At 43.9% G+C, this 128178-nt stretch overlaps 2 protein-coding genes across 3 annotated transcripts in view; both read right to left on the bottom strand.

Annotated features, from left to right (window-relative positions):
- Positions 1 to 10066: 10066 nt before the first annotated feature.
- On the bottom strand, positions 10067 to 103452 carry LOC121584770 (E3 ubiquitin-protein ligase DTX1). The gene is made up of 11 exons (XM_041900872.2): positions 103150 to 103452; positions 102799 to 102856; positions 100856 to 101542; positions 29506 to 30280; positions 24652 to 24713; positions 21424 to 21582; positions 19108 to 19169; positions 18808 to 18957; positions 18282 to 18443; positions 17333 to 17422; positions 10067 to 14674 (listed from the first exon to the last, which is right to left on the bottom strand). Exons 3-11 carry the CDS (start codon positions 101112 to 101114, stop codon positions 14450 to 14452), a joined length of 1944 nt encoding a protein of 647 aa, XP_041756806.1. The 5' UTR covers positions 101115 to 101542; positions 102799 to 102856; positions 103150 to 103452; the 3' UTR covers positions 10067 to 14449.
- An 18086-nt stretch (positions 103453 to 121538) lies between these two features.
- Positions 121539 to 128178, bottom strand: part of LOC121584771 (coiled-coil domain-containing protein 92) — a 12466-nt gene continuing 5826 nt past the window's right edge. For both annotated transcript variants that reach the window (XM_041900874.2, XM_041900873.2), the window contains exons 3-4: positions 125348 to 125389; positions 121539 to 122826 (exon numbers count right to left, since the gene is read on the bottom strand). In XM_041900874.2, coding sequence (XP_041756808.1) covers positions 122036 to 122826; positions 125348 to 125389 — 833 coding nt within the window. In that variant the 3' untranslated portion in view covers positions 121539 to 122035. The remainder of the gene's footprint in view (positions 122827 to 125347; positions 125390 to 128178) is intronic.

Here is a 128178-nt window from a genome sequence, read left to right as displayed (position 1 = left end):
AGGAATGCTGCCTATGACCCCAAGAACACCACCCCCACCGTCAAAAATGGAGGTGGAGACGTTATGCTTTGGGGGTGTTTTTCTGCTAAGGGGACAGGACAACTTCACCGCATCAAAGGGACGATGGACGGGGCCATGTACCGTCAAATCTTGGGTGAGAACCTCCTTCCCTCAGCCAGGGCATTGAAAATGGGTCGTGGATGGGTATTCCAGCATGACAATGACCCAAAACACATGGCCAAGGCAACAAAGGAGTGGCTCAAGAAGAAGCACATTAAGGTCCTGGAGTGGCCTAGCCAGTCTACAGACCTTAATCCCATAGAAAATCTGTGGAGGGAGCTGAAGGTTCGAGTTGCCAAACGTCAGCCTCGAAACCTTAATGACTTGGAGAAGATCTGCAAAGAGGAGTGGGACAAAATCCCTCCTGAGATGTGTGCAAACCTGGTGGCCAACTACAAGAAACGTCTGACCTCTGTCACAGAGGCTCTGTGATTGCCAACAAGGGTTTTGCCACCAAGTACTAAGTCAGAGGGGTCAAATACTTATTTCCCTCATTAAAATGCAAATCAATTTATAACATTTTTGACATGCGTTTTTCTGGATTTTTGTTGTTGTTATTCTGTCTCTCACTGTTCAAATAAACCTACCATTAAAATTATAGACTGATCATTTATTTGTCAGTGGGCAAACGTACAAAATCAGCAGGGGATCAAATACTTTTTTTCCCTCACTGTATGTATACTGTAGCTAAGAAAGCAATACTAATTGTATGTTGTGTAGTAAGCTGTTAGTAGCCCATGTGCCTCACCCTAATAATTTGGTCCCTTTCCCCCTCATAACTTAGCCTACTGTTCTGACTTGGTAGTGCACATATAGCCTAAAGCCTGTTTTAGAGAAAAGTAATCATTGAATATTGTAAGAGCTTTTATTGTCTGCTTATATGCCCCCTTTATTTATCCTATGGTTCTGACTTGGTGTACAGGGAGAATATTGTAAGAACAGCCCATGTTCTGAATTCTGTCACTGTACATTTCAAAAGTGCTGAACAAATAGTTATATTGATTGAGTCCGTCCTAGCTCGCTCATTAATGTCTTATTCGAAATTACGGATTGCCTCTTATCCGCTCGTCGTTCCCTTATGCCATAGTTTGTACATCTCAATTGTCAGTAGAAACCGCAGTATGCTGCCATATGACTGGTTTCACATTTGTCTCCTGTGATTATAAGGTAAAATACACTGTTCAAAAAAATAAAGGGAACACTTAAACAACACAATGTAACTCCAAGTCAATCACACTTCTGTGAAATCAAACTGTACACTTAGGAAGCAACACTGATTGACTATAAATTTCACATGCTGTTGTGCAAATGGAATAGACAACAGGTGGAAATTATAGGCAATTAGCAAGACACCCCCAATAAAGAAGTGGTTCTGCAGGTGGTGACCACAGACCACTTCTCAGTTCCTATGCTTCCTGGCTGATGTTTTGGTCACTTTTGAATGCTGGCGGTGCTTTCACTCTAGTGGTAGCATGAGACAGAGTCTACAACCCACACAAGTGGCTCAGGTAGTGCAGCTCATCCAGGATGGCACATCAATGCGAGCTGTGGCAAGAAGGTTTGCTGTGTCTGTCAGCGTAGTGTCCAGAGCATGGAGGCGCTACCAGGAGACAGGCCAGTACATCAGGAGACGTGGAGGAGACCGTAGGAGGGCAACAACCCAGCAGCAGGACCGCTACCTCCGCCTTTGTGCAAGGAGGAGCAGGAGGAGCACTACCAGAGCCCTGCAAAATGACCTCCAGCAGGCCACAAATGTGCATGTGTCTGCTCAAACGGTCAGAAACAGACTCCATGAGGGTGGTATGAGGGCCCGACGTCCACAGGTGGGGGTTGTGCTTACAGCCCAACACCGTGCAGGACGTTTGGCATTTGCCAGAGAACACCAAGATTGGCAAATTCGCCACTGGCGCCCTGTGCTCTTCACAGATGAAAGCAGGTTCACACTGAGCACATGTGACAGACGTGACAGAGTCTGGAGACGCTGTGGAGAACGTTCTGCTGCCTGCAACATCCTCCAGCATGACCGGTTTGGCGGTGGGTCAGTCATGGTGTGGGGTGGCATTTCTTTGGGGGGCCGCACAGCCCTCCATGTGCTCGCCAGAGGTAGCCTGACTGCCATTAGGTACCGAGATGAGATCCTCAGACCCTTTGTGAGACCATATGCTGGTGCGGTTGGCCCTGGGTTCCTCCTAATGCAAGACAATGCTAGACCTCATGTGGCTGGAGTGTGTCAGCAGTTCCTGCAAGAGGAAGGCATTGATGCTATGGACTGGCCTGCCCGTTCCCCAGACCTGAATCCAATTGAGCACATCTGGGACATCATGTCTCGCTCCATCCACCAACGCCACGTTGCACCACAGACTGTCCAGGAGTTGGCGGATGCTTTAGTCCAGGTCTGGGAGGAGATCCTTCAAGAGACCATCCGCCACCTCATCAGGAGCATGCCCAGGCGTTGTAGGGAGGTCATACAGGCACGTGGAGGCCACACACACTACTGAGCCTCATTTTGACTTGTTTTAAGGACATGACATCAAAGTTGGATCAGCCTGTAGTGTGGTTTTCCACTTTAATTTTGAGGGTGACTCCAAATCCAGACCTCCATGGGTTGATAAATTTGATTTCCATTGATAATTTTTGTGTGATTTTGTTGTCAGCACATTCAACTATGTAAAGAAAAAAGTATTTAATAAGATTATTTCATTCATTCAGATCTAGGATGTGTTGTTTAAGTGTTCCCTTTATTTTTTTGAGCAGTGTATATCTAAAACAAGTGGTTTATATTTACAATTACTTTATCCAATCAGATTACTCATTTACCAAGCTCTTATCAGTAGCGCTTATCAAGCTGTAAATTACGCGCATGAATGGTGTTATCTCTATCTGAAAAAATTAAGTAGATGCTTTTTTCACTTTCGCTAGACCTTATTCATAGTGTCCTCACGCGTAAAGGTGGTGGAGTTATTAGGGAATTAAGTCAAGGTCAGAATATGGCTTATCTGCAGACACGCCTCTGCCACACCTTCAGTGGTGTAAAATACTTAAGTAAAAATACTTTAAAGTACAACTTAAGTAGTTTTTTGGGGTATCTGTACTTTACTATTCATATTTTTGACAACTTTTATTTTTACTTCACTACATTCCTACAGAAAATAATGTACTTTTTACACCATACATTTTTCCTGACACCCATAAGTACTCGTTACATTTTGAATACTTAGCAGGAAAGGAAAATGGTCCAATTCACGAATTTATCAAGAGGACATCCCTGGTAATCCCTACTGCCTCTGATCTGGCGGGCTCACTAAACATAAATGCTTCATTTGTAAATTATGTCTGAGTGTTGGCGTGTGCCCCTGGCTATCCCTAAATTTAAAAAACAAGAAAATTGTGCAGTCTGGCTTGCTTAATATAAGGAATTTGAAATGATTTGATACTTAAGTATATTTTAGCAATTACATTGACTTTTGATACTTATATTTAAAACAAAATACTTTTTGACTTTTACTGAAGTAGTATTTTACTGGGTGGCTTTAACTTTTACTTGAGTCATTTTCTATTAAGGTATCTTTCCTTTTACTCAAGTATGACTATTGGGTACTTTTTGCACCACTGCACACCTTCATTTATTCAACCTCCACCCAAAACAAATAGCAGGTGAATAGCATGCTATTCTCATGGTTAAGTTCAAGGTCAGAATAGTATAGAAAGAAAAGTACATAAAAGGGGGTCGGAATCGGGCCCTATAAGAGGAACTGGAGCTCAAGCAGTAGAAAATGTAACGTCTATGACGCTCACAAGCTACACAAGTGTCTTTAAAATGTAAGGGGTTCTTCTACATAGATCATATGAAATCCCAGGACATAGTGTATATAATGCTGTAATAAATTCACGTATAGTTGCTGTCACAAACTCCAAACTCCACACAGTTGTCACTGACTGTTGGATATTCATTTCCCAGTGAGCAAACGATTTGTGTACTTACAGCATTCATATAAATTCATTTTTATCAGGTTTTTGCTTTGGCGACCTTATTTTTAAATTGATATCAGTAAAACTCATGAATACAACTTAGTGCTGAGCAATTAACAGACATTTCTTATTTTTTTCGGTTATTAATCAACTAATTGACCGAGGTCAGTTCAATTACTTGAATTACATTTCGTTCGGTTTTTTGTGAGCCCAACACGCAATCTCTCTAGATAGAAATCAAATCATTCACGAGGGAAATCGGAGAAATCAAGTCAAGAACTATGTGGGACGCTGGGCTGAAGGGAGTAGTAGTTTTTGATAAGCACATTTTCAACCTAGTTCAATGCAGAAACGTGGTAATTAACTACAATAACCATCATCCTTTGCGCAAGTTTTTTTTTCCGGCTCAGAGACTTATCAGAGAGCAAGAGTCGAAGCGAGAGGTTTCACTCTCACCAAGTCTGTCCAAAATAAGCCCAATGCGTTTCTATGAGCTTATTTTGGACCTAAGCTTGTCGCCTGCCTTCGTTGGCCTTCCCGCCTTTGGGACAAGGACTCCCATTGTTTGGACATAGACATGAGCATCTCATCATTGTATGCAGCTCTCTAGATCAGGGGTGTCAAACGTCCGGCCCGCGGCCCGGATCAGGCCCGCAAACGGGTTTAATCTGGCCCGCGAGATGATTTTGAAAAAATAAAAAAAATAAAAATAAAAATAATAATAATAATAATTTTGTAAAGTATAAAAATGCGCTGCAATTTTTCAATAAAATAAACTGCTGTTCCAATTGCGTCCACTGGATGGCGCAATAGCAATTGTGTTAAGCAAGCAAACTGTTTATACCGGGGCAGAGCAAGTAGGTCAAGCACGTGCAGCCAATGAGCTACTTTGTTTTGCCCGCGATATTTATTACGGCTTCTACTTTTAACATTATGTGCTTTGGCACCCTCATTGCCCCAATATGTCTCTGTCAAAAAAGAGAAAAGTGGACGCAGAGTGCAGAGTGTTCCAAGAAAAATGGTCATCCTATTTATGCTGAAAGAATATAACCTTCGTCGCCACTATGTGAGTCTTCATGCCGACAAATATGACAACTTTCAAGGACAGCGGAGATGAGAGAAGGTGAATGAACTGTTGGCGGGTCTGAAGAAACAGCAGTCTGTGTTTACTCACAGCCGAGACATCAGTGACGTTGCAGTGAAAGCTAGCTACCTCATTGCTAATGAAATCGCAGTGGCTTCAAAACCATTTAGTGAGGGTGAATTTGTAAAAACATGCATGATGAAGGCAGCGGAGATTGTGTGCCCTGAAAAGCGGCAGGCTTTTTGCAAATATCAGCCTGACAAGAAACACAGTTGCAGACAGGATTTCCGATCTTTCAGTGGATTTGGACAGCCAGTTGAAGCAAAAAGTAAAGTCATTTATTGCGTTTTCGGTTGCAATTGATGAAAGCACGGACATTACAGATGTTGCACAACTGGCCATTTTCATCCGCGGAGTTGATGACACATTGACCGTCACCGAGGAGTTCGTGGAGTTGGTGCCGATGACAGATACAACGACAGCAGCTGATATTTTTACCGCACTCGTCGGCGCGCTGGACAGGGTCGGAGTGGACTGGTCCCGCGCTGTCAGCCTGGCTACAGATGGTGCGCCCTCAATGATCGGGAAAAAAGCAGGCGTTGTGACAAAGTTCAGAGAGAAAGTGCAATCTGCAAATGGAGGACGTGATTTTTGACTTTTCACTGTATTTTGCACCAGGAGGCTTTGTGTTGCAAGTCATTAAAGATGGATAACGTCATGAAGGTTGTCATCCAAACTGTTAATTTCATCCGATCCAGAAGCCTGAATCACCGTCAGTTTGACAGCCTTCTCAGAGAGAAAGACCACATCTATGGCCTGCCATACCACACTGAGGTAAGATGGTTAAGCCGAGGTGCTGTGCTGAGGCGTTTCTTTGATTTACGAGAAGAAATTGAACAGTTCATGGAAGAAAAGGGCAAACCAGTGTTAGAATTTCATTCCGCAGAATGGATGCAGGACCTTGCATTTATGGTGGATGTTACAGAGCACCTGAATAACTTGAACAAACAGCTGCAAGGGCGCAACAAAGTTGTCACGCAGTATTATGACAGCATGCGTTCTTTCAAGTTGAAGCTGTCATTGTGGGAGACGCAACTTGCCGGTGGTGATGCAGCTCACTTCCCCTGTCTGAAAAATGTGTGCGCGACCCAACATGTGGCAGACATGAAGCGGTTCAAAGATAAAATAACGGGACTGTTACGGGAGTTTGAGCAACGCTTTCAGATTTATGTTTATATGTTTTTATGTTGATGTGCTATTGTTTTTAATTGTTTTTATTTTATTTGTATATTTAACCTATTCTTGACTCTGTGGTTCTTGCACTTGTTTGGGGAACAGGATTTCATTATTTTTATCTACATTTCTGCCTGAGAAATGACACCCTGATATAGTTCTGTGATATACTTCTGTGAATCACTGAGGCATTGTGTGTTTGTGTGTTCTTTGTCCTCAGAACTTTCAAATAACTTGAGGTGTTTTATGATTAATAGTGATGTTGTGCTTTTGGACACTGTCCTCAGGCTCCAGCTTTATGTTTATATGTTTTTATGTTGATGTGCTATTGTTTTTAATTGATTTTATTTTATTTGTATATTTAACCTATTCTTGACTCTGTGGTTCTTGCACTTGTTTGGGGAACAGGATTTCATAATTTTTTATCTACATTTCTGCCTGAGAAATGACACCCTGATATAGTTATGTGATCTGTGAAACAGTTCTGTTAATCACTGAGGCATTGTGTGTTTGTGTGTTCTTTTTCTTTAGAATTTTCAAATAAACTTGACGTGTTTTATGATTAATAGTGATGTTGTGCTTGTACTATTTTGGACACACTGTCCTCAGGCTCCAGCTTTATGTTGTATGTTGATCGTATTAAAACAAAGAAAACAATCTGAAGTTGTTGTTTTTAAGTTATATATACCATGATTTTTCCGGTCCGGCCCACTTGGGAATAGATTTTCCTCCATGTGGCCCCTGAGCTAAAATGAGTTTGACACCCCTGCTCTAGATGGATACACTTTTACCCATGCTACGTTAGGTTAGATGCACACAGACTGCATAGGCCGCATGAGAGAGGAATGTACACAACAAAACCAGAAGAGGGACAGAGACAGTTCGTGAAAGTATACCTTATGTACTTTGAAGAACTAGTAAAACTCATCAGACAGCTCTGCAGCACTTAGGCAGGCTAGCTAAATAGGATGACTAAAGACAGTACAGTATGGGGAGCACATTCAGTGGGGGAAAAAAGTATTTAGTCAGCCACCAATTGTGCAAGTTCTCCCACTTAAAAAGATGAGAGAGGCCTGTAATTTTCATCATAGGTACACGTCAACTATGACAGACAAATTGAGATTTTTTTTTCTCCAGAAAATCACATTGTAGGATTTTTAATGAATTTATTTGCAAATTATGGTGGAAAATAAGTATTTGGTCACCTACAAACAAGCAAGATTTCTGGCTCTCACAGACCTGTAACTTCTTCTTGAAGAGGCTCCTCTGTCCTCCACTCGTTACCTGTATTAATGGCACCTGTTTGAACTTGTTATCATTATAAAAGACACCTGTCCACAACCTCAAACAGTCCCACTCCAAACTCCACTATGGCCAAGACCAAAGAGCTGTCAAAGGACACCAGAAACAAAATTGTAGACCTGCACCAGGCTGGGAAGACTGAATCTGCAATAGGTAAGCAGCTTGGTTTGAAGAAATCAACTGTGGGAGCAATTATTAGGAAATGGAAGACATACAAGACCACTGATAATCTCCCTCGATCTGGGGCTCCACGCAAGATCTCACCCTGTGGGGTCAAAATGATCACAAGAACGGAGAGCAAAAATCCCAGAACCACACGGGGGGACCTAGTGAATGACCTGCAGAGAGCTGGGACCAAAGTAACAAAGCCTACCATCAGTAACACACTACGCCGCCAGGGACTCAAATCCTGCAGTGCCAGACGTGTCCCCCTGCTTAAGCCAACACATGTCCAGGCCCGTCTGAAGTTTGCTAGAGTGCATTTGGATGATCCAGAAGAGGATTGGGAGAATGTCATATGGTCAGATGAAACCAAAATATAACTTTTTGGTAAAAACTCAACTCGTCGTGTTTGGAGGACAAAGAATGCTGAGTTGCATCCAAAGAACACCATACCTACTGTGAAGCATGGGGGTGGAAACATCATGCTTTGGGGCTGTTTTTCTGCAAAGGGACCAGGACGACTGATCCGTGTAAAGGAAAGAATGAATGGGGCCATGTATCGTGAGATTTTGAGTGAAAACCTCCTTCCATCAGCAAGGGCATTGAAGATAAAACGTGGCTGGGTCTTTCAGCATGACAATGATCCCAAACACACCGCCAGGGCAACGAAGGAGTGGCTTCGTAAGAAGCATTTCAAGGTCCTGGAGTGGCCTAGCCAGTCTCCAGATCTCAACCCCATAGAAAAGCTTTGGAGGGAGTTGAAAGTCCGTGTTGCCCAGCGACAGCCCCAAAACATCACTGCTCTAGAGGAGATCTGCATGGAGGAATGGGCCAAAATACCAGCAACAGTGTGTGAAAACCTTGTGAAGACTTACAGAAAACGTTTGACCTGTGTCATTGCCAACAAAGGGTATATAACAAAGTATTGAGAAACTTTTGTTATTGACCAAATACTTATTTTCCACCATAATTTGCAAATAAATTCATTAAAAATCCTACAATGTGATTTACTGGATTTTTTTCCCTCATTTTGTCTGTCATAGTTGACGTGTACCTATGATGAAAATTACAGGCCTCTCTCATCTTTTTAAGTGGGAGAACTTGCACAATTGGTGGCTGACTAAATACTTTTTTCCCCCACTGTAACTATAGATGTACTGGCTGGCTGACTGCTACTGCCTGAGCAGAGATGAGATTATTAATTTAAGTAATAAAAAATAAGTCATTAAATAAAAACATCAAAAGTAGTATACACAACTGAAATGTTGTATTATTTCATAGTAATTTCCTATTTTTCTATTGATGTCTACCCAACGTGGACCTGACAAAGACAATGGAATATTTTCAATGTTTTGGCAATTGAATGTTCACTATTTTTGGCTTTGGAATTTCCATTAAAAAGCTCTAAAATCATTGTAACATCATTATTTCATAATACATTTCATGTTTAAAAAAATAAAAAACCGTGATCGAAAACCGTGATTATTTTTTAATAATCAAACCAAAACCGAACAACCTGAAATAGCACTATTCGCTCAGCACTAATGCAACTGTTTATGTCAAAAAAATGTGTGTTCTACTTGTAGCTCTGGTTGTCCTGAAAAGAAAATGGTGAAACACTTCATTGTGAAGCTAAATGTAAGGGCTGGTCATGCAGATAAATGAAAGTCAGATAAATGAAAATACGTTTTTTGCTGGGGTTCCGGGACTGAATGGGTTAACACCCTCATTGGTGATGGAGGTGAGTGATGAGAGGAGAGGGGCTCAGCTTGGAGGGAGGGGGTCTGTGGTGTTAGACCCGGACGTTACAGACCATTTGAGCTGCTGTGTCACGGCTAGGACTGGGAAAGGGTAGATGCGCCCCGTGACAGACACCATAGGTTGTCCTCAGGATTACCAGGGAGACCTCCCATGACAGCCCCACAAGCTTTTCCTCCAGGTCTGGAGGGGAAGCGGGAGGACTGGGGTGTATCTGCTTTAGTATTCACCACAGTGCCTGCATGCATACCCAGCCCCCATCTCTCTCACACGTCACCAACATTCAGCAGCCAGTGACAGAAAATGACCATAAAGCAAAATGTACTGCCGGTGAAAACTGTTACTGCCGCACTCCACAGCTCGAGCAAAGCTAGTTTATCTCTTCATAACGATGCTCAGAGCACAGGGCATCCCGGAGAAGAGGGGAACGGAAGAGCTAAAGGAAGAGGAGGCCGTGGTGGTAGCGAAAGACAGTAAAGAACGAGAGGAGCGAGAAGGTCAAACAAACTACCCCATTGAGGGCACATTTATTTTCCACATGAAACACACAAACATGCAACAAAGTCATCACAATCCAATAAAGACTGATTAAGATTAAGAAGCCCTTTAATGTTTTATCAATATCTCTAATCTTGCCTTTATTTTTTGTCATTCATTTTATTATACACTTTAAATCTCATTTTCTCTTTGTGTGTTTTTTTTATTTTTATATGTAATATGTTGCTTCTGATGAGAAATTAAATGTGAATGTTGAACCATAGCCACATGGCTCTGACATTTTGTCAGTAAAAAATGGGCATTGAAAATGCAGACAATTACCTAATACATATGATTGATTACCTTTTATGTGAAACAGGAAGAGAGAGAGAGGAGCACCAAAGTGCTATTTCATGCTCATCTCTCTCCATCAAACCCTCTTCAGAGGTCAAAACACAGATAAACAGTGGAGTATGGAGCAGTCCACCATGCCACTCCACAGAGGACACAGCTCAATGACATCTCTAATGATTCCATAACATTTTTCACATACTAAATGTTTGCTTTGTCAGCCGACTTGTTTACATCTTGAGTAACATGCATTTATGATCTTTTTTTAGTTCAACCCCCAAACGTCTACTGTTTCAACATTTTAGGAGCTTAAACCAAGCATTTTCACACACACACACACACACACACACACACACACACTCACACACACGCACACACGCACACGCATGCACACACACACACTCACTCACACACACTCTCTCTCACGCCTACACAGATACACACCAAATTGTTGCAGGCATATCTGTTTACACAGATAAGTGCAATATGCTGTGGAGGTTATCAATATGATTGTGAGGTAAACTCCTCATGAGAAAGGATCCCACACCTAATCAATATATGCTATGGAAAATTGTATGGAATGTATCTTTAATTACTGTAATATAACAATGTTGTACACTATGAATGCTCAATTGAAGACAATCAATCTTTTAAAAAATACATACAAAATATATGTGTTCTCCTTTATGGAGCATTTCAGCTATACCCTTGGATCACTGTCTCCATTGGTCACAAATGGACACGCCTTACAGAATGTTGAACATCCATTATCATGTCCCCAACACCTGATCCCTCCTGCTACGCATAAGGTACAAATTGGTCGCATATATAATTGCATAAACTCTATTCCTCTGTCCAAAACAATAAAATGTATGCTCACAATAAAGCTCCCCCATGTACAGACCACTGAATGTACACACCTGAAAAGCTGAGGAGGCCTAGACCATGAAATATTTGATTAATATTACAGGTACATATGTAAGCATTTGGAAACTGGAAATGTGAGCATGATCTGATCTTGAAATATTAACTGAAACCATTTTCCCTGTACAACTCAATGAGTCTCACTTAAAATGGAAAATTCCCTGATAAGACTGAAAGCATTTCTTTCCTGTTTTTCCCCATTACGAGGGTGACAAAAAGCTTAAAATGTGTAAACTTGCAAAAGGATAAAGAAGAAATGAAAAGACAAAATGACTTGTTTTTCACTCTCACCAGTTTGGGGGTACTGACAGTATCCACCTATTGGTTCTATTAGGTTATACAAGGTAAATGACAAATAATAAAGAGGACTTACTGTACTTACTGAATCCCTCAGGGGCTCCACTACACAGAATCTACATTAACAACAGCAGCAAACGCTAAAACTACTGCTAATACAGTATAAGACGCTCATAACCTGGCATATACATTTCAACAGTCCCTGACATACTGGCAAATAATATATGCCAGATTTGATGTATTCATGTTAATATGTTTCTGTGTGTATAGATATGTGGGTGGGCAGATGTGAATGTATATATTCTTATATAGAAGAGTATAAAAATAAATTAAACTTACACCATATGACTCAAATTGAGCATACATGTACATTTAAAGGTAGATCACGTCTGCAAATGTATAGATATATACTGTATATATATTTGAAGCAATACAAGACAAGTTTATAAACATGAAAATAAAGAACAGCAGATATTGTAGCGAATATATTTAAAGACACCTTCCAAAAATGAAAGGATCAATTAAAGAAAACTGCTGCTTCAAAGTGCTACGGAAGACTATGATTCAGTCCAAAATATTCAAAAGCATTTAAAGGATCAAACCCTGTGAAGTGGGTGGCATACCATAAAACCTCAACACGAATCTCTTCTGGATTATACCAACATCTCCACTCATTAAAATTGTTCAGATCCTACTCAAGGAGAGAATTATGCAACCTAAAGGATAACTGTCATTTTAGGTAAAAGAAACATCACAAGATTTCATCATCAGACTTAGGGCTCGATTCAATCTGTATCGCGGAAGTTCAGTGCTATAGCACGATTGAAATGTAAAGGTAATTCCCAATTGAGCCGACATATGCAGCATTTACAGTGAAAGCAGTCTCCACAAACATGGAAACATTGCTTTTACATATCAATGGAATGAATCTAGCCCTAAAACCTTCAAGAACTATTTAGCTTATGGGCATAGAATCTGTGGGGATGGAAGGGAGGAGGGAACAAAGGGAGGGGAAATTCCCAGTGCAACATCAGCTTCACATACTGTACTTTATAGAACAACATTCTGAGTGATCCTACTGTAGAATGAGCTCATCTAGCTGCTGAGGAAAGGGGAAACACAGCAGTATCAGACCTTAGTATCATACAGCAGTATCAGACCTAAGTATCATACAGCAGTATCAGACCTAAGTATCATACAGCAGTATCAGACCTAAGTATCAGAGCCATCAGACAGTGTTGGTTGGTGGTGGGGTGGGGGTCTGTTGGCTACAGCACCAGGGAACAGCAGAGGCTCATCATGCAACCAACCCAGCACTGCAGAGCAGAGAGGAACACCAGGCTTGTACATCACAGGTTGTGTGTGTGTGCATGTGTGAGGGCAGCTCTGCCTACTCTACTGTATGATGGATATCCTAGAAGAGGAGAGTCATTCTCTGAGGAGGACATCGCTCCCTGAGAAGCATGTTCTGCTCCTCTGTTCAAGGACTAGACGGCCAGAGAACTTCTTAATGCCACAGCACACATGCAAGTAGGCACACACATGTGCTGCGAGTGTGATAGCTCATGCCAATGACTGGACCTCCTCTGCAGGGAGAATAATAAGGCAGGCTTATTCACAGAGGTCAGCGTCATCAATATGTCAACAAAACAAACGATGCTAACCTTGGAGTGGAGCGAGGTGTGCTCGACTGCCTCAGTTCTTAACTTACAGGAGCATACATTTTTAACAAGCATCTAACTGGTTGGTAAGATGCTTGTGTATGAACCTATATCAGGTTTCACTTCCAAAGGCATCCTCTCTGGTTGGCACACCATTAGAATAGACATTTACTGTGAGACGGCTGAATCCTCAGATCCTCTGACTGGCTCTCTGTCAGGTGGTGCATGCGAACCTTCAACAGACTCATTGGCCAGTGGCACAAAGCACTGTGAAATGGCCCTGTGTAGCCAATCAGAGATGCCCTCTCTCCTTTCTGAGAATCACATAGTCGTGACCGTCCACTCAGATCTACAGACAGCTTTGGTGTGGAAAACCACCAAGCTAAAACTAAGCAATAGGCCTCACTTTAAAAAGATTCTCACTAGCAACCACATCAGCATGTCACAACAAGTTGAACTGTGTAGATTTGGTGTGAATTAGACTAATAAGAGTCAGATCTGGAATAGGAACCATGCTTTTAAAATTATATAAGTACATTCTGCATATTAAAATTCTCCTGAAGATATCCACACAAACACCAACTACAACTTGACAAATCACCTCCCTATTCTTTCAAAAACACACATCTGATAAAAGTAGAACAAATGGGGCCAGACATCTAGCGCCTTCAGAGCCCTAGCCAACAAGTCGCAGTTATGAGGTCAACATTCAATGCAATATCAAACTCTGGGCCATATGGTTTGGTGGTGAACATTAACAGACATCTCCTCCAATGCCATGATGTCACAGTCCTAAAATCCTCTTCAGTACAGACGAGGAGGTTCAATATCCTGTCTCAGAGGAATCAATGACTGTTGATAAACCCCACAACAGACAGTACACATTGAGATCAGTTTTAAATCCTGTCTTTACATTCCTTTAACCTATCAGGTAGAAATTTTGGCAAAAATACACATGCTCAAGGCATGGACAAAGAGACAGCAGTCGGAAAAGTTTTACAGTTATGTTTAGATAAATGCAAATAACAGTATAACAAAATCATGACGTTATCATGTCATTATTATGTCATTTGCTATATATTAGTTTGCCCACATACAGAATATGAGAGTCTTTAGGTCTGTTTTGGGTGTGGGGAGTAAAGGACGGTTATCTGGGCTGCATGCTCCCCCCTCAGTCCTTCAGGTTGTCCTGTCCCACCCCTTGGGCTGACAGCTCTGTCAGGACGTTGTCCAGGTAGTTGGGATCTGGGTAGCCGTGTCCCGTCAAGTTGGAGCCAAACTCTGTCTTGTGGTGGATCTCATTCCACACCACTGTATCTGACTCGCCTGTGGTGCTGGACGTGCCGATGGTGAAGATGAGGTGGCGGTCCCACGCCATGATCAGGAGCTTCAGGACCTAGGGACAGACAGATGGACAGAGGATGAGAGCCCAGATAGATAGATACAGCAGCTCACAGTGCAGTGTAGTCACCATCTCTCTTTCTAGTCCAGGAGTGTCAAACGTCCGGCCCGCGGGCCGGATCAGGCCCGCAAACGGGTTTAATCCGGCCCGCGAGATGATTTAAAAAAAACAAAAAAAACAAAAAACAAAAACAAATATTTGTAAAGTATAAAAATGCGCTGCAATTTTTCAATAAAACAAACTGCTGTTCCAATTGCGTCCACTGGATGGCGCAATAGCAATTGTGTTAAGCAAGCAAACTGTTTATACCGGGGCAGAGCAAGTAGGTCAAGCACGTGCAGCCAATGAGCTACTTTGTTTTGCCCGCGATATTTATTACGGCTTCTACTTTTAACATTATGTGCTTTGGCACCCTCATTGCCCCAATATGTCTCTGTCAAAAAGAGAAAAGTGGACGCAGAGTGCAGAGTGTTCCAAGAAAAATGGTCATCCTATTTATTCACGGAATTGAATGGGAAAGCTGTATGTTTGGTGTGTTCAGAGCATGTTGCAGTGCTGAAAGAATATAACCTTCGTCGCCACTATGTGAGTCTTCATGCCGACAAATATGACAACTTTCAAGGACAGCGGAGATGAGAGAAGGTGAATGAACTGTTGGCGGGTCTGAAGAAACAGCAGTCTGTGTTTACTCACAGCCGAGACATCAGTGACGCTGCAGTGAAAGCTAGCTACCTCATTGCTAATGAAATCGCAGTGGCTTCAAAACCATTTAGTGAGGGTGAATTTGTAAAAACATGCATGATGAAGGCAGCGGAGATTGTGTGCCCTGAAAAGCGGCAGGCTTTTGCAAATATCAGCCTGACAAGAAACACAGTTGCAGACAGGATTTCCGATCTTTCAGTGGATTTGGACAGCCAGTTGAAGCAAAAAGTAAAGTCATTTATTGCGTTTTCGGTTGCAATTGATGAAAGCACGGACATTACAGATGTTGCACAACTGGCCATTTTCATCCGCGGAGTTGATGACACATTGACCGTCACCGAGGAGTTCGTGGAGTTGGTGCCGATGACAGATACAACGACAGCAGCTGATATTTTTACCGCACTCGTCGGCGCGCTGGACAGGGTCGGAGTGGACTGGTCCGCGCTGTCAGCCTGGCTACAGATGGTGCGCCCTCAATGATCGGGAAAAAAGCAGGCGTTGTGACAAAGTTCAGAGAGAAAGTGCAATCTGCAAATGGAGGACGTGATTTTTGACTTTTCACTGTATTTTGCACCAGGAGGCTTTGTGTTGCAAGTCATTAAAGATGGATAACGTCATGAAGGTTGTCATCCAAACTGTTAATTTCATCCGATCCAGAAGCCTGAATCACCGTCAGTTTGACAGCCTTCTCAGAGAGAAAGACCACATCTATGGCCTGCCATACCACACTGAGGTAAGATGGTTAAGCCGAGGTGCTGTGCTGAGGCGTTTCTTTGATTTACGAGAAGAAATTGAACAGTTCATGGAAGAAAAGGGCAAACCAGTGTTAGAATTTCATTCCGCAGAATGGATGCAGGACCTTGCATTTATGGTGGATGTTACAGAGCACCTGAATAACTTGAACAAACAGCTGCAAGGGCGCAACAAAGTTGTCACGCAGTATTATGACAGCATGCGTTCTTTCAAGTTGAAGCTGTCATTGTGGGAGACGCAACTTGCCGGTGGTGATGCAGCTCACTTCCCCTGTCTGAAAAATGTGTGCGCGACCCAACATGTGGCAGACATGAAGCGGTTCAAAGATAAAATAACGGGACTGTTACGGGAGTTTGAGCAACGCTTTCAGATTTATGTTTATATGTTTTTATGTTGATGTGCTATTGTTTTTAATTGTTTTTATTTTATTTGTATATTTAACCTATTCTTGACTCTGTGGTTCTTGCACTTGTTTGGGGAACAGGATTTCATTATTTTTATCTACATTTCTGCCTGAGAAATGACACCCTGATACAGTTCTGTGATCTGTGAAACAGTTCTGTTAATCACTGAGGCATTGTGTGTTTGTGTGTTCTTTTTCTTTAGAATTTTCAAATAAACTTGACGTGTTTTATGATTAATAGTGATGTTGTGCTTGTACTATTTTGGACACACTGTCCTCAGGCTCCAGCTTTATGTTGTATGTTGATCGTATTAAAACAAAGAAAACAATCTGAAGTTGTTGTTTTTAAGTTATATATACCATGATTTTTCCGGTCCGGCCCACTTGGGAATAGATTTTCCTCCATGTGGCCCCTGAGCTAAAATGAGTTTGACACCCCTGTTCTAGTCCATTCAAGGGGGTAGAGAAGGGAATGGGGATACAGTACCTAGTCAGTTGCACAACTGAATGCACTCAACCAAAATGTGTCTTCCGCATTTAACCCAATGCCTCTGAATCAGAGAGGTGCAGGGGGCTGCCTTAATTGACGTCATCGGCGGCCGGGGAGCAGTAGTTGCTGCCTTGCTCAAGGGCAGAACGGCAGATTTTTCCACCTTGTTGGCTCGGGGATTCAAACCAGCGACCTTTCGGTTACTGGCCCAATGCTCTTAACCGCTAGGCTACCTGCCTACTACATAATGTATTTTGAAAAACTGTTCTTCCCATATACAGACAGACAGTACTGTAAGTCTTACCCTCCTGCCCTTGTTGTTGTCTGGGAGGTAGCAGTGCCGGGGGAACCCCCTAGCGCTGAACTTCTTCCCTGGGTTGGGATGCTCTGTGGTCTGGTGAATAGGACAAAAACAAAAACATTCAGTCAAGAGGGAAATGTCAAATGTGCCCCCGGGACAAGCTTGTATACTCGTAGTCAGACTACTCTGGTGGGTTTATTTGCACTCTTTTAAAGCATTAATTCGGGGGGAAATGAATGCCACTGCCAAATTAAACCTTTCCCCCTTTCATTAAGAAACAGGTTCTTTATACCAGCTGTAAAACAACCAATTAACTGCCATGCTGTGTGATGCAGGTCTTATGTGTTGACATGCTACACCCTACTCATTGTACTCCATTCTGCTTCATAATGTTCTGTATCATTACTATATCATGACTTTCCTACACAGAGTACAGCTGTCAGTGTAGATGTGTTAAAAGGGGGGAGTGAGGAGTGTGAGTGGTGTGCAGGGGCACTGTGAGTGGGCTGTGGTATGTTGTTCTGATGCAGTGTGGACGGCAGGGGACAGACAGCCCCAGCCTCTCTCTCCCCTGCCCAGGGAGGCTAAGCTTGCTCTTCTGGCAGAAAGGTCACTTTATTGACTCTATTAAAGCTCAGCTCTGCAGAAAGGATGACATTTGCAGCCCTCTCCTCTTGACCACCCCCGCCCCCTGCAAAGAGAGGAGGTGAATCGTTCTCTCTCTTTCACTCTCTTTCTCTCTCTTTCTCTCTCTTTACAAGGATGCAGTCACACGGCTTTGGGGCACTTCAACCCCCTGAGCAACCCTAAAAACGTCATCAAACACCCTCTGAAGCCTCCTCATGTCAGACACAGCAGTATTATAGCACCATAGATGGAAGAGAATAGACCTAGGAAAGAGAGCCAGTGGATGAGTGAACTGTGTGAGTGTGGAGGATATGAGGGTGGTGACCTGTATGCCAGCAGCAATGTCATAGACTATGCGGATGGTCTTGGCCTCTGGGTAGCCGGGCAGGCAGTGGGGAATGACATGGTACTCCATCTTCCCAGGGGGCTGTGTGCCTGTCTTCTCCCCATAGATAGCCTTACAAGTGGGACACTGCAGACTGCCATCCTGGATAGGTACAGATTCAATGTTCAATATTCATAACTAATCTAATCAAACAACTTGAATCTAATCTAGAGTTGGTTTCATGAACATAGATCCTCCTTCTGTCCTAAATTGGCTTTTAATAAACAAATATTATTATAATTTAGTTTCCTGGTTATGCCTTAAAATGTCCATGAACCATGTTTATCAGAGTAAGACCTGCTTCTGAATTGGTTTGATCTCAATCTAATCAAATTGATATCATAGCATACCCCATCACATCAAATGGGGGGTGTAATTTCACCCACTACTATACAATTTCACCCACTACTATACAATATTATATTATGATACCATAACAAGCGCTGGCACGTATGCTCTTTCTCACCTTGTTGCCATTGTTGTACATGGCAACCAGGCACAGCAGATGGTACATGTGCCCACACTTGCCAAGCTTGCCCACCACCTCTGGCTTTATGCCCTTGACAGCCTCGTAGCCCGATGACATCACCAGCCTCTCCCTGCAGATGGTGCAGTCCTGGGAAGGGAAGGTGAGTTGGCACCAGTTAGACCATAACAGCTATTGTATGTTACTGTAGGGTTGGGATGCATAGCAATAATACACTGTATAATGATTTGAAACTGTATTAAACCTGTGTAAGTGTGTGTCATCCAGGACTCTCCTTACCTCATCAGGGGCTACTTTCACTTTCTCTGTGTATTTCCGCACCACATCCTCTGGGTTTTTCCCTAGCAATCAAACACAACATTGAAGGCATGTGGTTGAAAGGAACAAAAAACACTTACTCACACACACAATCATTACTCGAAGACAGATGCATTTTGTCCTTTGAAGACCTAAAGATGACTAGATGGATCTGCATAAGGAGAAGTCTATATGAGCAATAGGTAAACCCAGTGACTGGTCTTGGTCTAAAGTATCATAGCCCTGCTTGATTGTGATGAGACCAGTCCAAGAAGAGAGAGTGTGCGAATAAATACAGTGTGTGATGTTGAAGAGGAGGTCACCTTCAAAGTGACACAGAACAATGAGCCATCACCCAACACACTAAGCTAATCCCAGTGTGAAACCAAGCTAGCATGCCTGACAGGAAGAGAGAGAAAGAGACAGAAAAGTGAGAGAGACAATGTGAGAAAGGGATGGAGAGAGAGAGACAGAGAGAGAGAGGGAGAAGGATTGAATTAGGGGAGAGTGGGGTAAGTTGAGCCATTTTTTACATTCAGCATCACTATGTTGTGTATCCCTGGAAATAATCAGAATTAATGTAAACATATCAGTTTTGAAAACATAACTTGTCCAAAAGAAGTGGTCTCTTGGCAAATTTAGCCTAGGGACAGGGTCAGTTGAGCTGCCTTGGGGTAGGTGGGTGATGATGTCCTGTGACAGTGGGTGATGGTGCTGGTAGGTCAAAGTTGAATTCATGGAATGGGGGTGTGGTATATTGAATATCTTAAATGTATACCTACATTATTTTCAGATATAGATCTCTCTGTTCAATATCACTTCCCCTTCCATTTCTTGACCAGTTGTTGTTTCGATGTGCCAATTTGTAGGCAAGTTCTCTGCATTTGAGGCTACTAAGCCCATGAAACTGGTCTGTGAAATTTTTGATATGTTTAGCAAGCTCAGACTCCATGTCATCAGATAAGACCTACTCTATCATAGCCTCTCTTTCGCACAGGTTATTTTTTTTCTTCAGTGTCATTCAGTCTATTTTTCTCATCCCTTGCTGCAGCTAGAATTGGACTTCTTCCCTTCTCTCACTTCCTTGGCTGCTCTCTCAAGAACCTCAAGGGGGGCTAGACCCCTGCTTTATGTTTGTATACACGGGGCACGATAATGTCTGCTCGGTAACAATAAAAATGCACTCTCTTGAGTTCATATGCATGACACGTTGCAAAAATACTATGCATATTATGCATAAAACTGACTAAATGTAATCATAATGTGTATGGGGTATGTTGGCCATTGGCTCAACTTACCCCAAGGTAAACATTTTGACTACATTAGCCCACACAGCTACAAGGATACACTTTCATGCTAGGTTTAGTACCTCATATTGTAGCTTATAGAGACCCCAACTGATGTATAAAACAATATTTTCATTTGACTTTGTGAAAAAGCCGTTTTCTGGACCTAACTTGCTTACCACTTTGCCATGTGGTTTCTTCCTTCACATACTCCATGAAATTATGACCTTTTTCTAAATATTTGGTCACATAATTAATTTTGTGTATGGTTTCCTAGAAACAAGGGGTGCCTCAACTAACCATTTGGCTCAAATTACCCCACTCTCTCCTATGCATTTTCAGGCAGTGCCTTTTTAATGGCTTCATTAACTGGATCAAAGGCCTCTTTGGCCTCCTTTTGAGCGGCAGCCAGAACAGGTCAGGATAACCACAGATCTCTTTCCCTCTCTGCCTTGCTCCATGGGAGCTATGCTGCATCAATGCAGGAACAATTGGCCTCAACCCATTTATCAATCTGTGGTGTCATCCCATCCCAATGCCTGGGTCTGTGTCCGGGGATGGACGGACAGAGGGAAGGGAGGAAGGCCATAGAGGGGGTGTCTGGGTAAACAGACTGATGCAGGGCTGGAAAACCCACAGCCTCACTGACCAATTAGGACAAAGACTCCCCCGGTGACGCTTGAGATTTCCACAGCGTCAAATCGACTTTGGCCTAGCGCCATTTCAGCTAAAGCCACACATCTCACCACTAGATCATCATCAACCCATCTCACTACAATGGCTTCCTCTTAATTATGGTTGTGGAAATAGCTCTGTTAATTTCAATGTGGTGGGAAGGCCATGAAATATGCTGAGTGTGACTGTGACTGTAAGCCCTCCCTTTCCCTTCTTATCCAGAGAAGGTATTTACTTTACATCTCAATGTGTCAATAGCATATGTCTCATGCTCCATGATAGACCCTTCCCCCTCCAGTGGTCCTTAGAGTCCTCTCTGTCATACATACATACATACCTCTCCTGAGGTGCTTCTTGGTCTTGCGGCGGATGCCGTTGACCCCAGGCACAGGCTTCATGTCACTCTTGTTGATGGGCGGCGGGTGCAGAATGGGTTTAGGGGCCCTGGTCAGACACACAGGCAGGCCAGCCGCACACATCAGGATACCTGTCATACCTGGCATAGACACACATGCATACAAGAAAGAAAATAGTCATGTTGGTTTACTATTATGAGTGTCACGGATCCCCCCGGAGGTCTACGTCACTGACCTGGTTCATTACCATAACCCCGGACTGTCTTGTCTCATTACGCACACCTGGTTCCCATTCCCCCTGATTAGTATGTGTATATATGTGCCCTCTGTTCCCCATTGTCCTTGTTGAATATTGTCCCATGTCCGTTGGTCTTGTGAGTACATTGTATTACAGTTTACATGCCGAGTAATTGTGCACTTGTTATTACTGGTCCCATGTATTTATTTAGAGGTTTACACCTCACTCTTTTGTTTGGGTTACAGCCCTGTGTTATATATATATATATATATGTGCAGGGGCGGCCTGTTCAATAGGGCGATATGGGCGACGCACTGCCAAACGGGAAAAGGAAGGGATTTTTTTTCTAATCAATTATATCACGGCAACAGTAGTTATCAGTGTTGTAATCTATACGTCTGATCTGCCACAGTGCCACACTGCCACTAAATGTCGAATCAGGCTAAAGTCGTGCTTCAAATGGCTCCCCCCTTTTTGGGGCGATTTCAGTCAGGTTGAAAATCGCCCAGAAGTCTCTCATAGCCTCTAATGTAAAATCTATTTTTTTCAAATTTCAGAGCCTTCAATACAATCTCTATGGGTGTCTGAGGGCTTGCACTTACACGCTTTCGTCATACGTAACGTAACGTAACCATGAACGTAACTGAGAAAAGAGCGGATTGTGTCTTTGAAAGAAGTTCCTTTTTGTCGGCGAACAAATGAAGATAAATTGGCAACGAAACAATTAGGACCTCCCAGACCAAATTTAATAATTCAACAGGTTTCTACTAAAGGCGGAAAGTCCTACACCCGAGGATTTTCCAAAAATTGGTACGAACTGAAAAATAACATTGCCACTCAACTTGATGAGGGATACAGGCTAGCTGTCCGCCGCCACAACGATGAGGTTAGTGTTGATAATCACAAGTTTACTGGAGAACTGAGACCAAGTAGAGACTTTGGACAGGGTGGATATGGTATAATAAAGGCAGTTTATTCAGAGGTAAAGATATCTGGAATCGCGTGCACGGACCCGTTCAGTCAAACTCTTAGGGAGCTATAAATTAAGCCCCATTACTTACCATATCAGATAAGAGAAATTGCTGCAGCTACATATATTTTACATCCTGGCCCTACATAGTTCACTATTTGCATCACTTACCAAAATATTACATGTGGTCATATATGCTTGGAAAGTGGAGATGCCATAGAACGTCAAAAAAAGTAAACATTGCTGGAGACACATTGCCGTTTTGGAGAAGACATCGCGTTTGCTAGCGAAGAGATTTGTTGTGGCAAATGAACTTGGGCTGGGAATTGCCAGGAACCTCACGATAAGATATATGCATCAGCATTGCGAGTCTCATGATTCTATACGTATTGCGATTCGATACTGTGATTTTATTGCGCACCATATGTCTGTTGCAGAGGGATCAGAAAGCCATGAGAACGAGTTTTGATCAGTCATGGAAATAAAAGTGCTGAAAACAAATTGGCTCCCAATGTGAAAAGATTGAGAACAAGCTATGAAGGAACAATAATGGTGTTTTGGTGCAGGTACAGCCAACTAGCGCTAAAATATTGCGATATTGTCAATACAGTATATCGTAAAGTATCACTATGTAACTCGATTTCTTTCACCTCAATCCCTCAAATTAACGGTAAATAACTGAATTGTTTGCCCCACATTTAGCTAAGATGATTAGCTAGCCAGCTAAAATGTTTTATTTAGTTAGCAGTCGCATCTACAATAGTTTACTGTCAATAACATGTCTCCAAAAATGACGTGGTGTCTCCAATTGTGTTGACATTTTACAATTGCGATGCGCATCCATGAGTATCCACTTTCTGTAGCTCAGCTGGTAGAGCATGGCGCTTGTAACGCCAAGGTAGTGGGTTCGATCCCTGGGACCACCCATACACAAAAATGTATGCACGCATGACTGTAAGTCGCTTTGGATAAAAGCGTCTGCTAAATGGCATATTATTATTATTATTATTATTATTATCTGAAGAGAGCCCCGAAACATTGTGTGCAGACATTTTATGCAATAAATGAAGTAGGTTGAATCTAGTAGTTCTGATCTTCTGATTGGTCCTGATGAGTTGGGCGAGGTCCCCTCCAGGCTACTGTCACTGTTGCATTGGCTCTGAGTCGGGTTCTCTGTCTTCAAATGTTCAGCCTAAGAGAGGGGATTTTTGTGTGTGTGTGTGTGTGTGTGTGTTTAACAGTGATGATGTGTGTGTGTGTGTGTGTGTGTGTGTGTGTGTGTGTGTTTAACAGTGATGATGTGTGTGTGTGTGTGTTTGTGTGTGTGTGTGTGTGTGTCCTCAGAGCAAGAACTCGTGAGTTGGAAGAACTGAGAGGCCTATGGCGTGGGTGTTGTCCTTGGCCACCTGCTGACAAGGCTGACAAGATAGGACCCTTTTGTCCATTGTTATTGGATAGGAACAGAACTTATAACCAGCTCCTGACCTAAATAGATCTTAGCACAACATTTTACTCAACATATCATATTCCATATTCACTATAACAAATATATTTACTACGACATTAGCAAGAACCGCCACATCCTCAGCCGGCTAATCCAGTGTGTGAAGTTTTGCGGAGTGTTTGAGTTAGCTTTGCGAGGCAAAGATGAAACTGAGGGCTCCACCAACCCTGGTAAGCCAACACTTTTGAGATCAGTCAATAAATGCTTCTGGTATTGACTTATATGCTGCCCCTGTCTTCATGTTGTTGCTGGACATATCTTTTTTAAAATGTGTGTAGGTCACCTAAATCATCAGAAAAATTGCCCCCCCTGAGAATTTTTTCAGGAGCCGCCACTGTATATGTGTATGTTTGTTTTGGGCTTTGTCCATGTCGTTTTCCATGACGTAGCTTATGTTGGGTTGAGTAATAAAATGGATGAGAACTAATGCACTCAATTAAATGCAGCCTCCGATAATTTTTATTTTATTTCAATTTGCGAAAGAGAAGAGAAATTACCTGCAATTGCTGGGTGAACTGGTCCAGAGACAGTCAGGTTCTTAACAGGGAGGGGAGGCACCCTACAGAAGAAGAAAAAACGTCCAATATGAAATCAGGTTTTCAAAAGAGTAAACATAATGACGCTACAGTTAGTTCATTGTTATTAAGTAATGCACATTCTCAATTAGAACAGCCACACTTACACAGATGTGGAATATGTTGCCATAGTGCAAATAGTCCATGGTCACGTGTACTAGCTAGTAGCTACACCACAAACAGTCAGGACCGCTTGACTCATCTACAAACTGTTGAACCAGGGCATGATTCAGAACACACACTCCACACAGAGGAGGAAGACTGTTTACTCGCAAAGACAGCTAAAATAGGAAGTGATAGAGAGCTGTGCACAAAGCATGTGGGTCATGATGAGCCTGTGTGTGTTGGTAAGTCCCTTTTGAGAAAACATGGCCTCCACTCCAGTCTGGTAATAGAGGGCACTCCCATACAGGGCAGACCAGGCTGCAGAGAAAGGTCACCTGTCAGAGGAGCTAGGGTTAGAGACTGCAGACTGAGCTTCTGTTGCTGCTGCAGCTTCTGCTACTCTGTGCAGAAAAAATAACAACTGATCTGCAGAGATGGAGAGGACCACATAGAAGAAAATGCAGCCAAAACAGTTGAGTGCTTAGACAACAGTCGCAATGAAAAGAGAGCAGCTTTAATGACTGAATTATTACACTGTATTAACTTACACAGTATTTCAGTACATGCAAGAAGCATGCCACTTAATTACAGTAGAATGATCTACATTTTCTTAGTTTCCCAAAGGTATTATGTAACATTAATACCATTGATCTAGGAGATCCCTTCCCCCATCTATCTCACTCTCTCTAGTAGCTCTTCAGCACCTCCCTTACAAAATCACTAACGAGAGGCTGCTTTGATATCAGTAGAGCCCTGTGATCCTGTGCCAGGGGAGCCCTTCAATGAACTCTACAGAAATAAAAGGCCCACGTGACCTGGACACTCTGGGTCTGATCTGCCTTATCTCCACTCTCAGGGGAACTAATGTAGTGCTACGCAGGGCCAAGCCACAGAGTAGTCGAGTAGAGATACGAGGCCAGTGTAATGGCCTATGATGTATGTCAGACAGCTGTGTGCATGTATGCTTGAAACACGTATAATTCAGGCGTTGCATGGAGGGGTTGTTTGTGATTGAACAACTAATTCTCACCAGGAGAGCGCAACATACAACAAGAGCCCTTAGCGCCGTCACACGCACGTGGAAGTGTTACAGCATTTGTAATTGAGATATTTTAATGCCATGAGGTCATTCAACCATATAACCTCTTGTTGAGCAAAAACACGCAACAGCATTTCTTGCTACATTTTATTTCAAAATATGGGAAGCTAGTAACTTTAAGCTTTTAACAAGACCCTTGAGTTCTTCTGGGGCCAGTGACGCGTTTGGACCACTGCTGACCTACATCCCCCCTCCAGCCCTTCACCAGGGCCATGGTCACGAGTCCACAGCTGCACACCTAAAGGCCTCACACTCGCTCCTAAGATCTAAAGAGCATTTAGTTGTATTTACATCTATTACTAAGGCTGGTGTTCAGATTTTATCAGGAGGTAGTACCTTACAAATGTACAGTATAGGTACACATGTTCACTGAACACATGAGTGTAGGCTACAATATTGTAGGAGTGATTTAGTATTTCACTTTCAAGCAAATTCCATGAGTTAGTACGGACCCATTAACCTCTTTATCTCTTTCGTTCAGTCAACCCTTGTCACTCTCTTCATTCTCTGCTCTCTCTTCTCACTCCTGTTTACCCCTCCTCTCCTCCATTCCTTCCCCTCACCTCTCTCCCAGACTGACTTTCCAGCCTGACTTGAGCAGGACTTAATTAGACTGAGAGCTATGTGATTTCCTCCCGATTGAGACCAAATTAGGCCCAGTTAGAGAAGTGCTGACGGAGCCCTTATATCTCCTCATCTGTTTATCATGCACCAGGAAGACAGGGGGAGGAGGAGAAGAGGAGAACTCCAAAAGTGCTTGATTTTATATTGTTGTGGTGGAGGACTGGGAGAGGAAGGCAGACCTGGCCAGGGAGAGAGAACAACAGGAGTAATGCACTTCACAAAGCACCCCAAAACAGACAAATAAGCAATAATGACACAGAGCATCTCTACAATTGCATCGGTTTGGTCCGGATGGGCATTCATCATTTATTAAGTTATTTCTCCTTTAATTCTATCTAATGGAGACAGGGCCGAGACAGGGCTGAGACAGGGCTGAGACAGGGCTGAGACAGGGCTGAGGGCTCTAGTGGAGAGCAGAGCAGTGCAGCGCAGCGGTAGGGCTGTGTAATCCCTGCTGCGTCCCCTGGCCTGTTCATATCAGATAGCTAGCTCTCCAGTCTGAACAGAGTCCAACACCGTTAATCAGTTAATAGAAGGAGACATGAGCACCAAAACAAATCCTACTCACTCAGCCAAGGGCAGAGAGCACTGCTGGGCAGCATAGTACCATTAACTGCCTCATAATTAAATGAGCTAGTAGTGCAAGTATAAAGGATATCACTTACCATGCCTCCTCTGCCGTCTTCATCTTTAGAGAACACACAAAGAAATAAAAACATTTCCTATCTTTTAGACCTCACAAACAATCTCTGTGTTCTCAAATGGGGAAGTGAATGGAGGAAGTTGTGATAAGGAAGTGGCTTGTCGCTGTCAAATTCACATCACAGAGGACTGGAGCAAACTCTGCAAGTGTCTCTGCAACTCTGTGCTCTGTACACTGCAGATAGATAGAGAACCAGAGGCCTTGTTCATTAGGAATTATCTCTCTAACATCTAATAAGGTGATATGCTCTTTATTCCACTCTAGTTTCTTCCTCTTTGGAAGAATAAGTTCCTAGTTGTAGGGTTGTTTTTATACGTTGCTTTTATATGTGTTCTGACATTTCTTATTTAGGTACAGAAGATCAAGCGTAAAGGCCAATTGGAAAGTGAATTGCAGGTGGCAACCATTGGAAACCCAATATGAAAGCAAATGTGACATGTTAAGACAGACCAGTAGGGGGTGCTCTTTACCCCCCCTCTGATATTTACTACGACATCACAACAACCATTTTACATTTTAGTCATTTTAGCAGACGCTCTTATCCAGAGCGACTTACAGTTAGTGCATACATTTTCATACTGGCCCCCCGTGGGAAACAAACCCACAACCCTGGCGTTGCAAGCGCCATGCTCTACCAACTGAGCTACAGGGGACTACATGTTCGAGGATAGTGAAACTAAGCCTGAAATTATTCAGTCGTAAACTAGTTCATTAAACTACCTTATAATCATCTACATGTTATCACAAGGTTATTATTTCAACTGCATTCTTTGTCATTGGCGACAGAGGTATTGTGTCCAATATGTGTGGGTGTGTGTTTTACTGTTATCTGTCTATAAATGAACTCGCTGAAATGTGTGAGGGTATTCATGTGTCTGTGCGTCTGTGTCCTGCTGTGTGTGTTGTTGTTAACCACACTCTTCCTTTGTGTGTAGAGCCACTTGCCTGGTAAACATTGTTCTCCACCTCACCCCTTTCTCTCTCTGTCTCGCTCTCTCTCTATCTGTCTTTCTCACAGTCTTCTCCCACAGCCTCTCACAGTTCCCTCCTGCCCACTGCACAGAGTTGAGAAACGAGCACTCCATCCACTCCAGGCCTCTGATTTGATAGGGCCCTTATAAATCACCACAGGACTTCTCAGCTGTTACACACACACACAATAATACACTCCTGCCTGTTTCACACGCTCAGGTGAGCTCAGGGCAATATCAATCTGCCACCTGTCCACTCAGTCATGTGCTTCCATGAGCTGCCAACATCACACATTCCCTTACACAGAACTAGGCCTTGTGAAGTCAGTGTGTGTCTGCCTGAAGGACAGTATCATTTCAACATATACTGTCTAACTGTTTCTCTCCCCATCAGCTGTGAGAGGGAAATGGAATGAAATGAGTTCACGAGAGGGTTTATTTTAGTAAAGAAAACAGGATAGGGACTGAGATATCGGTTACAGCTCTACATACTTATTTCCTTCAGTTCCCCTCACTGAATCGCTCTCGGGTCAGATAGCTCTGCTCAAGCTCCCATTTTTCCCTGATCTATTATTCATCTCTCCCCAGTGTATCTCTGCCGCCACGGCAAATGGGTTTCCACAGCTACATGGGAGCACAGCTTTACACATGGACACACACAGGCTTACACTCACACAAGAACACACACACATACAACAGAACAACCACCCAAAAAGACACATACAGTGCTTAGCATAGAATAACCTGACACATAGCTAACACCACTGTGTGGTAGAAATGAACTGGGTAAAATTAGAGGCACAGAGCAGCTATTCAGAGTCTATTGAGGCAAGCGTAAGCTTATTATTCAGGACAACCATGCTAAGATTCAAATGTGGAGCAGAAGGAAACAGTTCCCTACACTTCCCAGTGCAGAGAGAGATGAGAGAGGAGTAAGTACAGAGAGGAGAGAGAAGATATGGGATAAAGAGGAGAGATGAGAGCGGCAGCATAGCTGTCAATGACCTGGAGCTCCCTCTGCAGAGCCGTTGATCCCCCAGTTAACAAGAGGTGCAGAGAGAGAGAGAGAGAGAGAGAGAGAGAGAGAGAGAGAGAGAGAGAGAGAGAGAGAGAGAGAGAGAGAGAGAGAGAGAGAGAGAGAGAGAGAGAGAGAGAGAGAGAGAGAGAGAGAGAGAGAGAGAGAGAGAGAGAGAGAGAGAGAGAGAGAGAGAGAGAGAGAGAGAGAGTTTAGCAAATCTGTAGTGGAATGTAATCCAAATGATTGTCATGGTTACCCTAGTGGGATGGCTCCTCTGGCAGTGCCCATGGAAATGCGCTGGGTGCCCGGCCGGTTCAGGTTGTTCTGCCCATTGATGATGGCATGGTGACCATGGGAGTGGGCGTGGGAGTGGCCATGTGCAGGCGGATGGGACGACAGTGCCGGGGAACAGGGGAAGTTGGCACTAGACAGGGGCGACTGCACCTGTTCAGCTTTGGCTTGGCCTCCTCCTGCGCTTATGTTGTTATGTTGTATATTATTGGTCCCGGCACCGGAGGTGGGGGACCAGAGGGTGGTTCCAGTGAAGGTGTTACTCTGCCGTACCACGGTGAGCGTGTCTGTAGCCCCTGAAGGTCCCGTGGCCCCCCCATACAGCTTACGGCGCTGAGAGGCCAGGATGGCGTTGGAGGCAGCCCGCGTGCTGTTGACCAGGATGCACTGCTGGCAGGAGCAGGGCTGGCCGGAGCTGGCTCCCACGGGCCAAGACTGGGACTTGGGGATGGAGCCCATGATGAGAGGGTAGGCTAGGTCCATGCGTCGGCGCAGGCGGCGTTTCCTCTGGCTCTGCCGGTTGGTCTGGGTCATGCTGTTGAAGTCAATGAGGTAGCAGAAGCCCAGAGAGGTCAGGTCCAGCCAGGGGTGCTGCTTCTCATAGGCGTTCTGGACGGTCACACAGATCTCCATGTCGTAGGGCGTCCAGGAGCTGCTGTCGTTCTCCCACTCCCACACCACACCCTTCCCCGGGGCCGACGACGGCTCATAGAAGTTCCTGTGGACCGGCCTCATGGTGCCTGGAGGAAGAGAGCAAGAGGGAGGATAGGAGGTCAGAGGAGAGGGAACAACTGTACGCATCCCATCATAGATTATTCACATACCAAGATATCAAACCACTTTTCGTTTAAATAATCATGCATTTAAATGTATAATTCATTGAATAAATTGGCCACGCATGCTTCAAAATGAGAAAGCAACCCAGATACTAATATGTGAAAATGACAGACTGTCCTGATTTTCTACAGGTCTCTTTGTTGAGGAAGGGGAATGGGAGGGGGAGACGGAGGTGTACCTCTGCCCCTCTGCTGATGGGCCCTCAGCCCCCACCTCTATTATAACACAATTATTGTGGTCACATGGGAAATCAGGACACCTCTCCCCATCCATCTCCTGGCTCTCCGGCGAGGAACACCACCACCCTTCCCCCATTTAATTTAACGGCTAAATGCACACTCCCTTGCAGGGGAGCACCGGGGTGATAATGGAAGGATGAAGGTGTGTGTAGTGGGGCTGGTGGGGATGGGTGGGGGTCAGCGGTGGTAACCCCCCAGTCATACAGTCCAGCACCACTGGCTCCAGAGAATAAAACGCATCAGCACAATCAGTAGCGCTGACCTTGAATTCCTGCCGCAAACTGTGGTAAAGGACTTGGCTTGGCGGCTGATTTCATTTGGAAGGCTGCTGAGAACCTCTGCACACAGACACAGACATAGACACACGCACCCACCCACCCGCACGCACCCAAGCTAGAACAAAAACACACAAGAAATAAAAATAAGCAGAACATGAGCTACAGAGGGACACATTAACATGCAACATATTTACACTCTCTCTTTCTCTCTGTAAGGCTGTGTGTGTGTGTGTGTTTGTTCTTTGGTCTCTGACCCAATAAATGGATGTGCAGCAGCTCCACACTTTCTTGTTAAACGGTAAGTTAACACTAGCCTTATAAATATTTCATTGTGTGGAGACTTTATTAGCTGGGCATCAATTTAGCTTCACCAACTAATGGTGAGTAAAAATAAACAGTCCCTCCCTTTAAGAGACAATTAGCTATTCATAGGCCATAATAGAAGCTAATGTAAAGACAACACTGCAAAAAAATATTATACTTATAAATACAAACACAACATGCAACATTTCAAGTTGAAGTTACAGTTCATATAAGGAAATCAGTCAATTGAAATAAATTCATTAGGCCCTAATCTATGAATTTCACATGACCAGGAATACAGATATGCATCTGTTGGTCACAGATACCTTTAAAAAAAAAGGTAGGGGTGTGGATCAGAAAACCAGTCAGTATCTAGTGTGACCATCATTTGCCTCATGCAGCGCGACATACAGTTGAAGTCTGAAGTTTACATACACTTAGGTTGGAGTCATTAAAACTCATTTTTCAACCACTACACAAATTTCTTGTTAAAAAACTATAGTTTTGGCAAGTCGGTTAGGACATCTACTTTGTGCATGACACAACTAATTTTTCCAACAATTGTTTACAGACAGATTATTTCACTTATAATTCACTGTATCACAATTCCAGTGGGTCAGAAGTTTACATACGCTAAATTGACTGTGCCTTTAAACATCTTGGAACATTTCAGAAAATGATGTCATGGCTTTAGAAACTTCTGATAGGCTAAACGACATCATTTTAGTCAATTGGAGGTGTACCTGTGGATGTATTTCAAGGCCTACCTTCAAACTCAGTGACTCTTTGCTTGACATCATGGGAAAATCAAAAGAAATCAGCCAAGACCTCAGAAAAAAAATGGTAGACCTCCACAAGTCTGGTTCATCCTTGGGAGCAATTTCCAAACGCCTGAAGGTACTACGTTCATCTGTACAAACAATAGTACGCAAGTATAAACACCTTGGGACCATGCAGCCGTCATACCGCTCAGGAAGGAGACGCGTTCTGTCTCCTAGAGATGAACGTACTTTGGTGCGAAAAGTGCAAATCAATCCCAGAACAATAGCAAAGGACCTTGTGAAGATGCTGGAGGAAACAGGTACAAAAGTATCTATATCCACAGTAAAACGAGTCCTATATCGACATAACCTGAAAGGCCGCTCAGCAAGGAAGAAGCCACTGCTCCAAAACGACCATAAAAAAGCCAGACTACGGTTTGCAACTGCACATGGGGACATAGATCTTACTTTTTGGAGAAATGTCCTCTGGTCTGATGAAACAAAAATAGAACTGTTTGCCCATAATGACCATCGTTATGTTTGGAGGATAAAGGGGGTTGCTTGCAAGCCGAAGAACACCATCCCAACCGTGAAGCACGGGGGTGGCAGCATCACGCTGTGGGGGTGCTTTGCTGCAGGAGGGACTGGTGCACTTCACAAAATAGATGGCATCATGAGGAAGGAAAATTATGTGGATATATTGACGCAAAGTCTAAAGACATCAGTCAGGAAGTTAAAGCTTGGTCGCAAATGGGTCTTCCAAATGGACAATGACCCCAAGCATACTTCCAAAGTTGTGGCAAAATGGCTTAAGGACAACAAAGTCAAGGTATTGGAGTGGCCTTCACAAAGCCCTGACCTCAATCCTATAGAAAAGTTGTGGGCAGAACTGAAAAAGCGTGTGCGAGCAAGGGGGCCTACAAACCTGACTCAGTTACACCAGCTCTGTCAGGAGGAATGGGCCAAAATTCACCCAACTTATTGTGGGAAGTTTGTGGAAGGCTACCTGAAACGTTTGACCCAAGTTAAACAATTTAAAGGCAATGCTACCAAATAGTAATTGAGTGTATGTAAACTTCTGACCCACTGGGAATGTGATGAAATAAATAAAAACTGAAATAAATCATTCTCTTTACTATTATTCTGACATTTCACATTCTTAAAATAAAGTGGTGATCCTAACTGACCTAAGGCAGTTCGATCCCGAGCATCCCAAATATGCTCAATAGGTGACATGGAAGAACTGGGACATTTTCAGCTTCAAGGAATTGTGTACAGATCCTTGCGACACGGGGCCGTGCATTATCATGCTGAAACATGAAGTGATGGCGGCGGATGAATGGCACGACAATGGGCCTCAGGATCTCGTCACGGTATCTCTGTCCATTCAAATTGCCATCAATAAAATGCAACTGTGTTCATTGTCCACTGCCACCATGGGGCAGTCTCTTCACAACCTTGACATCAGCAAACCGCTTGCCCACACAACGCCATACACGTGCTCAGAGGTTGTGAGGCCTGTTGGACGTATGGACGTACTGCCAAATTCTCTAAAACGATGTTGGAGGGGGCTTATGGTAGAGAAATTAACATTAAATTATCTGGCAACAGCTTTGGTGGACATTCCTGCAGTCAGCATGCCAAATGCGCACTCCCTCAAAACTTGTGCTGGGGACAATAAAATGCCACTCTAAAATGTGCAGTTTTGTCACAGTGCCACAGATGTCTCAAGGTGCACTTGTGTAATAACCATGCTGTTTAATCAGCTTCTTGATATGCCACACCAGTCAGATGGATGGATTATATTGGCAAAGGAGAAATGCTCACTAACAGGGATGTAAACAGATTTGTTCACAACATTTTAGAGAAATTAGCTTTTTGTGCGTATGGACAATTTCTGGGATGTTTTATTTCAGCTCATGAAACATGGGAACAACACTTTACATGTTATGTTTATATTTTTGTTCAGTGTACACTACCGGTCCAAAGTTTTAGAACACCTACTGATTCAAGGGTTTTTCTTTATTTGTACTATTTTCTACATTGTAGAATAATAGTGAAGACATCAAAACTACGAAATAACACATTTGGAATCATGTAGTAACCAAAAAAGTGTTTAACAAATCAAAATATATGTTATATTTGAGATTATTCAAATAGCCACCCTTTGCTTTGATGACAGCTTTGCACACTCTTGGCATTCTCTCAACCAGCTTCATGAGGTAGTCACCTGGAATGGATTTCAATTAACAGGTGTGCTTTGTTAAAAGTTAATTCGTGGAATTTCTTTCCTTCTTAATGCATTTGAGCCAATCAGTTGTGTTGTGACAAGGTAGGTGGGGGGTATACAGAAGATAGCCCTATTTGTTAAAAGACCAAGTCCATATTATGGCAAGAACAGCCCACATGAGCAAAGAGAAATGACAGTCCATCATTACTTTAAGACATGAAGGTCAGTCAATACGGAAACTTGTGCAGTCGCAAAAACCATCAAGCACTATGACGAAACTAGCTCTCATGAGGACCACCACAGGAATGGAAGACCCAGAGTTACCTCTGCTGCAGAGGATAAGTTCATTAGAGTTACCAGCCTCAGAAATTGCAGCCCAAATAATTGCTTCACAGAGTTCAAGTAACAGACACTCAACATCAACTGTTCAGAGGAGACTGTGTGAATCAGGCCTTCATGGTCGAATTGCTGCAAAGAAACCACTACTAAAGGACACCAATAAGAAGAAGAGACTTGCTTGGGCTATTTGTCCTTTGGTCTGGAGTCCAACTTGGAGATTTTTGGTTCCAACCACTGTGTCTTTGTGAGACGCGGTGTGGGTGAACGGATGATCTCTGCATGTGTATTTCCCACCATAAAGCATGGAGGAGGAGGTGTTATGGTGTGGTGGTGCTTTGCTGGTGACACTGTCTGTGATTTATTTGTATATTGATATGGTTTGGGATGAGTCGGACGGCAGAGTGATGGAAAAGCAGCCAACAAGTGCTCAGCATATGTGGGAACTCCTTCAAGACTGTTGGAAAAGCATTCCAGGTTAAGCTGGTTGAGAGAATGCCAAGAGTGTGCAAAGCTGTCATCAAGGCAAAGGGTGGCTATTTGAAGAATCTCAAATATAACATATATTTTGATTTGTTTAACACTTTCTTGGTTACTACATGATTCCATATGTGTTATTTCATAGTTTTGATGTCTTCACTATTATTCTACAATGTAGAAAATAGTAAAAATAAAGAAAAACCCTTGAATGAGTAGGTGTTCTAAAACTTTTGACCGGTAGTGTATATAAATGGTGACATGCCCAAATGGAGGGTTGATTGTAAATCATGTTCCCTTGGTTATTACAGCTAACTACCGTCAACAGAATATTATGTAGGGTCATGACACTCCCATGAGAAATAACCCCTCACTAGGGTCAACCTCTGAATACATTACTCCATCCTATTACAGACTATAAATCATATACATCACATGTAAACCCCAGGATATAACCTGTCAAAAGAAGAAACATGGGAATGTCGAACAGCCAAGAGCCACCCCTCTAATTAAATGACTGATTCTGGTCTAGTGTTTGTATTTCTATGCTGTGGTATTGACTGGGGTTAGCTAGGGCCTTAAGGAGAAAGTGAAGGTCACATGGAACCAAAATAGGAAGCTCCACTCACAGACAGCACAAACAACCTCCTCACAGCACCTCATATGACTACCTGACCCATGTACTAATTTACTGTTGTATATATCATGGCTCCAGCCCAAAGGCTGAGGCAGAGTTGTCGATCCTATCCGTGCGACCCAGCCGTCCCTGCATGTGCTTCCTGACAGGAAACAGAGAGAGAGTGGTCACTTCCTGTCTGACTCTATGTGCCTTTGGCAGCAGTATCTCCCTTCCTGGAGTCTCTCCTCCTTCTCTCCCCCGTCCTTCTCTCCCCCATCCTGTCTCCCCTCTCCCCCCGTCCCCTCCTCCCCCTCCTCATGACATCCTCCAGCTGTCCTTGCCCAACACGACAGCGGTCCCATTGGGTGAGGAGTAGTGGCAATGTGATGTATCACTGTGTCAAGCCTCACTGTGGGACTGTAACCCTAGCTCACACATGGGGTGAGTTGGTGAACTAGTTGTGGAAAACCGAGTGGCTTCCTGATGATCTGTTCCCTCCCTGACAGAGTCTATCATTCATCTCTCTTTAATGGGGTTGTTTTTGTCTTGAGTTGAAGACAGGTCAGTCTGATTCCTTCCCTTTGTCTTTCCTCAGGTAGGACATATGTTACAAGACTGTCACTGCATCCTTCATTAGATAGCCCCCCAGATAATACAACAGGCCTCCTAAAGGAAGTGAAAGCAGATGCAATGTCACTGGTTCTGATATTATGTGAGCTCACGTCTTACTGCAGACTGGCTGTCATATGTGTTTGCTGATCCCACAAATCAGAGGACCAGTTACATCATCTACAGGGCAGTTAAATCATCATAAAAGCTTAACTCTTGGGATACCACAGCAACCATACTTTACAACCACTGAACAGAATCAATAGCGTATAAAATATATATATATATATATATATATATATATATATATATATATATATATATATATATATATATATATACATTACTGTGAAAAAGTATTTTCCCCCTTTCTGATTTTCTCTATTTTGGATAATGAATGTTATCAGATGTTCAACCAAAACCTAATATTAGATAAAGGGAACCTAAGTTTACATGAGCAAACCGCTTGCCCACACATCGCCATACACGTGCTCTGCATCAATTTAGCTTCACCAACTAATGGTGAGTAAAAATAAACAGTCCCTCCCTTTAAGAGACAATTAGCTATTCATAGGCCATAATAGAAGCTAATGTAAAGACAACACTGCAAAAAAATATTATACTTATAAATACAAACACAACATGCAACATTTCAAGTTGAAGTTACAGTTCATATAAGGAAATCAGTCAATTGAAATAAATTCATTAGGCCCTAATCTATGGATTTCACATGACCAGGAATACAGATATGTATCTGTTGGTCACAGATACAGTGAGGGAAAAAAGTATTTGATCCCCTGCTGATTTTGTACGTTTGCCCACTGACAAAGAAATGATCAGTCTATAATTTTAATGGTTGGTTTATTTGAACAGTGAGAGAATGAATAACAACAACAAAAATCAAGAAAAACGCATGACAAAAATGTTATAAATTGATTTGCATTTTAATGAGGGAAATAAGTATTTGACCCCCTCTCAATCAGAAAGATTTCTGGCTCCCAGGTGTCTTTTATACAGGTAACGAGCTGAGATTAGGAGCACACTCTTAAAGGGAGTGCTCCTAATCTCAGCGTGTTACCTGTATAAAAGACACCTGTCCACAGAAGCAATCAATCAATCAGATTCCAAACTCTCCACCATGGCCAAGACCAAAGAGCTCTCCAATGATGTCAGGGACAAGATTGTAGACCTACACAAGGCTGGAATGGGCTACAAGACCATCGCCAAGCAGCTTGGTGAGAAGGTGACAACAGTTGGTGCGATTATTCACAAATGGAAGAAACACAAAAGACTGTCAATCTCCCTCGGCCTGGGGCTCCATGCAAGATCTCACCTCGTGGAGTTGCAATGATCATGAGAACGGTGAGGAATCAGCCCAGAACTACACGGGAGGATCTTGTCAATGATCTCAAGGCAGCTGGGACCATAGTCACCAAGAAAACAATTGGTAACACACTACGCCGTGAAGGACTGAAATCCTGCAGCGCCCGCAAGGTCCCCCTATTCAAGAAAGCACATATACAGGCCCATCTGAAGTTTGCCAATGAACATCTGAATGATTCAGAGGGGAACTGGGTGAAAGTGTTGTGGTCAGATGAGACCAAAATCAAGCTCTTTGGCATCAACTCAACTCGCCGTGTTTGGAGGAGGAGGAATGCTGCCTATGACCCCAAGAACACCATCCCCACCGTCAAACATGGAGGTGGAAACATTATGCTTTGGGGGTGTTTTTCTGCTAAGGGGACAGGACAACTTCACCGCATCAAAGGGATGATGGACGGGGCCATGTACCGTCAAATCTTGGGTGAGAACCTCCTTCCCTCAGCCAGGGCATTGAAAATGGGTCGTGGATGGGTATTCCAGCATGACAATGACCCAAAACACACGGTCAAGGCAACAAAGGAGTGGCTCAAGAAGAAGCACATTAAGGTCCTGGAGTGGCCTAGCCAGTCTCCAGACTTTAATCCCATAGAAAATCTGTGGAGGGAGCTGAAGGTTCGAGTTGCCAAACGTCAGCCTCGAAACCTTAATGACCAAAGAGGAGTGGGACAAAATCCCTCCTGAGATGTGTGCAAACCCGGAGGCCAACTACAAGAAACGTCTGACCTCTGTGATTGCCAACAAGGGTTTTGCCACCAAGTACTAAATCATGTTTTGCAGAGGGGTCAAATACTTATTTCGCTCATTAAAATGCAAATCAATTTATAACATTTTTGACATCCGTTTTTCTGGATTTGTTTGTTGTTATTCTGTATCTCACTGTTCGAATAAAACTACTATTAAAATTATAGACTGATCATGTCTTTGTCAGTGGGCAAACGTTCAACATCAGCAGGGGATCAAATACTTTTTTCCCTCACTGTACCTTTAAAAAAAAAGGTAGGGGCGTGGATCAGAAAACCAGTCAGTATCTGGTGTGACCATCATTTGCCTCATGCAGTGCGACATATCTCTTTTGCAAAGAGTTGATCAGGCTGTTGATTGTGGCATGTGGAATGTTGTCCCACTCCTCTTCAATGGCTGTGCAAAGTTGCTGGATATTTGCGGGAACTGGAACACGCTATCGTACTGGTCAATCCAGAGCATCCCAAATATGCTCAATAGGTGACATGTCTGGTGAGTATGCAGGCCATGGAAGAACTGGGACATTTTCAGCTTCCAGGAATTGTGTACAGATCCTTGTGACATGGGGCCGTGCATTATCATGCTGAAACATGAGGTGATGGCGGTGGATGAATGGCACGACAATGGGCCTCAGGATCTCGTCACGGTATCTCTGTCCATTCAAATTGCCATCGATAAAACGCAACTGTGTTCGTTGTCCGTAGCTTATGCCTGCCCATACCATAACCCCACCGCCACCATGCACTGGCACTCTGTTCACAACCTTGACATCAGCAAACCGCTTGCCCACACAACGCCATACACGTGCTCTGCGGTTGTGAGGCCTGTTGGACGTACTGCCAAATTCTCCAAAATGATGTTGGAGGCGGCTTATGGTAGAGAAATTAACATTAAATTATCTGGCAACAGCTTTGGTGGACATTCCTGCAGTCAGCATGCCAATTGCGCACTCCCTCAAAACTTGTGCTGGGGACAATAAAAGGCCACTCTAAAATGTGCAGTTTTGTCACCCAACACAATGCCACAGATGTCTCAAGGTGCACCTGTGTAATGACCATGCTGTTTAATCAGCTTCTTGATTTGCCACACCAGTCAGATGGATGGACTATATTGGCAAAGGAGAAATGCTCACTAACATGGATGTAAACTAATTTGTTCACAACATTTTAGAGAAATTTGCTTTTTGTGCCTATGGACAATTTCTGGGATCTTTTGACAACATGAGTCCCATTATGCCTGGCAAAAAACAAACACTGCATTCCACAGTAAGAACCTCATACCAACGGTCAAGCATGGTGGTGGTAGTGTGATGGTTTGGGGATGCTTTGCTGCCTCAGGACCTGGATGACTTGCCTTAATAGAAGGAACCATGAATTCTGCTCTTAATCAGAGAATTCTACAGGAGAATATCAGGCCATCCATCCGTCTGTGAGCTGAAGCTGAAGCGCAGTTGGGTCATGCAGCAAGACAATGATCCAAAATACACAATAAAGTCTACATGAAAATGGTTAAAAAGCAACACATTTGAAGTTTTGGAATGGCCTAGTCAAAGTCCAGACCTAATCCCAATTGAGATGTTGTGGCAGGACTTGAAACGAGCACGCTGAGTTAAAGCAGTTCTGCATGCAAGAGTGGGCCAAAAGCATTTGGTTGCAGTCATTGCAGCTAAAGGTGGCACAACCAGTTATTGAGTGTAAGGGGGCAATTACTTTTTCACACAGGGGCATTGGGTGTTGCATAACTTTGTTTATGAAATAAATGAAATACGAACAGTTGAAGTCGGAAGTTTACATACACTTAGGTTGGAGTCATTAAAAATCGTTTTTCAACCACTCCACAAGTTTCTTGTTAACAAACTATAGTTTTGGCAAGTCGGTTAGGACATCTACTTTGTGCATGACACAAGTAATTTTTCCAACAATTGTTTACAGACTTATAATTCACTGTATCACAATTCCAGTGGGTCAGAAGTTTACATACACTAAGTTGACTGTGCCTTTAAACAGCTTGGAAAATTCCAGAAAATGATGTCATGGCTTTAGAAGCTTCTGATAGGCAAATTGACATCATTTGAGTCAATTGGAGGTGAACCTGTGGATGTATTTCAAGGCCTTTGCTTGACATCATGGGGAAATCAAAATATATCAGCCAAGACCTAAGAAAAAAAATTGTAGACCTACACAAGTCTGGTTCATCACTTCAGAGCAATTTCCAAACGCCTGAAGGTACCATGTTCATCTGTACAAACAATAGTCCGCAAGTATAAACACCATGGGACCACGCAGTGTTAGGCCTACTGCTGATAGGTAGCTCTCTCTGCTCTCTCCCTCCCCTCTGTCTGTCCTTGATTGCAGGAGTGAAGTCTGGTGTGCGGGAGTCAGGGTTCCAGCTGCAGCTCATTCACCATAATCACCTCAGCCTTTAAGACCCGGTCAAACTTACCACTCATCGTCAGATCATAGTCAAGACGACCATGTTAGTCTCGCTGCCGACTCAACCTGGTTATTTTTGCTCTTTGTGTTTTTGGTCTGTTCTATTTACTTTTTCTCCTGTGCCACAGATATTTGGAACCTGACTCCTGCCTCCGCTTCACTCCTGCCACCACCATCCTGCTCTCCATTACCGGACCTCTCTTTTGGACTCACCACGGACACTAGGACATTACGGTACCACACCTGCCCTGATCTGGATCTGTTACCCTCCCTGTACCTGGACTTGCTCTTCCCATATATTTGGAAACCTGGACTTTGAACATTGTAAATAAACCTGTTAAAACTTCTCTGGCTTGGTGTACTTGTCTGCATTTGGGTTCTTATCCAGTTAAATCATAACAGTATGATCTGACCAACATGAACCCAGCAGACAGTAGCTCGGATACCACCCCAGAGTGCACTCAAATTTGGACTGCCATAGCCAATCAGGGCATTTTACTTGGCCAACATGATACCCTGTTTAAAACGATTGCTGAGGACAGTCAGGTGCTGCTTAATCAGGTTCAATTACTCTCCAATCAAGTATCTGCCCTTACTACCCCTTCAGCCCAGATCAGAGAGCCTTTTGTTCCTGCTCCAGAGCGCTATGACGGGAACATGGGAACCTGTGGCGATTTTTTTGACTCAATGCTCGTTAGTGTTTGAACAACAGCCCCTCACCTACGCCTCAGAAAGAGCCCGTATTGCCTACCTTATCAACTCTACTAGCGGTTCCGCTCGTGCCTGGGGATCCGCGGTCTGGGAGAGTCAGTCGGACATTTGCAACGCTTACGTTGCCTTCACCACGGAGATGAGGAAGGTTTTTGACCACCCCGTACGAGGCAAGGAGGCTGCGAAACGGCTGTTTTCTCTTCGGCAGGGGGCTCGTAGTGTGGCGGAGATGGCAGTGGAGTTTCGGACTTTAGCAGCAGTGAGTGGTTGGAATGACGAGGCATTACAAGGAGTGTTCATCAATGCTTTGTCTGAGACCTTAAAAGATGAATTGGTGTCATATGATGAATCGCTTACGCTGGATAATCTTATTTCACTCACTATCAGGTTGGATAATCGGATTCGGGAGCGCCGCCGGGAGAGGAGTGTTAGTTCCAAGCAACCTGTCTGTCATCAACAAACTCCTCCCTGCATCGTCCCTACGGAGAGAGCCGTGTCTTCCCGAGTCGACACGAGGAGCACTGGAACCCGAAGCCATGAAGGTGGGTCGTGCACGGTTGTCCTCAGAGGAGCGTGCACGTCGTATTCAGGCTCGGGTCTGCCTGTATTGTGGAGAAGCTGGTCATTTCGTTCCTTCCTGCCCAGTTCGTCCGGGAAAAGGGCCGGCTCATCATTAATGGGAGAAGTTTTGGTGAGCCGAGCAGCGGATTCTTCCTCTTCTCCCCGCATTCTGCTCCAGGCATCCCTCCAGTGGCAGTCCCAGAATTTCTCTGTTAGTGCGCTGATTGACTCTGGTGCCGACGAAAGCTTTTTGGATAGAGAGTGGGCTCAACAAATGGATTTGGAGACTGTTCCTATGGACTGTCCGCTGCAGGCTAAGGGTCTAAATGGACAATTGTTGACCCGCATTACCCATCAGACTGTTCCTGTTTGTCTTAGAGTGTCGGGAAATCATCAGGAGAACATTCAATTCCATATTATCGACTGCCCACAGACTCCCCTGGTCCTTGGTATCCCCTGGCTCATAAAACACAATCCACACATTGATTGGGTGACAGGTAGCATTGTTTCATGGAGCACATTTTGTCATGTGAATTGTTTGTGTTCTGCTCAGACTCCTGCCAGTACTGTGCCTCAACCTCCACTGGAGTCCATGGATCTTTCTGCTGTTCCTGACGTGTATCATGACCTGGCATCCGTTTTCTGCAAACACAGAGCTACTTCTCTTCCTCCTCACCGGCCTTACGACTGCGCCATTGACCTCCAGCCAGGAGCCCCGCTCCCCAGCAGTCGCCTGTACAATCTCTCCCGGCCGGAGACGGAGGCTATGGAGAACTACATTCGGGACTCCTTGGCGGCAGGTATTATGCGTCCTTCCTCGTCACCTGTAGGAGCGGGATTCTTTTTTGTTGCTAAGAAGGATAAGACCCTCAGACCCTGTATTGATTACCGTGGACTTAACAACATCACCATTAAGAACAAGTATTATCTGCCTTTGATTAATTCTGCTTTTCCCCTCCTTCATGGTGCTACCATCTTTACGAAACTGGATCTACGAAATGCGTATCACCTGGTGCGCATTCGTAAGGGTGATGAATGGAAGACTGCCTTCAACACACCCTTGGGACATTTTGAGTATCGGGTTATGCCTTTTGGGTTGTCTAATGCCCCTGCTGTTTTTCAGGCACTAGTCAATGATGTCCTTCGGGACATGTTGAATCGGTTTGTTTTTGTCTATCTGGATGATATCTTGATTTTCTCAGAGTCCTCCCAGGAACATGAACTGCATGTGCGCCAGGTGTTGCAAAGGTTGTTGGAGAACAAACTGTTTGTGAAGATGGAGAAATGTGAATTTCATGTGTCTGAGACCTCTTTTTTGGGTTACATCATAGCTCAGGGGGAGCTGCGGATGGACCCAGCTAAGATCTCTGCTGTCACGGACTGGCCAGCTCCCTCTACCCGCAAACAACTTCAACGATTCCTGGGGTTTGCGAACTTCTATAGGAGGTTCATCAAGGACTACAGCCGCATTGCGGCGCCACTCACCGCTCTCACCTCCATCTCACGACCGTTCGCTTGGAATGAAGGGGGCCGAATCAGCGTTCGAAGAACTGAAACATCGCTTCGCCTCGGCTCCCATTCTGATGCAGCCGGACCCCGACCGCCAGTTTGTCGTGGAGGTGGATGCATCCGACACTGGGGTAGGTGCAGTGTTGTCACAACGTTCTCCTGAAGATAACAAACTGCATCCCTGTGCTTTTCTCTCAAGGAAACTTTCTCAGGCAGAGAGGAATTATGATGTTGGAAATCGTGAACTGCTCGCCGTTAAGCTGGCTCTCGAGGAGTGGCGACATTGGTTGGAGGGGGCGGAACAACCCTTCATCGTTTGGACGGATCATAAGAATCTGGCTTACCTCCAGTCAGCGAAGCAGCTCAACCCCCGTCAAGCCAGGTGGGCACTATTTTTTGGGAGATTCAATTTTTCTCTGTCTTACCGTCCTGGGTCACGCAACGTCAAGCCTGGACGCCCTGTCTCGTGTTCATTCGGCTGTTGATACTGGTAGTAACCCTGAACTCATTTTGCCTCCTACCTGCAGTATTGCAGTCATCACATGTGACATCGAGGGGATTGTTAGACAGGCTCAACATCATCAAGCTGACCCTGGGAGGGGTCCTCCTAACCGGATGTTTGTCCCTGAGTCTGCTCGCTCCCAGGTACTTCAGTGGGCTCACTCGTCTCCCTTACCTGTCACCCTGGAGTTTCGCGGACCCTTGACTTTGTGCGACGGAAGTTCTGGTGGGCCACGATGGAGGCGGACACTCGAGCCTTCATTGCTGCTTGTGCACGGTATGTGCACGAAGTAAAAACTCCACCCAGGCCAGCGCTGGTCATCTACGACCTCTACCTATACCCAGCCGGCCCTGGTCGCATATCGCTATGGATTTTGTCACTGGACTTCCCCCTCATCTGGTAAGACTGTCATTCTTACGGTGATTGATCGTTTTTCTAAGTTCGCTCATTTTTTGGCCCTACCTAAACTGCCCACTGCCAGAGAGACGGCTGATATTTTGGTTGAACATGTGTTCCGCTCTCATGGTCTACCCACGGATATTGTCTCTGACAGGGGTCCCCAGTTTGTCTCCCAGGTGTGGAAAGCTTTCTGTAAAGCTTTGGGCATTACATCCAGCCTGTCCTCTGGATATCACCCCCAGACCAACGGGCAAGCCGAGAGCGAACCAGGAGATGGAGACCGCACTTCGCTGTGTCACTGGGTCTAACCCTGGGTCATGGAGCTCCATGCTCCCCTGGGTGGAATATGCTCATAACACCTTGACTAACGCTTCCTCTGGTTTGTCTCCTTTTCTGTGTGCTCTGGGTTATCAACCTCCCCTGTTCCCTTCCCAAGAGAGGGAACTTGCGGTACCCTCGGTGCAGTCCCACATGCGCCGCTGCTTCAAGGTCTGGAGGAAGGCCAGGGTAGCTCTGTCCCGAGCTTCGGGCGTACATGCAGAGGCAAGCCAACCGTCACCGGTCCCAGGCTCCCGGTTACTCTCCTGGTCAAGAGGTATGGCTGAAGTCACGGGACCTTCCATTGAAGGTGGAGTCTAAGAAGATGGCGCCTCGTTTTATAGGACCGTTCAAGATACTGTCTATTGTTAACCCCTGCCGGTTAAGCTACAGCTTCCTGCCTCCCCTACGGGTTCATTCCACCTTTCATGTTTCTCAGATTAAGCCTGTGTCGGTTAGCCCTTTGTGCCTGCCCTCTCGTCCCCCTCCTCCGCCCAAGATCGTGGGTGGGGGTCCGGTCTACACTGTCCGGCGACTTCTGGATGTTCGCCGCCGAGGTCGTGGTTTCCAGTACCTGGTGGATTGGGAGGGTTATGGTCCCGAGGAACGTTCCTGGGTGCCCAGGAGCTTCATTGTGGATCCTGATCTGGTCCGAGAGTTTCATAGGTTACATCCCGATAAACCCGTCGGCCGCCAGGTGGCGTCCGTAGAGGGGGTACTGTTAGGCCTACTGCTGATAGGTAGCTCTCTCTGCTCTCTCCCTCCCCTCTGTCTGTCCTTGATTGCAGGAGTGAAGTCTGGTGTGCGGGAGTCAGGGTTCCAGCTGCAGCTCATTCACCATAATCACCTCAGCCTTTAAGACCCGGTCAAACTTACCACTCATCGTCAGATCATAGTCAAGACGACCATGTTAGTCTCGCTGCCGACTCAACCTGGTTATTTTTGCTCTTTGTGTTTTTGGTCTGTTCTATTTACTTTTTCTCCTGTGCCACAGATATTTGGAACCTGACTCCTGCCTCCGCTTCACTCCTGCCACCACCATCCTGCTCTCCATTACCGGACCTCTCTTTTGGACTCACCACGGACACTAGGACATTACGGTACCACACCTGCCCTGATCTGGATCTGTTACCCTCCCTGTACCTGGACTTGCTCTTCCCATATATTTGGAAACCTGGACTTTGAACATTGTAAATAAACCTGTTAAAACTTCTCTGGCTTGGTGTACTTGTCTGCATTTGGGTTCTTATCCAGTTAAATCATAACACGCAGTCGTCATACCGCTCAGGAAGAGACGCGTTCTGTCTCCTAGAGATGAACGTACTTTGGTGCGAAAACTGCAAATCAATCCCAGAACAACAGCAAAGGACCTTGTGAAGATGCTGGAGGAAACAGGTACAAAAGTATCTATATCCACAATAAAACGAGTCCTATATCAACATAACCTGAAAGGCCGCTCAGCAAGGAAGAAGCCACTGCTCCAAAACCGACATTAAAAAAGCCAGACTACGGTTTGCAACTGCACATGGGGACAAAGATCGTACTTTTTGGAGAAATGTCCTCTGGTCTGATGAAACAAAAATAGAACTGTTTGGCCATAATGACCATCGTTATGTTTGGAAGAAAAAGGGGGGTGCTTGCAAGCCGAAGAACACCATCCCAACCGTGAAGCACGGGGGTGGCAGCATCATGCTGTGGGGGTGCTTTGCTGCAGGAGGGACTGGTGCACTTCACAAAATAGATGGCATCATGAGGAAGGAAAATTATGTGGATATATTGAAGCAACATCTCAAGACATCAGTCAGGAAGATAAAGCTTGGTCGCAAATGGGTCTTCCAAATGGACAATGACCCCAAGCATACTTCCAAAGTTGTGGCAAAATGGCTTAAGGACAACAAAGTCAAGGTATTGGAGTGGCCATCACAAAGCCCTGACCTCAATCCTATAGAAAATGTGGGCAGAACTGAAAAAGCGTGTGCGAGCAAGGAGGCCTACAAACCTGACTCAGTTAAACCAGCTCTGTCAGGAGGAATTGGCCAAAATTCACCCAACTTATTGTGGGAAGCTTGTGGAAGGCTACCTGAAACATTTGACAGAAGTTAAACAATTTAAAGACATTGCTACCAAATAGTAATTGAGTGTATGTAAACTTCTGACCCACTGGGAATGTGATGAAAGAACTAAAAGCTGAAATAAATAATTCTCTCTACTACTATTTTAATCTTAAAATAAAGTGGTGATCCTAACTGACCTAAGACAGGGAATTTTTACTAGGATAAAATGTCAGGAATTGTGAAAAACTGAGTTTAAATGTATTTGGCTAAGGTGTATGTAAACTTCCGACTTCAACTGTATGTAATTGTTGTGTTATTTGTTCACTCAGGTTCCCTTTATCTAATATTAGGTGTTGGTTGAAGATCTGATAACATTCAGTATCAAAATATGCAAAAGTAGAGAAAATTAGAAAGGGGGCAAATACTTTTTCACGGCACTGTATATATACACAACAGATAGGTGCAGTGAAATGTGTTGTTTTCCAGAGTCAGCCAGTATGGCGCCCCTGGAGCAGATTAGGGTTAAGTGTAGTCCCCTGTAGCTCAGTTGGTAGAGCAAGGTGCTTGTAATGCTAGGGTTGTGGGTTCGTTTCCCACGGGGGGCCAGTATGAAAATGTATGCACTTACAAACTGTAAGTCGCTCTGGATAAGAGCATCTGCTAAATGACTAAAATGTCAAATGTAAGTTCCTTGCTCAAGGGCACATCGATAGATATTCACCTTGGTGGGATCGGGTATTCAAACCAGCGACCTTTCGTTTACTGGTCCAAAGCTCTAACCTCTAGACAACCTGCCGCATTAACACATTGACCTTGCACACAGGCAAAGTCCCTAGCTAAGGATTACTTAAGGTAGTGTCAAGACTGACTAACCCCTTTATACTCATATGGTCGTAGTAAATCCTAGCCAAATCTGTCCATTTGGCTTATTGATGTGTCCCTCCTGACTCTGTGATGTTTCAGTGGCCTCCCAGGGGGATCCAACAACAACACCCTGAATGGAATGTTCTGGCCTATCAATGACGCACACAGATAATTTAGTAGCACAGGTAAAACCTGACTGCATCAAAAACCGCTGAAATATTCATGAGATTCAGGCTTTGTTTTTAGAGAAACGCGGAGGTAGGATTTGTTGTCATGGTCATGGAAGTGCCCAAGGGTCTGTCCACAGCTGTGTGTTCCCAGTAACCGTCTCCTCTCCTCATAGAACAAAGTGCCAGCAGGGTGGACAGCAACCTTTCCTCTCTAACACTCTCTCATCTCATCTCCCGCTGACACCAGCCTTCTCCTTCCCCTCCTGTCACTCCTGGCTAGTCACCAACACTCACTGACCCATTCTTCACATTTTCCACCCTGTCACTCATTGGCCACTATCCTGATCTTAGACAACACTCTTGTTGTCCACCTAGGCAATGGACAGTTGCAGAGCTGTGAGAATCTGCTATAGTCAATTAACGTCCACATTACCCAGCACTCATGGACACTCTTACTGACACTTGTGGCTGCTTCGCGTGATGTATTGTTGTCTCCACCTTTTTACCCTTTGTGCTGTTGTCTGTGTCTAACCATGTTTGTACCATGTTTGTGCTGCTACCATGTTGTGCTGCTGCCATGTTGTGTTGCTACTGTGTTGTGTTGTTGTCATGTTGTGTTGCTACTGTGTTGTGTTGCTGCATGGTTGTGTTGTCTCTCTTTATGTAGTGTTGTGGTGTCTCTCTTGTCGTGATGTGTGTTTTGTCCAACTTTTTTTTTTTTTATCCCCGTCCCCGCAGGACGCCTTTTGCCTCTGGGTAGGCCATCATTGTAAATAAGAATTTGTTCTTAATTGACTTGCCTAGTTAAATAAAAAATAGTGGTGCGATAAGCAGGCTGATGAGAAACCCCTTCGTGCCTCCAGCTACAGGCCTATTATATATCTTCTCCAATTCCCCATGGGCCACCCTGAGCTTATTAAAAATAGCTCCATGATTTCCTGTAACTACAGAAGGAGAGAGGCCAGTAACAGGTAGCCTACACTGTGAGGCTGCTGAATGCTGGCTGAGGGGTATTTAACAGGAAGAGGGAAATACTTTTTTTATTACAGCAGCCAAACTGACTGGCCAGTGGCGAACACTGGTGCTGGGTCAGGTGCACTCTTTTTCTCACTAATATATCAGAACATAACATGCATTATAGCTGTACCTTTCCTAAATCAGGGTTTGGCCTATACAAGCTTTTCCATTTTATTTCTGTAGAATATATAGCTATTTGGTACAGTTCATCAACCTAATTTCTAACAAAAAGCTTATTGGGCTGTACATCAGTTTGCACTTAGAAGCATTCATTCTGTGGTTTATTATCTTTAACACATTCTCTATGACAATATTGTATATCAGTGAACGCAGTGAATAAACAATAAGTATTCCATTAAGTTAAACTGTATACTGGCAATAAAGTCATTGAGGTATGTTTGATGTTTTCCATAAACCCCACTAGCGCAGCTTGAAATGACATTTCACTTTCATGTCTTTAAAACGACCTTCACAAACAATTGACCCGATACAGTTATGAGAGAACACACAGAACCAGTTGAGAACACACAGAACCAGCTCTTAGTGAACACACAGAACCAGTTGAGAGAACACACAGAACCAGCTCTTAGAGAACACACAGAACCAGCTCTTAGTGAACACAAAGAACCAGCTGGGAACACACAGAACCAGCTCTTAGAGAACACACAGAACCAGCTCTTAGTGAACACAAAGAACCAGCTGGGAACACACAGAACCAGCTCTTAGAGAACACACAGAACCAGTTGAGAGAACACACAGAACCAGTTAGGGAACACACAGAACCAGCTCTGAGAGAACACACAATAGCAGCTATTAGAGAACACACAGTACCAGATCTTAGAGAACCCATTCCATTAGGGAGTGGAGGAGAACAGATGAAACTGCATCATCATTATGAGATAAAACTTTACTTGGCTCATCGCGCTCTAGCGACTCCTTGTGGCAAGCCGGGCGCTGGCTTCCGGGTTAAGCGGGCGGGTGTTAAGAAGCGTGGTTTCGGAGGATGCATGACTCGACCTTTGCCTCCCGAGCCCGTTGGGGAGTTGCAGTGATGAGACAAGATCGAAAAAGGGGGAAAAATACAAAAACAAAAAACTCCAATCAGTTTTTTTATAAAGTTTTATTCACCCATGATGAATAATCTAGAGGAGTAGTCCTTAAATGAGCACAAGTTAAGTAAATGTATTTGCTTATATGCCTACAGAAAGAGGTTTTTATTCTCAAACACCACCTTTACCCCACTTGGCCCTATCATTACCGAAACGGCTAAAAAGCTCAAAAAGGGAAAATTGAGTTTTAAATACTTTTATTTTCAGTGTTATGTTTAACTCAGGCCTTTTCATTAGGGAAGCAATGTTAAAACCTTTTAACTTTTTTGGATACTGTTACGGTAATGAGCATTTTGTGGAAATTGTGGTCAAATGCATAATATCTGATGAAAAAACATAATAATAATTATGAAATAGATAAGTACAGATCCTAATCTCAGTGATCCAAGAGGAAATGTATGAAGATAAAATGGTGAATGACCCAGGTATGTTCCAGTTAGCATTAGGAACCCTGAAACACATGGATGACATGCATACAGTATCAGCATGCATGTTCACAATGTAATAAAATATACAGTCGTGGTCAAAAGTTTTGAGAATGACACAAATACTAGTTTTCACAAAGTCTGCTGCCTCAGTTTTGATGATGGCAATTTGCATATACTCCAGAATGTCATGAAGAGTGATCAGATGAATTGCAATTAATTGCAAAGTCCCTCTTTGCCATGAAAATGAACTTAATCTCAAAAAAACATTTCCACTGCATTTCAGCCCTGCCACAAAAGGACCAGCTGCCATCATGTCAGTGATTATCTCGTTAACACAGGTGAGAGTGTTGACGAGGACAAGGCTGGAGATCACTCTGTCATGCTGATTGAGTTAGAATAACAGACTGGATGCTTTAAAAGGAGGGTGGTGCTTGAAGTCATTGTTCTTCCTCTGTTAACCATGGTTACCTGCAAGGAAACACGTGCCGTCATCATTGCTTTGCACAAAAAGGGCTTCACAGGCAAGGATATTGCTGCTAGAAAGATTGCACCTAAATCAACAATTTTTCGGATCATCAAGAACTTCAAGGAGAGAGGTTCAATTGTTGTGAAGAAGGCGTCAGGGCACCCAAGAAAGTCCAGCATTTACATTTACATCATTTAGCAGACATTTATATCCAGAGCGACTTACAAATTGGTGCATTCAACTTATGATAGCCAGTGGGACAACCACTTTTTTTCTTCTTTTTATTTATGGGGGGGTAGAAGGATTACTTTATACTATTCCAGGTATTCCTTAAAGAGGTAGGGTTTCAAGTGTCTCCGGAAGGTGGTCAGTGACTCCGCTGTCCTGGCGTCGTGGGGGAGCTTGTTCCACCATTGGGGTGCCAGAGCAGCAAATAGCTTTGACTGGGCTGAGCGGGAACTGTGCTTCCGTAGAGATAGGGGAGCTAGCAAGCCAGAGGTGGATGAACGTAGTGCCCTCGTTTGGGTGTAGTGTCTGATCAGAGCCTGAAGGTAAGGAGGTGCCGTTCCCCTCACAGCTCCATAGGCAAGCACCATGGTCTTGTAGTAGATGCAAGCCTCAACTGGAAGCCAGTGGAGTGTGCGGAGGAGCGGGGTGACATGAGAGAACTTGGGAAGGTTGAACACCAGACGGGCTGCAGCGTTCTGGATAAGTTGTAGGGGTTTAATGGCACAGGCAGGGAGCCCAGCCAACAGCGAGTTGCAGTAATCTAGACGGGAGATGACAAGTGCCTGGATTAGGACCTGTGCCGCTTTCTGTGTAAGGGTCGTACTCTGCGAATGTTGTAGAGCATGAACCTGCAGGATCGGGTCACCGCTTTGATGTTAGCGGAGAACGACAGGGTGTTGTCCAGGGTCACGCCAAGGTTCTTTGCACTCTGGGAGAAGGACACAATGGAGTTGTCAACCGTGATGGCAAGATCATGGAGCGGGCAGTCCTTCCCCGGGAGGAAGAGCAGCTCCGTCTTGCCGAGGTTCAGCTTGAGGTGGTGATCCGACATCCACACTGATATGTCTGCCAGACATGCAGAGATGCGATTCGCCACCTGGTTATCAGAAGGGGGAAAGGAGAAAATTAATTGTGTGTCGTCTGCATAGCAATGATAGGAGAGACCATGTGAGGATATGACAGAGCCGAGTGACTTGGTGTATAGAGAGAATAGGAGAGGGCCTAGAACTGAGCCCTGGGGGACACCAGTGGTGAGAGCGCGTGGTGCGGAGACAGATTCTCGCCACGCCACCTGGTAGGAGCGACCTGTCAGGTAGGACGCAATCCAAGAGTGAGCAGCGCCGGAGATGCCCAACTAGGAGAGGGTGGAGAGGAGGATCTGATGGTTCACAGTATCAAAGGCAGCGGATAGGTCTAGAAGGATAAGAGCAGAGGAGAGAGAGTTAGCTTTAGCAGTGCGGAGAGCCTCTGTGACACAGAGAAGAGCAGTCTCAGTTGAATGACCAGTCTTGAAACCTGACTGGTTTGGATCAAGAAGGTCATTCTGAGAGAGATAGCAGGAGAGTTGGCTAGAGACGGCACGCTCAAGAGTTTTGGAGAGAAAATAAAGAAGGGATACTGGTCTGTAGTTGTTGACATCGGAGGGATCGAGTGTAGGTTTTTTGAGGAGGGGTGCAACTCTCGCTCTCTTGCAGATGGAAGTGACATGGCCAGCGGTGAAGGATGAGTTGATGAGCGAGGTGAGGTAAGGGAGAAGGTCTCCGGAAATGGTCTGGAGAAGAGAGGAGGGGATAGGGTCAAGCGGGCAGGTTGTTGGGCGGCCGGCCGTCACAAGTCGCAAGATTTCATCTGGAGAGAGAGGGGAGAAAGAAGTCAAAGCATAGGGTAGGGCAGTGTGAGCAGGACCAGCGGTGTCATTTGACTTAATAAATTAGGATTGGATGTCGTCAACCTTCTTTTCAAAATGGTTGACGAAGTCATCCACAGAGAGGGAGGAGGGAGGGGGAGGAGGAGGAGGATTCAGCAGGGAGGAGAAGGTGGCAAAGAGCTTCCTAGGGTTAGAGGCAGAGGCTTGAAATTTAGAGTGGTAGAAAGTGGCTTTAGCAGGAGAAACAGAGGAAGAGAATGTAGAGAGGAGGGAGTGAAAAGATGACAGGTCCGCAGGGAGTCTAGTTTGCCTCCATTTCCGCTCGGCTGCCCGGAGCCCTCTTCTGTGAGCTTGCAATGAGTCGTCAAGCCACGGAGCAGGAGGGGTGGACCGAGCCAGCCGGGAGGATAGGGGACATAGAGAGTCAAAAGATGCAGAAATGGAGGAGAGGAGGGTTGAGGAGGCAGAATCAGGAGATCGGAGGGAGAAGGATTTAGCAGAGGGAAGAGATGATAGGATGGAAGAGGAGAGAGTAGCGGGAGAGAGAGAGCGAAGGTTGCAACGGCACATTACCATCTGAGTAGGGGCAGAGTGAGTAGTGTTGGAGGAGAGTGAGAGAGAAAAGGATACAAAGTAGTGGTCGGAGACTTGGAGGGGAGTTGCAGTGAGAGTAGTAGAAGAACAGCATCTAGTAAAGATGAGGTCAAGCGTATTGCCTGCCTTGTGAGTAGGGGGGGGACGGTGAGAGGGTGAGGTCAAAAGAGGAAACGAGTGGAAAGAAGGAGGCAGAGAGAAATGAATCAAAGGCAGACGTAGGGAGGTTAAAGTCACCCAGAACTGTGAGGAATGAGCCATCCTCAGGAAAGGAACTTATCAAGGCTTCAAGCTCATTGATGAACTCTCCAAGGGAACCTGGAGGGCGATAAATGACAAGGATGTTAAGCTTGAATGGGCTAGTGACTGTGACAGCATGGAATTCAAATGAGGAGATAGACAGATGGGTCAGGGGAAAAAGAGAGAATGTCCACTTGGGAGAGATGAGGATTCCTGTGCCACCGCCGTGCTGACCAGATGATCTCGGGGTATGCGAGAACACATGGTCAGACGAGGAAAGAGCAGTAGGAGTAGCAGTGCTTTCTGTGGTAATCCATGTTTACGTCAGCGCCAAGAAGTCGAGGGATTGGAGGGTAGCATAGGCTGAGATGAACTCTGCCTTGTTGGCCGCAGAACGCCAGTTCCAGAGGCTGCCAGAGACCTGGAACACCACGTGGGTCGTGCGCGCAGGGATCACCAGATTAGAGTGGCAACAGCCACGTGGAGTGAAGTGTTTGTATGGCCTGTGCAGAGAGGAGAGAACAGGGCTAGACAGACACATAGTTGACAGGCTACAGAAAAAGGCTACAAGGCTGCAAAGGAGATCGGAATGAAATGAACTAAACATCTGGGAAAGCGAGAGAGCGGGGCCTCCCTCACTTACGTTTCACTGAAACACTCAAATATAACTCTCCCAACTTCCACTTTAGAAATTATAATTGTTGTAAACTACAGCGGTTCAATGTTTTCTAGGAATCTAACTTAGTTTATTCAGCTAGCTAACTTGGTACAGTATTCTTCCGTGAAAACCGTCCAGGGCACCGAATCCTATGACGCCATAGCCAACTAGCATGCCAGCCTCCAATAACACGGTTTAGCACCAATACTCGGTTACAACAACCACCAGTGTGTTAACACGCCAAGCAGATCATTCGTGTCCGTGTCTAACGTTGTGTAAAGTTTTCGGTTAGTTTTGACGCCAGGACCGTCTCCTAATGTTGATTCAGGTCTTGAAAAATAAGGGTCAACACTGCAAATATTGACTCTTTGCATAAACTTAATGTAATTGTCAATAAAAGCCTTTGACACTTATGGAATGCTTTTAATTATACTTCAGTATACCATAGTAACATCTGACAAAATTAACTCATAACACTGAAGCAGCGAACTTTGTGAAGACCAATACTGTCATTCTCAAAACTTTTGGCCACGACTGTACATCATAGGTATTGTGAGATACTGTATGAGCGTTATACCAGCACGTTCCTAACTCGTCTGATATCACATAGCTATAGTAAATAACGATGATGACAGTGTGGTATCAGTAGCTGGCTTGAGAATGTTACTGGCTAGTGGCTACAACATACTGGTTGTCACTAGTTACCACAGCCACAAAGTCAGAAGGCCCGCCTACTCGACCAATCAGATGAGGGAGTGTGATGACGAGAATACCGACCGGCTTGCAGGGGCAGACGAAAGACATTTATTTTATAAAAAATGTCAAAGGTATGTAGACAAACAAATTGACATCTTGAATTAAAACGTACACAGTTTCACAAAAAAATGCAAAGAAAATATGTACATTTAAAGATTTTTGGCAGATTTAAGATGAAAACTTCAACCCTGTTACTTTATTTGGCACCTAGGCACTTTATTTAACTTAGCATAGCCTTGCAGCCCAGTTTCTGTCTCTGTACAAAGGCATGGTCTTCAAGCTAGGGAAAATGGCAAAACATTTAATAATAATAATAATTGACTGGACTTAAATGGTACTTTTCTAGACACCCAAAGCTCTTTACAGTGTCAGGGGAAACTCACCACCCTAACATATTCTTTAATTGTATTTTTTTTAAATGGCCCATCCACCCCCCTCTTCAGAGGACAAAGGTAACTTTGTTGTCCTTTTTATTTTTTTTATATTTTTTTATATTTAGTTACATATACAGTGCATTCAGAAAGTATTGAGACCCCTTTACTTTTCCACACATTTCATTACAGCCTTATTCTAAAATGGATTAAATCGTTTTTCCTCGCTCATCAATCTACACACAATACCCCATAATGACAAAGCAAAAACAGGTTTTTAGATTTGTTTGCAAATGTATAACAAATAAAAAATGTTTTGTTGAAGCACCTTTGGCAGCGATTACAACCTTGAGTCTTCTTGGGTATGACGCTACAAGCTTGGCACACCTGTATTTGGGTTTTCATCAAGGATCTCTCTGTACTTTGCTCCGTTCATATTTCCCTCGATCCTGACTAGTCTCCCAGTCCCTGCTGCTGAAAAATATCCCCACAGCATGATGCTGCCACCACCATGCTTCACCGTAGGGATGGTGCCAGGTTTCCTCCAGACGTGAGGCTTGGCATTCAGGCCAAAGAGTTCGATCTTAGTTTCATCAGACCAGATAATCTTGTTTCTCATGGTCTGAGAGTCTTTAGGTGCCTTTTGGCAAACTCCAAGCGGGCTGTCATGTGCCTTTTACTGAGGAGTAGCTTCCATCTGGCCACTACCATAAAGGCCTGATTGGTGGAGTGCTGCAGAGATGGTTGTCCTTCTGGAAGGTTCTCCTATCTCCACAGAGGAACTCTGGAGCTCTGTCAGAGTGGCCATCAGGTTCTTTGTCACCTCCCTGACCAAGGCCCTTCTCCCCCGATTGCTCAGTTTGGCTGGGCGGCCAGTTCTAGGAAGAGTCTTGGTGGTTCCAAACTTCTTCCATTTAAGAATGATGGAGGCCACTGTGTTCTCGGGGACCTTCAATGCTGCAGACATTTTTTGGTACCCTTCCCCAGATCTGTGCCTCGACACAATCCTGTCTCAGAGCTCTACGGATAATTACTTCGACCTCATGGCTTGGTTTTTGGTCTGACGTGCACTGTCAACTGTGGGACCTTATATAGACAGGTGTGTGCCTTTCCAAATAATGTCCAATCAATTGAATTTATTACAGGTGGACTCTAATCAAGTTGTAGAAACATCTCAAGGATGATCAACAGAAACAGGATGCACCTGAGCTCAATTTCGAGTCTCACAGCAAAGGGTCTGAATACTTATGACAAATATAAGCACCCCCCATGGAATCTTTAGTGACCACAGAGTTGGGACACCCATTTAAAGTCCCATCTTCTTTAATTTTATTGAGGAACATTCCTTTGTTAGTTAGTACAACATTATTAAAATGCAATTAATGTTATAAAAGTGTATGGTATAAATTACAGTGATCCGTCTTTGAACTTACTGCCTTCTTGTTCATTTCGGCAGCATATTTCTCTTTGACTTTTGTTTGCCTGTCTTTCCCCTGGTGTCATTCATACGTCTTTGTGTGCCCACAACTTGAAATAGAACACCATTGAATGGGAGACTTTTACTCTCCCAAATTAGTTGTTTTCCTGCCAAAGGCTGTGCATCTGTTGAAAGTCAAGAATATGATATATTACTATTATTTAGAAAGGCTTGTAGGGAAGCTAACAACATTGCTCTGTCAAATAGAAAAGCTATTCTGTGCTTGTAATGGAATATCTTATACTAGCTAGCTAGCTCAATATAGATGAGAGTAGCAAAAGTTAGCTAGTTGTTATGTAAAAAATAAACAACAACTTACCCTTTTGCCCAAAACTTTTGTCCATTCTCAATGTTATGAATTTTAGTGACATTGCCAATTCTTGTTCCCAAATGTATTTAGTTTTTTGGTCCTCAAACTCTTGAACTGGAGATATGCCATTTCGAAAATGAGGCGTTTCCAGCAAACCGGAATACACATAATCACACTCCCTCATCTGAATGGTTGAGTAGGCGGGCCTTCTGACTTTGTGGCTGTGGTAACTAGTGATGACCCAACATACTACTCCTCACCATCCTATCCCACCCAAGTTCCCTCCAAACTTAATTATCCACATCACTTTAACAAAGCTCATTTCTATACTGCTGAGCCAATGTATGCTACTGTACAGTTTTCACATAATAATGCAGAGTTAGTTATAAGGGAGCCGATGGGCTGGGAAGCAACCTAGAATCCCTACAGAAGCAGCAGCAGCCTCCTCTCTCTAGCCGATGTGATGGATGAACAAAGGATGAAAAGGTACAGGTGGTTGGGAGGAGAGGAAGAGGCTGGTGGGAGAGGGTTGGTGATGTGCAGAGAGCTACTCTGCCAAGGAGGAATAAAATAATGTCTCACTCTCTCTCAACCAGACAAGCTTACAATGTGAATACTGCAGCAGAGCAGAGCAGCCCCCTCTGACTCAGTCCTCCTCAGACAGCCTGCCAAACAAGAAAAGCTGGGGGGGAAGTAGCAGAACCATGCCCTGGGGAGCTGGCCAGTTACAAAGCACTTGTGCAGAGTATGGTGGTAACAAAAAAAGACAAACCAAAAAAGAAATGTTCTAAAATTGAGTTTGGCTTACCACAAGAAGACTGATATTGTACTGCAGCAATGCAACAGACCCTGAAACAACCCTCCTGACTTCGCTCTGGATAAGGGCGTCTGCTAAATTACATTTTTATTTATTTTAAATAAGACACTGTCCAGGCCTGCCACAGAGGATACAGTAAGCAGCCTTCTAGTTGGCAGAGAAGACATTCTGCAGTACTGTAATGTGTTGGGGCGGGAGGTGGGTGGTGGCGGGCGGGGGGCCTGTGCGGTGAGTGCAGGTGTCTGTCTGTCTGAGCCATCTGGAGACAGTGCAGTGCTGGAGCTCAGAGGCCTCTCCTCTCTATCTCTGACAGGTGACCTTGCATGTGGGCAAACAGCATATCTCTCTAACTCCACTCACTACAAGAGAGAGTGACAAGCACACGCAACCCCCCCCACAAACCCCCGCTTGATCCAAGCAGTATTTATCTATGTGACAGGACGATATTTCATGTTAGCCATCAGCCAGTAAAAAAGCTTGCAGTGCAGTGCAATCCTCCTGACCCTGGACACTCATCATGTGAATTTAATCAAGCCCCAGTAAGGTGATTTTGCTATGTACTGCATAACAAATAATACAACTCATGGGGTATCATTCTCACACTCTACTCTTGGTAAATATAGAGAGAAAAGCGTAGCTGGTGTGTACAGACAAAAAAAATGGTTCTATATAGTGCCAAATAAAGGTTATTTGGCTTGAAACCATAGCGGAACCCTTTTTGGTGCTATATGGAACCTTTTTTTGAAGGTTCTATAAAGAACCATGCTCTTAAGGTTCTAAATGGAACCTGTATGGTGTTTATAAATAAACATTAAAAAAAGTTTCTATATAGCAACCCTTTTTGGGGCTATATACAGTGGGGAGAACAAGTATTTGATACACTGCCGATTTTGCAGGTTTTCCTACTTACAAAGCATGTAGAGAGAGGTCTGTCATTTTTATTTTTATTCCGTCTCTCACACTTCAACTGTGTGAGACGGAATCTAAAACAAAAATCCAGAAAATCACATTGTATGATTTTTAAGTAATTAATTTGCATTTTATTGCATGACATAAGTATGTGATACATCAGAAAAGCAGAACTTAATATTTGGTACAGAAACCTTTGTTTGCAATTACAGAGATCATACCAGGTTTGCACACACTGCAGCAGGGATTTTGGCCCACTCCTCCATACAGACCTTCTCCAGATCCTTCAGGTTTCGGGGCTGTCGCTGGGCAATACGGACTTTCAGCTCCCTCCAAAGATATTCTATTGGGTTCAGGTCTGGAGACTGGCTAGGCCACTCCAGGACCTTGAGATGCTTCTTACGGAGCCACTCCTTAGTTGCCCTGGCTGTGTGTTTGGGGTCGTTGTCATGCTGGAAGACCCAGCCACGACCCATCTTCAATGCTCTTATTGAGGGAAGGAGGTTGTTGGCCAAGATCTCGCGATACATGGCCCCATCCATCCTCCCCTCAATACGGTGCAGTTGTCCTGTCCGCTTTGCAGAAAAGCATCCCCAAAGAATGATGTTTCCACCTCCATGCTTCACGGTTGGGATGGTGTTCTTGGGGTTGTACTCATCCTTCTTCTTCCTCCAAACACGGTGAGTGAAGTTTAGACCAAAAAGCTCTATTTTTGTCTCATCAGACCACATGACCTTCTCCCATTCCTCCTCTGGATCATCCAGATGGTCATTGGCAAACTTCAGATGGGCCTGGACAATGCGCTGGCTTGAGCAGGGGGACCTTGGTGCGCTGCAGGATTTTAATCCATGACGGCGTAGTGTGTTACTAATGGTTTTCTTTGAGACTGTGGTCCCAGCTCTCTTCAGGTCATTGACCAGGTCCTACCGTGTAGTTCTGGGCTGATCCCTCACCTTCCTCATGATCATTGATGCCCCACGAGGTGAGATCTTGCATGGAGCCCCAGACCGAGGGTGATTGACCGTCATCTTGAACTTCTTCCATTTTCTAATAATTGCGCCAACAGTTGTTGCCTTCTCACCAAGCTGCTTGCCTATTGTCCTGTAGCCCATCCCAGCCTTGTGCAGGTCTACAATTTGATCCCTGATGTCCTTACACAGCTCTCTGGTCTTGGCCATTGTGGAGAGGTTGGAGTCTGTTTGATTGAGTGTGTGGACAGGTGTCTTTTATACAGGTAGCGAGTTCAAACAGGTGCAGTTAATACAGGTAATGAGTGGAGAACAGGAGGGCTTCTTAAAGAAAAACTAACAGGTCTGTGAGAGACGGAATTCTTACTGGTTGGTAGGTGATCAAATACTTATGTCATGCAATAAAATGCTAATTAATTACTTAAAAATCATACAATGTGATTTTCTGGATTTTTGTTTTAGATTCCGTCCCTCACAGTTGAAGTGTACCTATGATAAAAATTACAGACCTCTACATGCTTTGTAAGTAGGAAAACCTGCAAAATCGGCAGTGTATCAAATACTTGTTCTCCCCAATGTAGAACCTTTATGGAGAAGGGTTCTATAAAGAACCTTTGTCAATCGCAAAGGTTCTTTGTAGGACCATAACGTTTTTTTTTATTCTGGTTTAATAGCAATATTATATTGTTAAATTCCATGTTTTATTATTGTGTTAATTAACAAGTTGAATCAGTTGTGCTAGCTCCGGAACAGCTGAGGTTCCCTGAAGAGAGAATTGAGAACAACTGACTTAATCGATTAATCACTCTGAAATGACATAAGGCCATAAATGAGTCTTCTATAAAACACTGTAACAGCATAACACAACAGATTAGATCAATTGGATTGACACTCTGACTCACGGTTGCACAAAAAGAGCTGTGAACAAACCACGCCCCAAAATATTCTAATGAGCCGCTGCCCCTACATTTTTATTATCACTAAAAGAGGAATTAACCATTTTTTTAACTGCAAAGAACCATTGAAGGGCTCAAAGGGTTATTGGGGTCAATATGGTTCCACAAAGAACCCTCACCCGTCCCAAAGAACCCTTGAGGAACCCTAATTTTTTGGTGTGTATTCCCTATAGCCTCCGCTTCCTGTAGGATGCTGTGGTTGAGTGGACAGGCTAGTATTCCCTGTGCTGTTGAGACAGGGCTTAACCCATAGAGATCCTATTCAATTATTAATATTGTTTTAATCTGGTGACTTTTACAATGATTTCATGTTGTTCCAATCTGACTGACTAATGAGGAAATTAAGCAATTGCTTAAATTTGATACAAAAAGGTATCTGATACACTGTTCTGAATGAAATCTCTCTTCTGAGTGAGCAGGATGTTTAGAGAAAAAGGGCAAGCTTAACCAGGTCGCCTGAGAATGGGAGCATGTGCTTGTTGAGAATGGGAGCACGTGCTTGTTGAGAATGGGAGCATGTGCTTGTTGAGAATGGGAGCATGTGCTCTTTGAGAATGGGAGCATGTGCTTGTTCAGAATGGGAGCATGTGTTTGTTGAAAATGGGAGCATGTGCTTGTTGAGAATGGGAGCATGTGCTTGTTGAAAATGGGAGCATGTGCTTGTTGAGAATGGGAGCATATGCTTGTTGAGAATGGGAGCATGTGCTTGTTGAGAATGGGAGCATATGCTTGTTGAGAATGGGAGCATGTGCTTGTTGAGAATGGGAGCATGTGCTTGTTGAGAATGGGAGAATGTGCTTGTTAAGAATGAGAGCATGTGTTTGTTGAGAATGGGAGAATGTGCTTGTTGAGGCTAAAAGTCAGATGAAGGCTTTAAATCAGGGTCATGTCCTCTCTGGGAAGTTGGTGTAGGTCTTCACCCAGCTTTAGCCAGAACACAAGTCCAGAGGGCTTCATCAAAGGGTAAAGCAGTGTAACAGTGTTACCTAGAGATGGGGTCAGAGCCTTTGGAGAAACTCATTTCACAAATCCGAAACCGCCCAACAAGCAGCTCAGGACTTTTTCAAAGTCAGCCTTTATCTCCCGGGTGGGTACACCTAGTGGTACAGTGTGGAGTGTGCAGACTGAAAACCATCTGAAATACAGTGAGCTCCAAAAGTATTGGGACAGTGACCATTTTGTTTGTTGTTTTGGCTTTGTATTCCAGCACTTTGTATTTGAAATGATACAATGACTATGAGGTTAAAGTATAGACTGCCAGCTGTAATTTGAGGTTATTTTCATATATATCATGTTAATCGTTTAGAAATTACAGCACTTTTTGTACATAGTCCCCCCAACATGGGACCAAAAGTATTGGGACAAATTCACTTATATGTGTATTAAAGTAGTCAAAAGTTTAGTATTTGGTCCCATGTTCCTAGCACGCAATGATTACATCAAGTGTGTGACTCTACAAACTTGTTTGTTTTGGTTGTTTCAGATTATTTTGTGCCCAATAGAAATGAATGGTAAATAATGTATTGTGTCATTTTGGAGTCACTTTTATTGTAAATTAGAATAGAATATGTTTCTAAACACTTCTATACTGAACAAAAATATAAACGCAACATGTAAAGCATTGGTCCCATGTTTCATGAGCTGAAATAAAAGATCCCAGAAATGTTCCATATGCACAAAAAGCTTATTTCTCTAAAATGTTGTGCACAAATTTGTGTACATCCCTGTTAGTGAGCATTTTATCATTTGTCAAGATAATTCATTGACCTGACAGGTGTGGCATATCAAGAAACTGATTAAATGGCATGATCATTACACAGATGCACCTTGTGCTGGGGACAATAAAAGAAAACTAAAATGTGCCGTTCTGTCACACAATACAATGCCACAGATGTCTCAAGTTTTGAGGGTGCATGCAATTGGCATGCTGACTGCAGGAATGTCCACCAGAGCTGTTGCCAGAGAATGTAATGTTCATTTCCCTACCATGAGCTGCCTCCAACGTCGTTTTAGAGAATTTGGCAGTACGTCCAACTGGCCTCACAACCGCAGACCACGTGTAACCATGCCAGCCCAGGACCTCCACATCCGGCTTTTTCACCTGCGGGATCATCTGAGGGGTGAGGAGTATTTCTGTCTGTAATAAAGCCCTTTTGTGGGGAACACTAATTCTGAGTGGGTGGTCCCGCACCCGGCGGTCCCGTTCTGTGAGCTTGTGTGGCCTACCACTTCGCAGCTGAGCCATTGTTGCTGCTAGACATTTCCACTTCACAATAACAGCACTTACAGTTGACTGGGGCAGCTCTAGCAGGGCAGAAATTTGGCGAACTGACTTGATGGAAAGGTGGCATCCTATGATGGTACCACATTGAAAGTCACTGAGCTCTTCAGTAAGGCCATTCTACTGCCAATGTTTGTCTATGGAGATTGCATGGCTGTGTGCTCAATTTTATACACCTGTCAGCAACGGGTATGGCTGAAATAGCCAAATCCACTAATTTAAAGGGGTGTCCACATACTTTTGTATATATAGTGTATAAGTGAATTTGTCCCAATATTTTTGGTCCCCTAAAATGGGGGGACTATGTACAGAAAGTGCTGTAATTGCTAAACTAAAATTAAAGCTGACAGTCTACACTTTAACCTCATAGTCATTGTATGATTTCAAATCCAAAGTGCTGGAGTACAGAGCCAAAACAACAAAAAATGTGTCACTGTCCCAATAGTTTTGGAGCTCACTGTATGATGAAATATGAATGACTAGAACTTTGGGAGACTCCTGAATACGGGATAACTGTCTTCTTTTTGAGTTATAGCCTTTAGCCTACACTGGTGCACACTGTAAGTATTGTATTTTCAGTACAGTACAGTAAATTGATCATTACATTTAGCTAGTATACTATGAATGACTGGAGGGTGCTTATTATTCCTAAAATAAAGTAAACAAATCAACTGCAAAAATTGTTATATTTTTCTAAGATCAATTATTGAAGGGAAAAATTCTCTAGGTCATTCTCAAGCAGATTAATAGAAGTTCTAGAGGCTATATTGATTTATATTTAATGACATTCTAGACAAAGTTTCCCAAGGGCACACAATGCAGTAAAACTACATTAAATGTATGCATTTCTATTACATTATTTCAATTATTTTATTATTCATCAGATTAAAATGAACGTGGTAATATTCCATCTAACAGATTGAGCTGCAGTGTGTGATCTTTGCTTTGCTTCAGATCTATCGTCTGTTAAGGAATCCATATTAACTAGGAAACCATCTGCAGTGAAAACCCACACACACATTTTCAACCAGAGAAAAGACATCTCTCTGCTGCGACTCCTACTCCCTTTCACATTGACTAATGTCTCACAGACTGATAGCCAAAATTGTGTGAGGGACAGAAAGTTATGGAGGGGTCTTTCATTTCTTAGCCGGATGAAAATTCACCTTGAGACAGTAGTAACAAAACCCCTGACAGTGTGTTTGCCGTCATTATTAATGAGACGTCTGGAAAGTGAAGCCACTCTAAACTCCATTCAGGAGGGACAGCTCAGAGTCAGGAGCAGGGCCGGCTGAGTCTGGGGGCCCTCAGGGGCAGTCCCCACCCCCAGCCCCCCCGCCATGGGGTGAAGAGAAATTGTTTCAGTTTTAAAGCAGGGGCCCCCTGGAAGTCAGGGCTCCTGGGCACGTGCCCTGCGTGCCCGGTCGCTATTCGGCCATGATTACTACAAGTTTAGATAGCTGGATAGACTAACTTACCAATCTAAAAAATTGTTAGCTGAACATTCGAACATTCACCTTGTGTATTCTACTATTCTAACTCTCAACAGTACTTTGAGACCCTGACTGAGATCCTAAATATATACAGTGAGGGAAAAAAGTATTTGATCCCCTGCTGATTTTGTACGTTTGCCCACTGACAAAGACATGATCAGTCTACAATTTTAATGGTAGGTTTATTTGAACAGTGAGAGACAGAATAACAACAAAAATATACAGAAAAACGCATGTCAAAAATGTTATGAATTGATATGCATTTTAATGAGGGAAATAAGTATTTGACCCCTCTGCAAAACATGACTTAGACTTGTTGGCAAAACCTTTGTTGGCAATCACAGAGGTCAGACGTTTCTTGTAGTTGGCCACCAGGTTTGCACACATCTCCGGAGGGATTTTGTTCCACTCCTCTTTGCAGATCTTCTCCAAGTCATTAAGGTTTCGAGGCTGACGTTTGGCAACTCGAACCTTCAGCTCCCTCCACAGATTTTCTATGGGATTAAGGTCTGGAGACTGGCTAGGCCACTCCAGGACCTTAATGTGCTTCTTCTTGAGCCACTCCTTTGTTGCCTTGGCCGTGTGTTTTGGGTCATTGTCATGCTGGAATACCCATTCACGACCCATTTTCAATGCCCTGGCTGAGGGAAGGAGGTTCTCACCAAAGATTTGACGGTACATGGCCCCGTCATTCGTCCCTTTGATGCGTTGAAGTTGTCCTGTCCCCTTAGCAGAAAAACACCCCCAAAGCATAATGTTTCCACCTCCATGTTTGACGGTGGGGATGGTGTTCTTGGGGTCATAGGCAGCATTCCTCCTCCTCCAAACACGGCGAGTTGAGTTGATGCCAAAGAGCTCAATTTTGGTCTCATCTGACCACAACACTTTCACCCAGTTCTCCTCTGAATCATTCAGATGTTCATTGGCAAACTTCAGACGGCCCTGTATATGTGCTTTCTTGACCAGGGGGACCTTGCGGGCGCTGCAGGATTTCAGTCCTTCACGGCGTAGTGTGTTACCAATTGTTTTCTTGGTGACTATGGTCCCAGCTGCCTTGAGATCATTGACAAGATCCTCCCGTGTAGTTCTGGGCTGATTCCTCACCGTTCTCATGATCATTGCAACTCCACAAGATGAGATCTTGCATGGAGCCCCAGGCCGAGGGAGATTGACAGTTCTTTTGCGTTTCTTCCATTTGCGAATAATCGCACCAACTGTTGTCACCTTCTCACCAAGCTGCTTGGCGATGGTCTTGTAGCCCGTTCCAGCCTTGTGTAGGTCTACAATCTTGTCCCTGACATCCTTGGAGAGCTCTTTGGTCTTGGCGATGGTGGAGAGTTTGGAATTGGATTGATTGATTGCTTCTGTGGACAGGTGTCTTTTATACAGGTAACAAGCTGAGATTAGAAGCACTCCCTTTAAGAGTGTGCTCCTAATCTCAGCTCGTTACCTGTATAAAAGACACCTGGGAGCCAGAAATCTTTCTGATTGCGAGGGGGTCAAATACTTATTTCCCTCATTAAAATGCAAATCAATTTATAACATTTTTGACATGTGTTTTTCTGGATTTGTTGTTGTTGTTATTCTGTCTCTCACTGTTCAAATAAACCTACCATTGAAATTATAGACTGTTCATTTCTTTGTCAGTGGGCAAACGTACAAAATCAGCAGGGGATCAAATATGTTTTTCCCTCACTGTATATGTATATGTATATGTACATACAGTACCAGTCAAAAGTTAGGACACACCTACTTATACAAGGGTTTTTCTTTATTTTTACTATTTTCTACATTGTAGAATAATTGTGAAGACATCAAAACTATGAAATAACACAAGTAGTAACCCCCCACAAAAACAAATTCCAAATATATTTTATATTTGAGATTCTTCAAATTGCCACCCTTTGCCTTGATGACAGCTTTGCACACTCTTGCCACTCTCAACCAGCTTCATGAGGTAGTCACCTGGAATGCATTTCAATTAACAGGTGTGCCTTGTTAAAAGTTAATTTGTGGAATGTATTTCCTTCTTAATGCGTTTGAGCCAATCAGTTGTGTTGTGACAAGGTAGGGTTGGTATACAGAAGATAGCCCTATTTGGTAAAATACCAAGTCCATATTATGGCAGGAACAGCTCAAATAAGCAAAGCGAAACGATAGTCCATCATTTCTTTAAGACATGATGGTCAGTCAATATGGAACATTTCAAGAACTTTGAACGTTTCTTCAAGTGCAGTCGCAAAACCATCAAGCGCTATGATCAAACTGGCTCTCATGAGGACCGCCACAGGAAAGGAAGACCCAGAGTTACCTCTTCCGCAGAGGATAAGTTCATTAGAGTTACCAGCCTCAGAAATGGGCAATTAACTGCACCTCAGATTGCAGCCCAAATAAATGCTTCACAGAGTTCAAGTAAGAGACACATCTCAAAATCAACTGCTCAGAGGAGACCGCGTGAATCAGGCCTTCATGGTCGAATTGCTGCAAAGAAACCACTACTTGCTTGGGCCATGAAATATGAGCAATGGACATTAGACCGGTAGAAATCTGTCCTTTGGTCTGATGAGTCCAAATTTGAGATTTTTGGTTCCAACCGCCGTGTCTTTGTGAGACGCAGAGTAGGTGAACGGATGATCTCCGCATGTGTGGTTCCCACCATGATGCATGGAGGAGGAGGTGTGATGGTGTGGGGGTGCTTTGCTGGTGACACTGTCAGTGATTTATTTAGAATTCAAGGCACACTTAACCAGCATGGCTACCACAGCATTCTGCAGCGATATGCCATCCCATCTGGTTTGCGCTATCATTTGTTTTTCAAAAGGACAATGACCCAAAACACACCTCCAGGCTGTGTAAGGGCTATTTGACAAAGAAGGAGAGTGATGGAGTGCTGCATCAGATGACCTGGCCTCCACAATCACCCGACCTCAACCCAATTGAGATGGTTTGGGATGAGTTGGACCACAGAGTGAAGGAAAAGCAGCCAACAAGTGCTCAGCATATGTGGGAACTCCTTCAAGATTGTTGGAAAAGCATTCCAGGTGAAGCTGGTTGAGAGAATGCCAAGAGTGTGCAAATCTGTCATCAAGGCAAAGGGTGGCTATTTGAAGAATCTCAAATATAAAATATATTTTGATTTGTTTAACACTTTTTTTGGGGGGGGGTAGATCAGCTTAATATTGCAGATAGATTGTAACTTCCATTAATGTAATTGTCTGCATCACTTCCAATCCCCCATGTGTATATATATATATCTATATCTATATATATATATATATATATATATATATATATATATACACTGCTCAAAAAAATAAAGGGAACACTAAAATAACACATCCTAGATCTGAATGAATGAAATAATCTTATTAAATACTTTTTTCTTTACATAGTTGAATGTGCTGTCAACAAAATCACACAAAAATTATCAATGGAAATCAAATTTATCAACCCATGGAGGTCTGGATTTGGAGTCACCCTCAAAATTAAAGTGGAAAACCACACTACAGGCTGATCCAACTTTGATGTAATGTCCTTAAAACAAGTCAAAATGAGTCTCAGTAATGTGTGTGGCCTCCACGTGCCTGTATGACGTCCCTACAACACCTGGGCATGTTCCTGATGAGGTGGCGGATGGTCTCCTGAGGGATCTCCTCCCAGACCTGGACTAAAGCATCCGCCAACTCCTGGACAGTCTGTGGTGCAACGTGGCGTTGGTGGATGGAGCGAGACATGATGTCCCAGATGTGCTCAATTGGATTCAGGTCTGGGGAATGGGCGGTCCATAGCATCAATACCTTCCTCTTGCAGGAACTGCTGACACACTCCAGCCACATGAGGTCTAGCATTGTCTTGCATTAGGAGGAACCCAGGGCCAACCGCACCAGCATATGGTCTCACAAGGGGTCTGAGGATCTAATCTCAAATCAAATCAAATCAAATTTTATTGGTCACATGCGCCGAATACAACAGGTGCAGACATTACAATGAAATGCTTACTTACAGCCCTTAACCAACAGTGCATTTATTTTAACAAAAAAAGTACAAATAAAACAACAACAAAAAAAGTGTTGAGAAAAAAAGAGCAGAAGTAAAATAAAATAACAGTAGGGAGGCTATATATACAGGGGGGTACCGGTGCAGAGTCAATGTGCGGGGGCACCGGCTAGTTGAGATAGTTGAAGTAATATGTACATGTAGGTAGAGTTAAAGTGACTATGCATAAATAATTAACAGAGTAGCAGCAGCGTAAAAAGGATGGGGTGGGGGGGCAGTGCAAATAGTCCGGGTAGCCATGATTAGCTGTTCAGGAGTCTTATGGCTTGGGGGTAAAAGCTGTTGAGAAGTCTTTTGGACCTAGACTTGGCACTCCGGTACCGCTTGCCGTGCGGTAGCAGGGAGAACAGTCTATGACTAGGGTTGCTGGAGTCTTTGACAATTTTGAGGGCCTTCCTCTGACACCGCCTGGTATAGAGGTCCTGGATGGCAGGAAGCTTGGCCCCAGTGATGTATTGGGCCGTACGCACTACCCTCTGTAGTGCCTTGCGGTCGGAGGCCAAGCAGTTGCCATACCAGGCGGTGATGCAACCAGTCAGGATGCTCTCGATGGTGCAGCTGTTGAATTTTTTGAGGATCTGAGGACCCATGCCAAATCTTTTCAGTCTCCTGAGGGGGAATAGGCTTTGTCGTGCCCTCTTCACGACTGTCTTGGTGTGTTTGTACCATGATAGTTCGTTGGTGATGTGGACACCAAGGAACTTGAAGCTCTCAACCTGTTCCACTACAGCCCGTCGATGAGAATGGGGGCGTGCTCAGTCCTCTTTTTTTCCTGTAGTCCACAATCATCTCCTTTGTCTTGGTCACGTTGAGGGAGAAGTTGTTGTCCTGGCACCACACGGCCAGGTCTCTGACCTCCTCCCTATAGGCTGTCTCATCGTTGTCGGTGATCAGGCCTACCACTGTTGTGTCGTCTGCAAACTTAATGATGGTGTTGGAGTCGTGCCTGGCCATGCAGTCATGGGTGAACAGAGAGTACAGGAGGGGACTGAGCACGCACCCCTGAGGGGCCCCCCGTGTTGAGGATCAGTGTGGCAGATGTGTTGTTACCTACCCTTACCACCTGGGGGCGGCCCGTCAGGAAGTCCAGGATCCAGTTGCAGAGGGAGGTGTTTAGTCCCAGGATCCTTAGCTTAGTGATGAGCTTAGAGGGCACTATGGTGTTGAATGCTGAGCTGTAGTCAATGAATAGCATTCTCACGTAGGTGTTCCTCTTGTCCAGGTGGGAAAGGGCAGTGTGGAGTGCAATAGAGATTGCATCATCTGTGGATCTGTTGGGGCGGTATGCAAATTGGAGTGGGTCTAGGGTTTCTGGGATAATGCTGTTGATGTGAGCCATGACCAGCCTTTCAAAGCACTTCATGGCTACAGACGTCAGTGCTACGGGTCGGTAGTCATTTATCTCGGTACCTAATGGCAGTCAGGCTACCTCTGGCGAGCACATGGAGGGCTGTGCGGCCCCCCAAAGAAATGCCACCCCACACCATGACTGACCCACCGCCAAACCGGTCATGCTGGAGGATGTTGCAGGCAGCGGAACGTTCTCCACGGCGTCTCCAGACTCTGTCACGTCTGTCAAATGTGCTCAGTGTGAACCTGCTTTCATCTGTGAAGAGCACAGGGCGCCAGTGGCGAATTTGCCAATCTTGGTGTTCTCTGGCAAATATCAAACTTCCTGCACGGTGTTGGGCTGTAAGCTCAACCCCCACCTGTGGACGTCGGGCCCTCATACCACCCTCATGGAGTCTGTTTCTGACCGTTTGAGCAGACACATGCACATTTGTGGCCTGCTGGAGGTCATTTTGCAGGGCTCTGGCAGTGCTCCTCCTGCTCCTCCTTGCACAAAGGCAGAGGTTGCAGTCCTGCTGCTGGGTTGTTGCCCTCCTACGGCTTCCTCCACGTCTCCTGATGTACTAGCCTGTCTCCTGGTAGCGCCTCCATGCTCTGGACACTACGCTGACAGACACAGCAAACCTTCTTGCCACAGCTCGCATTGATGTGCCATCCTGGATGAGCTGCACTACCTGAGCCACTTGTGTGGGTTGTAGACTCCGTCTCATGCTACCACTAGAGTGAAAGCACCACCAGCATTCAAAAGTGACCAAAACATCAGCCAGGAAGCATAGGAACTGAGAAGTCCTTTATTGGGAGTGTCTTGCTAATTGCCTATAATTTCCACCTGTTGTCTATTCCATTTGCACAACAGCATGTTAAATGTATTGTCAATCAGTATTGCTTCCTAAGTGGACAGTTTGATTTCACAGAAGTGTGATTGACTTGGAGTTACATTGTGTTGTTTAAGTGTTCCCTTTATTTTTTTGAGCAGTGTATATATATATATATATATATATATATATATATATATATACATACAGTGCCCTCCACAATTATTGGCACCCCTGTTTAAGATGTGGTAGAGGATTTCCAAAAATTCTCATTTTTTTTTAAACAACATAGAACCCAAATGCAAAAAAAGAGAAAAATCCAACCTTTTATTTAAGTACATTACTTTGGTGGTAAAAAAAAAATCACACATTTAGAAAAAATAAAACTTGAAATCATGTGTCCCACAATTATTGGCACCCCTGATGTTAATACTTTGTACAACCCCCTTTTGCCAACAAGACAGCACTTAATCTCCTCCTATAACATTTCACAAGATTGGAGAACACAGAGAGAGGGATCTTTGACCATTCTTCTTTGCACAATCTTTCTAGATCATCCAGTGTCCTGGGTCCTCTCTTATGCACTCTCCTCTTTAGCTCGCCCCACAGGTTTTCGATTGGGTTGAGGTCTGGGGACTGAGATGGCCATGGGAGGACCTTGAGTTTGTGACTGCTGAACCATTTTTGTGTAGATTTTGCCACATGTTTTGGATCATTATCCTGCTGAAAGACCCAATGACGACCCATCTTCAGCTTTCTGGCAGAGGCCATCAGGTTTTTATTTTAAATGTCCTGGTAGTTCAAAGCGTTCATAATGCCATGCACCCTAACAAGGTTCCCAGGGCCTTTGGAAGAGAAACAGGCCCACAGCATCACAGATCCTCCACCATACTTCACGGTGGGCATGAGGTGCTTTTCGGCATACTCATCTTTTGTTTTACGCCAGACCCACTTAGAGTGTTTGTTGCCAAAAAGCTCAATCTTAGTCTCATCTGACCAAAGCACACGATCCCAGTTGAAGTCCCAGTGCCGCTTAGCAAACTCCAGACGTTTACGTTTGTGAGTGTTAGTGAGAAAAGGCTTTTTCCTTGCATGCCTCCCAAACAGCTTGTTGGCATGTAGAGAGCGTCTGATGGTTGTTTTGGAGACTTTGTGACCCCAAGATGCCACTCTTTGATGCAATTCTGTGACAGTGAGCTTAGGACTTTTTTTTACTTCTCTTACCATCCTCCTCACTGTGCGTTGTGGCAAGATAAACTTGGGACCTCTTCCAGCCTTGTTTGTCACTGTTCCAGTTGTTTTAAACTTCTTAATGATTCCTCTGACTGTAGATACGGGCAAGTTAAGGCGAGTGGCTATTTTCTTGTAGCCATTGCCTGACTTATGAAGGTCGACACAAATCTGCCTTACTTGAATGGTGTGTTCTCTTGTCTTTGCCATGTTGACAAATGGGTAAGAGAATTAGGCCTCTGTGTCACGTCATATTTATACCCCAGGGAAACAGGAAGTCATGAATTACTAATTAAAAGTTCCTAGATACCCTGAACAACTTTAGCAACTACAGAAAAATATATTTTTTAAAAAATCAATTAAAATTTTCAGCGGAATTGTTAGGGGTGCCAATAATTGTGGGACACATGATTTCAAGGTTTTTTTTTCTAAATGTGTGATTTTTTTTTTTACCACCAAAGTAATGTACTTAAATAAAAGGTTGGATTTTTCTATTTTTTTTGCATTTGGGTTCTATGTTGTTTAAAAAAAAGGAGAATTTTTGGAAGTCCTCGACCACATCTTAAACAGGGGTGCCAATAATAGTGGAGGGCACTGTATATACATACATACATACACACACACATATACATATACAGTGGGGGAAAAAAGTATTTAGTCAGCCACCAATTGTGCAGGTTCTCCCACTTAAAAAGATGAGAGAGGCCTGTAATTTTCATCATAGGTACACGTCAACTATGACAGACAAAATGAGAAAAAAATATCCAGAAAATCACATTGTAGGATTTTTAATGAATTTATTTGCAAATTATGGTGGAAAATAAGTATTTGGTCAATAACAAAAGTTTCTCAATACTTTGTTATATACCCTTTGTTGGCAATGACACAGGTCAAACGTTTTCTGTAAGTCTTCACAAGGTTTTCACACAATGTTGCTGGTATTTTGGCCCATTCCTCCATGCAGATCTCCTCTAGAGCAGTGATGTTTTGGGGCTGTCGCTGGGCAACACAGACTTTCAACTCCCTCCAAAGATTTTCTATGGGGTTGAGATCTGGAGACTGGCTAGGCCACTCAGGACCTTGAAATGCTTCTTACGAAGCCACTCCTTCGTTGCCCGGGCGGTGTGTTTGGGATCATTGTCATGCTGAAAGACCCAGCCACGTTTCATCTTCAATGCCCTTGCTGATGGAAGGAGGTTTTCACTCAAAATCTCACGATACATGGCCCCATTCATTCTTTCCTTTACACGGATCAGTCATCCTGGTCCCTTTGCAGAAAAACAGCCCCAAAGAATGATGTTTCCACCCCCATGCTTCACAGTAGGTATGGTGTTCTTTGGATGCAACTCAGCATTCTTTGTCCTCCAAACACGACGAGTTGAGTTTTTACCAAAAAGTTATATTTTGGTTTCATATGACCATTTGACATTCTCCCAATCCTCTCCTGGATCATCCAAATGCACTCTAGCAAACTTCAGACATGTACTGGCTTAAGCAGGGGGACACGTCTGGCACTGCAGGATTTGAGTCCCTGGCGGCGTAGTGCGTTACTGATGGTAGGCTTTGTTACTTTGGTCCCAGCTCTCTGCAGGTCATTCACTAGGTCCCCCCGTGTGGTTCTGGGATTTTTGCTCACCGTTCTTGTGATCATTTTGACCCCACGGGGTGAGATCTTGCATGGAGCCCCAGATCGAGGGAGATTATCAGTGGTCTTGTATGTCTTCCATTTCCTAATAATTAACTCCCACAGTTGATTTCTTCAAACCAAGCTGCTTACCTATTGCAGATTCAGTCTTCCCAGCCTGGTGCAGGTCTACAATTTTGTTTCTGGTGTCCTTTGACAGCTCTTTGGTCTTGGCCATAGTGGAGTTTGGAGTGTGACTGTTTGAGGTTGTGGACAGGTGTCTTTTATACTGATAACAAGTTCAAACAGGTGCCATTAATACAGGTAAGGAGTGGAGGACAGAGGAGCCTCTTAAAGAAGAAGTTACAGGTCTGTGAGAGCCAGAAATCTTGCTTGTTTGTAGGTGACCAAATACTTATTTTCCACCATAATTTGCAAATAAATTCATTAAAAATCCTACAAGGTGATTTTCTGCATTTTTTTTCTTCTCAATTTGTCTGTCATAGTTGACGTGTACCTATGATGAAAATTACAGGTCTCTCTCATCTTTTTAAGTGGGAGAACTTGCACAATTGGTGGCTGACTAAATACTTTTTTCCCCCACTGTAGCTGTACCATGATATTTGCATTGCTACTAAGTATCCCTTCAATTGTTCTCCACTAATTCCCCCGCTAAAGCCCCTCCCCATCCCAAGTTGAGCCGTCATCCCAGTGATCGGCATCCCACCCACATCCCTCCGGATCCCTAGGGCCCCGAGAGGCCAGGACCCATCCATCGAAAACAGCACACAGTGTCACGCACAAAACAGAAGCAGATTAACCGCCAAAAGCATTTTCAATGCTGTCACCTCTATATAAAACTATTTAAAAATATATATCTATCCAAATATCTTGCATATCTTATTTTCCATCATTATCAATTAATATGCGTAATAATGTCGGCAGTTCATACGTAGGATTTTAACACATAACCCGGATTGCCATTGTATTACATTTAATTTATTGACAAGCAATTATTATCCCAGCAAATAATTATTATCCTAGCAAATAATTACTGTGGTCCATCCCATACCCCCCACAACATCCCCACACCCCCACAACAGATGCCGGCCAAACACACACGCACATACTCACATACTTCAACACACTCATCCCCCCTCCTCCACAATCCACCATAAAATCGGTTGTTATATCCCAGAGCCCAACTCAAGAAAGGACCTGATTTACGAGTGCACATACAGTTACAGCTGATTGAGAAAGCATGCAAGATTGAGCAGAAATTGACAACAATGTCAGATTTGATTAATCTACTTAATTTATGTCAAGTCCTAGGTGATGAAGATCAGATCCACCCTCTTCACCTGAGACACAAACACTCTGGTCCCCCATTGTAACCATTTTTTCCCAAGCATCTCCGTGCAGTCAGACCTTTGATTATTTTGTGCCACCTGGGCCACAATGATAAACCCCCTCTCTGATTGTCCGAGTGTGACCCCCTCCCCATGTTTAACACTTTTTTGGTTACTACATGATTCCATATGTGTTATTTCATAGTTTTGATGTCTTCATTATTATTTTACAATGTAAAAAATAGTAAAAATAAAGAAGAACTCTTGAATGACTAGGTGTGTCCTAACTTTTGACTGGAAGTATATATACAGTGGGGAGAACAAGTATTTGACACACTGTCGATTTTGCAGGTTTTCCTACTTACAAAGCATGTAGAGGTCTGTAATTTTTATCATAGGTACACTTCAACTGTGAGAGACGGAATCTAAAACAAAAATCCAGAAAATCACATTGTATGATTTTTAAGTAATTAATTTGCATTTTATTGCATGACATAAGTATTTGATACATCAGAAAAGCATAACTTAATATTTGGTACAGAAACCTTTGTTTGCAATTACAGAGATCATACGTTTCCTTTAGGTCTTGACCAGGTTTGCACACACTGCAGCAGCGATTTTGGCCCACTCCTCCATACAGACCTTCTCCAAATCCTTCAGGTTTCGGGGCTGTCACTGGGCAATACGGACTTTCAGCTCCCTCCAAAGATTTTCTATTGGGTTCAGGTCTGGAGACTAGCTAGGCCACCCCAGGACCTTGAGATGCTTCTTACGGAGCCACTCCTTAGTTGCCCTGGCTGTGTGTTTTGGGTCGTTGTCATGCTGGAAGACCCAGCCACGACCCATCTTCAATGCTCTTACTGAGGGAAGGAGGTTGTTGGCCAAGATGTTGCGATACATGGCCCCATCCATCCTCCCCTCAATATGGTGCAGTCATCCTGTCCCCTTTGCAGAAAAGCATCCCCAAATAATGATGTTTCCACCTCCATGCTTCACGGTTGGGATGGGGTTCTTGGGGTTGTACTCATCCTTCTTCTTCCTCCAAACACGGCGAGTGGAGTTTAGACCAAAAAGCTCTATTTTTGTCTCATCAGACCACATGACCTTCTCCCATTCCTCCTCTGGATCATCCAGATGGTCATTGGCAAACTTCAGACGGGCCTGGACATGCGCTGGCTTGAGAAGGGGGACCTTGCGTGCGCTGCAGGATTTTAATCCATGACTGCGTAGTGTGTTACTAATAGTTTTCTTTGAGACTGTGGTCCCAGCTCTCTTCAGGTCATTGATCAGGTCCTGCCGTGTAGTTCTGGGCTGATCCCTCACCTTCCTCATGATCATTGATGCCCCACGAGGTGAGATCTTGCATGGAGCCCCAGACCGAGGGTGATTGACCGTCATCTTGAACTTCTTCCATTTTCTAATAATTGCGCCAACAGTTGTTGCCTTCTCACCAAGCTGCTTGCCTATTGTCCTGTAGCCCATCCCAGCCTTGTGCAGGTCTACAATTTGATCCCTGATGTCCTTACACAGCTCTCTGGTCTTGGCCATTGTGGAGAGGTTGGAGTCTGTTTGATTGAGTGTGTGGACAGGTGTCTTTTATACAGGTAACGAGTACAAACAGGTGCAGTTAATACAGGTAATGAGTGGAGAACAGGAGGGCTTCTTAAAGAAAAACTAACAGGTCTGTGAGAGCCGGAATTCTTACTGGCTGGTAGGTGATCAAATACTTATGTCATGCAATAAAATGCAAATTCATTACTTAAACATCATACAATTTAATTTTCTGGATTTTTGTTTTAGATTCCGTCTCTCACAGTTGAAGTGTACCTATGATAAAAAATTACAGACCTCTACATGCTTTGTAAGTAGGAAAACCTGCAAAATCGGCAGTGTATCAAATACTTGTTCTCCCCACTGTATATATAAACGTCCATTTTTCAGGAATCTGTCTTTCAAAGATAATTTGTAAAAATCCAAATAACTTCACAGATCTTCATTGTAAAGGGTTTAAACACTGTTTCCCATGCTTGTTCAATGAACCATAAACAATTAATGAACATGCACCTGTGGAACGGTCGTTAAGACACTAACAGCTTACAGACGGTAGGCAATTAAGGTCAACGTTTTGAAAACTTAGGACACTAAAGAGGCCTTTCTACTGACTCTGAAAAACACCAAAAGAAAGATGCCCAGGGTCCCTGCTCATCTGCGTGAACGTGCCTTAGGCATGCTGCAAGAAGGCATGAGGACTGCAGATATGGCCAGGGCAATAAATTGCAATGTCCGTACTGTGAGACACCTAAGACAGCGCTACAGGGAGACAGGACGGACAGCTGATCGTCCTCGCAGTGGCAGACCACGTGTAACAACACCTGCACAGGATCGGTACATCCAAACATCACACCTGCGAGACAGGTACAGGATGGCTACACCAGGAACGCACAATCCCTCCATCAGTGCTCAGACTGTACGCAATAGGCTGAAAGAGGCTGGACTGAGGGCTTGTAGGCCTGTTGCAAGGCAGGTCCTCACCAGACATCACCGGCAACAACGTCACCTATGGGCACAAACCCACTGTCGCCGGACCAGACAGGACTGGCAAAAAGTGCTGTTCACTGTGGAAGAGTTGGGTAACATCTCACAGCAAGAACTGGCAAATCTGGTGCAGTCCATGAGGAGGAGATGCACTGCAGTACTTAATGCAACTGGTGGCCACACCAGATGCTGACTGTTATTTTTGATTTTGACCCCCCCTTTGTTCAGGGACACATTATTCAATTTCTGTTAGTTACATGTCTGTGGAACTTGTCCAGTTTATGTCTCAGTTGTTGAATCTTGTTATGTTCATACACATATTTACACGTTAAGTTTGCTGAAAATAAACTCAGTTGACATTGAGAGGACGTTTCTTTTTTTGATGAGTTTATATATACACTACCGTTCAAAAGTTTGGGGTCACTTAGAAATGTCCTTGTTTTCAAAAGAAAAGCAATTTTTATGACCATTAAAATAACATCAAATTGATCAGAAATACAGTGTAGACATTGTTAATGTTGTAAATGGCTATTGTAGCTGGAAATGGCTGATTTTTAATGGAATATCTACATAGGCGTACAGAGGCCCATTATCAGCAACCATCAGTCCTTTTGCAATTATGTTAGCACAGCTGAAAACAGTTGTGCTGATTAAAGAAGCAATAAAACTGGCCTTCTTGAGACCAGTTGAGTATCTGGAGCATCAGCAATTGTGGGTTCGATTACAGGCTCAAAATGGCCAGAAACAAAGAACTTTCTTCTGAAAAAGCCATATCTCAGACTGCCCATCTTAATCTTTTCTTTTTATTGGCCAGTCTGAGATATGGCTTTTTCTTTGCAACTCTGCCTAGAAGGTCAGCATCCCGGAGTCGACTCTTCACTGTTGACGTTGAGACTGGTGTTTTGCAGGTACTATTTAATGAAGCTGCCAGTGGAGGATCTGTGAGGCGTCTGTTTCTCAAACTAGACACTCTAATGTATTTGTCCTCTTGCTCAGTTGTGCACCGGGGCCTCCCACTCCTCTTTCTATTCTGGTTAGAGCCAGTTTGCGCTGTTCTGTGAAGGGAGTAGTACACAGCGTTGTGCGAGATCTTCAGTTTCTTGGCAATTTCTCGCATGGAATAGCCTTCATTTCTCAGAACAAGAATAGACTGACGATTTTCAGAAGAAAGTTATTTGTTTCTGGACATTTTGAGCCTGTAATCGAACCCACAATTGCTGATGCTCCAGATACTCAACTAGTCTCAAGAAGGCCAGTTTTATTGCTTCTTTAATCAGCACAACAGTTTTCAGCTGTGCTAACATAATTGCAAAAGGGTTTTCTAATGATCAATTAGCCTTTTAAAATGATAAACTTGGATTAGCAAACACAATGTGCCATTGGAACACAGGACTGATGGTTGCTGATAATGGGCCTCTGTACGCCTATGTAGATATTCCATAAGAAATCAGCCGTTTCCAGCTACAATAGCCATTTACAACATTAACAATGTCTACACTGTATTTCTGATCAACTTGATGTTATTTTAATGGACAAAAAAATTGCTTTTCTTTCAAAAACAAGGACATTTCTAAGTGACCCCAAACTTTTGAACGGTAGTGTATATATACACACAGTATTTTGGGGGTGAGGGGGGGTCTGGTGCCCCCTTGCAACCTGGTGCCCTAAGTGACCGCTTATGTAGTTTATGCCTGGAGCCGGACCTGGTCAGGGGGGCTCTGCCAAGAATACCTGGCCAATATTATTCACCTCATAGGCTGCGGCAGGATGTTTCTCCTGCTGACCACTCACAGAACTTGGACTGGGACCAAGAACAGCGATTTAGAAGCACTTACAAGTGAAAGTGAGAAAGATGGAGAGAAAGACAGAGAGAGAAAGAAAAGCAGAGCGAGCGAAACAGAGAGACAGAGAGAGATAGACAGACAGACAGACAGAGAGAGAGAGAGAGAGAGAGAGAGAGAGAGAGAGAGAGAGAGAGAGAGAGAGAGAGAGAGAGAGAGAGAGATTCACATTGATATTCTGCAGAGTGGTCATGCTGCAAACAATCAAAATAAGTGATTGTAGTGGGGTCAGTGTGTGTGTGGGAGTGTGAACCCCCAGGTTGTCTGCCAGGTGTGTCTTGTATCGTCCCTCTCCTGGCTTGTCGCAGTCATTCCCCCTCTCATTTGCATTAGTACCTGGGACAGTCTTTGAGGGTTTGAGTAAAGTCTTCACCAAAGACCTGGGAACAGACAGACAGCACAAGACTTCCACCATCTGGAGCTAGGACAGAAAGCATGCAGAAATAAAAAACCCAAACACTCTCCTAAACTATAGTTAATTTCAAAGTGACAAACAACAAATTCTGCTTGTCTTTAGTTGGCAGCATCATCCACCTATTTCCACAATGATTCAAAACATAAAACAGCACCATTATAAACTTGGTGCCAGTATGTTATTACATCTATTTAATAATTAAAGCCTCAAACTAAGCTCTGCTTCCTCAGCTTTGCAGTGCAGAATGCACACAGTGTGGTGACTGAATAGTGCATTCTACAGAGAAGGAAGACTGGAACCAAAACAAAAGGCCCATGCTGACATCTGTACTGTGAGTGATCAAGGGGAACCATGCGCTCGCTCTAAGCGTGCTTTGCAGACTGCTTGCAGCTAAAGCTCCCTTAATAAAGCTCTGCTCTGCTCTCTGCACTAAAGACCACAGACCCTACTGATCAAAGACACTGTTGCTGATAAGACTTAACATTCTTCTTACCCCTTCAACATGGCATGTGCCTAACGATCATTTTGTTCTGCCAAGCATCAGTGAGCTGTATGGCTGAAATAGCGAATTGTCAGCAGTTTCCTCTGCACAGCTGGATTCATTAGAATATCTGGACTGTTATACTTAAAATGAATTGTTCACTTCAATTGTTCACTTCAATTGTTTTTAGGGCACACCAAGAGTCAACCCAGGTACTCACAGCTTAACTACCAGTGTCCCTCTGACATCCAGAAGATGGTGATAGATTAAACCAGGCAGCAGAGTGGGAGACCCTAATGGAGTTGTTTAGAGGGAGAGAGGTGGGTGGGTCTCATTATTATTCACAGAAGTGGTGTGATGAGAGACAGAGTGAGGGTAAGGGAGAGGGTGTGAGAGAGAGAAAGAGAGAGAGAAGGGGAAGACACATAGAGAGAGGAGACAGAGAGAGAGAAAGAGAGAGATAGGAGACAGAGATTGAGGCTCTGATCTGAGTAACCTTCCAGAGGGAAGCACCGGCGGAGAGCAGCTTTAAAAGCTGTTGGCTCGATGAAAGAGAAAGATATCCGCCTCAGAAGTTAAAAGTAGTGACTCACCGGATTAGAGGTTGAGAGGAGGGAGAGATGCCCTGCGTGTCTGACTGTGCTGTTGTGTGTGCCAGGCTGCCAGCCCAGAGCAGCTGGCTTACCATAATCACTTAGGGAGGGAGAGGCCACATCTCAGACTCTGTCTCCTCCTCACAGGACCAAGTCCAGAACTACATACACTACAGCCCCAAGGTCCAGGAAATAACAGAGAGCCACAGGGTCACTTTCACCCCAGGAGCTGGAGTAGGACCTGGTCTGGACACCGAGCTACAAGAACAGTTGGCTACTACCTCTCCAAGCTTCTACAGAGTGAAACAGTCCCACAGAGCCACATTCCCATTCCAGAACCACAAAGTGGTGATGGAGTCCAGTTAGGGGAATGGAGATCAGGAGGCTAGGACTGTGTGTACTTGTTTGATACTGAAAGATTCAGTCTTCATAAACAGTATTTATGATCCATATGCATAAATGCTGTATAGCCCCCTCAAGTTAGAATGTGATCCTGTAAATTGTATTAGAACTGGCAGTACTTTCCATCGATGTGATCTACACAAAGACAATATCAAAAGAACGAACTAAAGTTCTGAAGGACCAGAGGAGGTGGAAAGCTGACTTCTAGTCAGAGTGAACAGGGGAGGGTGGAAAGCTGACTTCTAGTCAGAGTGAACAAGGGAGGTGGAAAGCTGACTTCTAGTCAGAGAGAACAGGGGAGGGTTGAGATCTGACTTCTAGTCAATGAACAGGGGAGGTGGAAAGATGACTTCTAGTCAGAGTGAACAGGGGAGGGTGGAAAGCTGACTTCTAGTCAGAGTGAACAGGGGAGGTTGAAAGCTGACTTCTAGTCAGAGTGAACAGGGGAGGTGGAAAGCTGACTTCTAGTCAGAGTGAACAGGTGAGTGTGGAAAGCTGACTTCTAGTCAGTGAACAGGGGAGGTGGAAAGCTGACTTCTAGTCAGTGAACAGGGGAGGGTGGAAAGCTGACTTCTAGTCAGAGTGAACAGGGGAGGGTGGAAAGCTGACTTCTAGTCAATGAACAGGGGAGGTGGAAAGATGACTTCTAGTCAGAGTGAACAGGGGAGGGTGGAAAGCTGACTTCTAGTCAGAGTGAACAGGGGAGGGTGGAAAGCTGACTTCTAGTCAGAGAGAACAGGGGAGGTTGAAAGCTGACTTCTAGTCAGAGTGAACAGGGGAGGTGGAAAGCTGACTTCTAGTCAGAGTGAACAGGTGAGTGTGGAAAGCTGACTTCTAGTCAGTGAACAGGGGAGGTGGAAAGCTGACTTCTAGTCAGTGAACAGGGGAGGGTGGAAAGCTGACTTCTAGTCAGAGTGAACAGGGGAGGGTGGAAAGCTGACTTCTAGTCAGTGAACAGGGGAGGGTGGAAAGCTGACTTCTAGTCAGTGAACAGGGGAGGGTGGAAAGCTGACTTCTAGTCAGAGTGAACAGGGGAGGGTGGAAAGCTGACTTCTAGTCAGTGAACAGGGGAGGGTGGAAAGCTGACTTCTAGTCAGAGTGAACAGGGGCGGGTGGAAATAGAAAAATGAGAATAGGGATGAAGAGAGAAACAGAGAGAGAGAAAGAAAGAGAGGAAAAGAGAGGGCTGGTCTCAGCTGTGCACCTGCCCCTGCACAGCTTAGTATCTTCCCTGTGTTTCTGTCTGGTTTTTGTGTTTGTACTCCCCTCTTTCCTGACTGTCACTATACATCAGGGGACTTCACCTCTCTCTATATCTCTTTTCTCTCAGGCTCTTCCTATCAGTCCTCCGCTCCTCTCTGCACCCTTCTCATAGCCTTTTGCTTTGTATGCTAAAATAGAATGGGTTTCCCTTAACTCCTTTCAAATACGAGGGGTAAAAGTGCTTTAGTGAGCTCATTTGGAGCATACTGTAGCTTGTGATTAATTTATTTAATCTAATAGTCTCAGCTTTGGATGTAATGACTGTAAATCATGACACCAGTGTTAGTTTAAAGGTAGGAATTTTTTTTCTCTCTCTCTCTTTCACTCAACAATCCTTACACTGACGTGGTCTTATCTAACCAATGCATAGAATATCTGCTCAACATAACCCCATTGTGTCAATCAACAACACACCTGCCTTGACAGGGAGGGCATCACACACACACACACACACACACACACAAACACACACCCCAACCCCAGTAACGTTTTAATTTCACACAGTGACGCCTGAGGGCCAACTCATCCCTGACCTGTAGCACGTACATAGCAGGAATCCTTCTCAGAACTCCCGCCCACACATCACTGAAGCGACTCCCACACACACACCACATGCAATAAAAAACCACACACTGCCTTCCCCCCCAACACACCTGCAGTACACACAGTCAGCAAGATGCCGTCGCCAGCACTAGAACCAAGACCGCAGCTACTGCCAGTTGTCATCTACACATGAAAATGGAAAGTGATAGCTTTCATTTTCTGTCAGTCTATCTTTTTCCACCACAACGAGGAGCGTGAGCACAGAGAAAGCAGGTCAGAGGAGAGCAAGTTCTCACGCCTACAATACCAAAACAAACAGGGAGCAGAAACAATGCACGTCGCTGGCCATAGCAAAGGAATGGAGCCGCTCTCATAGAGTTTACCTGTGTAGTCAGTCACACACACTAGAATGTCAGACCAGCAACCCACAATGTAGCCTTCTGTAAATATCACTCAGTAGGGGAAAAGTAATCAACTAAGGGCTACAGTGTTTGTGAAGAACATTGTGTTTGTAAACAATTTATCTGAAAGGGTACATATACACTGAGTGTACAAAACATTAAGAACAGCTTTCTAATATTGAGTTGCACCGCCAGAACAACCTCAATTCATCGGGGCATGGACTCTACAATGTGTCGAATATGTCGAAAGAGTTCCACAGGGATGCTGGCCCATGTCGACTCCAATGCTTTCCACAGTTGTGTCAAGTTGGCTGGATGTCCATTGGGTGGTGGACCATTCTTGATACACACAGGAAACTGTTGAGCGTGAAAAACCCAGCAGCATTGCTGTTCCTGACACTCAAATCGGTGCGCCTGGCACCTACTACCATACCCAGTTCAAAGGCACTTAAATATTCACCCTCTGAATGGCACACATACACAATCCATGTCTCAATTGTCTCAAGGCTTAAAAATCCTTCTTTAACCTGTCTCCTCCCCTTCATCTACACTGATTGAAGTGGATTTAACAGGTGACATCAATAAGGGATCATTGCTTTCACCTGGATTCACCTGGTCGGTCCATGTCATGGAAAGAGCAGGTGTTCCTAATGTTCTGTACACTCAGTGGTACAGTATACGAATTCTATAATTTCTTTATAGTCATAGCATAACATGAAGTAGTCACAGGTTCAGAATGTTGATTAGTCATACGCTGCTGTGGAGTTTCAAGCGTTTTGATTTCCATGTTAAAATAGCATAGCACATTCACGTCTCATGGGATGAAATTACAAACAACATTGTTTGTGTGTGTCTAATGTCATGTTCTGCATTTGTAACAGCCGTGTAGTGTTCCGTGACTCTGTGTGAATAGATGGGGTTACTGGCTTCTCTACATTGGCTTTCCATCATCAGGAGAATGAGAGAGAAATGGTGGAGATGCAGCACTGAGGTTATGCATGGCAGTGTGAACCCTATCAGACTGGCCAGTGGCAGGGAGAGTGTTAGGGTATGATAGCGATGGCTGATAAGCCCCTGTGTTGTGCTATGGGAGTTGGTGGAGTGAAAGGGGATCAGTCCACAGCAGTGTTTAACGGTTCAAACACCCCTCTGGGAAGGTGATTGGATCAATCCACGTTGGATATGAACCAACCCATTCCCAGCCTCCAGCCAGATATTCTTCCACACATGCACTCACGCAGGCACACACGCACACCCTAAGCCAACGCGGTAAATCCATTTTTTACACTTCACCACATACTGCTATCTTCTCTTCACAAGCCACTGCTGAACTGAGATCTGTGTAACCCCTGTGTTTAAAATGTAGATGTGCCTGGCAGGCTCATAGAGAGAGGGGCCCTGCTGCACAGGCTGTGGTGTGTGCTGCTGCCGCCATGCTTCACTGATTACAGGGAGAAGAAGAGTTCAAATAGAGCTGCTGCTGTCTCATTAGGGTAGTATGGGCTATGGGCTTGGTGTGTGTAGGTCTATGGTCTGGATCCCACCCAGGCGGTCCGGGTTTGCCCAAAGCCACAGGAGACTGTCCAGATCCCGGAGAGCGTGCAGAGAGAGGACACACACCACCCAACTGACAGAGCACTCACACTCCTCCTGGGACACCATGGACACACAAGCGTAACACAACCCTGCTGTTTCCAGCCTCTAGCTTCATCTACAGCTGCAGTAGACAGAAGCACCACTGGTATATAAACCATGGTCTTCCCCAGGAGGAACAATACGAGGCCCTGCAGCAGGCTGATTGATTGTGGTTTTGCGCCTGTCCTTCACATAGCAAACATCCAGTGTAAACACATGTTTTGAAAGCCATAACAAACAGAGCTAAGGCCACAGTTTCACATTCCACCTTTCATGTAAATGGTGGTAGTGCATCAATATCGCATTGCCTCTCACCAGGGCCCTACATGAAGACAGATCAATAGGACGGCCATAGCTGGAGGAGCCTATCACAGTTTTTAGGAGGAGGAAGAGGAGGAGGAGAGGGTGTCCAGGATGCCGTCCATCAGCACCTGTTGTGACAGTTTTATCCCAGCTGAGGGGGAAGGTAACACGGAGAACGGCACAATGAGGAGAGATAAACGTCAGGCCCAGGCCCAGCCCCAGCGCCATGGTAATGGCTGACAAACGGTTGGCTGGCTCCTCTCTATCTCAGCCACCCAGTCCCAGACAAGTGCAGCTCTCTGTTATACTCTATAAGAGGGCACAATGACAGGGACAGCAAAAATCCCCCACGGCACTTCTTTAGACTTAAGGCAAGTTTGACAGGCAGCCATGCTAAGTTACTGCCTCTGTCACATTCACACCAGCTAACATAATTTCAACATTAAAGGGCTGTCAATAGGAAAATACCAAGTAAATCAGTAAATTACTACGAATCCAACTGAAACAATTACTTTTACCTCAGGGTACCATGTGTTTTGATGTGCCAATCCACATAGGCTACACAGCATAGGTTACCAATAATGTTTTGCTAACTGAGTTGATATTTTATGAAAAAGGAATGGAACACACTAGCTAGTACGGGACACACTCTTTTCACACCATTTCAACCGATGGGCGAATAAAATAAGCCAAAAGGCATGTGGGAGACTCCCCAAACATATGGAAGAAGGTACTCTGGTCAGATGAGACTAAAATTGAGGAAATCGCATCAAGGAAAACGTTATGTCTGGTGCAAACCCAACACCTCTCACCACCCCGAGAACACCATCCCCACAGTGAAGCATGGTGGTGGCAGCATCATGCTGTGGGGATGTTTTTCATCGGCAGGGACTGGGAAACTGGTCAGAATTGAAGGAATGATGTATGGCGCTAAATACAGGGAAATTCTTGAGGGAAACCTGTTTCAGTCTTCCAGAGATTTGAGACTAGGACAGAGGTTCACCTTCCAGCAGGACAATGACCCTAAGCATACTGCTAAAGCAACATTCAAGTGGTTTAAGGGGAAACATTTAAATGTCTTGGAATGGCCTAGTCAAAGCCCAGACCTCAATCCAATTGAGAATCTGTGGTATGACTTAAAGATTGCTGTACACCAGCGGAACCCATCCAACTTGAAGGAGCTGGAGCAGTTTTGCCTTGAAGAATGGGAAAAAATCCCAGTGGCTAGATGTGCCAAGCTTATAGAGACATACCCCAAGAGACTTGCAGCTGTAATTGCTGCAAAAGGTGGCTCTACAAAGTATTGAATTTGGGGGGGTGAATAGTTATGCACGCTCAAGTTTTCAGTTTTTTTGTCTTATTTCTTGTTTGTTTCACAATAAAAAATATTTTGTATCTTCAAAGTGGTAGGCATGTTGTGTAAATAAAATAATACAACCCCCCAAAAAATCCATTTAAATTCTAGGTTGTAAGTTAACAAAATAAGAATAATGCCAAGGGGGGTGAATACTTTCGCAAGCCACTGTAAGGACTGTTTGATGCGCGGCCACATTCAATCGAGAACCCTCTGCCTGGGACATCATTCAGAAATTAAGGGTTTAAACTTTACAATTACACTTTCATATTAATACATAATTTTGCTTTATTTGAACTAACAAACTGGACCAGTTTTCCAAAAAGTGAACGATGTGTAACGTCAGGTTTTGCTTGCTAGCCAACCAACAACGTCAATGCCGCTACCAAGCCAATCTACTAAGCTTACCTGAATGAAATATATAAAACTGATCATGACTAGATTTAATCTATACTGAACAAAAATATAAACGCAACATGTAAATTGTTGGTCCCGTGTTTCAAGAGCTGAAATAAAAGATCCCAGAAATGTTCCATATGCACAAAAAGCTTATTTCTCTCAAATGTTTTGCGAAAATTTGCTTACATCCCTGTTAGTGAGCATTTCTTCTTTGCCAAGATAATCCATCCACCTGACAGGTGTTGCATATCAATAACCTGATTAAACAGCATTATCACAATAATAATATGCCATTTAGCAGACGCTTTTATCCAAAGTGACTTACAGTCATGTGTGCATACATTTTTATGTATGGGTGATCCCGGGGATCGAACCCACCACCCTGGCGTTACAAGCACCATGCTCTACCAATTGAGCTACAGAGGATCATATGTGCAGTTTTGTCACACAACACAATGCCACTGATGTCTCAAGTTTTGAGGTAGCGTGCAATTGGCATGCTGACTGCAGGAATGTCCACCAGAGCTGTTGCCAGAGAATGTTATGTTAATTTCGCAACCAACGTTGTTTTAGAGAATTTGGCAATACGTGCAACCGGCCTCACAACCGCAGACAACGTGTAACCACGCCAGCCCAGGACCTCCACGTCTGGCTTCTTCACCTGCAGGATCGTCTGAGACCAGCAACCCGGACAGCTGATGAAACTGTGGGTTTGCGGGGCCTCCCGAGTGGCGCAGCGGTCTAAGGCACTGCATTGCAGTGTTGCGGCTTCACTATAGCCTGGGGTTTGATCCGGGAGTCCCATAGGGCAGCGCACAATTGGCCCAGCGTCATCCGGGTTAGGGGAGGGTTTGACTGGGAGGGCTTTACTTGACTCATCGCACTCTAGCGACTCCTTGTGGCGGGCTGGGCAACTGCAAGCTGACTTCGTTCTTCAGTTGAATGGTGTTTCCTCCGACACATTGGTGCGGCTGCCTTCCGGGTTAAGCGCAGCTTGGCAGGTCGTGTTTGGGAGGACGCATGACTCGATCTTCGCCTCTCCTGAGCCCATTGGGGAGTTGCAGCGATGAGACAAGATCATAATTGGATCGCAATTGGATATCACAAAATTAGGGGAAAAAAAGGGGTAAAAAATATAATTAAATAAAAAGAATTAAAGAAACTGTGCGTTTGCACAACAGAAGAATTTCTGCACAAACTATCAGAAACAGTCTCAGGGAAGCTCATCTGCGTGCTCGTCGTCATCACCAGGGTCTTGACCTGACTGTAGTTCGGCATTGTAACAGACTTCAGTGGACAAATGCTCACCTTCGATGGCCACTGGCATGCTGGAGAAGTGTGCTCTTCACGGATGAATCCCGGTTTCAACTGTACCGGGCAGACAGCATGTATGGCGTTGTGTGGGCGAGTGGTTTGCTGATGTCAACGTTGTAAACAACGAGTACCCCATGGTGGCAGTGGGGTTATGGTATGGGCAGGCAACAGCTACGGACAACGAATCCAATTGCATTTTATCGGTGGCAATGTGAATGCACAGCGATACTGTGATGAGATCCTGAGGCCCATTGTCGTGCAATTCATCCGCTGCCATCACCTCATTTTTCAGCATGATAATGCACAGTCCCATGTCGCAAGGATCTCTACACAATTCCAGGAAGCTGCAAATGTCCCAGTTCTTCCATGGCCTGAATACTCACCAGACATCTCACCCATTGAGCATGTTTGGGATGCTCTGGATCTACGTGTATGACAGCGTGTTCCAGTTCCCGCCAATATCCAGCAACTTCGTACAGCCATTGAAGAGGAGTGGGACAACATTCCACAGGCCACAATCAACAGCCTGATCAACTCTATGCGAAGGAGATGTGTCGTGCTGCATGAGGCAAATTATTTTTAAAAAATTGTATTGTTAAACAAACAAGAAATAAGACAACAAAACTCCCAAAAAGTCAATACTTTGTAGAGCCACCTTTTGCAGCAATTACAGCTGCAAGTCTCTTGGGGTATGTCTCTATAAGCTTGGCACATCTAGCCACTGGGATTTTTGCCCATTCTTCAAGGTAAAACTGCTCCAGCTCCTTCAAGTTGGATGGGTTCCGCTGGTGTACAGCAATCTTTAAGTCATACCACAGATTCTCAATTGGATTGAGGTCTGGGCTTTGACTAGGCCATTCCAAGACATTTAAATGTTTCCCCTTAAACCACTCAAGTGTTGCTTACTTTCACTGCTATGCGGATGACACACAGCTGTACATTTCAATGAAACATGGTGAAGCCCCAAAATTGCCCTCGCTAGAAGCCTGTGTTTCAGACATAAGGAAGTGGATGGCTGAAAACGTTCTACTTTTAAACTCGGACAAAACAGAGATGCTTGTTCTAGGTCCCAAGAAACAAAGAGATCTTCTGTTAAATCTGACAATTCATCTTGATGGTTGTAAAGTCGTCTCAAATAAAACTGTGAAGGACCTCGGCGTTACTCTTGACCCTGATCTCTCTTTTGACGAACATATCAAGACTGTTTCAAGGACAGCTTTTTTCCATCTACGTAACATTGCAAAAATCAGAAATTTTCTGTCCAAAAATGATGCAGAAAAATTAATCCATGCATTTGTTACTTCTAGGTTAGACTACTGCAATGCTCTACTTTCCGGCTACCCGGATAAAGCACTAAATAAACTTCAGTTAGTGCTAAATACGGCTGCTAGAATCCTGACTAGAACCAAGAAATTTGATCATATTACTCCAGTGCTAGCTTCCCTACACTGGCTTCCTGTTAAGGCAAGGGCTGATTTCAAGGTTTTACTGTTAACCTATAAAAGCGTTACATGGGCTTGCTCCTACCTATCTTTCCGAGTTGGTCCTGCCGTACATACCAATACGTACGCTACGGTCACAAGACGCAGGCCTCCTAATTGTCCCTAGAATTTCTAAGCAAACAGCGGGAGGCAGGGCTTTCTCCTATAGATCTCCATTTTTATGGAACAGTTTGCCTACCCATGTGAGAGACGCAGACTCGGTCTCAACCTTTAAGTCTTTACTGAAGACTTATCTCTTCAGTAGGTCATATGATTGAGTGTAGTCTGGCCCAGGAGTGTGAAGGTGAACGGAAAGGCTCTGGAGCAACGAACAGCCCTTGCTGTCTCTGCCAGGCCGGTTCCCCTCTCTCCACTGGGGTTCTCTGCCTCTAACCCTGTTACAGGGGCTGAGTCACTGGCTTGCTGGTGCTCTTTCATGCCGTCCCTAGGAGGGGTGCGTCACTTGAGTGGGTTGAGTTACTGACGTGATCTTCCTGTCTGGGTTGGCGCCCCCCTTGGTTTGTGCTGTGGTGGAGACCTCTGTGGGCTATACTCGGCCTTGTCTCAGGATTGTAAGTTGGTGGTTGAGGATATCCCTCTGGTGGTGCGGGGGCTGTGCTTTGGCAGAGTGGGTGGGGTTATATCCTTCCTGTTTGGCCCTGTCCGGGGTTTCTTCGGATGGGGCCACAGTGTCTCCGGACCGCTCCTGTCTCAGCCTCCAGTATTTATGCTGCAGTAGTTTATGTGTCGGGGGCTGGGGTTAGTTGGTTATACCTGGAGTACTTCTCCTGTTTTATCCAGTGTCCTGTGTGAATTTAAGTATGCTCTCTCTAATTCTCTCGTTCTCTCTTTCTCTCTGAGAACCTGAGCCCTAGGACCATACGTCAGGACTACCGGGCATGCTGACACCTTGCTGTCCCCAGTCCGCCTGGCCTTGCTGCTATTCCAGTTTCAACTGTTCTGCCTGCGGTTACGAAACCCCTACCTGTCCCAGACCTGCTGTTTTCAACTCTTAATGATCGGCTATGAAAAGCCAACTGAGAGACCTGAGCCCTAGGACCATACGTCGGGACTACCGGCCGTGGTGACTCCTTGCTGTCCCCAGTCCGCCTGGCCTTGCTGCTATTCCAGTTTCAACTGTTCTGCCTGCGGTTATGGAACCCCTACCTGTCCCAGACCTGCTGTTTTCAACTCTTAATGATCGGCTATGAAAAGCCAACTGAGATTTATTCCTGATTATTATTTGACCATGCTTGTCACTTATGAACATTTTTGAACATCTTGGCATGGTTCTGTTATAATCTCCACCCGGCACAGCCAGAAGAGGACTGGCCACCCCTCATAGCCTGGTTCCTCTCTAGGTTTCTTCCTAGGTTTTGACCTTTCTAGGGAGTTTTTCCTAGCCACCGTGCTTCTACACCTGCATTACTAGCTGTTTGGGGTTTTAGGCTGGGTTTCTTTACAGCACTTCGAGATATTAGCTGATGTAAGAAGGGCTATATAAAATAAAATTGATTGATTGATTGATTTAGCAGTATGCTTAGGGTCATTGTCCTGCTGGAAGGTGAACCTCCGTCCCAGTCTCAAATCTCTGGAAGACTGAAACAGGTTTCCCTCAAGAATTTCCCTATATTTAGCGCCATCCATAATTCCTTCAATTCTGACCAGTTTCCCAGTCGCTGCCGATGAAAAACCTCCCCACAGCATGATGCTGCCACCACCATGCTTCACTGTGGGGATGGTGTTCTCAGGGGTGATGAGAGGTGTTGGGTTTGCGCCAGACATAGCATTTTCCTTGATGCGATTTCCTCAATTTTAGTCTCATCTGACCAGAGTACCTTCTTCCATATGTTTGGGGAGTCTCCCACATGCCTTTTGGTGAACATCAAACGTGTTTGCTTATTTCTTTCTTTAAGCAATGGCTTTTTTCTGGCCACTCTTCCATAAAGCCCAGCTCTGTGGAGTGTATAGCTTAAAGTGGTCCTATGGACAGATACTCCAATCTCCGCTGTGGAGCTTTGCAGCTCCTTCAGGGTTATCTTTGGTCTCTTTGTTGCCTCTCTGATTAATGCCCTCCTTGCCTGGTCCATGAGTTTTGGTGGGTGGCCCTCTCTTGGCAGGTTTGTTGTGGTGCCATATTCTTTAAATTTTTTAATAATGGATTTAATGGTGCTCCGTGGGATGTTCAAAGTTTAGGATATTTTTTTATAACCCAACCCTGATCTGTACTTCTCCACAACTTTGTCCCTGACCTGTTTGGAGAGCTCCTTGGTCTTCATAGTGCCGCTTGCTTGGTGGTGCCCCTTGCTTAGTGGTGTTGCAGGGCCTTTCAGAACAGGTGTATATATACTGAGATCATGTGACAGATCATTGCACACAGGTGGACTTTATTTAACTAATTATGTGACTTCTGTAGGTAATTGGTTGCACCAGATCTTATTTAGGGGCTTCATAGCAAAGGGGGTGAATACATATGCACGCACCACTTTTCCGTTATTTATTTTTTTAGAATTTTTTGAAACAAGTTATTTTTTAAATTTCACTTCACCAATTTGGACTATTTTGTGTACAGTGAGGTAAAAAAGTATTTGATCCCCTGCTGATTTTGTATGTTTGCCCACTGACAAAGAAATGATCAGTCTATAATTTTAATGGTAGGTTTATTTGAACAGTGAGAGACAGAATAACAACAACAAAATCCAGAAAAACGCATGTCAAAAATGTTATAAATTGATTTGCATTTTAATGAGGGAAATACGTATTTGACCCCTCTGCAAAACATGACTTAGTACTTGGTGGCAAAACCCCTGTTGGCAATTACAGAGTTCAGACGCTTCTTGTAGTTGGCCACCAGGTTTGCACACATCTTCTATGGGATTAAGGTCTGGAGACTGGCTAGGCCACTCCAGGACCTTAATGTGCTTCTTCTTGAGCCACTCCTTTGTTGCCTTGGCCGTGTGTTTTGGGTCATTGTCATGCTGGAATACCCATTCACGACCCATTTTCAATGCCCTGGCTGAGGGAAGGAGGTTCTCACCCAAGATTTGACGGTACATGGCCCCGTCCATTGTCCCTTTGATGCGGTGAAGTTGTCCTGTCCCCTTAGCAGAAAAACACCTCCAAAGCATAATGTTTCCACCTCCATGTTTGACGGTGGGGATGGTGTTCTTGGGGTCATAGGCAGCATTCCTCCTCCTCCAAACACGGCGAGTTGAGTTGATGTCAAAGAGCTCGATTTTCGTCTCATCTGACCACAACACTTTCACCCAGTTCTCCTCTGAATCATTCAGATGTTCATTGGCAAACTTCAGACGGCCCTGTATATGTGCTTTCTTGAGCAGGGGGACCTTGCGGGCGCTGCAGGATTTCAGTCCTTCGCGGCGTAGTGTGTTACCAATTGTTTTCTTGGTGACTATGGTCCCAGATGCCTTGAGATCATTGACAAGATCCTCCCATGTAGTTCTGGGCTAATTCCTCACCGTTCTCATGATCATTGCAACTCCACGAGGTGAGAACTTGCATGGAGCCCCAGGCCGAGGAAGATTGACAACTTCTTTTGTGTTTCTTCCATTTGCGAATAATCGCACCAACTGTTGTCACCTTCTCACCAAGCTGTTTGGCGATGGTCTTGTAGCCCATTCCAGCCTTGTGTAGGTCTACAATCTTGTCCCTGACATCATTGGAGAGCTCTTTGGTCTTGGCCATGGTGGAGAGTTTGGAATCTGATTGATTGATTGCTTCTGTGGACAGGTGTCTTTTATACAGGTAACAAGCTGAGATAAGGAGCACTCCCTTTAAGAGTGTGCTCCTAATCTCAGCTCGTTACCTGTATAAAAGACACCTGGGAGCCAGAAATCTTTCTGATTGCGAGGGGGTCAAATACTTATTTCCCTCATTAAAATGCAAATCAATTTATAACATTTTTGACATGCATTTTTCTGGATTTTTTTGTTGTTATTCTGTCTCTCACTGTACAAATAAACCTACCATTAAAATTATAGACTGATCATTTATTTGTCAGTGGGCAAACGTACAAAATCAGTAGGGGATCAAATACTTTTTTTCCTCACTGTAATTTGTTAGCTTCTTTCTATTCTGTGGCTTCATGAAATAGCAAACATAATGTGAATTCAGCGATTACATTTGTTTACTTCATCTTTGTGGTTCCCTGATGAAACAGTAACATCCATTAGCCTACTGTAGTTAGGCTTAGCCAACCTGTACTCTATGGGTTGAATAGATTCCAAGATCCGGACAGCAGCTCGTTCTCGACACTGTGTGCACCCATATGCGTGCTTAAATCTACACCAACAGTGACGTATAGCACTGCCCACCGGGTGAAATGGCGTGAAAATAATGTGTACCCAGCTAGTACAACTCAAGGAAATCACTTGGCTATCTGCTGTCTTGAGTCTGACATGGTACCACGTTCTATGCCCTGTCAACATAATCGGACAATTGGGACATAGAACGTTAATCAATTAATTATTAAATCAATCAATTAATGAATTATTATGAGACATTCATTGTTCAGGTGATTGAGCCTGCAAGGCTAATTCAGGTGTCAAAAGATTCTCTATAGCTGAGACTGAACAGCTTTCTGTGACCTCGCCCGCATGCATGCAGGTAGCTTAGTGGTTAAGAGCGTTGTGCCAGTAACTGAAAGGTCGCTGGTTCTAATCCCCGAGCTGACTAGGTGAAAAATCTGTCGATGTGCCCTTGAGTAAGGCACTTAACACTAATTGCTCCTGTAAATCACTCTGGATAAGAGCGTCTGCTAAATGACGTAAATGTAATGCATACTCTCCTTCAACACACTGTGACGCCAGATATATCTAAAACTCAGACAGGAACGCTTTGATAATCTTAGGCAAACACACTCTCATATCTGAGAAGCAAATGTGTCCAATAAACAGAAGCAACACAGGTAGTCAGATGAACGCCTAAGTGGAATACATTTGGAAGCTCAATGACCTAACAACCTAAAGGATGAATGAAAAGCCTTGTATATTTTGGTAGATTTTTGCTGGGAATGTAACCTTTGGTTCATGTACTGAATATCTATTGGATATCTCTATCCTCTATTTCTAAGAATATCTCTATCTACTAACTAGATGGAGTGAAATGTCGCTTTGCTCACCATAAATGATTGATAGGTTTGTCAGCACTGTGTACTGGGAAGAGGCAATAAGATGAACTATGAAAATACCACATCAAAACCAAACATGAAAAGGATTTATCGTTCACAATAAAAAAATTGGGCGATGGAGAGAGTGAGGATTACAGCAGTTGCTCACTTGACAAATGATCCGCTGCCTCAGTCACAGTGACCTTTGGCAAGGTCATGACATTAAAGCTGTAGCATAGAAGAGGAGGGAATGGAAGTGGAACTGACAGCGTTTTAGCAACATAAAATCGTATTAAAATGCGTTCATATACACCCCCAGGAAGAATGACACAATTATTTGTATTTTTTACATTTTCTGACAAGCGAGCCCTTAGAGAAGGTAATTCACAAATTCATAGAATGTTTGGGAATAATGTAGAGTAAGGCATTTGTGAAAATTCTATAGAAATATAGAGTGGTGTAAAAAGCACCCAATTGTCATTCTTGAGTAAAAGTAAAGATACCTTAATAGAAAATGACTCAAGTAAAAGTGAAAGTCACCCAGAAAAATGCTACTTGAGTAAAAGTCTAAAAGGATTTGGTTTTCAATATACTTAAGTATCAAAAGTAAATGTAATTGTTAAAATATACTTAAGTATCAAAAGTAAAAGTAAAAGTACGAATAATAAAAAAAATCCTTATATTAAGCAAACATTTTACAGACTCCAACACTCAAGACATCATTTACAAACAAAGCATTTGTGTTTAGTGAGTCTGCCAGATCAGAGGCAATAGGGATGACCAGGGATGTTCTCTTGATAAGTGTGTGAATTGAACCATTTTCTGTCCTGCTAAGCATTCAAAATGTAACGAGTACTTTTGGGTGTCAGGGAAAATGTATGGAGTAAAAAGTACATTATTTTCTTTAGGAATGTAGTGAAGTAAAAGTAAAAGTTGTCAAAAATATAAATAGTAAAGTAAAGTACAGATACCCAAAAAAACTACTTAAGTAGTACTTTCAAGTACTACTTAAGGGTGTCCACTGCGCCACTTGGGTGTCTCCCGAGTGGCGCAGTGGTCTAAGGCACTGCATCGCAGTGCTAGCTGTGCCACTAGAGATCCTGGTTCGAATCCAGGCTCTCTCGTAGCCGGCCGCGACCGGGAGACCCATGGGGTGGCGCACAATTGGCCCAGGGTAGGGGAGGGAATGGCCGGCAGGGATGTAGCTCAGTTGGTAGAGCATGGTATTTGCAATGCCAGGGTTGTGGGTTTGATTCCCACGGGGGGGCAGTATGTAAAAATAATGTATGCACTCACACTGTAAGTCACTCTGGATAAGTAACAAAAGCGTAACTTTAGATCATTAGAATGAACGCATTCGCCAAAAGCCACCTGAATGGATTTCTGCAAATATGTAAATACCACGGGAGTCCTCCTACATTTGAGAACTTTACAGTCCTACTGATCAAACAACCATGAAAAGGTAGGCTCTCTCCCTCAGTTATGCACATCAACAACTAATGATAGCCAGAGCGAGTTGAACTAAAATCTAACGAGTGAATATTAGATAAACCCTCAAACTTTTTCAGCTAGTTAGCCGTCAAAATTGCACTGATAAACGATGGGGAATAGTAGCCTGCTCGTCCTTCTTCAGCTCGCCTGCCAATGCATGCTTGTCCCAACCCACGTTTTGACAACTAAATGGGAACTTGCCTGCCCGCCCATTCAGTGTTGCCAACTCCTCAGTAAGGAAAGTAGCTATTGGCATTGTCACCTAATTTGCATAACTGGCCATGTATGTGTAATTGTGATGGACGCTGTAGGAGAGAGGAATAACGTCGTGGGAGAGACAAAAGGTGAGTAAAAAACACCCTACATTTACATCCTGCCCTGAATGTAAGCCAGGGCGGGATCAGCCAGCGGCGGCTTCCCGCATGCGCGATTCATTTGCAGTATGGACGCGGAGGGGTGAGCATCTCCTGCTCTGACTGCAGCTGGGAGGGACTGCTGCGCGAGGACTGGGCCGCCTGTGAGTGCTTTGGGACGGGGGTAACAAAGCACCCGCTGCTCGTTGAGAAGAGTAAGAACGATACGTGCTTTCACGTCAGAGTCTCCAAAAGTCTCCAATAACACCAGAAAAAGTTGCTAGATTTGTCGCTAGTCGCTTTTTTGAAAATGTGTCGCTATAGGGGTCTGAAAACTAGCTAAATATAGCGACAAAGTTGCTAAATTGGCAACACTGCGCCCATTTGATCGATGCCAAATACATGTGATTACCAACTACGGGTGCGTTCGTAAATTGCTGTGTGCTCTGGGTCGTTCGTAAATTCAGAGCGTTGTCAGATTATCTGTACGTAAATTCAGAGCGTTGTCAGATTGTCTGTACGTAAATTCAGAGCATTTCGCTCTCGGAGCGTTCAGAGTGCACACTGCACTATGACACTGGACGCTCTGGCCGAGGAGTAGGTTTGATCCGAACGTTCGTCACAACGGCAGTCAAGCACCCAAGCTAACTGGCTAAAGATGGCTAGCTTGCTAACTACTTCCAGACACAAATGAGAGAACACCTAACTCTGACCATTTTTCTCACCCTAGCAGAGCTGGTTAGGCTGTTTACATGTTATCTAGAGCATTAGTGGCTTAACTGTGCTGCTGGCAACAATTTAATTACTTTTTTGCAGACATTTACTGACACCGGTCATATTCAGCAGGTGTTGGGCGTCTGTAAATTAATCTGTTTTTCTGCGCTCTCTGGCACACAGACGAGAGTGCTCTGAAATCGGAGTAGATCGGAGTAGATAGCCAGAGTGAATTTACGAACGCAAGAGATATGCTGCCTGGATAACAGTTGTTCAAGTTCAGCATAGCTAGTTATCTAGCAAAGCGATTCACATTTCTTACTAGCTAAACAAATTACACCTCATCTCTAGCTGTAGCCACCGAAACACGATATGAGAGAGATAAGTCGGTCACTCACCCATTCCTCCAATGACATGACATTTTATTAATGGAACCCCCTGAGTCAATACATGTTAGAATCACCTATGGCAGCGATTACAGCTGGGAGTCTTTCTGGATAAGTCTCTAAGAGCTTTGCAAACCTGGAATATACAATATTTGCCCATTATTCAAGTTGGTTGTTGATCATTGCTACACAGCCATTTAAGTCTTGCCATTGATTTTCAAGCCGATTTCAATCAAAACTGTAACAAGGCCACTCAGGAACATTCAATGTCGTCAATCAAAACTGTAACAAGGCCACTCAGGAACATTCAATGTTGTCTTGGTACATACCTCCAGTGTATATTTGGCCTTAAGTTTTAGGTTATTGTCCTGCTGAAAGGTGGATTTGTCTTCCAGTGTCTGTTAGAAAGCAGACTGAACCAGGTTTTCCTCTAGGACTTTGCATGTGCTTAGCTCTATTCCTTTTCTTTTTATCCTAAACAAATCCCTAGTCCTTGCTGATGACAAGCACACCCATAACATGATGCAGCCACCACCATGCTTCAAAATATGAAGAGTGGTACTCAGTGATGTGTTGTGTTGGATTTGCCCAAAACATAATGCTTTGTATTCAGGACAAAAAGTTAATTTCTTTGCCACATTTTTAGCAGTATTACTTTAGTGCCTTATTGCAAACAGGATGGATGTTTTGGAATATTTTTATTCTGTACAGGCTTCCTTCTTTTCACTCTGTCATTTAGGTTAGTATTGTGGCGTAACTACAATGTTGTTCATCCATCCTCAGTTTTCTCCTATAGCAGCAATTTAACTCAGTAATGGTTTAAAATCACCATTGGCCTCCTGAGCGGATTCCTTCCTCTCTGTCAACTGAGTTAGGAAGGATGTAAGATTTGATTTATGATTGTATTTTTTTACAATGCAAAACATCCACATACAAACGACAACATACATACAGACAAACACAAACATCCACAACATAACCCCTGCCCAGACCCACCTGCTCACACCGCCATCTCCAGCGCCCATATCACTCTCTCCCACATGGCCTCAAACTTCACCATTTTGTTTCTCTCCGTCGCCCACACACTTTCAACATTTAGATAATAAATCATTTGACCTTTCCATTGTGTTAATGATGGAGGATTGGTTGATTTCCAGTTTTTAAGTATATGTTTTTTCAAGATGATTGACAAGAAAAGTATTTGTCCAACCCATTCGGTATCTCATTGCACCCTCATATGCCATGTCTTGAAATATGCAGACAGACGGATTAAAAGTACATTTACATTGTACTACTTCTGACAGCCAATAACTTTTGGACTTTATAGCATTCCCAGAAGGCATGGATTATTGAGTCATTGTTAGTTTTATACTTAAGACATGACTCTGCCGTTGTGCTGTAGAATTTATGAATTTTCTGTAATCAATTCTATACATTAGTTTATACTGGATTAAGCGTACATTTTCGTTAGCTGTCATTTCATTAGTTATGTTCCAACATTCCTTCCAATATCCCTCCAATATCAGTTATTTTTAAGTTTTGGTTCCAGTAGTTTGTATTTTTCTTGAAGAGTTTATCAGTTGGATAGGCTCTCAGCAATGTTTTATATAGAAATATATATCTTACCTATCATATTTGTCACGCTCTGGTTCCGGGACGTTGTGAATGAACCAGGGTGTGTTTGTTTTGTTGGGTATTTGTTGTGGGGTTGGTTGTAAGGGTGTATTCGGTTGGTTGTGTTTTGGGTGTGTTAATTGTGGTGTCGTGTGACTCCCAATCGGAGGTAACGAGTGTCAGCTGTCGGCTCGTTATCTCTGATTGGGAGCCATATTTATTCTGTCTGTGTTCTCATGTGGGTTGTGGGTTTTTGTTCCAAGTTTAGTCTTTGTTACTATTGGACTTCACTTTCGTCTTTTGTTTTGTCTTGACGTGCTTTTCTAATTAAAAGTCATCATGTTCACTCGCAACGCTGCGCCTTGGTCCGCTTATTTAGACGATCGTGACAATATGAATATCCTTTTCTGACTCAAATAGGGTTCCCTCATGATTACTCTGATGTCCAAAAGATTTGAAATCGAAATGTCTTGATATTAAACTTTTAAGTTGCATGTATTTGAGAATATCAACAATGGTCAGTCCAAAATTGCTTTTTAAATCTGTCATGGAAATACATTCATTTCCTATTATTTATACCCCTCAAAGGGATATTCAATGTCTTCTTTAAAAAAAAAATACCTATCTACCAATAGGTGTCCTTCTTTGCAAGGCATTGGAAAACCTCCCTGGTCTTTGTTGTTTAATCTGTGCATGAAAGTCACTGCTCGACTGAGGGACCTTACAGATAATTGTATGTGTGGGGTACAGAGATGAGGTAGTCATTTAAAATTCATGTTAGTTAGAGTTAGTCCATGCAACTTATTATCTGACTTGTTAAGCACATTTTACTCCTGAAGTTATTTAGGCTTGCCATAACAGTGGTTGAATACTTATTGAGTCAAGACTTTTCAGCTTTTCATTTTTGATTAATTTGTTAAAAATTCTAAAAACATAATTCCACTTTGACATTATGGGGTATTGTGTGTAGATCAGTAACACAAAATCTAAATGTAATCCATTTTAAATTCAGGCACTGTAAATAATATGTACCGCATGCTATGGCATGGACTGCACCTTTTACATTGTTCATCTATTCAACAATTGAAATTCATAATTAATGGGGAAATACAGTTATATAATTGTCTGTGACCCCTGTATGTATCACATGATGATGAACTACACAGTTGTTTTAAATGGTTCTTACCTGTGTCCTGTCTGAACTGGTGCATGGACTGCAGGTCTATGACGTAAGGGGCCAGCTGGGCATCCACCTGTCCAAGGACTACAGTCCCCCGTGCATCCCCCTTCAGTACGTTCTCTATGTGGTGACACGTTGTCGCGCTGTAGGGCCGCCAGCGCCCATGTTCGTTCAGCCACTCCCACACCACCACCCGGGCCAGGTTCTGAGGGGGGTAACCCAGCCCGTTGACCGACACCAGCACCCCAGAGCCCGGCCGTGCCATTGTCCCACTATGGTAATCGTGGTTCAGCTGCTGCTACTACGGCACAAGAAGACCACTGCTACCCAGCAGGTCACCAGAGATGCCCAAACATTTCTTCTTCTTTTTTAAAACAACAATTACAACTGTGAGGTCAGCAGTAACTCTGATAGTCCTCAGTCAAATTGTGGTGTTTCCAGGGCACAGGTCCGGTGCAGTCTTTTGGTTCACTCAAGAAACTCACTGTCTTACTGAAGGTGTTTTCTTCACTGCAGTTTTGAGTTCTTCTTTGATCAGCGTCTTTTTAAAATGCCAAAAGCAGCTAGGCTCCCTCCTCTTGTGGTGTGATGTGTTTGAAGTGGCAGATGATGTTGATGCTGATGAGCTTTGCAAAAGTACACAGCCGGAGCAGTCTCAGAAAACCCCAGCAGAATGAACATGGGATATACACTCTAAATCAGACAGGAGACAGGAAAATATGTGTGATACAAACCTGATTGAAAATGCACATTGGTAGAATTTGTCCTGAGCTGATTTAAAAAGGAAATCTCACCATGTATTTTAACTAAAGGGGAAGAATGCCAACAATAACCATATTAAACAGATTATCATTTAAATACATTAATAGGATACCATCAACACTTGCAATGTTATTACCCCATAATAAGCATGCTGCTGCAGGAGCATACATTCATTGCGTAGTGATTTCTAGGTAGTATGGTGACACAATTTAATCTGTTATGAGCATATTTATCAACTGCAGGGTTTCCCAAACTCAGTCACGGGGCCTCCCATGGGTGCACGTTTTGGTTTTTGCCCTAGCACACGTGTCAAACTCATTCTACGGAGGGCCGAGTTTTCGCTCCTCCCTTGTACTTGATTGATGAATAAGGAACTCCCCTCACCTGGATGTCTAGGTTTTAATTGAAAGGCAAAAGAAAAAAGACACTACGCCCTCCATGGAAGGAGTTTGACACCCCTGCCCTAGCACTTCACAGCTGCTTTAATCAATAACTCACTATCAATTTTGCCCTAGCACTACACAGTTGATTAAAAATAATCAACTCATCATCAAGATTAGATTATCTGAATTAGCTGTGTAGTGCTAGGGCAAAAACCAAAACGTTCACTCCTGGTAGGCCCCAGGACCGAGTTTGGGAAACCCTGATCAACAGCAATTTAAGGATGATTGGAGTCAATCATGCCATGGATGTAGCCTACACAAAGCAACACCATCCGCCTGGGGATGAATATTGTAATACCATGTCTTGGCAATACTGGACAATCATGATCCACACACTGCTCATCGCGTAGAACGGGTGGGGGGTGGTTTGGGATTTAATTACTACATCTTATGTCTTCATCATTTGCAATCATTTGCACTATATTCCTCAATGGTATACAATATTACCGAGGTCTCTATACCGATATTTTGCATTCCTATTCAGCTCTCAAGCGTTTGTGTGGAATATAATTATAGCCTAATCCAAAACATATTACTGAGATCTTAATTCTAAATAAAAAATATATAGGCTATAGACGTTAAAGCACCATTTTCGCTGGACTCGATAAACCATTGTAATAATCGAGGTTAATTGTTCGAATCCAGTGGAGTTTGCGTTGACAGATTCCGGCAAAATAAACACAGGTGCAAAATGTAATCATAGGTTGTAATCTAGGCTGTAACGCATAAAGCAGGCATACTTACAAATGTTGTCTTCTATTATTCAGGACAGCAGCGTTATTCAAGCCTGCAATATTTCCTCCTTTAAAATTACAAATAAAAATACATTTCAGATTATGGATAACCTCACAATCAAGCAGTGCATCGTGTTATTTCCAATTATTTGCTATGTTTTGTTTTGTGCATCTAGGTTTATCGAAACTCCGACAGTCTGCTATGGGTAAACAATAAAACGCATGCCCCAATTACAATCATCCGAACGTTAGAGGTGCAGAACCATTCTTGCTGTAGGACTGGTCTGGTGTTTTCCCCTTTGATGTATTAAATGAATTCGCTTATACACTGAACATGCAAAAGTGGTCCAAAATTACGCACAAAGGTCCACGAGCACCTGTGATGCAAATCTCTACCGTACCCTTCGCTACGCGCGTAATCGCTTAGAGTTGTGGAAAATGCAGAGGATGTTGCGTCGCTGAAGTGAAAATGAGTCGACCGTGAACAGTCTATTCTAAAAACAGCTTAATATTGATAGCATGTAAATGAATGAAATCAACTATATAAGCCTATTTATTCACCAAATGTTAAAAATCATTGCATGAACGATTTGATCTGAGGGCTTCCGGTGAATTTCATTAGGCTACATTCGGTAGACCCGACACTGGGAGAAAAGCCTACGCGGTGTGCACATAACAGCACTGGACTGTTGCTCCACAACCCTCAGTAGCATCGTTCTGAAAGCGACAAAATAGATAAAATGGGATTGTAGGCTATAGAGAGATAGACCTAACAGAAAGACCAGTCTCGCGGCAGAGGATACTTCTACGCATGAATTGAGTTATGAACTTGACTTTATTATAGTGTAGCGAACCTTGTCTAGGTAAGCCTGTTACGACCTCCCCCAAAAGGGTTAATACTTATTGAAGCAGTGGTTAGCAGGTCTGCCTACGGGCTGGGATACATGGGTTCGAGACCTGCAAGGAGCGTTACACTGTAGCCGTTTGTTAAAATTGCTACATTGTTAGGACAGTGCCTTGGGGGCCATCAGAGAGGCGGGCACACGTGAGGGATTTGGTATAGTGCAGTGTGAGGGACTTGGTCCAGGCCATATCCCAAATTGAGCACTAAACCCTATGTACTTGAGAGGATTTGATGTGTGTAATATGGTAAAAGCTCCACCTCGTCCTCTGACAGGCTAAGTGGAAGTTTCACCATATTGCTTATACCAACAAATCCTTTCAGATCTCCACAAGTGCATAGGGTGTAGATTTGGGATTGGGCTATAGTGAAGCGTGAGGTACTTGGAAGTGGAGTGTGGTGACACGCTCTCCCGAATGCCTAGATCATTATAGCCTATACACTCACCTTGTCCCCAGGCTATTGCGCACAGTGCGTGTCTGGGAACAAGATTACCTACACAGACGAGGGTCTGTCTGTATTACAGTGTCTCAGAGTAGGAGTGCTGATATAGGATCCGTTTTGCCTTTAAGGTCATGATTAATAGGATTAGGCTATATGGACAGGAGGGGACCTGATCCTAGATCAGCACTTGTGGTAATGTGCCTCCGGTCGATGGTTCAAGCCTCACTCTGTTCCGCACCCTGTTCGCCACCTTGATGGCAGTGGTGGGACTATTTATGGTTTCCCAAACTTTCGTTGGAAGTGTGCCCCTGTTTGCTCCTCTCTCTCTCAAGTGTGCCCCTGTTTGCTCCTCTCTCTCTCTCTCTCACACTCTCTCACACTCTCTCACTCTCTCTCTCTCTCTCTCTCTCTCTCTCTCTCTCTCTCTCTCTCTCTCTCTCTCTCTCTCTCTCTCTCTCTCTCTCTCTCTCTCTCTCTCTCTCTCTCTCTCTCTCTCTCTCTCTCCCTCCGCTTCGAAAAATGTAACCTACTACAGTCTCCGCTAAGAGGTCTGGAGCTATATGTCAGGACGTAGTCGTGTACTTGCTCTGTAACACCATGGTTACATGGTTCAAGCCCTGCTCTGGCTGTGTCTCCTCAATCACTACGCCTATTTGTTCTATCCCTGTATGCTGTATTTAGTCTTTTGATATAAATATTTGGCGTTGACAGTCTGTACTGATAGTATAGTGACATCTTGTGTCTAGATATGGAAATATGGACCATAGGTAAAAACTTCCGTAAGTATTTCAATTGGATTGATCCTAAGTAATGCAATAATGCAATTATGATTTGCGCTTATTTCACTCAAGTAATTGTACATTCAGAGTTTCCATGTTCAAAACTGCTCACAATTTCATCCATCCTATAAGCTGTCTCTCCACATCTTTCAACCTTCTATGATACAATATGAGGCACTGTTCTGCCTAGAAATAATCCATAGAAAATGCAGTAGATCGACTAGATGAGCCAGTCCTGTTCTTTTTTAACATAAACAATGCAACAGTAAACATGTCATCCCCCACGAATGATGCAGCCCCCCTTATTTTAGTTAATTACTATAAGCTCCCACCTTGGGCCAATCAGTGTAATTTTGTAAATGCCAGATCTCTATGGCAAGACGTATCATTCACCCAGGTTTCGTCAAAATTGGGCCAGTGCTGTCTTAGATATCGCGTGTGACGAATGCACTGACAGAGACAGATCCACAGTCCCTTCCCGATTTCATCGTAGGGGACAATAAAATACACGAGAATGGAGCAGGGGTATGAGGTATTTGAGGTAGATATGTACATGAAGGCAGGGTAAAGTGACTAGGCATCAGGATAGATAATAATAAGAGTACAAAAAGGCAACAGTAAACATGTAGTCCCCCACGAATGATGCAGCACCCCCTTGGGCCAATCAGTGTAAGTTTGTAAATAGCGGATCTCTATGGCAGAGCATTCGTCTAAATCTGGTGTCTGAGATATCGCATTAAAAATATATATATATTTCACCTTTATTTAACCAGGTAAGCCAGTTGAGAACAAGTTCTCATTTACAACTACGACCTGGCCAAGATAAAGCAAAGCAGTGCGATAAAAACAACAACACAGAGTTACATATGGTTACATATGGGGTAAACAAAACATAAAGTCAAAAATACAACAGAAAATATATATACAGTGTGTGCGAATGTAGTAAGTTATGGAGGTAAGGCAATAAATAGGCCATAGTGCAAAATAGTTACAATTTCGTATTAACACTGGAATGATAAATGTGCGAAAGATGATGTGCAAATAGAGATACTGGGGTGCAAAATTTGCAAAATAAATAACAATATGGGGATAAGGTAGTTGGGTGGGCTAATTTCAGAATGGCTGTGTACAGGTGCAGTGATCGGTAAGCTCCTCTGACAACTGACGCTTAAGAGTCTCCAGCTTCAGAGATTTTTGCAGTTCGTTCCAGTCATTGGCAGCAGAGAACTGGAAGGAATGGCGGCCAAATGAGGTGTTGGCTTTGGGGATGACCAGTGAGATATACCTGCTGGAGCGCAGACTACGGGTGGGTGTTGCTATGGTGACCAGTGAGCTAAGATAAGACGGGGATTTGCCTAGCAGTGATTTATAGATGACCTGGAGCCAGTGGGTTTGGCGATGAATATGTAGTGAGGGCCAGCCAGGGCCAGCCAACAAGAGCGTACAGGTCACAATGGTGGGTAGCATATGGGGCTTTGGTGACAAAACGGATGGCACTGTGATAGACTACATCAAATTTGCTGAGTAGAGTGTTGGAGGCTATTTTGTAAATGACATCACCGAAGTCAAGGATCTGTAGGATAGTCAGTTTTAAGAGGGCATGTTTGGCAGCATGAGTGAAGGAGGCTTTGTTGCAAAATAGGAAGCCGATTTTGATTGGAGATGATTAATGTGAGTCTGGAAGGAGAGTTTACGGTCTAACCAGACACCTAGGTATTTGTAGTTGTCCACATACTCTAGGTCAGACCCGCCGAGAGTAGTGATTCTAGTCGGGTGGGCGGGTGCAAGCAGTGTTCGGTTGAAGAGTATGCATTTAGTGGGCAAGTTGCAGGTGCAGAGCTGGTGGCCGGGGTAGTGGTAGCCAGGTGGAAAGCATGGCCAGCCGTAGCAAAATGCTTGTTGAAATTCTCGATTATTGTAGATTTATCTGTGGTGACAGTGTTTCCTAGCCTCAGTGCAGTGGGCAGTTAGGAGGAGCTGCTCTTATTTTCCATGGACTTTACAGTGTCCCAAAACTTTTTGGAGTTAGTGCTACAGGATGCACATTTCTGTTTGAAAAAGCTAGCCTTTGCTTTCCTAACTGATTGTGTATATTGGTTCCTGACTTCCCTAAAAAGTTGCATATCGCAGGGGCTGTTCGATGCTAATGCAGTACGCCACAGGATGTTTTTGTGCTGGTCAAGGGCAGTCAAGTCTGAGGAGAACCAGGGGCTATATCTGTTCTTAGTTCTGCATTTTTTTTATGGGGCATGCTTATTTAAGATTGAGAGGAAAGCACTTTTAAAGAACAACCAGGCATCCTCTACTGACGGAATGAGGTCAATATCCATCCAGGATACCCGGGCCAGGTCAATTAGAAAGGCCTGCTCGCTAAAGTGTTTAAGGGAGCGTTTGACAGTGATGAGGGGTGGTCGTTTGACCGCGGACCCATTACGGACGCAGGCAATAAGGCAGTGATCGCTGAGACCCTGGTTGAAGACAGCGGAGGTGTATTTAGAGGGTACATTTGTCAGGATGATATCTATGAGGGTGCCCATGTTTACAGATTTAGGGTTGTACCTGGTAGGTTCGTTGATCATTTGTGTGAGATTGAGGGCATCTAGTTTAGATTGTAGGTTGGCCGGGGTGTTAAGCATATCCCAGTTTAGGTCACCAAGCAGTACGAACTCTGAGGATAGATGGGGGGCAATCAGTTCACATATGGTGTCCAGGGCACAGCTCGGGGCTGAGGGGGGTCTGTAGCAAGCGGCAACAGTGAGAGACTTATTTCTGGAAAGGTGGATTTTTAGAAGTAGAAGCTCAAACTGTTTGGGCACAGACCTGGATAGTACGATAGAGCTCTGCAGGCTATCTCTACAGTAGATTGCAACTCCACCCCCTTTGGCAGTTCTATCGAGACGGATAATGTTGTAGTTGGGGATGGACATTTCTGAATTTTTGGTGGCCTTCCTAAGCCAGGATTCAGACACTGCTAGAACATCATAGTTGGCGGAGTGTGCTAACGCAGTGAATAACTCAAACTTAGGGAGGAGGCTTCGAATGTTAACGTGCAAGAAACCAAGGCTTTTACGGTTACAGAAGTCAACAAATGATAATGCCTGGGGAGTAGGAGTGATACTGGGGGCTACAGGGCCTGGGTTAACCTCTACATCACCAGAGGAACAGAGGAGGCGTAGAATAAGGATATGGCTAAAGGCTTTAAGTACTGGTCTTCTAGTGCGTTGGGTACAGAGAAAAAAAGGGGCAGATTTCCGGGCATTGTAGAATAGATTCAGGGCATTATGTACAGACAAGGATATGGAAGGATATGAGTACAGTGGAGGTAAACCTAAGCGTTGGGTAACAATGAAAGAGATAGCATCACTGGAGGCACCGATTGAGTCAGTCTCCACGTGTATGGGGGTTGGGACAAAGGAGCTATCTAAGGCAGGTTGAGCTGGGCTGGGGGATCTACAGTGAAATAGTACAATAACAAATAACCGAAACAGCAATAAGCAAGGCATATTGACATGGGAGAGAGGCATAAAGCAATCACAGGTGTTATTCGAGAGAGCTAAGACAACAGCTGGTAATGGCGACAAAGTTTGGGCTGAGGCTAAACATAAACAGGATGCGGTACCGTAAAAAGGAACAGGCCAGCAGGCATCAGCTGTGTAGTTGAGTTATCATAAGGTAAGGTGAACAGCAATAGGAGAGTTTGGAGGTAGTTCGGGGGTTGCTATAGCACTGGCGAGCAAGACGCCACGGCTAGCGTGTGCTAGTGGGCCGGGACTAGCAGATGGATCTTCGTGGTCGACGTCGTAACGGGAAGCCTGTTGTAACCACATTAACGATTTCGTCGGCGGGGCTCCGTGTCAACACTAGGAGGTCCCGTCCGGTTGACAGAGAGGTAGATAGCCGGGTGATGGGCCTGGCTCTAGGATAGCTCAAGGCTGATTAGCCAACAACAATGTCCATTTGGTTGCTAGCTAGCTGTGATTATCCAGTGTTAAAGGTCCAGTGATTCAGTGATTCCGGCATAAAAAAAGATATGTTCTGGGTCAATAACGCACTGTGCAGACAGTGCAGACTGGCCGATAATAGTCCAGGATAGAGCTGGCTGGTAGGTAGTGCAGGCCACGGACAATGGTGAAAAACCGCTAACGGTGGCTAATAGCAAGTAGCTAGTTAGCTGGCTACTCCCGTCCGGTAGACAGAGAGGTAGATAGCCGGGATATGGGGCTAGCTCAAGGCTAACTGGTGCTTGCTTCGGGGGCAGTGGTGATTAGCCAAACAGCAACATCCATTTGGTTGCAGCTAGCTAGTTGCAATCCGGTGATAATGTCCAGTGATTCAGTTATTCCGGCAGAAAAATCAGATGTTCTGGGTGAAAACTGCTAACGGTGGCTAATAGCAAGTAGCTAGTTAGCTGGCTAGCTAGTATCAACTGGAGATTCTAGATAAAAGGTAAGTCAATAATAGAATCTGTTCCACATTGAGTAAGGTGGGTTGCAGGAAAGTATATTTTGTAGAAGGATGAAAAGTGTGATAGGGAAATATGTACGAAAAATACAAAAAATACAAAAAAACAGGCTATTTACACAGAAACACAACAAAGAACACGACCACACTGCTACACCATCTTGGATCATCCATGGGTTAGCTAGGCTCATCTCCCTGAGCATGTGCGCCAAATATCAGCACTCTGAGTCAAACAGATGAAGATATAAACATGTGCCCATTATAGCGCCACCGTGTGGTCGATATGAATGTTCTTTCATATACATGGGTTCGCTGACAAAGTCACTAAAAAGAAACTGCCATGTGGGGAAACATAAGTGGTTCGTTTCATCTTGTTATTGATACCATGTCTTGTTTTGAGGTGTTTTGACTGATTTCATGTCAATGCTAATATGGCTAAAATTAGCTAGCTAGCTAACCAACAACTGTAACGATGTATTTACGTTTCCAATAAACATTGGAGACGAAATATAGTTTACATGTTGTCAACAATCTAAGCCAACCCCGTCTGTTTTGCCCCATAGTTGCACACGCCTCGGTTTTGTTGCTAAACAACCAACCTGTCTATGTTGAGTCTTGACAGTGTTTGCAACATGTGTACCAAATTGTGTTACAATATGAATATCCTTGACTGATTTTATATGCATTTACTGTTGAAGTCGGAAATTTACATACACCTTAGCCAAATACATTTAAACTCAGTTTTTCACAATTCCTGACATCTAATCCTAGTAAAAATTCCCTGTCTTAGATCAGTTAGGATCACCACTTTATTGTAAGAATGTGAAATGTCAGAATAATAGTAGAGAGAATGATTTATTTCAGCTTTTATTTATTTAATTACATTCCCAGTGGGTCAGAGGTTTATATACACTAAATTAGTATTTGGTAGCATTGCCTTTAAATTGTTTAATTTGGGTCAAACGTTTCGGTAGCCTTCCACAAGCTTCCCACAATAAGTTGGGTGAATTTTTGGCCCATTCCTCCTGACAGAGCTGGTGTAACTGAGTCAAGTTTGTAGGCCTCCTTGCTCGCACACGCTTTTTCAGTTCTGCCCACACATTTTCTATAGGATTGAGGTCAGGGCTTTGTGATGGCCACTCCAATACCTTGACTTTGTTGTCCTTAAGCCATTTTGCCACAACTTTGGAAGTATGCTTGGGGTCTTTGTCCATTTGGAAGACCCATTTGCGACCAAGCTTTAACTTCCTGACTGATGTCTTGAGATGTTGCTTCAGTGCACCAGTCCTTCCTGCAGCAAAGCACCCCCACAGCATGATGCTGCCACCCCCGTGCTTCACGGTTGGGATGGTGTTCTTCGGCTTGCAAGCAACCCCCTTTTTCCTCCAAACATAACGTTGGTCATTATGGCCAAACAGTTCTATTTTTGTTTCATCAGACCAGAGGACATTTCTCCAAAAAGTACAATCTTTGTCCCCATGTGCAGTTGCAAACCGTAGTCTGACTTTTTTTATGGCGGTTTTGGAGCAGTGGCTTCTTCCTTGCTGAGCGGCCTTTCAGGTTATGTTGATATAGGACTCGTTTTATTGTGGATATAGATATTTTTTGTACCTGTTTCCTCCAGCATCTTCACAAGGTCCTTTGCTGTTGTTCTGGGATTGATTAGCACTTTTCGCACCAAAATACGTTCATCTCTAGGAGACAGAACGCGTCTCCTTCCTGAGCGGTATGACGGCTGCGTGGTCCCATGGTGTTTATACTTGTGTACTATTGTTTGTACAGATGAACGTGGTACCTTCAGGCGTTTGGAAATTGCTCCCAAGGATGAACCAGACTTGTGGAGGTCTACAATATTTTTTCTGAGGTCTTGGCTGATTTCTTTTGATTTTCCTATGATGTCAAGCAAAGTGGCACAGAGTTTGAAGGTAGGCCTTGAAATACATCCACAGGTACACCTCCAATTGACTCAAAATGTGTAAATTAGCCTATCAGAAGCTTCTAAAGCCATGACATCATTTTCTCGAATTTTGCAAGCTGTTTAAAGGCACAGTCAACTTAGTGTTTGTAAACTTCTGACCCACTGGAATTGTGATACAGTGAATTATAAGTGAAATAATCTGTCTGTAAACAATTGTTGGAAAAATGACTTGTGTCATCCACAAAGTAGATGTCCTAACCGACTTGCCAAAACCATTGTTTGTTATAAAGAAATTTGTGGAGTGGTTGAAAAACGAGTTTTAATGACTCCAACCTAAGTGTATATAAACTTCCGACTTCAACTGTATGTGGCAGACCACACCCATGTGAATGATTATTGGTCAATAGCGGCCATGTTGTTTTAGGTACTAGTCTGGAAAATATTGCTTTGAGAGACCTTTGTCCATAGAACCACATTTGGAGCGATTTCAGTGCCAACAGAAATTGTATTTGATTTTTTATCATTTATAATTTGTATTAGGATATCGAATTTTCAATGTAATATTTTTGAATATTTAATTAACAAATTTAAACATTGAATTCATAAATTGAACTTTCATGATTTGAAACTGAATTGAATTAATATTGCATTCAGTTTTAAAATACTCTGGAGCATGGATGTGCCTTCTGTTCCCCTCTTTAATCTTGCTCTTGTTACTGACTGGGTTCGAACCAGGTCTCCTGCATGTCACAAGACTGTGTTAGCCCACTTAGATAAAGCCCATAGGAGTTAGTTCAAGAAGCTAACACAAGTCTTCAAGTCTCCAGCAAGGTTAATTGAACCACCTGGGTTACATTACACCTCCCCTTTGACCTCATACTCAGAGATCACGGCACCAATATAACTGACTGGGTTCGAAATCAGGCCTACTGCACAACAACAACACACAAGCAGAAGGATCTGTGCACCTCATTTAATTGGAGCGCAACAGAGGTGGTTTGGTGATCCATCCATGTGATGAGTAGCATCATAATTACCAGACTGATTACCGTGTGTAGCAAACCATTCATGTAAGCTCGCGGGATCAAGCCGCTCGCGAGGCTATGTGATGAGCAACCTTGGTTGAGACATGAAGACGTGGTTGTTTGACTGACGGGGTTCTAACCCATGTCTCCTGTGCACCAGACAATGCAACTTTTAAGATCTCAGACAAGATACAGTGGCTTGCGAAAGTATTCACCCCCCTCTGCATTTTTCCTATTTTGTTGCCTTACAACCTGGAATTAAAATAGATTTTTTGGGGGGTTTGTATCATTTGATTTACATACCACTTTGAAGATGCAGAATAATTTTTTTTGTGAAACAAGCAAGAAATAAGACCAAAAAAAACAGAACTTGAGCGTGCATAACTATTCACCCCCCCCCAAAGTCCATACTTTGTAGAGCCACCTTTTGCAGCAATTACAGCTGCAAGTCTCTTGGGGTATGTCTCTATAAGCTTGGCCATCTAGCCACTGGGATTTTTGCCCATTCTTCAAGGCAAAACTGCTCCCGCTCCTTCAAGTTGGATGGGTTCCGCTGGTGTACAGCAATCTTTAAGTCATACCACAGATTCTCAATTGGATTGAGGTCTGGGCTTTGACTAGGCCATTCCAAGACATTTAAATGTTTCCCCTTAAACCACTCGAGTGTTGCTTTAGCAGTATGCTTAGGGTCATTGTCCTGCTGGAAGGGGAAACTCCGTCCTAGTCTCAAATCTCTGGAAGACTGAAACAGGTTTCCCTCAAGAATTTCCCCGTATTTAGCGCCATCCACCATTCCTTCAATTCTGACCTTCCGATAAAAAACATCCCCACAGCATGTTGCTGCCACAACCAAGCTTCACTGTGGGGATGGTGTTCTCGGGGTGATGAGAGGTGTTGGGTTTGCGCCAGACATAGCGTTTTCCTTGATGGCCAAAAAGCTCAATTTTAGTCTCATCTGACCAGAGTACCTTCTTCCATATGTTTGGGGAGTCTCCCACATGCCTTTTGGCGAACACCAAACGTGTTTGCTTATTTATTTCTTTAAGCAATGGCTTTTTTCTGGCCACTCTTCTGTAAAGCCCAGCTCTGTGGAGTGTACGGCTTAAAGTGCTCCAATGGACAGATACTCCAATCTCCACTGTGGAGCTTTGCAGCTCCATCAGGGTTATCTTTGGTCTCTTTGTTGCCTCTCTGATTAATGTCCTCCTTGCCTGGTCCGTGAGTTTTGGTGGGCGGCCCTCTCTTGGCAGGTTTGTTGTGGTGCCATATTCTTTCCATTTTTTTATAATGGATTTAATGGTGCTCCGTGGGATGTTCAAAGTTTCAGATATTTTTTTATAACCCAACCCTGATCTGTACTTCTCCACAACTTTGTCCCTGACCTGTTTGGCGAGCTCCTTGGACTTCATGGTGCCGCTTGCTTGGTGGTGCCCCTTGCTTAGTGGTGTTGCAGACAATGGGGCCTTTCAGAACAGGTGTATACATACTGAGATCATGTGACAGATCATGTGACACTTAGATTGCACACAGGTGGACATTATTTAACTAATTATGTGACTTCTGAAGGTAATTGGTTGCACCAGATCTTATTTAGGGGCTTCATAACAAAGGGGGTGAATACATATGCACGCACCACTTTTCCGTTATTTATCTTTTAGAATTTTATTTTTTTATTTCACTATTTTGTGTATTTTGACTATTTTATATGAAATCCAAATAAAAATCCATTTAAATTACAGGTTGTAATGCAACAAAATAGGAAAAACGCCAAGGGGGATGAATACTTTTGCAAGGCACTGTATTCTTCACACGAGCGTGGTCACCGAAACACCTTTGTTACACTTCACCCCCTTCCTTGAAGAGACCCATCCAAGTCATAGGACCAATACCTAGGCTTTAGCTCAACTGTCTAACACAGTCCTAACACAGTCAGTCACATAAGGACTACCCTTGCCTGAGACTTGAAAGCAGGGGTGAACTGAGACCAAAAATCGGCCCTGGCATTTCTAACACATTAGCCCATTATTTTCCTTGAGGCCCCCATTATTATTAGCCAGATAATTATAATTTTGCATAAAAAACAGGCCCACTGGGCTAAAAATGGACCAACCCATCTGGCATTTGCCCAAAACGCCAGATGGCCAGTCTGCCCCAGCTTGAAATTAGACTATGTCTAACACATCTTCAGGTCTCAGGCAAGGTTCTCATCACATAAGCAAGGATCACCAAACCACAGGAGTAACCTTGCAGACTTGTATCTGCATTAAACTTAATATGTACTATTGAGTGATTTCAGTGCCAGCAGAAATTGTATTTGAATTCCATATATATAATGTAGAGATTGTTGTTTATTACATATCTTGCCGCTAGAGGTCACTCATTCTCTGCTTCACACATCCATCAGGTTCCTTGTGTCTCTGAAAGGATGACCTCTGCTGGATGTAGAGCAGACTCCTGGAGAGAGGGAATTAGAACGCATGTACGTGTCAAAGGCGGGATCTGAACCCGGGTCACCCAACTTAGGCAGAGGGTGACACAGATTTGGAAGTTGCAGGCAGGGCTACATCACGAGATTGTGAGCCCGACTCAACATCCCCTACATTCACCCTCCTTTGACCCGACCTCCTCCCCCGCAAGAGAACGTCCTATAGTTGGGCACCATAGTCACGGGCGGGATCTGAATCTAGGTCAATAGTTGCAAAAGCACACTGTGTAATGAATTACCTGTTTCCAGTGGCAACCTCATTCAGGGCAGGTGAATCATTGAGTTACAGTGGGGGAAAAAAGTATTCAGTCAGCCACCAATTGTGCATGTTCTCCTACTTAAAAAGATGAGAGAGGCCTGTAATTTTCATCATAGGTACACGTCAACTAATCACATGGTAGGATTTTTTATGAATTTATTTGCAAATTATGGTGGAAAATAAGTATTTGGTCAATAACAAAAGTTTCTCAATACTTTGTTATATACCCTTTGTTGGCAATGAGACAGGTCAAACGTTTTCTGTAAGTCTTCGTAAGGTTTTCACACACTGTTGCTGGTATTTTGGCCCATTCCTCCATGCAGATCTCCTCTAGAGCAGTGATGTTTTGGGGCTGTCGCTGGGCAACACGGACTTTCAACTCCCTCCAAAGATTTTCTATGGGGTTGAGATCTGGAGACTGGCTAGGCCACTCCAGGACCTTGAAATGCTTCTTACGAAGCCACTCCTTCGTTGCCCAGGCGGTGTGTTTGGGATCATTGTCATGCTGAAAGACCCAGCCACGTTTCATCTTCAATGCCTTTCTGATGGAAGGAGGTTTTCACTCAAAATCTCACGATACATGGCCCCATTCATTCTTTCCTTTACACGGATCAGTCGTCCTGGTCCCTTTGCAGAAAAACATCCCCAAAGCATGATGTTTCCACCCCCAAGCTTCACAGTAGGTATGGTGTTCTTTGGATGCAACTCAGCATCCTTTGTCCTCCAAACACGACGAGTTGAGTTTTTACCAAAAAGTTCTATTTTGGTTTCATCTGACCATATGACATTCTCCCAATCCTCTTCTGGATCATCCAAATGCACTCTAGCAAACTTCAGACGGGCCTGGACATGTACTGGCTTAAGCAGGGGGACACGTCTGGCACTGCAGGATTTGAGTCCCTGGCGGCGTAGTGTGTTACTGATGGTAGGCTTTGTTACTTTGGTCCCAGCTCTCTGCAGGTCATTCACTAGGTCCCCCCATGTGGTTCTGGGATTTTTGCTCACCGTTCTTGTGATCATTTTGACCCCACGGGGTGAGATCTTGCGTGGAGCCCCAGATCGAGGGAGATTATCAGTGGTCTTGTATGTCTTTCATTTCCCTAATAATTGCTCCCACAGTTGATTTCTTCAAACCAAGCTGCTTACCTATTGCAGATTCAGTCTTCCCAGCCTGGTGCAGGTCTACAATGTTGTTTCTGGTGTCCTTTGACAGCTCTTTGGTCTTGGCCATAGTGGAGTTTGGAGTGTGACTGTTTGAGGTTGTGGACAGGTGTCTTTTATACTGATAACAAGTTCAAACAGGTGCCATTAATACAGGTAACGAGTGGAGGACAGAGGACCCTCTTAAAGAAGAAGTTACAGGTCTGTGAGAGCCAGAAATCTTGCTTGTTTGTAGGTGATCAAATACTTATTTTCCACCATAATTTGCAAATAAATTCATTAAAAATCCTACAATGTGATTTTCTGGAAAAAAAAATCTCAATTTGTCTGTCATAGTTGACGTGTACCTATGATGAAAATTACAGGCCTCTCTCATCTTTTTAAGTGGGAGATCTTGCACAATTGGTGGCTGACTAAATACTTTTTTTTCCCCACTGTACATTAGAAGGCTCAATGTAATAGGCCACAGATAAAATGATGTCAAATCACGTTATATCTACCGTAGCTTTGATTGGACTGATCATGTCAACATCATACTTTCAAAATCTTTGCTAGCAATCTAGAAAATGAGTCATCATCATGCATCAAGTCAGCAATCTACTGGCAAATCCTTTTCAATCCTTGTCATATGAAGATAAATTATAGATAAAATGTATCGGTGCTCATCAGCCATTGGACATAAACATGACACAACAAGTTGGAAATCGCAAATTCAACAAGGAGTGCTAAGGTGCCACTGCAGCCCCGAGTTCGATCCCAGGCTGTGTCACAGCCGGCTGTGACCGGGAGACCCATGAGGCAGCGCACAATTGGCCCTGCGTCATCCGGGTTAGGGGAGGGTTTGGCTGGCCGGGATGTCCTTGTCGCCTCGTGCTCTAGCGACACCTTGTGGCAGGCCAGGCAACTGCAAGCTGACTTCGGTCAACAGTGTTTCCTCTGACACATTGGTTCGGCTGGCTTCCGGGTTAAGTGAGCAGTGTGTCAAGAAGCAGTGCGACTTGTCTCTCGACCTTCGCCGAGTCCGTAGGGGAGTTGCAGCGATGAGACAAGATCGTAACTACCAATTGGATATCACGAAAAAGGGGATAACGCCATGGGCCAGAAGAGTTTGAATACATTGGCCATGCTGTCAATCCAGCATGACTTCTGCCGCATTCAAAACAATTGGAAACTCTGAACTGGGAAATCTCAGACATCAGTGAGTTCAAGACAACTGGGAACTCGGATAAAACTAGCTCCGACTGGGGAAAATACAGAAAATAATTTTGAACGGTCATCCAACTCGGAATTCCAAGTCGGGATTTCGGGCCTCTTTCTAGAGCCCACAAGAAGGACTGCCGTGCCACCTTCCTGTTCAAGTAAGCACAGCACAACAAGTTGAGTCCAAAAATGTATTGTATGCTGCTGCATAAATGATGTAATATGCCAGGGAGATATGTATACTGTAGCTAAGAAAGTAATACTAAGTATGTTGTTTAGTAAGCTGTTAGTAGCCCATGTGCCTCACCCTAATAATTTGGTCCCTTTCCCCCTCATAATTTAGCCTACTGTTCTGACTTGGTGGTGCACATGTAGCCTATAGTCTGTTTTAGAGAAATGTAATCATCAAATATTGTAAGAGCTTTCATTGTCTGCTTATATGCCCCCTTTATTTATCCTACGGTTCTGACTTGGTGTACAGGGAGAATACTGTAAGAACGGCCCATGTTCTGAATTCTGTCGCTGTACATTTCAAAAGTGCTGAACAAATAGTTATATTGACTTCGTCCGTCCTAGCTCGCTCACTAATGTCTTAATCCAAATTACGGATTACCTCTTATCCGCTCGTCTACCCTTATGCCATAGTTTGTACATCTCAATTGTCAGTAGAAACCACATTTGTTTAAGCAAGTCAGTCATATCAGCTATGTTTTTTAAAAGGCAGTAAATGAGGCTGAATGAACTGTTTCGCTGCCAGACAAGGCACCGCTGATAGCCAGGTGTAGCAGTGGTAAGGATTCACTCCATGGTGCTGAAAAGAAAGCTCTGCGGTTGGGACAGCTTTATGTAGGCCCTAACAGTTTGTGGGCACCGTTTGTCACCATTATAGTGCAATTAATGTATTGTTTAGTGTTGTGTAGTGGCTTTGCTGGCATGCATCTAAAAAAATTTTGGGGAGTTTGCCCCACAAAGATTTACATGTTAAAATCGCCATTGCCTGTTTCCCATTCTATGTCCACTGGAAGCCTGAAACTTCACTGCTTCAGATTCTTCCTAGGCTTGGCTCCCATGCTTTGCTGACGTGGTGAAAGCCTGTGACAGAGGGAAGATTCTTTCCAACACACACATTAGTAACAAAAAGGACCGCTTTATTATATTGTCATATACATAGTCTTCAAGGACGAGCAAGTGTGATGTGAGAAGCATGACAATAAGTGATTATAATGCCATTATTTCCGATACTTGAGATGTATTTTTCTATATTAAAAGTAAAACAACCAATAAATAAATAATTCCATTACATATTTACAGATATCATAAAGGACATATGTCATACAAAGTTGTGTGTCTACAATGTCTTAGTGAAAGCTATGACATGGGCATTTCTATGTCATTAGAATACGACACATACACACCTCACTCTTGCTTCCACAAACACATAAAGAACACATACTGTACACTTGTCCTATTTTCCCCATTCTTAAACCGCATAAATAACTTGCCAATTACCAATTCATTTGTGTGACTCTTTCCAGTTGTTTTGTCCATATATTGACATGACATCACAATAAGATGAAAAACATTAAGGGAGTATTAGTTTAATAAGTTAACTTCTATAACATGTAGCTGCATACTTTATATACAGTAGCTTGTTGATATGACTGGACAATATTGCTGACCAGATTAAGTATGGATGGATAACTTAACTGTAGTAGTAACCAGGGGTGAAAGTAAGGCGGTACGGTCCAGTACAGCGTCCTGGAAAAAAAAAATAGTAGGTGTACACTGTACCGGTAAAACGTGAGCCTATCACAATGAATACAACATGCCCTAAAAACGATAGGCTATTACAGCATTATTTAACATTACTACATGTCAGCCGCATGAAAAATTAGCGAATTGACTGGAAACCGGGTGGTATACGCTCCAAATTGCGTTGTGGTTTGAGGAGAACACTTACATTTTGTCAAGGCGGAGATGAGTGGTTGAGACGTTCGCGGACAAGGCAGAGACGACTGGCGGAGACCAAGGCGCGCAGTGGATGAATCAATTCAGTCTACAAGTCTAGGCCTTGTAGACTGAACCTAGGGGTTTTGTAACAGATGTATCTTTCCATTCATCAAATTGCGGGTGCACAGTGCACTGTTGGGGTTTGGATGCTGAAATTATTTTGTGAGTGGACGAATGTGCGCGAGTAGCCTACAGGAGCGCCTTTGTTGAGTGATTGTTTGACAATCAGATGAAAACATAATAACTGGTTGTGTTTATGCCACATTCAAAGCCATAGGCGGCGTGTCCATAAGGCTAGGGGAAGCTAAGTTTTCCCTAAAGTAAATTGAATTAAATTGCCAAAATTATATATCCTAATTAGCTTACTCCTGTCTATACAGAAATAAATACAATAATTCAAAATAGGCTACTACACCAGAAAGCATTAATTGGCCATAGAGGATAATTAGCTTAAAAACAAAAAACTAACTGTGGATTGTTTAAAATTAAAGCGCATGCTGCAATAATCAAATACACAACATGACCAGTATGTGGACACCTGCTCATCGAACATCTCATTCCAAAATCATGGGCATTCATATGGAGTTGGTCACCCCTTTGCTGCTATAACAGCCTCCACTCTTCTGGGAAAGCTTTCCACTTGATGTTGGAACATTGCTGGGACTTGCTTCCATTCAGCCATAAGAGCATTAGTTAGGTCGGGCACTGATTTTGGGAGATTAGGCCTGGCTCGCAGTCGGCATTCCAACTCATCCCAAAGGTGTTAAGTTAAGGTCAGGGCTCTGTGCAGGCCAGTCAAGTTCTTCCACACCGATCTCAACAAACCCTTTCTGTATGGACCTCGCTTTGTGCACGGGGGCATTGTCATGCTGAAACAGGAAAGGACCTTACCCAACCTGTTGCCACAAAGTTGGAAGTACAGAATCGTCTACAATGTCATTGTATGCTGTAGGGTTAAGATTTCCCTTCACTGGAACTAAGGGGCCTAGCCCGAACCATGAAAAACAGCCCCAGACCATTATTCCTCATCCACCAAACTTTACAGTTGGCATTATGCATTGGGGCAGGTAGCGTTCTCCTGGCATCCGCCAAAACCAGATTTGTCCGTCCGACTGCCAGATGGTGACGCATGATTAATCACTCCAGAGAACGTGTTTCTACTGCTCCAGAGTCCAACGGGTGAGAGCTTTACACCACTCCAGCTGATGCTTGGCATTGCGCATGGTGATCTTAGGCTTGTGTGCGGCTGTTCGACCATGGAAACCCATTTCATGAAGCTCCCGACGAACAGTTCTTGTGTTGACGTTGCTTCCAGAGGCAGTTTGGAACTCGGTAGTGAGTGTTGCAACCGAGAACAGACGGTTGTTACGGTGATACGCGCTTCAGCGCTTCAGCACTCGGCGGTCCCATTCTGTGAGCATGTGTGGCCTACCACTTAGCGGCCGAGCCGTTGTTGCTCCAAGACGTTTCCACTTCACAATAACAGCACTTACAATTGACCGGGGCAGCTCTAGACATTTGACGAACTGACTTGTTGTGAAGGTGGCATCCTATGGCGGTGCCACATTGAAAGTCACTGAGCTCTTCACTAAGGCCATTCTACTGCCAATGTTTGTCTATGGATAGTGCATGGTTGTGTGCTCGAATTTATACACCTGTCAGCAACGGGTGTGGCTGAAATAGCCAAATCCACTAATTTGAAGGGGTGTCCACATACTTTGTGTGTATATATATATATATATATATATATATATAGTGTAGATGATTGTTGAGTTGCGACTGTCAGTGAAAAGCAGAGACCCAGCCAGGCATATCACAATATTTAAAAGTACAGTCGCTGAAAAACTGTTTGGAACGCAAATGGCTATTACTGTAAAGAGATGACAATGAAAAGATTCCAATCTGTCTTTTAGTTATCAAAATTCTTAACCAAATTGAGCGAACAGTAGCCTATCATATTGGCACTAGTGGAGAACATCGGTCATATCCCCGGTGAGTGTGCATATTCACTGTCTTTGTCATTGGGTCAATGCCACTTTTGTTTGTTTTTGGACAATAATTTCCTCCTCCAGGTTAGATGGATGTCATATTGTATTTGTGTCTCCCCTTTTCGTAGGCCAATTATATGGATCAGACAACATTGTTTTTATTGATCTGTTTGTCAGTGTCAGCAAAGTACGCTACCCTGTAATTTTTGTAGTATAAAAAAAATTTGTTCGTGCACTTGGGTGTCCTGCACTGGTAAGAAATTAAATCTACTTTCACCCCTGGTAGTAACCATGACGATATGTGTATGGATTCAACAGGTAAGCAGGCATTAATGCAGATGTTTTGGCAGATAAGTTTATGTGCACAATGTATGACAGAGTGAGATGAGAGACAAAGCAAAAAGGACAGGATGTATAAGTCACATGGGTTTCAAAACAAAACATTTGGCATGGTGGCATAATTTTTTTTTAGGAGGACCATGAACAAAGTGAAATGTTAATTTTTTTGGTCTGTTTTTCATTTTACACTTTCTTTGCTCATTGCATTGTTGCATAAAAAGCAGCCGATTTATACAGTAGGTGATGCTCCTTCTCGCTCTTGTTGTGTGTGAGTGTGTTAAACGGTTCGGTCTGCCCCTGAGCGCTTCCTCACCACCTTGCCCCCATTGACCTGGTCCACAGACAGGATCTCCAGCTCTGGCTGAGGCGGTGCCAGGAGAGGGGTGCTGTGGTGGATGCGGTGTGCCACGCCAACGTGTGCCTGGTGCTGGCGGTCCCGTGCCGGGCTGTGGCGGGGGCTGGACGAATGATCACAGGTGATGGGGGGGATGACGGCAGGCCGGTCTCGTACCATCTGCAGATCAGGTGTGTCTCGAGCTGCCTGCAGGAAGGGGGTGGGGTCGGGCATGGCGTCCACCGCCTCCCGTAGGACCATCCTCCTCCCATCAGAACCCAGCCGGTACACCTCGGTTAACTCAGAGTGCAGCGGCTGAGACAGGCTCTTTTTCATTCGGCGGCGAGGGGTCTCAGGGCCAGGCTGCCGGTCTTTGGCTGGGGGAGGGGTGGGCTTGTAGGAGCTCACAGGGCTGACGTTGGGGCTGGCCTCGGAGGAGCTGCCTGCCAGGAGCTTTTTCTTGGTGGCATGGAGCTGAGAGGTGAGGTAGGCGATGGTGCTGGCTCTCTGCTCCAGCTCCCCAGACAGGACAGCCAGCTTGTGGCTCTTCATCTTCAGCTCCTCCAGGTACTTCTTCTCCCTCTCCTTGATAGTGTTCTCCAGGACAGAGATCATGGCGTTCTTCTGCTCCAGGTCCCTCAGCAGCTCCGTGTTCTCCTCCTCCTTCACCTTAAGCTGAGCCTCCAGCTCCTCACACTTACTGTGCAGCTCCCTGCAGCGCGCCTCGCTGCTGTCTGCACAAACACAAACAAATCACACTGTTAGACCTCTATTTGAAGACAAAACACACACATTCACACAACCATCAGAATCCCAGTTGCAACACATACAATATTCACTGTCACCAATACAGTAGCCTACTTCATTTGGATTCACAATAAAGAATGGTCCATTCCTCTCAAAATATTCCATAAGGGGTACATACAAGGCTGTTTTCCTATTGGGTCTGGTAGGGCTGCCATCTGCAGTCAACATACTGTAGGCGTGTGTACATGTCAGAGACAACAAATTAAATACAAAAAGCTGCCACTTAAATTCTAATAATACTTAACACACACACACTGCAATTTTGTATAAAATATACGCTACACATACTGTACATCCAACCTTCCACCCCTCCCACACACACACTAATTGCCCATAGGTACTTTAAGTGCATACACTGGCCATGGATTGAGTCTATCAGCTGATGTGAGTGAGTGGGCGAGAGCGATGGTCTACAGAGACTTATCTGCAGTGGGCAGAGAGAGCGAGAAGAGCTCCTGTCTCATAATCCAGCTCTGGTCGATAGCAAGGGCACAGCTCTGATCTGACCTTCATTATTGCTCTTCCTCCTCCCTCGCCAGCTCAACAATGCCCCCACATCGCCTCACCCCAACCCATTGATCAGACACACATTCACAAGCAGCTACGGTACAGATATAGCCTAGCTATTAGCGCTCTGTATCAGATAGATAGGCCTAAATCATACTGTAGATATATCTACCCAACACAACCCATCTACATCTAATACTAGAGTATATGTCGATTTTCTACTGGGCTGTCTGGTATATTTCCTATCAGCATAATGGGGGGGGGTTGTCCATGTCTGTGTTTCAGAGCTGCAATTTTCTCCTATTAGGGGGGTGGGGGTGATGATATCTGTTTCTCTACCAGCCGAGAGGGGGGGATGTTGTCTTTGTTTTGGACCCCAGCTAGAGCAGCGGAGCCCTGCCTGCTGCACTCAGTAGGTTGCAGTCTGTGCATTAGTGCTGTGATACATCATCTAATTTTCTGCACTGCAATCTGCATGATGTCCCACAATAACCTGATACTGTATCCGACAGCCCCCACAGTACCACACTGTGTGCACTGCACATAGCCAGGAAGAACACCTCCCCATTACAGGATTCACAAGGTAACATTGAGACATGTTACCTGTCATACAACCTGAACCTACTGTTATTCTGTAACAGTGAACTGACTGATTTCCCATTCAATAATTCAGTAGCACAAAATACATCAAATATCAAGCCAATGTAGCCCAAAGATCAAGCCTGATTAAAACAGTTCCGATTTCAGCACCAGGATGTTTTTACTTTCATATCATAATGTTTTGCTTTGGTCCATGGCTAGAGATGCTACAAACTGTGTATCAGCCTATTGTTCTCTGGCTAGTATATATATATATTTCAGCTGCTTAATCAGGACTGTAATGATGTCCTGAAAGGTCAGCGTGGAGGGTAGGAGGGCTTAGGTACAGCTGTTTACTGACAGGTTTACTGACAGAGCTTTAACCTCTTCCCATTGTTAACACTGTTTCTATAGTAGTGACTGAATATCTGACAACATCACATTGATTGTTATATTGTTTCCCCATTGCACAGATTTCCTGTAATTAATGTTCAATTCTTATTTGAGTCCATCTACTAGCCTACAGGTCAGATTCCAGAGTTAGATCTCAGTGTGGTCCTACTGCATGCCCATGGTCAGTTCTCCTGTGTATATAATTCAGACTGTTTGACTCTGTGGCATGTCCAAGGTAATGGAGGGGAGGGGGCTGTGCTGTGAGCTTGGCAGTGAGCTGACTGTGAAAGGAGGACAGTGCCCTGAACAGCAGGCGGTCCCGGCTGCAGCGCACTGCTCCCTGGGTGGAAGAGTGTTATCAGGATCTTATCTAATAGCCTTGCAGGTTTTAGGGCCTGGGCTGTTCATGGGCACTGTTGAGCGGTTCTTAGTTCACATAGGCTACATAATATCATTAATAATACAACTGCCAGTACGATAGTTTGCAGAGGCGTTGAAAATGTATCAATTTAATTTGAAAGCGCATTATTCTAAAGCTTTCCAATCAGTGAAATCAGTGTCAAAGAAAGTAATTGCGATTGGTAAAACATAATTGGCTACATTCCATGTCTCTGTCCAACAGTGCACTGCACTGCCAGTGCCTATATTACTTACACAATGACAGCAGAGTCAAGTCAAAACACACAGAAAGAGAGATAAAGGATTCCCACAGAATTAAATATACATTTTTCCCACAGAAAAATCATGAGAAAATTAACTGACCCTGCCCGCCAATCCTATTTCCCACTGACTGGATCACACCCCAGTAAAGATCCATAGTAATCTCTCAATAACTATGCTATTAGTTATTGAGAGAGAAAGTCAGGCCAATTGCTCTAGCCATGGAATGTGAGGTGTGAAACAGATACCTGCGTGGATGTGTGTGTACTTGGAGTCACGTAATGGAGGAAGGCCTGTGAAACGTCTTACCTGTTGGATCTGAACTTCTCACTGTCAGCTTATAGGTCAAGTCTGTGAAAAGAGAAGCGGATCAGGCCGGGAAATGAAATCTTCAGCTCTGACAGGAGCGGTGCAGTGGCATCAAGGAGCATGCTATTCAGAGAGCCTGTGCAGCAGCACGTATCTAGTGGAGAGAGGTGAGATGGCAGGCCTCTACAGATGGGCCAGGATTAGTGAGAGTCACAGGCCAGTTTAGCAGTGGCAGCAGGTTGTCCAAGGATAGTAGACAATCAGCCAAAGCACAGAGCGATGGATTTCATGGACCTGGCCCTGGCTAGCCACTCTGTTGTGGTGTGCTCTGGTTTGTGGCTCAGGCTATCATGCTTTACTTATGGTGTAGTCCAGGGGTCATCAACTAGATTCAGCCGCAGGCCGATTTTTTTTTTGAGCGGATGGTCGGTGGGCCGGAACATAATTATAAATAATTTGTACACTGCGAATTGACGCAAGAAGCCCAAACAGACAAAAACATAATAATTTCAAACCATGATTACATTGGTACACAATCACATATGTCTCTCTATTTATGAGTGGAAATAGTTGTGAATAGAGTTTCTAAATTCAAAATAAAAAAATTTAGGTGAATTCCTAATCTTTTATATCCCATAAAGGAAAATGTAATAAAAAAAATTGTAATAATTGTTGGGCTCAGAAAACTTTTAGGGGCCAAATAAAACAGTCCGCGGGCCGAATTTGTCCCGCAGGCCACCAGTTGAAGATCCCTGGAGTAGTCTGTTCATGTTTAATCCTGTTTAACTTTGCAGTGCTGCCGTTCTGTGATCTAATGTAACTGTGCATGTTGTTCAGGCAGAACTGTAAATGAGTATTCAGCACGTATGACTCAGAATGTAATAGTCTTTAGTCTATTGTGCTTGCAATCCAGGTGTTCAGAATGTTTTCTTTTGGTTGTGCTAGTATGTTTTTATATTTTGTACCAGTATGAAGTGTATGTATTTACAGTTGAAGTCGGAGGTTTACATACACCTTAGCCAAATACATTTAAACTCAGTTTTTCACAATTCCTGACATTTAATCCTAGTAAAAAAATCCCTGCCTTAGGTCAGTTAGGATCACCACTTTATTCTAAGAATGTGAAATGTCAGAATAATAGTAGAGAGAATTATTTATTTCAGCTTTTATTTCTTTCATCACATTCCCAGTGGGTCAGAAGTTTACATACGCTCAATTAGTATTTGGTAGCATTGCCTTTAAATTGTTTAACTTGGGTCAAACGTTTCAGGTAGCCTTCCACAAGCGTCCCACAATAAGTTGGGTGAATCTTTGGCCCATTCCTCCCGACAGAGCTGGTGTAACTGAGTCAGGTTTTTAGGCCTCCTTGCTCGCACACGCTTTTTCAGTTCTGCCCACACATTTTCTATAGGATTGAGGTCAGGGCTTTGTGATGGCCACTCCAATACCTTTACTTTGTTGTCCTTAAGCCATTTTGCCACAACTTTGGAAGTATGCTTGGGGTCATTGTCCATTTGGAAGACCCATTTGCGACCAAGCTTTAACTTCCTGACTGATGTCTTGAGATGTTGCTTCAATATATCCACATAATATTCCTTCCTCATGATGCCATCTATTTTGTGAAGTGCACCAGTCCCTCCTGCAGCAAAGCACCCCCACAGCATGATGCTGTCACCCCCATGCTTCACGGTTGGGACGGTGTTCTTCGGCTTGCAAGCTACCCCCTTTTTCCTCCTAACATAACAATGGTCATTATGGCGGTTTTGGAGCAGTGGCTTCTTCCTTGCTGAGCGGCCTTTCAGGTTATGTCGATATAGGACTCGTTTTACTGTGGCTATAGATACTATTGTACCCGTTTCCTCCAGCATCTTCACAAGGTCCTTTGCTGTTGTTCTGGGATTTATTTGCACTTTTCGCACCAAAGTACGTTCATCTCTAGGAGACAGAACGCGTCTCCTTCCTGAGCGGTATGATGGCTGCGTGGTCCCATGGTGTTTATACTTGCGTACTATTGTTTGTACAGATGAACGTGGTACCTTCAGGCATTTGGAAATTGCTCCCAAGGATGAACCAGACTTGTGGAGGTCTACAATTGTTTTTCTGAGGTCTTGGATGATTTCTTTTGATTTTCCCATGATGTCAAGCAAAGAGGCACTGAGTTTGAAGGTAGGCCTTGAAATACATCCACAGGTACACCTCCAATTGACTCAAATGATGTCAATTAGCCTATCAGAAGCTTCTAAAGCCATGACATCATTTTCTGGAATTTTCCAAGCTGTTTAAAGGCACAGTCAACTTAGTGTACAATCGTGGTCAAACGTTTTGAGAATGACACAAGTATTGGTCTTCACAAAGTTTGCTACTTCAGTGTTTTTAGATATTTTTGTCAGATGTTACTATGGTATACTGAAGTATAATTACAAGCATTCCATAAGTGTCAAAGGCTTTTATTGACAATTACATTAAGTTTATGCAAAGAGTCAATATTTGCAGTGTTGACCTTTCTTTTTCAAGACCTCTGCAATCCACCCTGGCATGCTGTCATTTAACTTCTGGGCCACATCCTGACTGATGGCAGCCCATTCCTGCATAATCAATGCTTGGAGTTTGTCAGAATTTGTGGGTTTTTGTTTGTCCACCCGCCTCTTGAGGATTGACCACAAGTTCTCAATGGGATTAAGGTCTGGGGAGTTTCCTGGCCATGGACCCATAATGTCGATGTTTTGTTCCCCAAGCCACTTAGTTATCACTTTTGCCTTATGGCAAGGTGCTCCATCATGCTGGAAAAGGCATTGTTCATCACCAAACTGTTCTTGGATGGTTGGGAGAAG

This window comes from Coregonus clupeaformis, chromosome 16, assembly GCF_020615455.1.
Source record: "Coregonus clupeaformis isolate EN_2021a chromosome 16, ASM2061545v1, whole genome shotgun sequence".
NCBI lineage: Eukaryota > Metazoa > Chordata > Actinopteri > Salmoniformes > Salmonidae > Coregonus > Coregonus clupeaformis.
The sequence above is the reverse complement of the archived record's forward strand: the minus strand, read 5'-3'. Positions and strand labels throughout refer to the sequence as shown.

Bases quoted from the DNA above. Each gene is read 5' to 3' on its own strand.
- LOC121584770 (XM_041900872.2), bottom strand. From the start codon at position 101,114: ATGGCACGGCCGGGCTCTGGGGTGCTGGTGTCGGTCAACGGGCTGGGT. The intron at 30,281-100,855 runs GTAAGAACCATT...CTCTTCCTCCAG, and splicing joins CCAGTTCAGACAGGACACAG to GCACCATGAGGCCGGTCCAC. The intron at 21,583-24,651 runs GTAATTTCTCTT...TGTCTATGCCAG, and splicing joins AGTTCACCCAGCAATTGCAG to GTATGACAGGTATCCTGATG.